Raw genomic sequence first — 115213 nt, forward strand, 5'->3', positions numbered from 1 at the left:
TTTGGTTTTGCAGAGCGCCGTTAATGGCCTTCAATGCGCAAGGACGCAAGTGAAAGGATCACCAGAGTTTGATTATGAGTGCAAATAATATTCATATATATGTGCTAAACACAGTCACTATATTGCAGTTTTCCACTATGTCACAGCATACAGAATCAAAGGTTTGCATTTTTATGGAATGTATCCAAGGTAACAGCACCACAGTAATACAGTTTGTAATCACACACCCTGATTTTTTTCTCTTTTTTTTTTTGACAAGATAAGCATTACCCCCCACATCCCATGTTTAATTTTTTTTTAAAGTACCGATGCATGCAAAGCATTCCATTCCCAGAAACAATGCAAAAATGAGGTAATAGGAGTAATAAAAAAAATTAGTATTAATTTCTAAATAAATAAATTATAATTAAAAATGCAAAAAACAACTATAAAAATAATTAAATAAGAACCCACGATATCTACAAGTTAGTCATAAATTATGATTGTTAAATATAAGGCATTTAAACTCACAAAACCCTGTAAACTATCAATGTTTTGTTCCTAGAGATTTTTTGTTGTTTGTTTCATTTTGTTTTTAGACTCACCCTATTGTCGCAACCTACTCGTACAAATTATTTAAACGCAAAGGAACCTGACACACCGATGCAACTCCAGACGCTGTAAATTCGCACGCACCTCGGGATCAGTCACTCACACGAGACCACGGGAGTTTGGTGCTTTTCTTCACCAAGGTTGGTTTTTTTGTTTTTTTTTTTTTAAAAACTGTGCTTGTTCATTAGGCAAATAGTAATACTTTCGCATAGGCTTTAAGAAAACGCGCGGTTCGGAAGCGCTTCTCCTTCCCTCCCCACCCAGCCAGGGTCCCAATTGCCCCGTTCCTCCCCCTGCTTCGCCCCCAGCTCACGCCTGGACAGACCAGACCGGATTACAGTGTATTTTACCAGCAAAGCCTTGCTTTGCTTGTCCATATTATTAGTAATATTAGTATTATTTTTAATGCTGCTTCAATCTGCTGCTGCTGGAGCAAGCCCCATAGGTATTGATGGACCACTCCTTGACCCAAGGAGTCCGCAGCCCTCCGGTTGGGGCTGGGACTGCTGAATCCCCTAAGAAGCCATCGCTTGCACTGGGTGGCAAATATATCACAGAATCACAGAATGGTTTGGGTCGGAAGGGACCTCTAAAGGCCATCTAGTCCAACCCCCCTGCAACGAGCAGGGGCATCCTCAACTAGATCAGGTCGCTCAGAGCCCCGTCCAACCTGACCTGGAATGTTTCCAGGGATGGGGCATCCACCACCTCCCTGGGCAACCTGGGCCAGTGTTTCACCACCCTCAGCGTAAAACATTTCTTCCTTATATGCCACCATGTGTCCCCCTCCACTCCCTCCTACCTCCATGGACACAACAAGAGAGGGGCTCCTGCATCCTTGCACCCTGCGGGGCTCCCCTCTTTCCCTCCCCTCTCCAGTTGGTAAAAAAAAAAAAAAAAATCCCTGGGGTGCCTCTGAGGTTGGTGTTTTCCAATTACAGCTCACGGGAATCCCACGATCTCTCCGACAGTAATTTATGATTGTTTCTACTCAGAGAGCATCACTTGGCTCCAGCGAAACGGATGCTCAGGGGAGCCAGAAATCATCCCCACCTCATCAGCATTTTCAATATATAATGTTCCCGACTAATTCCCCTTGCTCCTTGGTATCTTTCTCTTGCTCCCCTAGTGTGCAAAAAAAAAAAAGTATTTAAAAAAAAAAGTATTTAAAAAAAAAAAAAGGAAAAAAGTGGTTTTGGTTGTGAATGCCAGTTCTCCGGAGGGTTTCCAGCTCGGTCCCTGTGGTTAGTATGCTGAGGTCTTTATTTCAGCGGGAGCTTGGATCACAACAGCCCATTCCTTTGGGGACTACCTCCTAATTCTGTTTTGGGCATTAATGCAATTAGGTTTCATTTGAACAACCACTCCGTTCTCCGTACAGATACAGCCTGAAATGTGTATACAAACACAGGCGGGTGCAGGTGCATGTGCTTTGAGGCAGGGTTACAACCCAGCCCCTCCGGAAAGCAGCAAACCCCCCTCCCAACCTGCCGTCCCCTCCCACACCAAAATGCTCATGGCTTCAGCAGTGCCTTGCGAGCATCGAGTTTTCTCCCATCCTGTTATCAGAGATGCTTTTGCATGGGAGAGGAGTCGGCAGCGTACGTCTCTCAGCACCTCTCCAGCATTATTATACCCCAAAGCACAGCTATAGGCGCCGACTCCAGTAACCATCATTTTGGAGCAGTGCTGGCAGTGGCTGCTGAAGCCAACCAGCCTCGCAGTTCACTGGAGAAAGCGTCATGGACAATGGCAATCATGAAGACAGCCCTTCCTTGGATTTCGATATGCCAAGCTACTTCGTTAAGATATGGAGAGCAAAGAAACAGCATCTACTCCAATATTGTGCCCCCACAGAAAGTGTCCAGCACCAGCAGATAAGCAGGAACGAAGCTTCTCCCTATTGCTTCATTCATTTCATTCCCAATTTTTATTTTTTTAAGCTTCTCTAAATTTGCAACACACTGTAAACGCAAGGAAAGGAAGCACACGCGGCTGAGGCAAAGAGCGCAACCCTTCTGACTGTAAACAGGATTTTGCTTTTTCGCCTCTTCCCCCCCAAGGGTGGGAAAGCTTGACCTCTTTATTCCACCTCTGCAATGTATTAATCAGGCACCAAAATAAGGAATCTATGAAAAAATATTTGGTGCAAATTAGGTAACAGCAACATGTCCACCACAAGATGAGTAGGGCATCAAACACAACATTTCTTAAGCTAACATGCTCCAGCTGCCATCCATAGAAATAGCTAAAGGACCCCTAACATGTTTCTACGTATTCGAGAGGTATATATACAATCCTCATGAAATGCAGGATTGACAGGCCAGACTACCACAACTAGTTCCTTCATGTTCAACACTAAATCTTCTGCAGCACGGGGTCTCTGAGCTCCGGGAATGCCAGCTCCCTTTCACCGGGCCCGTATCCTGCGTATGTGCAATATCTCCTACTGCTAGATATTGTACCGCCACCTCCACCTCCTCCTCCTCACTAACGTGCCTGCAGACTTTTCCTCTCAATCAAATGGCTCAGAAGGCAAAAATTTTGCTGCAAGGATTTATGGCCATATGACCTGGTAAGGAAAAAGGTGTGTCCAGCCAGTCCTTTCAGCTGTCCGAGCCAAGCTGTGTTTCAATGTCCACCCTGCAGATCGGGCACTTCTTGCTGGTGGCCAGCCACTGGTCCACGCACACTTGGTGGAAGAGATGCATACAGGGCAACCGCCTGCAGAGAGAGAAATACCACCCCGTTAGGATGGAGGAGGTCCAGGGGACCAAGAATAGCCAGAAAGCAGCAGCTGGGGCTGCTTCAAACATGGGGGAGCACCGATGTAGTGACACCAGTGCTGCCTAGGTCCTACACCCTCCCCCAGCCACGCCAGCTCACATAGAGCAGTAGGTCAGGGATGGTGTCCTTCTTGGCTAAAAGCCTTTTAGAAAACCCCACGCCCTCCTGAATTAAGTTGTTCCAGTTATTAATTACCCTGGCTGCTGCTTTTTAACCGTTCAGGAGTATTAGGTTATACTCCAGAGCCTCTTGGTTCTTCACCATTGTGACTTGTTAGCAGTCAGGTGGGTCCCCAACGCTCCCATGTGGGTGTCTGGTGTGCCCCAGGGAATGTGGTTGCTTTTCACCCACATCACCTTTGTCATCTCTTCAGTCACCCTCTTGAGCCAGAGGGACCCTGAACCACAAGGACCCACGGCAAGAGGATCAGAGTTTTCCTTGATGGTTTAAGGCAATTAAAGGGTGAGGAGCAGGACCAGGTAGTGCAGCTGCACTGCCCACCTGCAGCTCCTTCAGCCGTGGTAGCTCAGCCCCTTGCAGTTGCTTGTCCCCATCCTCTGTCACAAGCAGAGATTTGACCCAGCCAAGAGCCTGGGGACGTCTGTGAGGGATAACCGGGGCTTTGTTGTTGGCTCAGGACGGCTCCCTGTGACCGTGCAGGCAGAGTAATCTCACTTATTCTACAATGAAGCAGCTCCGTCCTGGCCACAAGCCAAACACCCCTGGACTTCACACCCACACTCCCTTTTATCGTACTTTGGTCATCTGTCAAGCTCAGATGTTGACGTTCCCGAGCTCCAGATGGCTGTCTGAGACCTGGGACCCATCCTTCTCTGACACTTGCCACCTGGCCCATTGGCGCAGCCTTGAAGCAGGTGATCCAAACCCAGGAGATACTGTAAAAACTTGGCCTTCCTGCTGCTGCAGAGGTCTTCCTACCTACAGCCTATACCAACATCCATCTAAATGGCATTTGGTTTCCCAGACCCTGAGACAGCCCAAGTGAGTTATCAGGACGAGAGCAGGGACAACCCCCCCAGCGCATGGCGACATTAATCCCGATAAACGCAACTCAGATGGCATCGAGGGGCAGAGGAGCAGATGGAAGGATCGTACCTGACGTCTTCTCCGTCTTCAAGCATGGACAGACAGATTGTGCATTTCTCGTCGGTGTCTGACTCCTCTCCATCCTCTTGCTCAGCTTTGCCCTCCTGCGGTCTTCTCTGCAGCAAGGTTGAAGACATAATTTGGTTAGGACTTGACTTTCTAATGCTCTCCCAAGCCTGGGTAGTTGCAGGAAGGCAAATAATAAGAGCTTTGTCTATCAGCCAGATCCTCCAGCTTGGGGAAGCCAGCCCAGCGAAAACAGCCAGTGAGGGGAGGATGCCACCAACATGCTGCTGGTCGGCACGTCTCCTCCTGGGACCACTGGCAGTGGGGCTGGTGCTAGTGCCCCAAGGAGCAGCCTGTCCTCTGCTGCCCTAACACAGCCCCCCCACACCTCCTCCATCCTCCTTGCAGTGGGGATGGCCCCATGGTCTCCTTTGCTGGAGGCTTCTCCTGGAGAGCCCAAAGCATGTGGGGCCACCACTGCCAGGAAGGGCAATCACTGTGCCCCATGCCAGCTTGGCCACTGGCCCAGCCCCACACTGCACCATGGGGCAGTGCTTAACCTGTCAGCTCTCCCCTTTTCTCTTCCCCCCACACGTCCGTTCCTATTAATATCATTTTTCTGGATCCACTGGAGATGCAGGAGTTGACTCACTTCCAACCTGGGCAATGCAATGTCCCTTCTTGTTACTGCCCAGCCGGGAATGACCAACATGTGAAATTACTACGCAAACAAGCGCTTTTCCCATTTTCTATTTAGCATGACCGAAAAACATGGCACCCGTTTCCTTATGGGCAGGAGATCAGCTCCAACAGAGGAGACACCTCTTGCAAAACGAGGGGAGGACAAGCTCCCCCATGCCATGGAGCCAGCGCCCTCACGGCGGGGCGTGCGGGCAACGCCGCTTGCATGCAAAATGGGGTGGGTTTGCATGCACAAAGCCCCCTTGGTGTGAGCACTTTCTTACCAGGTGCGGACAGGGGGGAAATTGCACCCGCTGGGTGGGAGAAGGTTGAGACCCTTTTGAAAATTTGGCCCGCAGCTTCCTAGCCTAGAAGTGAGAAACAGCCAGCTGAGCTACACCACCGCTTCTGCCCGGGAGCCCCACAAGATATTAAAGCACCAATTGTGGATTTTACATTCCTCCCCTATTTTGGGGAACATTGATAGCGCCAGTTTGCCAACCCTGAGGATTGCGACCCACCAAAGTCATTCCTTCTGTCCGCTCCGTGCCCACAACCCTTGGCCAACTGAGGGGGGCTGGCAGTCGTGCCGCGGTTTTGGGGCACTCACCTTCTTGTACTTGTGGGGGAAGGTGAACCTCTCGATCGTGTTCTGGACGGCGCCCCGGCTCACGCTGCCCAGCCTGTCCTCTAGCTGCAGCAGCTCCTGCGGCGCAGGAACAGCAGCAAAGCACCATCAGCATTGCTCCCGGGGCACGAGGTCCCATCACCCCACCCCACCTGCTGGGGACCAAGGCTCCCTCCTGCCCTTTCCTTGGTGGAAATGTCCATCAAACCCAAATCAGCCATGCTTTGATGATGAATCTGAGCCCTGGCTCTTGGGCTAGTAAGTAAGGGCTCAAGGCAGAGAGCTTGATATCCAGTATTTCAGAAATTAGGGTGGAATTTGAGCTCCGTTTGACAGGCTGGGAAACAAAACCCCACAGAACTGAAGCACTTTGTTCACAGACATGAAGTGAGCCAGAGTCAACCTGAGCCAGACCCAGGCACCCTGGAGTAAACCATCTTTTACCAAACCCACTCAACCCCTTCGTCCCCCAGTAATTACTAAAATAGCCGCAAGACTCAATGCAACTGCCGTGCCACAAAACAGTCTTACAAGTTTACGCCAGAGCTTGCATAGATTCCCAGCACTTAAAAATTTAATAATAATTCCAGTCCCCAAGGTACGTACTTCATAGCTCTCCCGCACAGCAGACGTGTGCCTGCTTGGGTTCAGTCCCTGAAGAGCAAGTAACTGAAGCTGAGGATAAGGGTAATTTCTGATTTCGTGAACAACCTGCGAGAAGTGAGGGAGAAAAATAAAGCCACCTGTACTTGCACACAGAAATCCCTTGTGTACCCTGATTTAACTCTAGTGCTTTAAAAATTCAAAATGAAAGAGCAGACCGACACCTTCCCCAACGGAAGCCTTTTAATAAACAAAAAATGAGGTTTTATTAAATAGATCTCCTATAAATGATAACTAAGAACATGCGTTTCTTCTCAATAAACTCTCTGTTATAATAATTCCTATTGCATCTAAAACATTGCAGTTCCAAACTGTCAACATGGATTAGCTTAAAAAGAGATTTTATTTTATTTAGTTTTAAATGGGTGGATTTCTCTTCATGCAAGCTTTGATTTTTTAAGCCTCACTGTAGTTCACAGGTGTCAGGGTCCGGCTACGGGCACGAGGAAAAAACACCCTCGTGGGATTTCTGAGGATGCTTTAAGGATTAGCAGTGCTTGGCATGGCTTAGCTCCAAATACAGCACCCTGCTAGGAGGAGGGCCAGCAAATGACCCCAGTCAGCCCATCTTCTTGTCAAACCCCATCTCCACCTGTGGAAGAGGTCATGCAAAAGCTTTACAGATGGCATCAAGGCTGATGTGGAGAGCAATGATGTGATGAGGGATGGTCCTCTGGGCTGAGCCCAGGGAAGGAAGTCACCTACTGCCAATCCTTCTGCATACAAAAAGTCCTGGGAGCCCACAATTTGTTCCAGTATTAATAATATTATTGGTAATAACTGCTGAGTCTCTCACATCCTGCCCAGGATTTGCAGACCATCTTCTGAGCGTGGTGCTGCATGCGATGGACTGAATCTTTCCAGAGCAGCTGAGCTTTTCTTTCCTTTCTCTAATCCAGAGTGCAATGATGCAACATTATCCTTGCAGACTCTCCCTCCCACGGCCAGAGATAAGTGGGATTCACAGAAGACAGGTGATAGAAAGATAGCAGCCTTTATTTTGACTGCCTTCTGGCAGACAATGCATAAAACATTTCTCAGTAAAAGCGTTTCACTTACCATTTGCGTCGAGGATGTGCTTCTGGGGAAATGGTGCATCCGAGGTGTAGCTAAGTAGTGCTGATAGGGCTGAGGGACTGGGCGGACCTGGAACTGGGCGTGAGTCAGTCCCGCATCGACACTGAGGTCCCTGTGGGCACGAGGATGAAGATACGGCTTTCACTGCAGGGTTTTATTGCGTGGCTTACAGCCAGTCAGGTCATGCTCACAGGGCAACCTCCACTGGTGGGCTCGGGGCTGCTGTAGGTTCCTCAGCCCACGGTGATACTACTGCTTGGAAGGGAGTTTCCTCCAATTTGGGCAATCGCTCACCGGGCCAGCACGAAGCAGTGAGGGGTTGCTTTTATGCCAGCTAGCGTTTGTGTTAGCCAGGGTCAAGAGCTGCACAGACGCAGCCTGCTAATTTCAGAGCAAGAGCATTTTGGTGGCTCCGATCGATACCCAGGCTCAGTAACTCAACCCGGCCAGACCAGGTCTTCCCTGTGCTGCCATCACTGCAAACAATTACATTTTGCCTTGAATATTTTGCAGGAATACAGCTAATTACTCAGGGGACACACTGATGAACCATTCTGGGTAGCTGTTAGGAGCCAGCTAGGCACCATCTGGGGGGCTTTTTGATGTGCCTGCACTCTCCTTGGAGGTCTCCCCACCCAGGCCATGGTAGGACTCGGGGAGACAAGGGAGACTGCACCTCACGTGAACCCAGCCTCAGGGAACTCCAGAACTGCTGTTTGTGCAGAAAATGTAAAGGTTTTAAGAAATTTCTGGATGAGACTGCTGTAGGAAAGCGTGTTGCACAACCAGCGGGCCAACGCCAATGAAGCAGGACATCCCCGATGGTCCCACTTGCCCGCACGTGGCCTGGCCCGGGCAAGCAGAGCTGGAGCTCAGCTTGGTGAGTTTGGGCACTTTCTTCCTCCAGAAAAATAACTCAGCTCAATCCCAGGACCTGGCATGACCAAGATCCCAGCAAACGCCACAGCTCTGCCCAATCCAGCACGCAGAGACAAACTGCAACCCCATCCCCACGCCATGTGGAGGGGACGGGAGGAGACCTAAGGCAGCATCTCCATCTATAATCCAATTAGCTGATCCCTCGTCTCTCCAGCCAAAGAGTGTCTCAGCAAACAAGTGCTCTGAACGTCATTCACTTTATCATAATTACAAAAGCCGGCGCTCTAATAACCATTGTCTTCACATTTGCCAAAGCTAAGCTAATTAGAGCCCAAGGGTGGCTTCCCGTTTCATCCTCGCACTTCTCTTCCCCTCCACAGAGGACGGTAGCAGCGAGCACCACGGCTTGTTAGGAGCAACCCAGACGTGTCCTCCAGCAGCTGTGTAACTGTGTTCATCCAACAGCAGACATGAGGGGACAGTAAATGCAGAAATCCTTTACCCAGAACAGCCTGTGTACCAGGCAGCAGCTCCAGTGCTTCAATACTCCCCAATAAGTCTCCCTGCAGCAAGCTGAAGCAAAGAGAGGGACTATATTTGCTGGCCCTGTGCTAGCCACGTCCTAGACAGACAAGATTGGCAGAGGATAAAACACAGCAAGCAACTGGCAGGAACACAGCCAGGGTGAGAATCCTCAGGACTGAGCATTTCCAGTTCCCGTGTCACAATTTTGGAGATTTATCGAATTGCTGAAGACTGATCCCAGGTGGATGGAAGGCTTAACTGGAAATCAGGAGGCTTTGAGTCCATTCCCAGCCCTGTCACTGGCCTGATGTATGACCTTGACCACTTCCTCCCTGCCTTCCCATCTTCCCTGTCTACAAAATAGATGCGATAATCCACAGAGTGCTTTGAGATCAAGGACTGAAGAGATCTCTCAAAGATGAACGGCCGTTATTAACTTGCTCAAGTAATTGCAATAACAGCACTGCTGAACTGTTTGTGCACCGGTGCATCTAGATAGTTAAAATCAGATATTGAGGCTCCTGAAGTGATGCTGTGGGCCTACAGAAGGGCCCAAAGCAGAATACTTCATGGAACAGTGTTTTCTCAGGGTTTGCAGGTGAATAAGCAGAGCACATTAGCAGAAGAAAACCAGAACCAACCATCACCTTCTACATGGTGTGTGCTACATGGACAACTGTACAGCATCTTGATGCTCAGGTGCGAGGTTCAAGAGCTATGATGCCTATGGTACACGGGCTGCCAACAACCAAAAAGTGAAAGATAAGGACCCAGATAACAGGTTGGATGGTCGTCACTAAATGCAGATGCAGGAGATGATTTAAGGAACCAAATGGGTGTTTATTTCTTCTTCACCAGAAGATTTTAATCGAGGCTGGGCTGTCTGAGATGACTGATCACCTCCAGATCTTCCTTCCATCCCCATTTCCCGCGACAGTGCCTACCACCTACCGCCTCCGAGCCAGCGCTGCTGCTGCTCATGCAGTGGTAGCACATTAGAGGAAAGTTTTTATATCTGTCACTGGGCAAAACTGTACATGTGCCCCAAGGGGAAGTGAGTCACCCAAATATATGTACACAGTATATGATTTCTGTCATCGCCACTCCTTAGGTTTTATAAGGCTATGGAGCAACACAGGGGGGAAAAGGAAGGAGGAGGAGGGGAACATAAAGCGATGCTTTATCAGATCCTTCTAACGGTTATAATTAAACATTCTGCGCTGAAAGAGAGGCAGAAAGAATGGTTCTATCCAGATGGTACGTGAACCGCTTTGCAAACTGATCCGAACAATGTCATCCCGGCCAAATTCAGCTCACGGTGGTGCCAGTAATGGGAACACCTGAGAAGAAAATGGCAGAAGGATCTGGCCATATTTTAGTTTGTATATTATTACCCCGGAGGGGAAAAAAACCCCAACCCTGTGTTAAAAGGACTCTCCATTTGCAGAGCAAAGTGCTCAGATGTTAGGAAATGCCATAATTAAGATTTTCTGTGACATTTTCTTTCGGTCCCCTTGTGCATATACATTGCGATTGTCTCTAATTACATGTTCACATGCTATTTTTTCCATTCAGTGCACAGAATGGACTTTGCTCAGCTAACAAACAGCTACTCAGAAGTATGTTTTTATTTTCTTATTCTTCCAAGTAGGGCCCCCATACCTTATTAACCGTGCAAGAGCTCAAAACCTGCTCTGAAAACGAAATGATCAGTTCGCTGCTTGGCTTTTCCAGGGTATCGAACATGACAGTGGGAGAACAATTAACAGCTATTAATTCATTCACACCACCCTGTGGGGAAGGGCAGCACCGTGCTCCCTAATTTAGACCACAGAAAAAGTTGTGGCCACTGTTTTTTGAGTGCCTGGTGGACAGCAGAAGATCTAGTTCAGGCAGAGACGTTGGTCTACGGGAAAAAGATCCTGTCTGTGCCCTGCAGTGGGAAAAGCCCCTGGAGGAAGATTAATGCTTGGCTGCACTCTACATCCATGGATGGAGAGTTATGGGCAATATCGATGCCTCGATGTTATCATATACATGCATAAAGGCTTTAGCATGCACCTGTGGCCCTCCCAGAGATGAGTTTTCCCATTGCACGCTCCCCACGTTGTATCTGTTGAGCTGCACCATTAGCTTTCATGAAAGCGTTGATCCGTGATGACATTCAGCAACCCCTGCAGCCTCCCCAGGACTTTTTAAAGACCTCATTCAACACACAAGTGAAACGTGGAAGACTTACCAGTCCGTGCCTTCAGCTAAATACCTGGGCTGGGGCCCCATGGGTTGTGGAGTTTGCAGTTGGTGGCTGAAGTCAAAGCTGGGGTGTAGCCGGTGAGGCTGAACGGACATGCGCTCTTGAGCCCGCCTGCGGGGAGGAGGAGACCAGCAGGCGAGTTAGCCATGCAGGGGGCACTGGTACGTATGGTTCCGGCTCCGAGCCCGTGTCAATAAACCAGGGGAAAACCCAAACAGTTGGGCTTGTGAATATGTGTCCCGGAGAAAAGAGTCCAAGCAGGTGTCAAGGATAGTGGAAAAAGGAACCCAGAGCTATGTCATTTACTCATGGTCACCACAGACATAACTCAGACCTCCACTCTCACCCCCTGTAGCATCCACATACACTCAGTTTACAAGAGATGCTATTTCGCGGCAACATGGAGAGAAAAAGAGGAAACCAAACAACTTCTTCCCTGGAAGTTTTGTACCATTTGCACTGTTTTCTTTTTCTCCACTGTCAGCCCCATAAACAACACAAGACAAAACATGTCCCTGGTTCAGCCGTTATCCATCATCATAAAGAAGCTGCAGGTTGTCTTGTCTCCCCGTGCAGTCCATAAACTCCTGGGGAACCTCATTCATAACAGGATTACTCAGGAGTAACTGAAAGCAGAATTTACTCTCGCTGGCCTTTGCCAACATTTCTCTGGATGATGGACAGGCCAGCCTGGGATCCAGCTCCTTCTCCCCCAGCTCTGCTGCCTTTACAAGCAGGGAAAGGAAAGTGGTAGAAAATACAGCGAGGTTTTTCTAGGGATTTGAGTCTCTTCTCGTGATTATTGCCCATTTGGACTACTCAGGGAAAGAGCACGTGCTTCTTCATCAGTGTCCACATTTGGAGAGAGACAAGGTGGATGCACGAGCAGGATTTGCACTACAAACAGACGCATGCCCGTTGCTCCCTGCCGAGTCCCTGCTTACCAGCGGGGCCATCGCAAAGTAAATCTACGGGAAACCACTAGAGCAAATGGAGCAGGGAACTGCTAGATAAAGAATTTTTCGTGCAACCACAGCTCAGAGGCTTCACTTTTAAAGGCATGACCCAGAATCCCGTTACTGGGACCTCATGCCCCACACCTGTAAGGTTTCTGACACCCTCCTCTGATGCAGCTGTGCCTTCAGAAACAGCCTGTGGGACCGGGCAAGGGGCTCCTGCCCTTTTCCACACCACAGCCCACTTACAAATGGAACACTGACAGCATTTACCAAAGCAGCTTCTGCGTGGACTTGTGTTCCGTGCTTTTATTTGAATTCAGCTTATGACTAAGAGAGAAACACTTGTATCATCAGTGCCTCAGCCTCGCACATATTTGCTACCCAATTATTAACTAATCATTAAATTCACCTAAAATCCAGCTTATGCAAAACAAAACAAGGATGAGAAGAGCACACAATTTTCAGACAGAAAGACTATGGAAAGAAAGTGTTTTCTGTCTGTCTGCAGCATTCTTTCCAAATGAAGCATTATCACAAAGACTCATCCTCTGATTCTTGATCCATGGGTACAACCCACAAATAGCTTCCATATGTTTCCAAAAAAAGCACTCCTCTCCTACGTGCTATCTAAACCCCTCCTCAAGAAACACAACCAGGACAAGGCTAGGCATCCATTTCCACCTCTGCTGCGTTACAGTAATTCTCTCTGCAGTCGTCAGCCCAGTCTGAATTTAGGCTGCTTTCCGTGACTGAATGTGCTGCAGGTCAACAGCGTCATTCCCTCATAGATCTGGGAAGCCTACCTAGACCCAGAGGAGCAAGCTCTTCGTGTGTAAAACCTGACAGGACAGGTGGATACAATCTCTTACATGGTTTTGAAACAGCAGCTATGAGGAGGTAGCTTGTGCACGCAGTTTATTGCTCTCTCTGCCATGCAGGACAGGTTCACTGCAACACCAAGGTGTTACCACCATGATTCTCCTACGAGTGACAATAATAGGTGACCTTGGGACATACTAGATGAGCACAGTATGGATCCCCATGGGAAAGGTACACCTGCAGGTGCAACCTGCCCTTCAGCTTCCCTTCTGGTGGATGCATTTTAGTGGTACACAGATGAACTTGTGAAGAAAACCCAACATTAGTAGCACATACTGCCGGGGCTTTGCAGAAGCCACTTTGCTGAAGTGAGGCTGATGTAGCTTCTCAGCATCCTTCGGGACGAGTAAGACCCCCTTACCTGGGATGGGGCATGAGCCGGCGGTGCTGTGCCTCGAGGAGCTGCTGCTGGAGGAGGTATTGCTGGTGAAGCGCCTGAGGTAGGAAGGAGGGTCCGGCCACGTCCTGGAAGGGCAGGGCTGGCACCGGCGCCAGGGGCTGGTGCAGGGGGCCGCTGTGCTGGTGCGCGGGGGCCATGTGGGGGGTCAGCCCCGGCTGGGGCTGCACTGCGTGAGGCAGGGTGAAGTCGGCGGAGAGCTGAGGCTGGGGACCCAGGTGGAAGTGCCGGCAGGAGGTAGCATGGGGATGCTGAGACCTTTGAAAAGGAGCACCTGGAAGAGAAGAGCATGGCCGTCACGGGGGCCAGCGGCAGCCGGGGCACCCCAGCCCAGTGGTTGCCCATCCAGGGCAAGAATTGAGCAAACAGCTATTTCTCTCCTCTGCCAAAAGGGTTAAAAAAGAGAGAACAGGTCAGTTAACGTTGATTACATGGAAAAATGTTGTCTTTGACTAATAGTTTTTCTCCTCCAAAAAACATTGGAACCAAAACATGGGTTTGGGTTCAAAGTGACTTTTTGGCTCCAAATTGAAGTGTATAGTGATGAAAACTGCTTCAGCTTGTTTTGGTTTGCCTGTCTTAAAGAGAAAAGGAACAAAAATTTTAATAGGGCCTGTAGCGATAGGACAAGGGGGAATGGTTTTAAACTAAAAGAGCATAGATTCAGACTAGATATAAGGAAGAAATGTTTTATGCTGAGGGTGGTGAAACACTGGCCCAGGTTGCCCAGAGAGGTGGTGGATGCCCCATCCCTGGAAACATTCCAGGTCAGGTTGGCCGGGGCTCTGAGCAACCTGATCTAGTTGAAGGTGTCCCTGCTCGTTGCAGGGGGGTTGGACTAGATGGCCTTTAGAGGTCCCTTCCAACCCAAACTGTTCTGTGATTCTGTGAAAAAGCCTCAACATTTTAGAAAAGGAAAAAAAAAATCTGTTTTCTAAAATATGTTTTCATGGGTTATGAGCTCAAGGTATTCCTTCGCCTGTCTAAAAATGTCTCATAGGCAAGGAAATAATCTCTGCTCTAAGAAACTGTCTCTCACTGACTGCAGGACGTGAATGAGACACCTTCCACCTCTGAGAGCTGGGATTAAGACCGTGCGTCTTTGCTGAGATCCTTCAACAGCCCATCCTCATGAGCTGCACGCAGGGAGACAGCGGCTGCGGGAGACCCAACATGGACTGCTACGAGAGCAGCCATGAAACTGATGGGAATGAGGAAGAAATGAGGTGTGAAAGATATCCGTAGCAGAGGCTTTTTGCAAAACATCTGGCACTGGCTTGCACCTCCCTCAAGATCCTTGCTTGGATGGGCCCTTGGCCCAATCCGGCACGTTAATTCCCACATTCCCAGAGCATTTACAGGCATCACAGCAAAACTTTTGGCTCTTAAACTAGGGAGAGAGGCAGCTCAGAGGTGAAGGATGAGACTCAAGTGAGGCTATTAGAGATGCCTCTTTGCTGAGGATCAGCCCCAGGATAAGACACCTACCCTTTTACGCAGTCTTTTGAACACCTCATCTTCCAAAGAACTCCTCTTTTTTTTTTTTTTTTTTAAATCCAGGAACAACAGCACCAAGAGACACTGAGTGTCATCCCAAGACACAGGCCAGATGTGCCTATGATGCTTTCTTCACCCAGATCCCTTCTGCTCACATCTCCCTTCTGCCAGCAGGCAGGGCCAGTCCACCACAGCAGCTCAGGGAGCCCCGAGCTCTTTCTGTTCACGTCCGTATGGAAACGGGAGATGCACAAAGAAAGCCAGATGCCAGCAAAAGAAACGGGAGAGGACCTAACAGAAATGAATGGTTTGCAAAACTGTGCATAAGTAATTACACACAGCATCTCTTAAATACAAACTAATCCTCCGTAGCGCCCCTCTGAGAGAGGCAGCGGGTAACAAATGTGTGTGCTACCAGCAGCAGAACTTCTTAAGGTGATAATTTCTCATGCTGTCAGATAACAGCATGATTCGGCTACCCTATTAATTAAAACCAGAGGAGGTGGGATCAGACCCACTGTTCCCCAACGATGGAGCAGCAAACCCAGACCCATGAGCCGTCAATGTACACCATCTCCCGGTACCGCAGGTTATATTTGCTGCCGTTGGTTTGGCCCCAATTCACCATAGCCCACCGACAGGTAAAGGCTGAGTCATGAAATGGGGATCCTGTGCTGCCCTGGCTCATTGCTCAAGCTGAGCCACACTGCAATCATGGGGAGATGCCTCCTAACTACTGCGTTTGCTGGGTACTTGCAGAGCGACTCATGGTGAATTGCTCAACCTCTAACGGCCATGGGTCCTCCCAATGGAAAACAGCTACAGCAAGTCACGGGTGAGCCATTTTACACCTCCAGGTCTTCACAGCACCTGAAGACAAGGTGCTAGAGCAGGTTAAAGTGCTAATCCCTCTGCACACCCAAACACAGCAGCCTGTGCCACCAGGCAGCAGTTTAGTTGTCTTTCAGACAAAACTGGCTTAGGAAGGACACAAGACAATGAAGCTTAGTGATATTCCCCCACATTTACTGGGACAAATTTTGTAGCACATAAGTAAAGCAGAAAAAGCCAGTCTCTCATCCTCGGCATCTTTCTCGTCTCTTGATGCCTGGTGCAACCTTAGACAAGGATTTCCAGCCTTTTGCTGTACCTTGGAAGACCACAGTCTGATTTAGTGAAACATCTGCAGGACCTTCGATGCCAGAGCCGTGATGAACTAGAGAGCACAGGGTGGGCAGATCATCTTGTCAGAGCTTTTGACTTGAATTTTTCCTCCCACACCAAGACAGTCCTTGCGAGGAACTTGGTCATACATTTCCCTGCAGTCCAGAAAGTGCAAACTATATCTCTGATATCTGGGCAGGAAGGCATGCAGGGCCCGTGCAGAGCCAACATAACCTAAACTAAAAGCCTAACCCATTTTGTTTTGGAACAGAGAGTTAATTCGCCTTATTTTTAGGCACTAGTCAATTAAAACAAGCAATTTTTAGTATTTTTTCTGGTACCTACTGGTGCAATGATGCATTTCACTCCATAGGAAAAATACTATCAAGATGTGACCAAGAGCATATGATTAAATAAAACCCATCAATTTCTCTTAACATAATTCACTATCTTATGCTGTAATTGTTCACTCCCTACAACTAATCCAATTGCTGATGAGGATTTTGATGGCAAAGCAAAGACTTTGGGGAGTACTTCAGCAAATCTATGCTTATTAGCAGTCATTAAATCATACAGCTGGCATAACTGAACCAGCTTGCACAACAAAGAGCCAGTCCTTGCCGAGCATGGTACTGGTGGACCCCAGAAAGCCCTGGCAAACAAATTACAGTGCTCAACAGCACATTTCATCTCTGAGTTACCTATTTTCAAGTTTACCCTCTTCTGTTCATCATATCTAGCCGCAAGGGGCCTTGGTGGAGACTGCTTTCCAAGTCCACGTGTTGATCTTGCATGCACAAGGTAAATCCAGTGTCACCCTGCTGACACCAGCTGAGCAGTCTTACTCCAGGTAACTCACCATGACCAACAGCAGAATCTGGCTCGCAGGCGCTCACCCCTATTCAAAGTAATGGAGGATCTCACGTTAGCAGTGTCTATTAATGATTACTCCACTAGCACATCTTCCTTCTCTTTCCCAAGCCGCAGTTTGGTCCTAGATCACATTTGCATTGGAACCGACAAGCATTGCCCGTAAAATCCTTCAAGAAAATTTGATTCATGGATTTAATCTGCTTTTTGCCTGGACAGTAATGTCTGCCACAGCGGAGAGCAATCCATGACTAAAAGCCAGTCCAGATACCCCACTCCAGCTTTTGTTTTTACTCCCCAGAATAAGGGCAGGGCTGACATTTTCATTAGCTAAGCTTTGAGGGCATTCCTGCAGCAAAGACAATGAGGTTGGAAACTGTGCCTATCAAGCTCCAGAGCCACTAATTGCATCCTCCATGAGCCACGTTCCCCACTGCCTGCCCCAGTGGTGGCTGCAGGAAGGCAATGTTGCTCCGGGATTGGCAAGGCAGAGACCCTCTCCTCACTCAACAAGCTCCAGAATTTTGGTCCTCATCCTACAGTAGGATTATCCTTCTCCGCTGGGATACTTTGATTTTGCAGGAAGAGGGGTCAGCCAGATCTTGGATGGTTTTTTATGGCCTACCCCAAAGGCACCTAACAGGTTCAGCAGCTTCAGTGGCCTCTGCTGCAAACACTTGTCTCCTCCAAATGAAGAGGGAGGGGGAAGCCCAGTGTCCTTGCTGCAGAGGCAATGCAGTCCTCACCAGCCCTGAGAGTCTTTTGACCTGAGACCAACCTGGAAACACATGTCCCCATGTCCAGCCTGTTGGTCCAGCCATGAGGTCAGGAGGGTCCACCCCGCTGCGTGAGGCTCATTGACGTGCTCCTCCTGGTGGCATGAGTAGCCCCAGCTGCTTATATCTGGAGCCATGGAGGACTGATTTCTCTGGGCTTACTGTCAGGCTGCCCACCAGCCAGAAATCCTTCTTTCCTTGTCCTGTTGCGTCTTCCTTTCATTTAAACGCTGTTGCTGTGGCAGATGATGACAGGTCAGAGCAACATCAGATCAGCAGCTCTGAGATGAGCAATGCGTCACTTCTGTGTCAGCAAAGTAGACAACTTAATCCAGTTTTGTGTAGTCTCCCATTAACTGGTTGAGGCCAAATATCATTGAGATCAGAGACTTCTGTCTCAATGCAAGCATCTAAACTGAGTTATTTCTTAGCAGAGCAGGGGGGTATTTCCGCCCCTTCTTTGCCTTTCCTCTCCCTCTCCATATTAGTTCCTCATGCTCTTCTGTTGACCATACGCATTTGCAAGGTCTGCTGTCTTTCTCAGCCTGCCCACCCACCCACCCAAGCTCCCAGCTTGGACAACCCTTGTTGCCTTACACCCCTCTGGCCTCAGCTAAGCCACAAAGGCAGCTAATGTCTGAGCCCAGCTAATCCAGGTCTAAAAAGTGCCCTGCAAAAGTCTAAAGGTTTGCATTAGCACATGGAGGCAAAGATGGGATCCGGTGGAGACATGAATCAGGTCTTGGGCAAGCCAGGCTATCTGTGGGGTGGGAAAGAGGAGCTACATGGTCCTCTCACATGCCTGAGGCCAAGCCTGGCCCAGAAGAAGCTACGGCATGGCATGATGGTGTAGGACCATGTGGCCACGGGTACCCCATCCACCTTGTGCCTTAGCACCAGCAACACTTCCCTGCCTTGCGTGATGCTCTGATAGCTGCTGCATCCACTCCCCCTTGGCTTCTTCCGTCATGTCCCGAAGCCAAGGTCAGCACCAGGGATCAAGGGGTAGGGAATCGGCACTTCATTAATTCCTGCAGCTGCCAGAACACGAGTGCAGATCAGCAGCTGCCCCAGTCAGTCTGGCTCACCTCTGCTACCGTGACAGATGCTGCGGCTTTGCACCGTGATGCTGAGGACCCACCATGGAGCTGGGTCTGCTGTATTCCCCACAGCTACGCAGCTTGGCAATGCTGTGGCCCCATCTCCCTACCTGCACCGTGAAGATGATCTTCAGCTAAAAAGCCTGCGGGGAACATCACTTAACAGCTATTTACGAAGCACCCAAAACGCTTAGCTGGAAGGTGGCATTACATGCTGCAGTCTCAAACCGAGGAGGTAAAAATTCGGTTTTAGAAAGCCAACAGATGATGCAGGCACGTGGATAGCTGAACCTGTTTGGCTGCTCACCGCCATGCCGTTTCCACCCTTCACTCACACAGGCTCCGAACGTGGCAGAAACCCGCGGGGAAACTCATCACGTCCTCCTTGCCGCCGCTTTCTCACTTCCATGTTTTTTTCTTTTTTTTTTTTACCTCAGTTCTACAGTTGTATTTATTGTTTCTATATGTTATCAGAAGCAGCCTGGACTTTTTTTCATTAAAAGAAATGTTCCCAATTCCTTTGCACCTCCAGGTGAACCCCGTAAATCACAAGTTCATATATTTTTGCAGGTTGGTATGTGACGTCGAGTCACAGAAATTTACTGGTCTGATACTGGGTATTTCTGTCACCAGGGATTCTCCTTTAGCATCAGTCAGGATTTGACTATGCATATGCACATGTAAATTTATCCATCCACCAATATTTCCCCCAGAAAGGTTCAAGGGATCCGTGTGCTCATTAAGCACTGACCCATCTCAGAGATGCAAAGCCCCTGGGTAAACCCTGCAGAGAGACAGGGGATGCTACAGGCTTTATGAAAAGAAAAACCCAGAAAGCAGAACAATTTATTTCCGCCTCCTTTCCTTGTGGCAGCAATATTTTTGAAGTGATCGGGCTACTGGTAAGGGACACAGGATCAAGCCCAGGGCTGGTGCTGGGGATAGGTATCTCGAGCAGACAGCTGCAGCCCAGGGAGCGCAGCCGCCTTCGAAAGGAAAACAAAATCTGTCTTATGCTGTTAAGCCGCCTGCGATGCATGTGAATTTTTCCCCTGGGTAAGGCAACCTGGCCGGCTTGTTGAGGCATTCACGGTCCGTGTGCGAGTGTATAGGGGCTGGAGGGGGGTGGGAAGGGAGGCTGAGGCTATTTATACATCTTGATCCCATCGCGGCGGAGAGGGAGATGGCAGCTCCTGGAGAGCCCTGGCTTCACTCACTGACAGATTTTGCAGCCACGGAAGATCTGCCCGTTGCAATCGGCTGAGCTGGGGGCCGGAGCCATGCCATCTCGGCCATTTCGCAGTGATTAGAGCCCCCACAACCCCTCCTCTTGCCCTGGGATGACAGATAAACCCCATAAACCAGATCCATCCACGGTGCCTCTCCGAGAACCAGGCTCTGCAGAGAGCCCACCAGGCTTTTAATAGCCCAGGAGCCTGCAGCTTGTTTCCTTGGACATGCATTAAAATTCCCCTTGGAGACAGGAACGCAGTGGGAAGTTAGCATCTATCCCGACGGTACAGAGAGAGTAAAGGCTAACATTGTGGGAGCAGCTCCAGCTTCAGGTGGCACACCAAGAAGGACTGCATTTACACACAAGCTACTAATTGCCTGGTGCTGTCAGCCACGTGTCAACCCTTTGCAAATGATTTGTGGATATACTCTTATTAAACGAGTTAAATTGACTTACTAATAGAAAATGAGGGGTGACGATGCACCTGGAAAATAAAAAATTAAAAAAATAACCCCCCAGACCAAATCTACGGTATATTCAGCCGCATAAAAATTTAGCAGTCTTGCACAGAGGGAGATATCATGCCGCCTCATTCCCGTTACAGGATAGCAAAGTGCAGGGTGAGGAGATCGGGGCAGGGAGCATGGAAGAGGAGGAGGAAAGAATTTGGGAAATATGTATCAGATGGGAAGGAATCTGTATCACTTTCAGCACCTTCGCCAACAGCTTTCTCATTTCATTTAGCAAATGGCAAGAACTGTGCCAAAAATAATAGGCAGCCAGCTCAAATCCAGCCCAAGGTACAGCCTGCCGTCCCACATGGCTAGTACCATGCAGTGGGTAGCAGACCCCAGCACCAGCCCGTGGCTGGGTAAGGAGCAGCCCCGGCACACGTTAACGATGGATAAAGAGCATTTTCATTTGTCATATTTGCTCGGCCAGGCTGTGCAGCGCCAGGGACCGAGTCAGGATGGAGCCTTTGTGGTAGGCAAAGGGCTGGTCTGTGGTGGTTGGCGGAGCATGGTTGGGTCTTAGGTGGAAACATGAGGTTTTGGAGGTTTATCATCTTCCTGCTCAGTCTTACACGTTTGATGGAAAAGGGCTGCAAAGGGGAATGGGGCTGAGATGGGTTCCCCCATCGCTGTTTAATGGTTTGATGGTCACTGCCACCCAACAGCCTTTGTTGAACCCCACCTCTATGGACCTCTGTGCAGGCACAGCAAAACACAGCTCAGTTCGTCCCGAAAAACACATAAACACAGACCTCAGAGACTGCAGATTGCCCCTGCAGTCCCCACTGTATGATCCCCATTCAACATCCTTCGCCCTAACGGAGCCTCTCATTAATTGCTGAGTGACATGAGCTGGCGTGGCTGGAGCACAGGCTCGTACACACACCCGTGGTCCCTAACGCCGAGCAGAGCATCTCCTCTCCTGCACACCACGGGGTGAAACCACGTGCAGCCCTGATGCACCCAAAAAAAGCTGAGGTGGGATTCCTTCCAGAGCCTAGGCACAGCATTCAACAACAACAACAAAAACCCCTTACAACTGGCAATAACCAGCGTTTATCAGCATATTTACATCAGGGCTGAAGCGATGCTGAGCAGTGGGGATGGGGAGCAGTGACAGCTAGTGATGGGATATGGCTGGGCAGCCTGGACCCATCACAGGAGAGAGACGGCTGTTTATACAGAGCTGGCTGAGGGTTTTTTCCCTGCAACCCTTTTCCACTAGCTTCAGGAGGGAAAAAAAAGGTTTTGTTGAAGATGATGTTTCACAGGAACGTGTTGAATTCAGCAATATTTTCCGAGGAGGAAGGAGAAACACTTCGGCCGCGTTGCTACACTTAAATCCGTCTTTTTGCTTTTGTACTTCGCACTATGTTTTAATTATAGCTTTATTCTCATGTACGGCATTCAAGGGTGTATTTATGATTTTCAGATCGGCACACACACACAAAAAAAAGCCAAACCGTGCTGAAAGAAAACGTTTTCTGAGATTTAAAGGTCCCAGTTTCACTCCTCCCCTCCCAGGCTCTCGTGTGCCTGGAGGGATGGGTGGCCCCAGCAGCCTGGCATGATGTTTCCCACCCAGCCCAGCTCTTCCTCCCCAAACCACCCCATTTCTCATGGTTTTGGGCCCAGCTCTGTGCGTGTGCCAGGAAAGGGCACTGGAGGAAAGCCAGCTTTGGGGGTGTTGCAAAACCCCTCTGTGACTTTTTCCGTTTCTGTTCGGTCTGAAGGCGTCAGAAAGGATGGAGAATGAACGGCCGACAGGAATCACTCGCCCTCAAATCCTTCACTAAAAGCAGGGGTTGCATCTCAGGTCTCACCAACATTTTTGGGCTGCTCAGCCATTTGCAGGGCTTACGCCTGAGCGAAACCCCTGCGCTGCCGAGGGCAGAGAGGGTTTGGCCAGTACCTGAACTTCAAGGCAATTATTGAGGCTTTGGCCATCGGCCAGGCACCCTGATTTGGTCACCTGTCCCTTCTCCCCCACCATCATCCCAGCCAGCTCCTATGTGTAACCTAAGCCCATTTTACGTGCCGTATGGTGGGGAAGGCAAACAAAATCGGAGAGTTTCCCAGTTTATTGGCAGGCGCCTAGGCTTGACAGCTCTTCTCCAGGCTTTGGACTGTTAGCCCAATTAAAAAAAGAAGTTGAAAAGGAAGTTGGAGGGGTCCAGGGGCCCCTTGGTCAAAGGGGGCAAGAGCCCTCATCTTTTTGTGGTTATACATTACTAGCAGGGTGTTATATCCATGTGAATTAGTCCCCAACCTGGAAATGGGAAAATTAACCAGGGGAAGGAATTAATCCTCAATTTAAAAATAAAAAATTAAAATGACGTGACAGCAGTCTATTATTTGGCTCTGCCTGCAGAGAGCAATGGGGAAGCACTTGGAGCGAACCCTATCCCTGCCCTTGGGAATGTAAAAACGTGCTGACTTGTGCACGCAGGAGCCTTCGACTTTGACGGGCAGCGATATGCTGCAGCCAGTTGTTTGGAAAGGGAAATTCAATACTTGGGTTTCCAATGTTTCCTTGCTTTCACAGTGTCCAAAGCCCTCCCCAGGCATTTGGAAGTGCTCAACACCTGCCTTAAAACACTCTTAACTGCTCCTAATGACCGGCCGGGGGGGGGCTTGCAGCAGCTCCCTCCTACCAGTAATGATATGCAGGACATCCAGAAACAGGCAAAAAGCCAAAACCGTGGGGGAAAAACCCCAGCTAGACATTGCAAGGACCTGGAAGGATCTCGAGTGTTGTTCTGCATTGCTTTTGGAGCCTCTTAATTCTGTGACAGCCCAAACCAAAACCCTCCACCCAAATGCTGCCAGACCTGGTGGGTCTGAAATCCAAATGCAACTTTAACCCTCCTCCAGAGAAGGCATTAATGGGAAGAGCCAATGCTCTCAGCTGCCTCTTGTCCCTTTTTTAAGCAAAAGGCTTCGTGATCCCACCTGGTCTCGAACCTGCATCTGCTCAGCATCAACCCGCAGCAGCTCAGACAGGAGCCAAGTCCTTCAGTACAGCCGTACCCCGCGGGCACTCAGGAACCAGGGCTTATCCACAGTCCCGGCACAGCCCAGGGGATGGGACTGCTCTGCCCCGCAAGGCTGTGGGGATGCAGCGACAGCACCCCAATTCTGTGCCGGCCCCAATATCCCTTCCCTCCTCGGCAGCTTTTGGGTGAGGGCCAGCGGCCTTTGTGCCAGCCCTCTCCTCTCTGCATAACTTGTTTCCCCTATCCATAGGGATTTCCAGCTAAGATTTCCATCCTGCTCTCCCCTTACCATCAAAGAGGAGAGAGGTGCTTTTTGGGGCACGGTTTGCGTGACCTGCTTTAAACCTCCCTGCCAGGGAGAGATCAGAGCAGCATTTGAAACCTGTCCTGAAAACACGGAGCAGGCTGTTTTGTGGGGGGGTTACTTGCATCTATCCCACCCGTCTCCATTTTGCATGCATTGATTTTCCCCCCCGCCCCATTTCAAATGGGGCTGTAATCACCAGCTGGGTTGTCCTGCTTGATTTATTTATTTGCAGCTTAAGCCTGGAGGTGGGAGATCCCACCCAACACATCTGCACAGCTCCAGAGCGAGTAGCAGTGATGGGGCGGGGACGGGTGGAGTGTTTCACCATTTCTGGGAACAGCACATCAGGTTAGATGTCATAGGTTTTTGCAGTCGTAGAATCATTTAGGTTGGAAAAGACCTTTAAGATCATTGAGTCCAACCATAAACAGTCCAGCCTTTCTTCATTGCTGGCTCTCTGGCAAATCAGCCCAAAAGCCAGAACTTTTTGACAGCAGAGCACAGCTCCGAGTTTTGTTTCTCCTAGCATCTGCAGAAATGTGCCACCAAAAACAGCTGCCTGACTTCATGGAGAGAGTGCAGCCCTGGGGAGCAGCAAGAAGTCAGTCTGGCTATTAAAGAGAGGGAGGTGGCAAGTGCTGGGTGTGTCGTTAGTGCCACTGTTAATGCTGAGGGCTAACAGAGTTCGTAGCAGTGAGAGGCGAGGATGAGAGTCAGGACATGGGACATCCGCTTGCAAAGGGATCGGTTGATCCCATGTTGCAGCTCACCTTCTGGATTTCATCCTAAGCCTTGCAGAGACATGCCAGATGCTGTGCATAGCATTTGCCAGGCTACATGAGACCCTCAGTGGGGCCAGGAGGGCAACACTGCCCCATGTGGGGCACCTACCACCCAGGGAATCCAATATACTGGACAGTGCCTCCCGATTTTTATAGACTGCTCAAAAACCACACCAAAAAATGCCTCTCCTCACCCCACAAGGCAGAAGTCAGGAGCCATTCAGCAGCTGGCACTTCTTCCAAGCGACAATATACAGAAGACAGGAACGTCTTACAAATGCTAGGGTACAAAAAATGAAGATTATGTCTTAAGAGAGAGAAGAAACGCTCCTGGTAGATGGGTCCATGGGATGCAGCGAATGCAACAAGGTTAGCAAGTCCCCCCTAAAACACTATAAGGTCCTATCCTGAGCCCATGGGCTCACCACCTGGTCCAAGAGCAGCCCTCAGCATGGGGGCTCGGACCTGTGGAGCTCCTGCAAGTTCCCAGTCCCCACTGGACCTCTTCATTTAATTAACCTAAAGGACTTTGGAGGTTAAACCATCACTGTGCACTGGTTGGAGGTGCTGTGCACCTGTTTGCACTCCCAGCGCCACGGCAGCAGCCAGGGCCGTAGTCCATCCCAAGGACAAAGGCTGAAGAGAAGCCGCATGAGATGCGGTGGGTGCCAGCAGCGAGCTGGCACAGGTCAGGGCAGCTCAGCGGCTCTTTACGCTGAACTGACTTGAACTCAGGTCTGGGAAAACCCCAGCTACCGCAAGTTCTGATGCGCCATGTCCTGGCAATTCCCCTTTTATGCTCCATGAATAAGAAGTCTGTAGCTAAAAGTCAAACATCTTGGAAGCCTGTTCCCTATTAAACTTAATATCCCAAACTTTATAGGTATGTGTCACTCCAGGAGAGAGAGAGCTGTGTTTAAAGTACAAATAAAACATCAGTTTCTCGATACGGAAATAGCTCTTACTTTACATTTCTGCATGAGGTCCTGGCATGAGTTAGTGCTGCTAAGCCCTGCTGTTATAACATATAAGGGAAAACTCTACTCAGACAGCAAGAAATATGTATTTTATAGGGCTAAATGTAAAGTCATCCATCTAAGAAAAACCATACAGGTCCTATTTGCAGGTGGCAGGCTATTCGAGGGAAAGTGATTTTTGGTAATCAGCAAACCACGAGCTCCCAGAGCCCCAGCAGCACCTGAAGGCACAAGTGTTTGCTATATAAAAAGCAGGGGGTGGGGTCACTTGGGAGCAATAAGTCCCTTATATTGATGCCAAAGCCAGGAAGGAGGCTTGGAGAGGAGCCCAAGGGTGCCATGCACGCACCCTGGAGGGAGGCACTGCAGGAGACCTGGGCCTCCACATCAGAAAGAGCGAAGATGAAACCGTGGTTGAGCACAGCCTGAAATGGTACCTTGCACTGGTTGGGCAGGATGAGGCTCATCAGCCTGGTAATGAGCCTGACAAAACCCATCGACCAAGACTGACCTGCAGCCAACGCAGGCCAGGCTGAAACACCGGGCACCACATACCCGCAGCCGAAATCCCCTCCTCAGCACCAGGGCTGATAAAGCCCAGGCTGGATGGTTTCCTAAAGGACGTCCCCTCACTTGGGCAAGAATTAATTTTGGGATGTGGGATGGAGAAGGTGACAACAGCTGTCCCTTCCGGCATGAAAATCCACCCGCTTGTGGGTATTTTCCCCTCCCACTGAAGTCAGAGGAGGCTGATTGCAAGGGACTCGCTTTTCCACCACAGTGTGAATAGGAAATCAGGTTCCTGCTTATTCCATCAAGAATATCCCGCAGGGCTGCAAGTGGCCCGGCAGCAACCAGGCAGGATGCTGCAGGTATGGCTCTACATCACAGGCAGCATCTCATTTCCCTGCAACCAGCTTCTGAAATAGCTCAACAAGCATCTGGCATCCCTGAGAGAGTTAAGACTAAGTCAATGTTTCCATCATCAACCTCACTTTCGAGGGGCTCGTAACTCTCGACGTTTGTGCTCTCGTGAGGCCAAAACTTGGCACAGAAGCACACGGCCCAGATGCAGTTTTATTTGGTAATAAATAGCTTAAATCTCATAAGCCTTTTTTTTTTTTTTTGGCTTAAACATGTAAAATGGGAAAAGAAAAATGTGTGGGATTTTTTTTCCTACCTTCCGATAATTTTGGAAAAGCAGCTTATACTGAATAATGGCAGGTTTTTTTTCAGATACACACAGTCCACAATGTTGTTTCTCAAACATCTTGCCTTTTTAATATCCGCTCTTTAACAGGATCAACGTCCTTCGCCCAGCGCAGCGCCAGCATTGCAGCCCGAGATTTCCGGGGGTGGCTCGCAACCCTGGATTATTCAATCTTTGGCACATTAAGCCTGATGTTCAGGAAGAGCTAGAACACGGCAAAATTCCCCAAGCCCTTTAATCAATGTCGGTAACGTTTCGAGGATGGATTGCTGTTTTAATTGCGCCTCTGTGACATCCCACTTCTCTAGAGTTCAGGCAGTTATTGCAGCCCAGCAATAACCAGCCCCTGGGTGAGCATTGGTTTTTGTCAGCTCTCCGCTGGGATCTAGCGCTTTCAGATTTACCCCAAACACAGAGTTTGCTCTATCGAGCACTCTTTGGCCAGCTACTTTTCAGTGGCCAAAAGCCAAGGAGACGCCCCAAGCCCTCAGCCCGAGGGCTTGGCCGCCCTTCAAAAGTCCACCTCAGCTGGAGCAGAAAGATATAGCAGTGGTTTTGCTCATACGGTCAGCTCCAGACATCGGAGGCTCCCCGGTGGGACGCTGGGCTACTGTCCAGCTGGTGCTGTTATCCGAATGCTTCGTTATCTGCAGGACTGGGATTTTTTGCAGAAGGCAGCGGGGGGCTGCCGGGTATGGGAACGTTGCACTGATATGGGGAGCTGGGCTGACGACGGGTCAGGGTCGCGCAGCGTGGCCTGAGGAGGACTCTGCAGATGTTACTTTAGGAAACTGTCCTTTCCTTGGGGTGGGGATCCACCCGTCATCCCTGCTGAGCCACACCCCCATTGGTTGGGAGGGTGGATTGAAGGCAACCCTACAGGGTCGGAAATTTTCCCCCAAAACAGCCTCCCACCAAATTCTCCATCTCAACACCGGGCTTGCAACCCAACAGCATGCACAGAGCCTCTCCACACGCTTGTCCCACATCTCAGCCTCCTCAGACCCCAGCAGACCCAGTGAAGAATTGCTTGCAAGAGAGGTACGGGGAATTTGCTGGCTGGAAGCAAGGCAGGAGGCTCATGCTGCAGAGCCCACCCCTTGTCCCAGAAGGTCCCAGCCTGCCGCCAGCCCTGCGTACGCGCAGTCTCCAGAAAGAATGGGATAGCCCACATATGGTATGGATTTACAGGATCCAGGTGACTCACCGAATGAGGGAGTGGTGAATCGGAAGAAAAACTCCTAAATATACAGGTACACTTCGGGCCATCTGTCCTTGAGCAACACAAGCCACGTTATAGAGCACGTAGGAGATGTCGCAGCAAGAAGTCACTCATGTGAAACTACTCTGACATGGCATAGAAATTGCACTCAAGGAAGAAGCATCCTCCTGCTGCAATGAGGCCATTGCAGGAATTTTTCAGTGGATAAATTGTCCAAAGCTGCCTCCAACCACAGTAAGTTCTTCCCAGCTCTCTTTCACATAAGACATAATCCAGCTCCCGCAGTTGGGTCTCTGGAGAAAACACCGGGCATGGTCCACAGTTGGGAAGCATTCGCTTAACATCAGCCTCCCACCAAATTCTCCATCTCAACACCGGGCTTGCAACCCAACAGCATGCACAGAGCCTCCCCACACGCTTGTCCCACATCTCAGCCTCCCCAAATCCCAGCAGACCCAGCGAAGAATTACTTGCAAGAGAGGTACGGGGAATTTGCTGGTTGTGTCTGCTGCAAACCCACACACACTGGCTTCAATCTGTCTGCAGGAAAGACGGCAGTGGTGGATCTGCACTCCCTGTGCTTGCCATCAATGAATGGCACTTTTTTTTTCATTTAGATTTAAGGGCAATAGGGTACCAGTAATTAAACTAGTTTAAAAAAGCAAACCCAGCTACCTCAAACGGAAAGCTGTTGCAGAGCCAAAAGATTAATCCGTGTGAATATTAAAGACCCAGAAACTACCAACAAATCCAGAATGAACCAAGCCAGGTGACGAGGGAGGCCCACGCGCAAACCTGCAACCCCTGGTTTCATGTCTTCTCCAGCTGCCATGGGCGGAATGAGGGGCTTGAGCAGATGAGGAGTTTGCAGGGGAGGAGGAGAGGGACCCCGGCAGCAAAGTCTGCTCTCTCCTTCGAGCAAAACACAACCTCCAGCAGTCTGCTCCCCATCAAATTAGTTCAGGCAAAGCTAAACTGAGCATCACGGGGTGGGAAACTGGGCTGGGTCCAGAGTCCTCACACAGCATCAACCCCTTGGTTGGACATGATGGGGACCTCGTGGGATGGAAAGCATCAGGGACCTGGGGGAGCTGCTGGGAGAAGAAAGTGCTTTTCAGCAGGGGACAAGCCAAATCAGGCGGCCTTAAGACAGCCGAAGGGAGGGTTACCAAGGCAGTGGCAGTCAAGTTTATCTCCCTTCACAGTTTTCTTTCAAAGAATTGCCTCCTCTCATCACACGCAGGAGCAAACTGCCCAGCTGGGACCCGAGTTGACCTCCCATTATGATTTTTACCATTCCTGACAGTGTTTTTGCCGAGCCTGCTCAGACAGAAACCTCGGAAACCTACACGCTGCCATTCAGCATAACCAGCAAGCACAGCAGGTATGGGGAGGCTACGCAGCCCTCAGCCCCCCTGGGCCAGCAAACCCCCTTGCAGATGTCCATTAGCAGCACCAGGTTGTCACCTTGTCTTGTTTTCCAAAGCCAGCCTTGCTCTTGAGAAAGAAAACTGGCATCCAGAGGGAATTCAGCTCCCTGGGCTTCGGGTGCTGCCCTTAGCAGAGACAACAAAACAAAGAAGAGGTTTTCGGTTGCAGAATAACCTGTAAATTGTTGTTTATAGAGCTGGTTAAGTACCCCATAAATACAAATACTGTCAATGACTGGAGTCAGGTGAGCTGTCAGCTCTAGGGAGGAAAGGGGGATGCTGTGGCAGGGAAAGCCCCACAGCTTTGTGCACACCAGGCACTTTTTAACTTAACTGATGCATCCACCCACATGTTTTCAGGATCAGTCACTGCCTGCCACATATGAGGTGAGATTTCTTTCATGCCAATGGGTTATTTTATGTTTGCAAGGTGTCTCCTATGGGCTTTTAGTGGTTTTAATGAGTGTGAGGTTCAGCTGCTCCTCAAACTCCTGCTCTTGGACCTCTGGAGGTTGTGGGAGACCCAGTGTCAGACAGCAGAAATTGGTCTAGGGAGAATTACTGAACCCAGTTAGACCAGCCATCCATGCCAGCACAAGAGCCAAGGAGTTTGCCAGTTAAATAGCACAATACTATTAGGAGAAGGTTGGTGGCCTTGGGGAGAAGCCTGCAGCCTTGAGCTCTTTCCACAAGAGTCTAATCCCCTGGTTAAACTTTGACTCTGCTTTTCCCAGATGAAATTCGTGTCCAGTACAGTTCCCGCCCAGGCAACTTTTATGCCAGATGAAGCCTTTGAAAGACCAGATTTTCAGACAAATACAGGATGTGGAGATGTACCTAATGGACATCTAGAAATGGCCAAGCAGATGCAACCACACAGCAGGCCATAGCCTGAGAGGTCTGACCATTCCCACCTCGTTGGGGGCCTAAATGAGCAGTTAATCAATCTCAGACTGGCTCAAGCTGTCCTCCACCCCCAGAAACTCACCTTTCAAAATGGTTGTCCACCCACTGAGACCATCCCCAGGACAGGAGGCTGGCAGATGGACAACACTTGTTTCACAGCTGCTGATTAAAGTGGGATGAGGATGCTTGGCAAAACACCAAATTAATTAGCGCTCGCCACATGATCTACAAGTCCCTTTTGGCTTTAAAAAAAAAAAAATTCTAAGAATTTTCCAAATTCATTTTCGCATACCTCACCGGCCTGACATTTTCCCTTGAATTTGCTGTTCCTGAAGTTGCATCTCTCTTTCATAGGGGGCTTGTGCCATTTTTAGACGCCGTGAGTTTGAATGTGCAGCAGAAGGAACTTGGAGCCTTTATAGCTCTTGGCCTTTTGGAGAGGATGGACTAATCTTTGGCTGATATTTAGCAGAGACTTGCAGTGCCGCACACGACCTCCTGCTTGATATTGTTATGACCTTTCAGCTTCATTTGTGAGACCATCTGAAATTTGTTTGATTTCGGTTCCTCTGCAGGGCCTTCAAGCAGACTTCGTGCCGTGGTGAATCACGGCACACCCAGATTAGCTGTTTCTGTACTTAAGCGGCACGGAGGGACACTTACCCAGCGCAGCGAGAACCAGGCTGGTTAGTGCACCCTGTTTTACAGAGGCGATGGGAGCTGGGCAGAGGACAAAGCTGTCCTGGCCAGCAGAAGTGGTGGATGGCGGACCCAGGACCAGACCCTCTCCTCCGCGTATCTCCCATGAGAAGGTGTTTGTACAACCTTCTGGCTTCAGGGACTGAAGCCACTTTCTCCCCTACGACCAGCCAAGGTCTCCTACATCACCCCATGCTTGCAGGGCATTTACAGATACCACCCCACCCAGGGCTCCCATGCCGGTTAGTGGGTTTCCATTGCTAGCAAGATGAACCAGAGAAGAACAACAGGGCTGAGTTTCTACCAGTAGCAGCATAGAGACCCTTTTTTTGCCTTACATGAACCATTTTTCCCAGCAGCAGGTGGTTTTCTGCCCTGCAAACCATGGACACACATGACCAAGAGCAGGAAGACTCATCCCAGAGGGCACTGGGTCAGCCCCAGGGAGGTGGGCAGCAGATTTACAGACCGTAAGATAGCTCAGCTTTGTCTATGTATATCACTCCTGCGTCTTAGGGAGTGGAGACCTTTCCTTCCCAAAGGATGACAGAGCACCTTTTACAGCGTCATGGCCCTAGACGTTCAGGAAGCATTTAGGAAATTGTAATTTGATCTTTTAGCTGTGCGGCACCGCACCGGCCCAGAGCTTCCTCCTGGCTCCGGAGGGACATCTTCATCTGCTCCAGACTGAAGAGGGACTACGCTTTTCCCTGCCAAACAGCTGGGATGGTGGGCTCATTCCCCAATTTTACTTTTTCCTGCAAGAGCCCCATGCTGGGAACCCCCTGCTTGTACCTCGCCTGCCTGCCCTGCTGCACCAAGGGGCAAGTGAGGCTCTTGGGGAGAGGGGAATGGGCAATAAACCTGGTTGATGGCCCCAGCCCGGACACCTACTCATACCTTTTATCTTTGGCACTCGCAGGGCAGGAACTGGCCAATGCTCAGTCCCAGGCAGAGCCCAAAGCCCTGAGCCGCAGGCAGAGGTTTGTACTTCTTCCTACAGTCTCGAAAATCCTGTGGGATGGGAGGAAAACAGCCCCCACCCGGTCCAGCTTGTGACCCAGCTGCACAGATGTTCTCAACCTGCTGCCTGCACCTCCCACCAGAGCAAGGACTGCAACTGAGCACCAGGGATGGGGAGTGACCACGTCTGCTCTGGGCAACCAGCTGGATTTTTAGCAGGCGACCATCCCCGAGGCCAGATGGGGACCGTAGGGAGCCCAATTGCTGCAGGTAACACACCTGCAAGGAGGGACCCCATGGCGCAATGGGTGCACCAGGAGAGACCCCATGGATGAGGGTCTCAGGGATACAGGGCCTGTGCATCTCAGTGAAGCAAAGGAGACCGGGAGGGTGATGGTGATGGCTATGGAGCTGGAGATGCACCCGTCTGAGTGGGGCCAGGAACATCTCAAAATATCCCACCAGCCCAGGGCAAATAGACTGTACCATGCTCCTCCCCACGGCACACGAGACACTACCAGGAACCCATGCAGTTGCAAAGTGGAAAAAAATATTCTTTTTTTAGTTCCACGTGTGACCTCTAGGCCCCAAGGATTTTTACTAATTACTAAATTTAATTTATTTTCCTTCCTTCTCGTGGCTAAGGCTTTGCATCGCTGGGCCTGTATTGTTTCCATTACAGCCCGCTGGTGTCCAGAGAAACTTCAAATTAAATATCAGTCACACACTAAGGTCAGGCAGCTCAATTCCATTAACAGGCAGCGAGACTCAGCCTCCCTGTAATGAATGCTGCCCACGCCTCTTAATGATACCGGCAGAGGAACCGGGCAGCACCAGCACAGAGTGATTGGCACCCCGCTGACACCAGGGACCACAAAATTGATTTTAAAAGTCCATTCATCTTCTACAAATCATGGCTTAAGTTTTTCTGACCTGTGACAAATCTGCACGAGCTTCAGTTGAAAGACAGAGCCAAGAAGAAGGAAAAAAAAAAAAAGAAAGAAAAAAATCCACAAAAAATCCCAAAAGCAAGAAACAGATTTCAGCAGGGTTTTTCTGTCTCCGTTTCCAGCCCTCACCCCCAGCCATGAATTTCTACCCCTCACTTTATGAGCAAGATTAAAGGTTTTCCACCCTGTGCTGCCTGCCACAGAGACGGTACGGAGGATTTAAAGATGTTACAAGAGCCTCCCTGTTGCTGGACCCAGGGGCATTGGATCTGGATAAGTTCACCCCAGTCTGTTGGGTCTACCGCTCCTTCTGCTTTTCACAGCCCAACAGCCACCAACACCGGGCCCCCCCCTTGGTCTCTGTGCCCAGCTGGGAAGCAGCTTTGAGGAGCTGGTGGTCAACACAGCAGGAAAGCGAGCAATGCAGGTGCCCACCCCGTCATCTGCCCGTACCCTCCTGGCATGGCCCCACGGCTGGTGGCCCACTTCACCTGCAGTTTCTCTCCCTGCTTCTACAACAAAGTGGTATAGCTACTGTCGCTCATGGGCAAAGGAGGACCTACCACTAAAAAAACATCAGAAAACACTTTTCCTACTCTTTAGCACAATTAACCCAAGTCCGAGGGTCCAGCCAGCTCATGTCTGTACCAGACCAGGACAAGCCTCAACATCTTATACAGCCTTAATTTATCAAAGTCCCATTTGGGGTAGCAAGGTGAGGATGTTCTCCACCAAGTAACACAAGAACATGGAGAAGCAGCTGATTTGGCCTGAAGTCAGGAGTTGCTCTGCTGAAGCAAGATGACAATTTTAGTCGTGTGTGACTACCCAAGGTCTAACAAGCTGTGTGCCCAGCACCACTGTTTCAGAGACATTTTGGAAGTGTAATTGGGGTGGGGGAGAAGAGGAGGTGGGGAAGGGGGTGAAATTGGACTTTAAGGTACTACCACAGTATAAGGAGTCCGGGTTTCAGGCTGTCACGTCGTTATTGCTGAGGTATTTGGGAATTTTATAATAGCTCTTTTACTCTGTAAAATTCATCCTTCCTAAAGGAAAACATTTATTCCGCTCAAGTACAAATAAGAGTTAAATACAGGCAGATCAGTTTAATAGTATAGGTATGCCTATTAAAGTGACTGTAAAACTAACATCAAGGCATTTCACATTAATTCCCTCCCAGTGACTCCAGATCTGATTTACTTCAACAAATCCCCTGCTATTGAGAAGTGGCCACAAGTCTCCATGGCCTCGTATCTGCTGGCATTGCAAAAAGTTGCTGTCGGACTCAAAAAGTCAAGATCTATCAGCTACGTGGGGAAAGCAAACCTATTGATCAGAGCAGCTAGATAAGGAAGTCGTACAGTTAGTGTCAGCAGCCAGGTTTTCCCCCAGGTCATTATTTTTAAGCAGATTTCATAGAGGAGATGGGGCCTGAGTCACTCTTCCCACTACGGCAGTGGGCGACCTTGGGAAAATGCCTCCCCCTGGATTAAAACAAAATAATGTTAAAACCATTCTTAAAAAAATATATAGATATATATGACACTAAGAAAGAATTGAGGTTTTTATTTTTCATCCAAAAATCTCAGTGTTGTCAGCTTTCTGTTTAATTTCTAAATCTATTTCCTGAGGAAAGCAGAGACATCTGACCAAGTTCTCATGGCTAAATACAATTCTTCAGACATCTCCTGTAACACATTTCCTCAACAGTGACCACAGAAAGGAGGATGAAAACCAGAAATGCACTTTTCCCCATCCACATTTACATTTTCTCAGGAATTTTACCTACAAAGGAGCAGAGTCATCCGCATTTTCCTTGTTCCCTGAATTTTATACCTAGTGGCCTGCGAGATGGGCACTGGTGCATCGTACAGATGGAGAAATGAAGGTGGGAGACCAAAAGCACTTACTCAACCTTAGGGAAGGCCAGAGGGTCTGAGTGGGGATCTGTGCCCGCTGCCCACCCGGACCCACCCGCGTTGTTTGGGCAAGCAGGAGCATGTCCAGCACGTTGGGGAGAGCCGGTTTCTGCCCCGGGTGTTGGACACAGCCCAGCTGCTTGGCCTTGGACCAGACCCATGGTGGTTTGGGATCTTCCCCATGCAGATGTGGCCATGGAAGTGGATCTCCCTGCCCATGGAAAGTCCCCTTGTTTGGAGGGGACGACCCCGGTGCAGAATGGACAGAAAGTGTCCAACATTGAATTTTATGGCAAGGGAGAGCACATCTGCACCCCTACCCACGCCACCTGATTGCCCATCCAGCCCTGGGAGCAGGTGTACCCCCAGGGACTGCTGACCAGAGAGCGGGCACCTCCAAGGTGCTGTCATCTCCATCCTTGAATATGTCCCAGATTGGCTGGGCAGGACCCTGAGACACTCAATGACTGTGAAGGTAGCCCTGCCCTGAGCAGGAGGCTTGGCTGGAGACCTCCGGAGGTCCCTTCCCAGCTGAATTATTCTGCAACTCTATCAGCCAGTGGAAGATGTTCTTAAAAAGGAAAAAAAAAGAGCATCTTCTGGGGCAGCTGGGTATGCACCTCCACGTTACAGCTCTGAAAGCACCAACAACGTGGAAAAGTCTCCTCTACCCTTGCAAGGGGTGTGCTTGTAAATGCACACACATGCACAGAGTGGTGCAGCGCTCAGCACTTCTGCATCACGAGGAGCGCAGACCTCACACAAAGACTGGAATGAAAATAATCCTAGATGTGCATTTTCCATTTATATTGTCAGTTCACAGCGTAACTGAACCTTTAGAGGAAGCAGAAAAAGATTACAAGATTTTTCACAGCGCTAACTGCTGAATCCAGGAGAAGACTTCTGCCTGGGTTGAAATAATACAGCATGAATAACACTAGCCCACATAATGTCCGTTGGTCGGTGGTTCTGGCAGATATCAAGTAGAAGAGATAAAAGCAGCAATTACAAAGGTGTATTTCAGATTCAACCCAGCTCTGGGGAAAAAAAAACCAACAACATCTCTTCAAGCCACAAAATCTGTTGACTCCTCAGAGCTCCCAGTTACAAACAAAAAGGAATTAAAGTTGGGATCTGAACTTCTCAGTGATGTTAACTAAAGTCTGGTGCCTCTAGAACACCAGCCGAGCTGCACGCTGCTTTCCTAAAATTTCTCTCATGTATTTGAGAAACATAGGCTACAAAGCATCTAATCCTGTTCCTCCATTCAGAAGAAGCATCTTGACCAAGCAAATCAAACCGAGCCCCATTAGGAGGTGCTGGCTGGCTCAGAAGTTGTCCAAGATTTGGCAGATCTGCAAACATCTAGCCCCAAAGAGATGTCTGGAGGCAGTCCCCAAGCCCTGAATACCCTCGCACAGAAAGCTGGATGGGTTAATCTTGATTTCTGACATTTTACAGTGGGACCATTCTTATTTTTTAGAGAAACAACAAAAGCTGTACGGATGGCAGACTTCCTCCTGGGACCCCTGGGTTCAGGTCATTTACTTTTCTGCTTTAATGGAGTACATGGATTTCTGCTCCCTGTGTTTCGGGGTAGCAGCACAGCAGTGTAAAGCCCCACTAGCATTATCCTGCTTGCAGTTTTAAATGCAGAGGTGCCCTGGTATTACAGGTGCAGCTTGGGCAGATTGCCACACTCCTGAATGCCCCTTTTTCTTGATGGCAAGTGGCGGCTCATTCAACCAAAGTGCCCAGCCCTTCAGAGAAGCTCGGCTTGCTTGACAAAGGTCTCCTTTTCTCTTAATATTGTGGAAACCAGTCAATGGCCACCACCAACCCCTGCCCAGCTTGGATGCGGTGGAGACTCACAGTTCTTCTAACCATTACCAAGCCGCACTGATGAGCATCCCCAGCCCGCGGTGTGGGATCTCTCTCTTCCTTGACTTTCTGGTCCATCACCTGCTGCCCTGAGACCCTCCCAGGCTTCCTGCTCTGTGTTGCCTTCCCTCCTCCACCATCACCCAGCACTTCCACACCAGAACTCATCCAAAACCTCTCCCACAGATGCAAATTTGCCAGGAATTTTAAGCCCTGCTCTTTGGAGATAGCGGGACACCGGAGGTGAAAGCCACCTTTCTCACCATGGAAGGTGGTATGCACGTGGACACACAGAGAAAGCAACTCCTACAGCTTAAGGACTGCACCACAGCCAACCCCAAACCCCAGGAGATGTGGGGAGCAGACCACTCATGGCAGGCATCGATAAGAACAAAGCACCTTTTCATTGGCTTTTTGGTGTCTGAACTTTGGCAAACACTTTGCATTTTCATGTTACTGTTGTGTTCTGGGTTTTTATCCCTTCTTTCTACTTTTTTTTTTTTAAAATCACAAAGTCTCATTATATTTGTTGGCGCTCTCAAAGCTCCAGCTCCCTGGCGTGATGCGAAAGTGCGTGTGTCACGGCATCGCTAGAAACGGACTTGTTCTTTATGCTGGGGAAAAAAAAAAAAAAGCAGCCAGGAGCTGGGTCTATTCATGGGCTGGAGCATTTCGGCTCAGGGGGCAGAGTGCCAACTCTGCACACGCACTCGCTCCGTTAAACTTACCTCCATTAGGCTGCTTTCAAAGAGGACTCCCCCAAGTCCTCCGCAGAGGTGGCAGCTCCAAGTGGGGTTAGTTGTTGGGTGCTCTGACACATCCCTCCTCCCCTGCACCATCTGCCTGCCCGGCCCTGGCTTGCAGGAGGGTCCCAGCACCTCTTTGATGCCCTTTGGCTCTCGCGCTGGCCTGGACGTCACCTCCCCACAAGGGATGCTGCCAGTGAGCCAGGTTTCTGCAAAGCATGTCCATCCCCCCGTTTCCCATTTGAATTGCAGGACATTGGGAAGGGGCCCTTACTGCCTCTCCATTCCCATCGTAAGGCCAGAAAGCTGTGACCAGTTGTGCCGGTGCACCAAAAACGGGAGGTGGGGGGAGAGGAGAGGTACCAGCGTTCCCTGTTCAACGCGACGAAAGAGCAGCAGCACTTTTGCACAGGTGTTTTCTGCAAAGCATCCATCAAAGCCACCCCCCCTCTGAAAGCAATATTTTCTAGAAGCGAAGCCGGATGGGGGATGTGTACCTAGAGCCCACTCGGCACCACACCGTGATGCTCCTTTCCCCCAGCCAAATGACCGATGTGACCATGCTTTAAAGCTAGTACTCCGGTTAGGAGATAGACTTCCCTATCACTGCGTTCCCAACGCCGGTTATTACAGCATCAATCACAGCCATCTCCCGATGTAGCGGCCAGAGGACAGCACTTGTTCTTCAGCCTCCTCATCCGTTCAGCCCCTGGAGGTCCCAAGGAGGTCCTCCATCTTCTGGACACACTGTCCCACTGACAGCAGTGCCTTACCCTCCCCTCCACCAACACACACCAGACCAGCGTGCTTGAGCATCTCAAGTGTTTCCAGCAGGTTTGAGCCCTGGAGCCAGCACCAGCCCTGAGGAAGACTTTGGTGCCTGGGGAATGAATGCAAGGAAGGAGCAATTCAGAAAAAAAAAACCATCACAGCCACGGGGGAAAACATGGCAGATATTTAAAAACATGGTGGGAAAAGAGAGAGGTAAAGGTGAAGAAATCAAGTGAAGGTAACACCAACAGCAGTGCTGGCCAGGAGGACTTCTCATCTGGCATATAACCAGCCTCGTAATGCATTTGCTGAAGAGCAGCAAATGTTGTGTCTCTGCAGAGAGCCAGAGGATGGGTCTAAGCCTGGGTCTGCCAGCATCGAGGTCAGCCCAGGCTGATAAGACTTCCTCTCACTGCTTAGTTTCTAACAGAAAAAGGTCCAATGAGAGATGCTGGGCTGTGGACAAGGAATCCTAGGACAAGGACAGGGCTTCAACACAGCTGGTCCCACATGGTCTGGATGAATGCACGAGCCAGTGTAACATATCCCCAAAAACTGCTATGAGCTTCCTGGATGCTGCTGAGGTCTGGCCTTTGATTTTATTAATGGGGCTCAAAATTGCTTGTTACAAGAAGAACAGAGCCACACTGGACACCTAACAAACATACTTCGGCTTCCCTAACAGCACCCCAACTCCTTTCAGGAGGAACTGCTTTCTGTCCAAGGGATGGGGGGGATTTACATTGCCTCCCTTCCCCTTGGTCCACATCCTATTTTTCTAAGCTTGTAACTGCCTCCTGGTAATATTTTCCTTCCCCAGGACCCCCCTGCACCCTATAGAAGAAGCACCTGGACGGCATCATGTGCCATCTGGATCTGGCAATACAGGACTCTCCTTGCAGATGACCCAGGGCAAGACGATACGTCCTTATCTCCAGGGTACTTCTATGGACTCCTTTGGCAAAACACCCAGGATTTCCACCGGCAAGTTTGTAATCACACGTGCCAGACAGATTTTCCTACTCAGATCAAACAAGGCCACGGAGGAGGTATTATTTGTTCCTGCAGGCTGAAGTAAGTCAGGTGGATGAGCCCAGTGAGGAGCAAAGCAGTGGTTGCACATCCCGTTCGAGACCTCAGCTCTCATTTTCATTTTGGAAACCGCCTCTGGTCCTCGCAAGCCTGGATATCCACCCTCGTTGCCAATAGAGGTGAGAAGGAAGGAGAGGCAGGGGCTGACATGACCTCCCTTGTTTTGTAAAGGGTCAACTACATTTTGCGACCTCCCACACCGGGAACACAGCCTTTGCTTCTCCAAGACTCATCTCAGGCATTAAAGCACTTTCTGTTGATTAAATAAATCCGATTCCTGCACGCACTAAAGTCACAGCATGGTTCCACAGTACAAGAACACGGAGGACTGGGGCAGTCTATTCCTGACCACTGCATGCTTTCCAAGTGAGGACTAAACACCGAATCCATCTCTCGGATATGAAAAAAAACTACATCTAGGTGAAACGTTTCTGTACGAAAAACCCAACTGAAAGATTATGATGAATTGGTTTTATTCCCTGCATCCAGTTGATGCTGTTTCATTTTCTGCCACAAGATAGCATTTCACTTCTGGGGTCATGGCATATTTCATCTCACTTCAAATGAACCATTTAAAAGGCTTCCCCTCCCCCCCATTTTGCTGAAAAACTCAAAGACAATATAAAACTAGGAAGATAAATTTTGAGCCAGTGAACCGGAAAATAATAATAATCAAAACCAGATATCTCTATTTTCACGTAGCTCTAGTCCCCAGAAACTCAGGTCAATAGAAGTGCCATCAGCTGGGCTGCTGGTCCACCACCCATCGCTCACCCGTGCATCCCCCCCCACTGCCGCTGGGACACAACGTCCCTCGCTGTGGGGCCCAATTCCCGTGCAACATTCCTCCACGTCACAAATGAGTTGCCATTTTTTTCAGCTCACAGCTTCAAGGAGTGACCTCGGAGACAAGAGTCCGGCCACCACTCGTTAATTTAACGTGGGAAGGAGTCAGGCAGAGAGCTGAGCAACAGATTAAGGATGGACGATGGTTTTTGCTGCTGCTTTGGTAAAAGCAAGAAGGTATTTCACTCCCTGGGCTATGGGTCACCCTTCAGCCCTTGCAGATGGGAGGTTGAGGGGCTCCACCTCCCCACATCCCCACAACCTCTGGCTGCCTCCCGCCCACCCAGATTCACCCATGCCATCATTTCCCACCCAGGACAGATTCACGCACCGGTAATCAAAATGCCAGACAGCGTAGGTCAGTCTGCAGCCCCCGGCCAGGTTTGTTGCTTACCTCCAGACTCTCCCAGAGCTGCCCTTGACACGCGATACAACCATTATCTCAGGTTCATACAGACGTTTCCCACTCAGGCCAACGAGGGCTGAGCAAAACCAGCTTAGTAAGTGCTTTTGGTACACGATGGATAAAATTTTCTCCGTTCGGCCTCATGCCTGCAGCCCATCGATCTCGAAGGAAGGCCTGCCCAGAGGAGGGAGTTTGGGGCTGCTGACGGGGCTTTGCAGGTGGCCAGCGTGGGAGGGGATCCTTTTTTATAGGGTTGCATACGACCGAGACATTCACTATTAAAAAAAAAAGCCTTGTAACCCCAAGCCCACTCATGTCATGCTATCTCTGCGCAGAAAGCCTCCTCGTTCCTTATCTCAGCCCCCGGAGATTTGTGGGATATCACAAATAACAGCTGGACAACATAAGGCTTCTTCCGACACACTGGTTGGTCCCAACATCTATAAAGCCCCATCGTGACGGACCTGAATGGACCAGTAGTGCCTGGGGATGCTACATCTCCGATTTTAGTCCAACCCTGCTCTTTTCCAGATGTTTTGAGTAAACATTGTGGGTGTGTGTCCCCCCCCCGTTCTCACACCTTAGATGCCCATCTCCAAACCCTACCAACACCCTCACCTCCCACCAGGAAGAGCGGAGACCAAAGACGCTCAATTTTGGCCAAGCAAAGCTTAATCCACTCCCGGTCCCTCCCAGCTCCTAGCGTTGAGGGAACGTCTTAATTTCAATTAGCCACTCGTGCAGTAAAATCCCCGAGGAGGAGGCAAGCTGTCAGGATCCGACCCTCCAGGGTTTACCACCGTGGTAATGCGAAACCAGGCACACCGGCAACAAGATGTTTATAGCCCAGTGATTCATAATACTGCAGAGCTTGCAGGAAATGTAGCACCATTCATGATTAAGAAAGGCTCTTGTTTTCTGCTAAATATATAAAATAATCACTCATCCCCTGAGCAGCAGATGCAAATTATACATAGTATTAGCCTCATATGCCAACCGCTATAATTCCAGTGCAGCATGAAGCCATTTCCCAAGGCTCTAGAAGTCCCTTAATCTGCCTTTTGACGTCAAATGACAAATTTCTTGCCTGGGATCATTAATGGGATGACTAATGAAAGCCAATAAGTGAATTTATAAATGAAATTAAAGATATTAATATCAAAGGCCAGGCTACAAGAAAGAGAAATGTGGATTTAGCAAACCACAACAACAAGTGCAGTAATCTGCATGAGATTTACAGCTCCTTTCCTGCCGGGCAAATTAGAGACGTGGTATTTTCCGCCTGGAGGACTTGGAAACTGCCAGGCTTGACGGACACCTCTCCTGAAGCATTAGCACCCCCATTACCTTCAGAGGCTGCCTGAGGCTTAAAAAAAAGCTCCTGCTCAAATTCGCCAGCAAGTGCCATGCCAGGGCTGAAAATACACTGATAGTCTTGCAAAGATAACTGCATCACTAAACCCTCATGCAAAGAAAATACCTTTGGACTGTGGTCAGTTTGCTGCCAATTACTTTTTTTTTTTTAATTAAAAAAAAAAAACCCACCTCAAACTAGATTCTCATCTTACTCATCCCATTATAAATGCCAAGCAGCTCCTATAAAAGTTGAGGACTTATTTTGGATTTATTCACGTATAAACAAGTTCAGACCTTTCCAGCTTGGTCTCCGATCCCGCGTCCAGGCAGCTTCTCTACAAACCCACAGCTCACTTCTGACCCCAGCTGCTCCTCACTGAGGTTTGGGGCTCACAGGAGAGTCTATTTAAGTCTCAGCTCCCACCAGCTGATGATGATCAGCCCTGACTGGACCAGACAAACGTCCTCCACTGCCCCCAAGGAGCACAGACAGATGAGATCCTACCCAATGCTGCAGGCCTACATAAGAACAGGCACCTCCTCTGCTATCAAAAAAAAAAAAAAAGAGGAGAAAACTTCCTTTTACCTGTAGACACCCAGTTTTCAAGCAGACACATCATGGAAACAGGTTGGTTGGGCAAGTGCTCATGAGTGGTGCCTCCTCACGCACCCACAGCTTCCAAAAAAACCAAGATCCCTTTGGATATATCAGGACCTTGAGCGAGCGGAGTGACCGAAGGAAGAGTCAGATGCCACCAGGAGAATGAGAAAGCCCAAAGACACAACGCGAAGCACCGCTGGGGAGGGCACATTTGCTAGGGGGGCGTTTCCCAATCCCACCCTCCCACTGGAGGAGCCCAACGTGGGGAGCAGCTGCAGCACGGCAGGTGCCCGAGGGACTGTGTTTCTGAATGTCTTTTAGAGACCCCCCCCGAGCCTGGAGAAGACGAGAGCAGGTTTTTGGAGCAGCTCCTAACCCAACCCTGGCGTTGGGTGCCTGGACACCTGGCCTGGCAGGCTGTCCAGCTCCATCAGAGTCCTGCTCAAGGTCCCTTCAGAGAAGTCCCAGAAGGTACCCACGGCCCGGCTTTCTCCTCATTTAGGGAAACGGCTGCTCCTTGTACCATTTGGGGAAGGAGGTGGAGGACCGACACACGGTAACAGCTCTACAGCATCACTTGAGCCCCCCAGGGAAAAACAGCAATGGCCAGTGGCTCCGTCTAAGCCGATGGTCACGCACACCTCAGGGTGTCACCTCCAGGCAGGGCAGACGCTGCGAGCGGCCAGGAGCACAGGGATACGGGGCGAGAGACAGAGACATCCAGGTCCTTCTCCGAGCTACCGAAATCCTCATCCGAACATCTCCCCGCAGGCACATCCTCACTTCGAAGGGTCCCCGCCCACAGGTACCAAGCTGCCCCTTATTGCCTCTCCCCATAACCTGCGTCTTCACTGCTTCCAGCATCTGCTTTGCTCCTGACCCCGGTGGGCTTATTCACTCAAACCAAAGCAATGGTCTTCATTGAAGAGCTACAAACCATACATGTGCAGCTTTCCTGCAGGCACATTTTACAGCCTTTAAAGGGAGGGAGAGAAAACGAGAGTGGTTAAGGACACTTACCAAGAGGGATCCACCACAGCACGTGCCAACCAGCCCAACCCAGCTGGGGCTGGGAAATGTAAAGGACCAGCAGGCAGGAAAATGGGTGAGAAAAGGTCCCAGGAGACTGCAAAACTGAGCAGAGGAGGAGCAAGAAGGGTTAAGTAAAGGTGGTGGGGAGGCACGGAGCAGACATGGGTTTGCTTTCCCTGTGTCCTGGCTCTGCTGAGCTCTGCCAAGCTCAGCCCTCCGGCACGGGAGCCTGGTCCCTGCAACGACCAGGATCTGCTGCTCTGGCTGAAAAGTGATTTGTCTTTTTTTATTTTAGAGGGAGAATTTAGCCACTTCCAAAAGACCTGAGTTTCCCCCTAAGAAGGTTTAGGAGTAAGACAAGACCACGCAAGAATTAAACTGGGGGGTCTCCCATGGGATCCCGTGAGGAGCTGCTCCCGGGCACAGCACGACTTGGGAAGCCCCGACCCCTCTGCCGACTGACCCACTCCGTCTCCCCAGATTGAACTAAGAAAGGGAGAAAACTATCATTTTCCCCACTGGGTCTTAGCCCCGCTCTTGCTGCCCACCTGCAGGTCCCTGCCCTGGCCCCACCGCAGCCACACGTTGCCCTTCTCCTTCCTAAACCACCGCGTCGGCTGAAAAACCTCCCGAGTGTTGTAGCCGACTTCTGAGTTTTGAGCACCAAGTTTGCGATAAGCAGCAGTTTGAAGCTTTACTTTATATACTACCCTTCAATCGAAAAGCCTTGTGCTATCGCCCGACTCCCAGAGCTGCGGGTTTATGTAGAAACACCCAAATACCGTGAGATGCCCAAGAGTCACGCGACATTTGGCGGTGCCATCACACCTCTCTCAATTGCAAAACCAACTCTGGTCTTGGAGATTACGGATATCGAAGATGATCTAGATGTAGGAGAAGACCTTCTGCAAAGTCTCCCCTTGCATTTCTGGCACATTTCTGTAATGCTCCCCAAAACGAGCCTTCCCGGGTTAAGGGGGAGGAAAGGCTTTTCTCTGCTGACCTGCTGCAGCACGTGTCCCTTTTTGAACACCTCTAGAGATAAGGCCCTTCCAGTTTTGACACGAGGCAGCCCCAGCGCACGGTTTGGGTGTAAACCAGCATGTAAACGGGCTGGAGGGGATGCCCGTGCCCTCGCTACCCGGTGTCGTGCCCCGCAGGGCCCCCGAAAGAGCCATCCTCCCCTCTCCGGCCACCCCTGCACCTCCAGCGGTTGCGACCACCATCCATCTGGTCGGTGGAAAGGGATGAGCCTGTCTTGGGATGCCACACGTGCTCCCCGTGGCACTTGGGGGGGGGTTTCTCCTACAGGTTTGGGAGGACGGGGCTCCCGCGCTTGCCCCAGCAATGCTCCATCCTCCCATTTCAGCAAACGAGGCGCTCCCCAAATTACGAGCAGGGTTTAAAACAACAATGAAAAAGGAAGCTCAGACTTACTCTAGGACAGTCCTTCCAGAAGGTTCACGGAGGAGGACTCGGCACGAGACCGGCGACTTGGCGAGGTGGTTACGGCAGCGTCCTGGCGCCTACAGATCTCGCCCCCCCGGTTTCGCACCCCGCACTCTGTCCGGGATGCACCGAGCGATGCCGGACTGTGTCCCCACCGTGTCCCCACCACCTCATTCCCCCCCCCTGGCCACGGCAGCTCCTGGGTTTTGTGGCAAACACCCCCCAATCCCCCCCTGCCCCGAGCTTCGCAGCTGCGTTTGCTTTCTCGCTCGGGCACCAACTCACCGGTTCTTAAATAACACATTTCCACGGAGCCGGATCCGCGCACAGCAAGGTAAATCCAGATCAGCTTTCATTAGACTTTGGGGATAATTCCTAATATGGGCAAAATGTGACCACTATTTGTTTACCTTTTTCTTAAAAATGATGGAAATTGTGGCAACACCCCAAGCCCCGTGTGAGAGACAGATCGGTCCAGCTCCCGTTTGGCATCATTAAATGCACGCAGACGTGTATCAGACCTTTACACAACCCTTATATAAATGAATCTCAGAGCCCGTTTTGTTCGTGTTTGGGATTATCTGTCTCCCTGTTATTGAAAAGAAGTTATTTAAAGCAGCCCAGGAATACAGGTCGGTGCTGGAGAGATGTATAGGCTTTATAGAAATCGCTGCATGTGCCTCCACACCCACAGCAGCACCACCAGCACGTGACTCGTCTTGCGTTTCCTCAGCCCGCGATGCTAAAATCGAAAAAGATTATTTTCTTTGTACCAGGTGGCTTTTCAAGACTCGGGAGTGTCAAAGGAATTAAGTCATTAAATTGTGGATGCATTTGATGGATTATGAGCTGTGAAAGCCTGGTGGTTACTGACTAATAAGGCTGGGAGGTGGAGGGGGGGGGGGGGAATGTTTCCTCTCATAAGGATGTGTTTCTAACAAGACAGGTCAAAATATGATGCGGATGATAAATTGCTTAGTAGGAGTTGCCATTAACCCAGCAGCTTTCTGTATGATTAGATTACCGAGGTATCCTCAGAGTATATTGACCACACAGTTTTGCTCTGTATTAGCGCTGATTTGCAGAAGTTATTACACTGGGGGGGTTATTACACCCGCTGCAGCAAATCCGCCGCTCCTAACAAAGGGGCAGCTGGCGGCAGGTGTCCGTAGCGCGAGGTACGTTTCGGAGGGGACTGGGTTCATCCGTGGCGGGGTTTCGGGGTGGGGTAGGAGGGGATTCATTTTTTTCCACGCCGTAACCCAAATCTCATTGTCTCACATGGGGGTTGAATTAAAAAAAAAAAAAAAAAGGAGGGGGGGGGAATAAAAAAAAAGGGGGGGGGGGGGAATCACATTGGAAAATGGATCAGCCCCAACAGGCATGCACGTCTCCCTTCATGCAAGCGAGAAGCACAGCCTCCCTCCTCGGGATGCGTACGGGGACATGTGTCACGCACGGAGCTCAGCGCTGGCCCGGGGAGAGGATGGAGCGAGAACAAAGGGCCACAGCATACACTACATCCAGGGGGGGAGCAGGGGGGCAACCCGCTTGTGCTCATACCGGGGGAGGGGGGGGGGACGGGGACAGGATGGCCAAACAGTCATCGAGATACACGGAAAAGGAAATATGGAGAAGGAAATAATAAATAAATGTTTAAAAAAAAAAAAACAACCGAACTCAGGATAAAGCTAGGAGGGAGGTGGAAAGGCACGGCCTTGCAAAATGATGCGTCTCTTCGAGGGATGCTGGGGTAAGGCAGGGTGGGTTGCTGGAGCCACTTGCTTTTGTTTTGTTTGCTAGCGGCTCCTCTTGAAATTTTAGCGGTGGGAACCCCTGACCTGCTGAATTTGTCTTCCTCTCATTAAAGACAAATAACCAATCCTGTGTCTCCCCACCTTCTGTGGAAATGCAATTAAGACAAGATGCTCCCCCCCACTCCAACCCCAGCCCCATCTCCTGCTTTCGGGAGCCCTGACTTCCCTCAGTTTCTGGCGGCATCCAAGCCAAAATTGGGAGGTTTTACAGGACCATTTTGCAGACCTGGGAAAGGAGGCCTGGCGCAGGAACAAGGAGAGGTGACTGGTATTATCGCTTTGCGGCTGCAGCAAAATTGCTCGCTGACCGCAATTTGGTGGTCCGTCCCTCCCTGCTTCCAACATTTTAAGGTCCCCGGTGACTTTCTCCCAACCCCATAGTTTGCTCTTTTGACCAAATCGGGTTATTCAGAAGATGGTGGGCCTGGAGGCTTCAAGCAGGAAAATGTAGTTACAACATTAGCAGCTGGGACGGTTTTACGAGCCCTGCCTTGCAGGGGTCTAGCGAAGATATTTATAGCGTGCCAGTCGCCGTGGGACCGAGGCACGGCAACTTCTCGCCTAGCAGATGGCGGGCAGGGCACTCGCATATATGTATAAATATACAGCTAAGAGATTAGAGGGATTTCCCCCCCCCCCCCCCGGGTTCATTTACCTCTTGTTAATCAGTTTAAAAAAAAAATAAAATTAAAAAAAAAATACTTCCCCCCCATCCATCCAGAGGTCATCCCTCTCGTTTTGGTATCAGTCTGGTAAGGAATGTGTAATGTTGTAACTAGAATGAAATAAGCGGCAGACCCTTCATCAAACACCTCTCTCTTTTTGATTAATAATGAGGGCTTGGATTTACACAACTTTTTTTTTCGGCTATTCTGCGGTAAAACAGAATTCTGCATCGGCACAAGGGTAATACGGACTGTGCGTCTAGGGAGTATGTACACACAGACTAATGCTGAGGGTAGATATGGGATGGGATGGGGGGGGGGGGGGGGGGGAATGTATTAAAAAGCCCCCAGATCTGCACTACGGGGGAAAAAAATCCACTCACTCAAACCTCACGATGGGGGAAAGCAAGGAAAAAATCTAAACAGCAGGATACGACAATAAATGGGAAAACAGCAATAGAAAAAGCACACTAGGTTAATATAGGAAAACTAGTTTCTTTATTGAGAGATCGTATATTAGTATTAGTGGAATCGTGTGTAACAATGTCATCATGCACACAATACAAAAAGGCAAGGCCCACCATGCTATGGAAGGGCAACAGAACAAAAGCAGCGTACACTGAGCAGATGTATAGGCTACAGCACATTACATTTCAGCAGGGTATGTCTCTACAGAGAGATTTACATCAGAAACTAGGTAATGTAAAAAAATACAGACCATGCTTTAGTTTTAGTACAAGAAAAAGGTGAAGATACACAACCAAAGGATATTCGATACAGAAAAATTACCCACAAAATAAGAACAGGAAGTAATTTAGCACAGCAGAAAAAAATGTTATCCCTGTTTAATGGAAAACCATTTTGCCAGTCGTCTCTTTTCGCAATCAGATTTCGGGGGGGGCGTGGGGGGGGGGGGGGGGGGGCGTTCGCCACGTCTGAGGTGCGCTAATGGGACGGGACACTTGTGGCTGATGGGGACGGGCGGGATGGAGCGTGGGATGGCCGGGCGAGCGGCTGGGCGGGCGGGCGCCCACGGGGGACAGCTGTCGGCTGCGGTGTCGCCGCCGCCGGGGACAGGGATGCTGCACCCCTTTGCGGGCGACTCTCGCCAGCGCCGGCCAGCAGCTTTTGGGGGGTATTTTAGCCCCAGTTTAACCACAGATCTTGCTCTCCAGCTCTTTTCCAATTTTATTTTTGGAATTCAGGCCAGTTGCGTTTCCTTGCTGGATTTCCCCTCCCCGATTTCATTTTTTGGGGGTTTTTTTTGGCCGCAATTTGGGGGCGTTTGCCTCCCCCCCACCCCCCAAAGCCCCCCAGGAGACTCTGCGCCCGACGACCACAGCAAAATGAATCCACTTAACAGGAATTTACAGTGCAATGTACTCAGCTAAACAGGATGAAGGTACAAAAATGGCTGTTATCGGCTACAGCTACGCTGAAATGGCCTGGTGGCTACGCTACACGGCGAGACGGGGGGGGGGGGGGGGGGGAGAGGGGGGGTTTAAATTAAAAAATAAAATAAAATTGAACAAATAAAAAGAGGAAAATGGATCTACCGAAGCACAGACGGGAGGTGCAGGCGGGAGCTGGGGAAGCGGCGGGCGCCGGGGCGGCCCCGGGGGTGCGGGGGGGGGGGGGGTGGGGGTAGGGGGGACGGGACACACGGACACCCCCCCACAACGGGCGCTGCTGGGGGCTGAGGGGGGGGGCGCGGAGCCCCGCGCGCCCGCGGAGCGAGGCGGGCTCGCCCCAACCGCCGACCTGACGGCGCGCGGGGAGGGCTGGGGGGGGGGGGGGGGGGGGGGGGGGGAGAAGCGGGCGGCACCCCTCCTCCTGCCGGGGGACCCGGAGCCCGGGCCGAGCCCGCCGGGCGGGGGGGTGGTGGGGGCGGCGCGCTGCCATACGCGCCCGGCCGCGGCCCCCGCTCGCCCACACCCCCCCCCCCCGCCCCGAACCCCGCGCGGAGCGGCCCCGGGACGCGAACCCGCGGCCCCCGCGCACGGCGCGGTACCTCTGTTGCGCACGGAGCCGAAGACGGGCAGCACCAGGTAGCCGACGTGCACCAGGACCATGCTGCGGCCTTTGTGGCGCGGCCCGGCCCGGCCCGGCCCGGTCCCGCCGGCCCCTCCGACGCGGCGGCGAGTGGCGGCCGCCCGCTCCGCCGGCACACAAAGGCGCCCGCCGCCAATGGCAGCGTCCCGACCGCCGGCCGCCACGCCCTCCCGCCGCCACGCCCCGCCCCCCCGGCCCACGCGCCGGCCAATGGGAGACGAAGGGAGGGCGGAGGGCGGGGCGTGCGCAAGCCCGCGGCGGGCGGGCGCCCGCACGTGCGGCCGCTCCTCCGCGGCCGCGCGCACGCAGGCACGCACCCCGCGCGGCCGCGCGCGTGTGGCCGTGCGGCGGGGGGGGTAGTCGTGCATGTACACGCGTGTGCACACGCGCGCGCGGAGCGCGCACGTACGCGCACAGGCGTACACGGCTGTGTGCACGCAGGCGCGGGTGGACGTGCGCGCGCACGCAGGTGCCCGGGCGGGCACGTGCGTGCATGCAGCGCACGGGCGGGCGCAGGCAGGCAGGCGGGTGCACGCGGGTGCACGCGCACACGCGGGTACCTACGCACGTACACGGGCGCTGGCGCGCGCGCACTCGGGCGCGTGCCCGCGCGTCGGCGGGCGGGCAGATGCACACACCGTGCACAGGCGCAGTGCCATGCACCTGCGCGACTACACGCCCGCCCACCCGCGTGCAAGCCGGCGTGCAACCGCACGTATTCACGCACAGAACACGGGCACGCGCCCCACCACCGCCACCACCACCACCACCACCATCCCCCCCGCCAAGGCCAGCGGTCGGCACGCCTGGCGCCCCAGGCCGCACGCAGCCCGGCTCTCCCCTCCGCACGTCTCCCTCCGCACGGCGGCCCGTGCCCCCGCGCCCCGGCCGTGGCCCATGTGGGAGACACGCGTCGAGTCGGGCCCAAAGCAGAGGATGGCGCCGGCCGCAGGAGCGCGAAGGGGCTGGTCCCCGTCCCCGTCCCCGTCCCCGCAGGCGACACTGTGGCCTATTGTGTCGACGCCCCAGTTGCCGACGGAGCTCGCTCGTCGGGGCACCGCCGACCCAAAATGGCTCCGGCCGAGCCCAGGGAGATGCAGAGAGCTCGCGGAAACCCCACGGGGCGCAGAGCCGCCCTCCTCATGGGGCCAAGAACCCCCACGGCTTAAAGGAGGACAACCCCCCCCCCCCAAAAAAAAAAAAAACAACCCAACCAGAACCTCGTCCTTGTTTATTTAAAACCGTTTTAAAGAAGTGGGTAAGACCCCCGTTGCGTAGGGCGGGTTTCTGTCGGGGCAGAGGGTCCCGGGAAGCATTTTACTGCGCTGCCAACCAATTTTTTGGTGGCCTTTCCACCCCGGCCAGGCCGGGGGTTGTTTTTGCCGCCGGCCGCTGTCCCACCGGGGGGGAGCCCCCTTAATCCCCGCTTAGCTTTATCCATCCCGTGCATCTGGCAGGTTTAAGCGCTCGGCAGCCTCCTAACGTCTATGTGTGACAGATTTGTTCGCCTGGATTATTTCATTGGGTTTGTCATTGGGTTTATTTTGTGTGGTTTTTGGTTTTGTTTTTTTTTTCCCCCCTGATCCGAATTAAAACGGGGGCTTGGCAACCTGGATCTGTTTAACCCTTTCCCTCCCAGCCCCGCAGCCTGAGGGCAGATGCCGGGCCCGGCTTCTTCGGAGCTGTGACATCCACCCGAAAGGACTCTTTCGGGTAAGGCTTCGCACCGCCGCTGCGCCGAGCTCCCCTCAGATGGGGAGTGCCCAGTGCCTCCCAGTGCCCACCCCATTTCATCCCAGTTTGGATTTTGCCCTCCTGCCTTGCCCCCCTCGGCGTCTCCCAGGAGGCTGTGTCGACCCCAGGAGGGTTTTCAGGGCGGGAAGGCTGGATCTTGTCCCCCGCTGTCACCGTGCTGCTCTGAGCAGTGCCCACGGCCGCAGCGCGGCCATACTGGATCTGCAACGCTCCGTATCTGCAGGTACCACACGTCGTCCACACCAGCACGAATATTTCCAAGGAAGGAGCAAACCTGGGTGGTTTTTTTTTCCATGCCTGCGCCGTAACGAAACGCCTCCCGTGCCCCGTTCGTGGTGCGGCATGGGAAAACTACGGCTTTCCACCCATTTCTGCCAGTGGCAAGAAATCGCTTCCAGCAGCAAGGTGCGATCTGCTTGATCGCGCCGTATTAAACACATCCCACAAAGGGACATGTCTGTAAACGCTAAAAAGCCTGGAGGGGGCTAATGTAGCCAAATCCACGCGTGAATCAACCAAGGAGAGATTTCCACCTCGTCTCCTCTTGCCCGTCCCCACCGTGATGGCTGCAGGACAGGTCGCGCGGGACTCCCAGGACGTGCATGGACCCTGCAAAGCACCCTGGCGTCCCCCCCCCACGGTCCCCTGAGATCGCCGCTGGCCCCGGGCCGGGGGCTGCAGCCCCGTCACCGGCTCCGGTTGCCTTGGGCAGCTGCTCCGGTGGCCCCCGGCCCCGCCGCGGCAGTTGTTGTGGGTATTTCGCGGGGCTCAGCCCTCGCTGCTGTTGCTTTTCGTCCGCACGTGCTCCCCCCCCCCCCCCCAACCCGGGGACACCTGATCCGTCGCTGGGGCTTTGCATGTCACGCAGATGTCGCAGGCACACGTTGACGTTAAAATTAGCCCTTGGCTTCCTCCTGCCCGCATGGCCGGTGCCTGTTGGTGTCCTCCGATGCAGCTTTTGGGGTCCCAGCACACCCAGTTTGGGGCATCCTCCCGCTTTTGCTCCAAGCTCTCTTTAATAATTAACACCATGAAATTCTTCTTCAGCGTGATGTTCTCCAGCCTCGTGGATGTCGCATGTGCTACCAGTGTGTCTGTGGAGTAGACGTGTTGGAGATGCTGCAGCACAGACATCGGGGCACCGGGGCTCTCTCACCCCTCGGTCCCACGGGGAAGGTTTCTCCCCTTAGCCAGGCACGCACAGAGGATATTCAAGAAATATAAATGTGATACAGAGCAGTTGAGAAGTCCTGGGGCACGTACGGCCCAGGATCATCAACATCAGCCACCATCCTCGGGTGGATCTGGGGGTGACGGTAACTCTCAGCTCACTTCCAGACCTGGCGCTCGCCCTCTGCCCACCTCAAAGCCCTCGGTAATTTCGATGCGGTACAGGATTTTTCACCTTCTCTGCAAAAACCGAGCTGGGTGAAATCCTTTGGGAAGTTGGGATGGTATCAACCGGCTCAAAAACTGATGAGCCAGCATCCCTCAAACTTGAGGGTTTTTTGGCCGACCTCTGGCAGGACATCGGAAAAACCCCGGTGAAGGACTTTTTCTGGCAGTTTGGAAGCCACGGTTTGCTCAGGACGGACATCTCACGCCCCCCGAGGCCATCTTATGGCAGGATGGGGAACAATGGGATTGACGGCATGAAAAGACCCGGTGCCTCGCTCCTGGTAGGGATGAAGTATAATTGACGGCGTGATCTCTTTGCTAGATGGTGGTCTGAGCCTTTGATTATTTTCTGATCTTCAGCTACATTTTGGGTAACGATTTCCTTGGGAGCACGTCTTGACGTCAGTGGCGATACAACCACGGCGTGGCCATGGCTGGACCTTTGATGGTGCTTCTAGGGCAAGGGTGGTGGGAAGGGTGGTGGGTCTTACAAACCCCGTTAAGAAGAACAGGTCTGGGGTTTTGAGGGTCTCAAGTCTTAGATGGGGGGAGGCAAAAAGCCGCTTGGGAGACCAGCGCTGAAGAAAAGAACCTACAGGGAAAAGGGAAGGTGGAAAAATTAAAGGCAAAATGAAGAATGGGTAGAGAAAGGGTGAAAAGGGAGGAGAAATCTCTCCAGCAAACACCATAGCATCGTACCGTGCCCGGGAGCGACAGCAACCCAAACCCAGGTGGGGAGCCAGAAAGTGGGGGGCTCCTGGTTCGTGAAAGGGCTTTATGTGAGATTTATTTACGCTGAAGTTTAATCTATGCTTATTCGGCTCCTTTAGTTTCTGCCTCCCTGTAATTTTCTCTATTCTGCCTTTTACCGCCTTCCTTTTTTTAATTTCCTCCAAAAAAAAGAGAGGCGAGGTAGACAAAATCATAATGCATTCGCTCAAAATTAAAATGAAATATTTCAGCATTTCAATTTTCCAGTTTTACGGGGAGAAAATAAGAAAACGGGTAAAAACCTCACATCCAAAGAGCAACCATTCGGGAGATGAGACCGAAAACACCGTGCCCCTATTTTGCCAGAGCAGATTTCAAATACGCAGCCCAGGATTTTCTCTGGAGGAAAGCAGGAGGCAGTTTTTCCTCCTCCCCCGAGAGCGGGGATTTTCGGGAGCTCGCAGCTGCTCAGAGGGACGCAGTGCCCACCCAGGGCCCTCCTGAGCTCGTTTAAGAGGGATCGCAATTTACTGCGGCAAAGGGGGACAGGAGGTTGCGATGCCCCCATTTACGTGTAACCATTTTGCTAAAACTGAACTATTTTGCTTCGAGGAGTTCCATTCTCCATTTGCGCGGGTACAGCAGCCTCCAAAGTACTGTCATTTTTCTGACACGTGACAGTTGTTGCAAAATGGGAGCTGGCGACGTTTCGCTGCAGCGAGTTCGGAGCGGGATATTGGGGCTGATTAGATTCTTCCTTCAAATTACACTTTTAACCGCACATCCTCGACATCGACCCTGTGCCTCCCTACGGAGCAGGCAGGGATGGGGCTTTAGGATATTTCGCATCACCCTTTTTCAAGAATGGCCCCAAACTCATCCTTTCTCCTCCGTCCTGCCCGTATTTTTGGAGAGCAGAGGATTGCCTCGGTGGTGCCCCGGTGCTGTCCCCATCCCAGCGTCCCGCCAGCGCCCTGTGGCAGCGGCTTTGGGATGCAACCGCAGGCGGTGTGAGAGCCGGGGCAAAAGCAAAGCCCTCTCCTGGCAACACGCTCGGCAGCAGCCTTGCTGCAAAGCCCCGCGGTTTCTGCCGCTAATCAAGGACTTTGCAATATTTTAGCTGTGAAATCCGCTCCTTGCTCTCAAGGTGGCTTTGCACTAACCAAAAATAAGGCAAGGTCGATGACCCCTGTCCGCATTCCTAGATCCCAGGCTGGAAACCCGGGGAAACGACCCTCCATCGGACCCATCGGCGATTAATGGCCTCGAAATCACAGCTGGGTGATTTAATTGCGGCGTTACATCCGGATGATTCGGTTTCTTTTGCGCTTCCTGGGGCTCGTTTCCTCCCTACGGGATGGATGCTGGCTGCACGGGCAGGATCCAGCCAAGGCAATTGAGTCCAGCATGGTTAGGAAACCCCCAAAATTTGGTCTTTTCACATCCACAAGCCTTTTTGGCTGTTTCGGGGGGCCCTTTCCCCCGTTCTGGGGGATGCAGTGGAGGGTGCGATGGCAGCCCGCAGCCCGTATCCTCCGGCTTTGGTGCCATCTAGTGCCTTCCCACAGGCTGCTTCCAGCCCGGGCTTTCAGAGCTAAAACGTCGGTGGCCAAATTGCATTAAAAATAATGACTATTTCTTGCCAAATTATTTCCTTTGCAGACTGGGTGCTGCTGAGACCCCTCACCTCCACCCACACGCCCCCACCCCAGCCTTCCCGTGGGGCTGGGAGCCAGTCAGGCTGAGCCTGGAGCACCAGGAATTAAGGGGATTCCTCCCTGGGGCACGGGGAAGGGGGGAAAGTGTGTGTAAAGCTTATTTTGAAGCATTTTGGAGAGCTTTTCTGAGCATTTTAGAGTTTTGCTATTCCCTTGTGCAAGCCGGGAGCGCTGGTCCAGGGCAAGACCTCACATTGGCCATCGAAGGATGGGAGAGCTCAGCATCACCCCTCCGAAAACTTGGCCGTAGCATGTGGTGCTGCTGCTTACCGGGGTATAAAGCATTATAAGAACACTTTTTTGGCTGGCAGGGAGCTCAGACCCTCCCAGAAAGCATGCTCCCTGCCTCGTGCCGTGCCCAGGTGGGTCTGCTTTAAAAATTGCCCTAATTCTTTCTCCTGACAAGCAGCTGGAGGAAGGAAAGGTTGTGCAAGGAGCCAGTGGTTCCGCAGCTCCAAGCGGGATGGGGTATTTAATGGCCTGAGACTATGTTTTAGCAGCACCCCAGCCACAGAAAAGGTCCTCGGATGCTCTCGGGAGGTGTGGAGGACGGTCAGGTGTGCACCAGGGCCTTATCCTCCTTTTGTAATGGAGGAGATGAACTAAACAGCATTTTCAACTGGCCAAGTCTTGTCCGAGGCACGCTGTGAGCTGCCTTTTGAAGTTATCCCTCTTGTCATTAGGATTTACTCACCGTGTTTTGTCTTCTGCTCTGGGTGTCTTCAACCTGCACCCTGCTCTTCACCTTCCCACCGTTGTTTCCTAATGGCTTGAGTCTGCCCTGGGTAACCCCAAAGGTGACCTGCACCCATCTCGCCACCTCTGTCGGGGACAGTGGTCTTCAAACCTAGGGGGGACCCACCCTGACTGATGAAAATAAGATGGAAAAAATAAACCCAACTGAATGAAGAGCAATATCGAGACCAGTTTTGCATCTCCTGCGGCAGCGGAGGGGCAGCACGCTGCTCTCGGCTCCCTTAATCACATCCTGGGCATCGTGTGTCAGGGCCTGAGGCGGTGGCATGGGCTTGGTTGCACAGGAGGAGTCCAGGGGCTGTATTGGGGCTGTCTGATGCTTGTCATCAAGGATACGTCTACAACACACCCATGGCAAATGAGTGCATCAGCACAGGTAAACACACGGTCTTCAATTATTCAAGGGAAGGCATCTGCTTACTCGCTCCAGCCTAAGTAATGCATGATCATCTGAGCAGCTTCACACTTCCTCTGAAGCCGACAGCCACCAAAAAGCCACAAGATTGTGTTAGGCGTTAAGGGATGGGTTGAGCGTCTGGTTATTTAGTACGACCTGGGGTTGTTGGAGCAAACCTCCACCCAGCCGCGAGCACACGGGGAAGGTCATACCGTACAGACGCTGCTTCTGCTACGTGCTCCTGGCTCCCGCGTCTGGCTTTTCCTGGGCCAGGCGTGGTTTGTGGACACGTAGCGACTCCCAGTGATTGGATTTTTCATCCTTTCAGGGACTTTTTTTAATGAGGGGTATTTGGGAGGGTGGTTGGGCAAAGCACAGAAATGTGGGTGTTTCCTCAAGCTGGTGCTCCCGTGTCTGATCACCCACCAGGATTTTGTCTGGATAATCTCCATTGCTCACCTGTCTGGAGCTGAAAACGGCTCTGAAGAGCTCTGCTCCTTCCACAGACCGAGGGTGAGCTCCTGTCACCGCCTGTCCAGCCTAATATTCAGCGTGGGATTGGAAACGTGACACTAACAGTCCAAGAAAAGACCCAGCACGTGTAAAGAACCATCAGAAATGAAAATGATTTGACAAAACACCCAAACCTGCAGTTTTTCCTCCTTGGGATGCATCTCACAGACAGGCAGGGCCCGTCTCCCACCTTCGCTGAGGAAGGGAGAGACCATCCCCACCAGGGATGTGTTTACAAGCCGAGGTTTTGGCTGCCTCTCTCCACCATGCTGGAGATGACCCTTCTGCCCAGGGGTTGGGGATCTCCTCCAGAAGCAAGAGGCAAAGGTGGAGGAGCAGTTAAGGAGTCAGCCACCAGCTGCCCTCGACGACGTCGCACTCCCATGGGTCCCACCCTCGTTGGTACCCCACATTGTGAGGATGCCTCCATCCTTCCCCGCTCCCATGCAACAAGATGGGAAGCTGAGCAAGTGCAGGCCCTCAACCTTCAAGAGCCAATCCCGAATGCTCAGAAGAACCACCGCTTTGGCCCAAATCTATTCATTAACCCACATCACCGCTTTATTTAAGTGGAAAACGGGTTTCTTAGGGTGCCCTTCCCTCTTGCTGCTCTGAGCAATACGGAGATGAGGAGTGGGGATCCTCCTCTCAGGGACGTGCTGCTGACCAAGAGAAGGAGGAAAGCCCGGCCAAGGTGGTTTCCAGCCCGCCACCGCATCGCAGAGAGCTTTGCTGTGGCTCTTCGCGCAGACGGCGGATCCCATTAGAGCTGTAAAACATTGGCAGAAGGGAGGTGTTAGCGAGATGTCAGAAAACAGATCCGTGGCGCTCGGCCGGTGATTTGTAACTGGCAGAGCTCCTGCGAGGGGTTTTTTTATTTGGCAGTTTTGTCACACGCGGTCCAGGGAGAGTGTGAATAAATGGACTCAAATGGGAAGTGTAATCATGTGGAAAAGCAACACAATTACCCTTTCATGAATCTCTGTCATATCCCGTGCCAGGTAAGATGAGCTTTGAGTGAGAACACATAACAAGTGATCCTAATTTCTCATTAGGATCTTAAAATCATCACTCCAGCCCAACCACCTCTGACTCAAAAGCTCCTCTTTGGGTTTACAGGACCACTGCCGGCTCGTAGCACCACGGAAAAACATCTCCTACCTATCTACAACGCCAAAGGCGGGATTTGAACGCGCCCTGCTTCGAAACAGCAGCTTCCCCTGGAGGCCCATGCTGCCAAGTGCTGGGGCATCCAGAGGGCTATAGCTGGAACGATGGGGGGAAATCAAGAGTATTTTAGGATGCAGATAATTAAATCGGTTGGACTCGATCTTAAAGGTCTTTGCCAACCTAAATGATTCTATGATCTGCCGGTGGTAACATTAGAAAAGATGCATTTTCCAAGGAAGCAATGGAAAGTCGCTATTTTTATGAGTGACACTGTCACAGAGAGTTGGAGATTTCTACTAAAAAACTGCTGATCACACAGGGTTGTGCAGCAGCACTGCCAGTACTGGAAGACGTGGATGAGGTCGGATGAGCTGGAGCGACGGACGTGGCATTGGAGTTCAGTCATGTCAAGTTTAAGGTGGACGCACAAGCACCTGGCAGAAAGGAAACGGGAAGATTTGGGTGTCCTTGATCATGGGCCAGCCAAAAGCTATCAATGCTATGAAGCCATGGGCAAAGCAAATGCGATCCTCAGCTGTGTGAGACAGCTTTTTGTCAGAGCCACGCATAGGAAACCCCCTGGAAAAGGCACCGGCCGGACTCCAGCAGTTCTGCATTCAATTTGCATCACCTACAGTAATGAACAATGAATTTGACGGGGGACTCTTGTTTCTTTTTCCAGCTCCGATGTGGTTGCTCTGGATTCACCCAAAGCTGCCTACGCAGCTAATACATTTAGAAAATTATCTGAAATTAAACTCTCAGACAGTTTTCCCCTGTCCACTCCAGCTTTGCCCCGAGATTTACGGTCTGAAGGATCCCTCCTTCCCAGTAGCTGGCACTTAATTCTAATTTTAAACTGAATTACAAATCCAGATGACTAACCAGCTCCAAGAGAAAACTTCCAAGGGGCATTTATGAATCAGTAGTCGTAAGGACTCTCAGGACTGCATTTATACTTTCATAAACTCCCTGGTATCGAGATATAGACCTGGGGGGGTTGGACTCCTCAGCTGCTGTTTAGTTTCAATAAAAGGAGGGCGTTCATCTTATTTGCACCAAAGACAAAAGTAAATGCAGGGTTCGTCCGTCGCAAGTTTGCATTTTGCAGGTGCGCTGCTCCTTTCCTTTGCAGACAGAAGGGAAACTGCATCCCCGTGATGCTCTGGAGAGAAAGCCACAGCAGCTGACATTCACTTACGACGGCCCTAAAAAGGAGAGGGGGAAAAACAAGTAGTGTTTCAGCAAATGGAGGTGATGGACTCGGCAAAGGACACCATTTACAGGTTCTCCAGGGAACCGGGGAACTAATCCACTTAGTAAAACACTTTCAGTCCCCATTTTAAGGCAAACTAGGTTTTCAGCCAAAAAATTAATCTGCATTGCAACGATTTCACTGGGAAAAGCAATACAAAATCTAACCTGTTTGGGTAGCTTTTGTCAGTTCTCTTATTGCCCCAGAAAAGACAGTTCCCACAAAGCAAAGCGGCCCGAGCCACGAGGGATGTGCTGAGTGCCGCAGAAATTTTAAGCTTTCCATTCAGTGTATCCTGAAGTCCAAAGGCTCCGGGTATCTCTTGGTGATGGAGAAAAAAGATTCAGGAGATACGTCAGCTCTCATCTTTCCACATCTGCACCAGACTCCACAGCGCTGGTCTCCCTCAGCTGGTGATACACACGAAATAAAATCCGAGTCTGGCGTCCACCTCCACAACCACCACCAGGCCCAGAATTTGTATTTTCGAGCTTCGCACAAGCCAAGAACTCAGTGGGGCTGAAAAGCCAACTCACCTCGCTCGTAATCAACCTTGACATTTAAAACACATGGATAAACAGCTCTCCTCATTTTATCACGAGAAGGCTCTCGGTGGTGCAAAACATCGGAACTAAAGCAAACTCCCCTATTTAGCTGGAAATGTAATGGATTTTATTATTATTATTATTCCTATTTCCATATTGGCTATGAGAAGACGGGCAGGCAGCGGGACCCTAAGTTTAGCACAGCGCAGTTACACTTACCATCCTTCTCTTTACTTGCAGCTGTAAATTCCCCGGTACAATTTAGCGGTTCTCCAAACACTGTTCAGCCCGGCACCACCTCTCATGGTCTGCGAGGACCTGCCCGGAGCTTCACAGCTGGTCTAACACATCCGTTTCAAATGGCAGTAGATCTGAGCTTGTCGGCACTACCTGGCTGCGTGAGAAAATCCGAGTGTAACGTCGGTCTTTCAGTCAAAGGGTCTCGCTGACCAGCAGAAGACAGCTGTGAGGATGGGACAAGGGGATGCGGTCGGAAAAATACCGGTATGAAGGTCGCTCAGGCACCCGGAGGACTGCGGCGTGTGGGAAGATGGAGGCTGCGCAGAAACCGCATCCCTAGAAGGGATTCTGCGGAGCGTGATGGGCAGCGGCCGCTCGTTACTGCTACCTGGGCATCCCCTGGCATCCCCCCACCAGCGCAACAGCGAGAAGCGGCGGTCCTGTCCTGCTCTGGGAGAGAAAAGCAAGCTTCTGCGGTCAGGAAATCACGTTTACATTCTGGACGTTCAAAATGAAACGCAGGGAACAGTGCTGCATTTGGGCAGCTGTAACCCATTCCCGGAGCTTAAGGCTTTATTCTGGAGATGCGACAAACAGCAGCGTATTGAATGGAAGCGGGGGGGGAAAAAATCCCAAACAAGCTGATATTGTTTAAATAATACACTCTATTTTATTTTGTCTTAAAATAGTTTAACCTTTATGCTACAGACTTGTTTCAAAAAACAGAAGGTCTCATCTTGCACCAAAAATATATATATTTATATATATATAACACTCTGTTTTATTATTATTATTTCTCCAAAGACCATTAAATACTAGATGGAAAATGAGAACTAAATAATGAGTGTCGAGAAGAATCAAATTTTTTAACTAGAGTCGCACGTTTTAAACATTTATATTCTAAGCAATGATTTGTCTTCACTACAGAAGATTCCAAGTTCACACTCCAGCAATTCAGGAACTGCTAAAACCACGAAGGGCTTGAGCCAATGCACACTGAAGTCGATGGAAAGCCCCGCACCAACTCCAGTGGGTTCTGGATCAGGCCCCCAGTGCATTGGTTCTTAAGCCAGACAACGGCTAGCATTTCTCTTTCCTGCTGAGAAGAGCAAAACCGTCCAGGCACCTTTTGCTCTCTTTAAAAAAAACAAAACAAAACAAAAACCAAAACAAAAACACTTCCTAGCTATCCAGTGATTGCGGTTTTCAGATCACTACCCTTTCAAATTTGTGAAGAATAAGAGAAAATGTAGTGTTTTAAATAAAAGAAAACCTGCATCAGACTACAATACATGAATTGTTTAAACAAACACAGTGCACAATTGGAGGAAGTTTGGTTAGGACGCAGTCGTTTTTATATATACATGGAAGTCACATCATATACAAACTGAAAAACAAGAGAGTTAGTTTGCATTTTTCATGGAAGGACTACAAATGGGTCCCTGCAGCTTTTTTCAAAACTGATCTTTAAAAGATTTTGTGAAACAGCAAAAAGCAGCCACACTAAATCACTGTTCCAAAGTTACCTTTACAGCATGTGTGCTAGCCCACTAAAACGACGGCTGAGTTGCGTGATTAAAATACGAGGAGAAAAGATCGACGGCCACTACTGATACGGTGCCCCAGTAGTACAGGGCTTATTCCCTACTGCAATGCGAATGGGCTCCATCCACGCGCCGCTCCCTCCCTCCCTCCCACCCCCAGAGAAAGAAATCGGTCACTAGAAGCACCACGTACATTTTTTCTGGCCATGCAAATACACTTATGTTCAATGTTTTAGAAAGCTTGAAATTGGATTATCAGTCCCTTACCTAGTTGTTCTTTAAAGTGCAGTCATAACCGTTCTGCTCATTAAAGAAAAAGCTGTTTGTTACTAACTATACCACCACTGCTGGGTTGGTTGGTTTTTTTTTTCCTTTAAGTTACGTGACAACATAGGTAATTTTATTTATTTATTTTTTTTTTTGCCCACAGATAAAATTATTGGAAGCCAAATCAACTCAGAAACCAGCCAACACAAAAAGAAAACAGAACTTCCCGTGTCCTGACTACCCCCTGTTCAGCCTTAAATGGCAAAAAATCTGATGATAGAGCTGTACAAAATTCCCACTAGAAATATTTTGAATACAAAAGAACATTTTAATTGCACAATAGACATTTAAAGTGAATATCATCTTGTTAAAGTCTAATCTTTGGTTTTTGCCTTGAGAAAGGCTCAAAATGACAGATGAGGGGCAGGAATTTCCATATACACTACAGAAACTACAGCCTGCTAAAGTAAGTAGTTCCACTGATTTTGGTAAATATTCCGGTAGAAAGTGTTTCCTGGATCACACCCTAAAAACAATTCCAAAACTAGGATAAGAGACGTGACCTAAAGCCAGGAAAATGGTGCAGATCTAGTTTAAAAACAAACAAACAAACAAAACAGATCACAACCTTAAGCCCTGATCCTGCAACATCTTTTAGGACAGACTTTGAAGCACTTGAATGGCCCCACAAGTTTCAGCGAACTGCCCGAGCTGAACGCTACGCATCTGCTAAAGTGCTTTGCCAGACTGGGGCTTTGCAAGGTGGTTGGGGTTGGGTTGTTTTTTTTTTTTTTGCCGTGGTCAATGAAGCAAATAAGCAACAGTAGAAATGAGGACTACGAGCAAAATGTTTCGTTTCTCTCCTTCTCCTACTCCAGGCAAGACTCGGATATAGGTAAAAAAGTTCAGCTATGTTTAAAAAGGAGAGGGATGCTGGGCCTTTTTATTACTTTTCTTTTTCTTGTGCTTTTGCACTAATCAGCTGCTAGTAAGTCACTACTATTTTAAACCGTAACAAGCTGTGGGAAATGATCAGTGAAACACAGTAGTCAAGTAGACAGAAGACTCAGCACTGAAAAGAGTGTAAACTATAAATTATATTGAAAATAAAAATCCTTTAATTAAAAGCTGTTCAGTGCATATGTTATGGGCCGTTCGTATTAAAGTCAGTCCCTCCTGCTGGTAACATAACCAAATCAGCTTGGGTACAAATACTCTTGGCCCAATTTTCGGAAGTGTTGAATACCCCCAGTTCCACTGAAATCAGTGAGGACACAGCATTTCTCAAAATCACTGATGCTCACACAGCAAAACACTAACTTCTTCTAACAAACTCAATATACTGATAAATTAAAAATGTTCTGAAGTTGGAGGTGGCAAAGGGTGGGAGGACATCAGTTTGCACACAGTTATTTCTTCAGATTAACACACGCACAAGTTAGTAACTGTAGATGCGTTTTAAATCTGGAGCTATTGGCTTTTAATTCTGGGAGGAATCCTCCTTTGAGAAGGCAAAAACATTTTAAACGATACTGAAATTATACTACATTCTGATGGAAATGAAAAACTTCATGAGTTTGAGTTTCGTAATGCCAGGAACAGGGCTTCTGAAGCTGAAGCTTTAACAATGAACTTCTGTGCCACAAAGGGGAGAAGGGGTTGGGGACACACACACAGTGACACCGCATTACAGTAGATATTTGCGCCTGGTATCCTCATCCAAAGTGAGGTCTACTACTTCTGGGGGCGAAGACCAATTCTGCTGGGGAGTCACAGCTGTCCATGATTGTGTTTGCTGAGTGTTAATGTACTGTGAGCCTGAGCCGTGCTTCCAGGAAGACACACTCTGAATCACACCTCCCCTGGGATGCACGCACCTGTAGCAAGGCAAGAAGCACAAAGGATTAAAGCTACTATTGAAGTCAGGCACAAGATTCTTAGCTGCAGTGTTTTTTATCACTTAGGCGTTATCTCGTTAACGTGTCCCTCTCCAAAACGTCCTCGTGGATTTTCCATTTGTAGAGTCCATGACATCTTGAACACCCGGTAAACAAAGCTGAGACTCAACTTAAATTTGAACTTGGGGGTGGCGGTGGGGATTAAATTATTTTTAAGAACTGAATTCTGCCAGCGGGTGTAAAGTGATATTCCTTACAAAAGATGTGCATGGATCCCGAGGAACTTGAAGAAGTCTGCCCCATCATGTGTAATAAAATGCATTATTCAGAAGCATAGTTTCCTGCTAGCAGTTTTACCCACTGGACTTTTAAAAAGAGAAAAAAAAATTAAGTGAGGCTTGATGAGACAAAGAGAAAAGCTATCTTTCTATATGAAATCAAAACCATGTTAAAATAAGGACATAATGATACTTTCATCACGGTAATTACAAGAGAGATCTTGTAATTACATTATTACAGCCATTACATTTGATTTTTCTTTGGTCTTCTTAGCTTAACTAAAAATTACAAACATGCTGGGAAATGCTCACTGATAACAGTACAGCCCCACTTCGGTAAAACATTTAAGCTTTCAGTGATTATAGTCAATGAGACTAAGTCATGTATTTAAAGATAAGCACGCACTCAAGTGCCTTGCTGAAGTGAGGTACGTATCTACTTATTTGCACAGTATTTTTACCTATTATATTCATAAAAGATATGTGACAATTTAAGTACAAGCTAATAATAATTATAAAAAAAATGAAAGACAGACTGATTTTTTTACATGAGGAAGCGATGACAAGAATTTTCTGGAGTCTTTAAGATGATCACTCCATTGTCAGCTGTAAATCTTAAAAAGTGCTAGTAAAACTTTATACCTAGTGCTCCAAAAATTGTTTTGCTCTTACAAGCACTGGTGGCGGCTGTAGCTGCTCCTGGCTGCATACTTAAGCAGGAGATGTTTGGCTGCTGGTGCAACCTTTTCCCGTTTCTATGTGAAGGCACGTGTACCGTATTTCAGCAATCCAGGTTTTCTGTACTGGTCAAATCATAGAATCATAGAACAGTTTGGGTTGGAAGGGACCTTTAAAGGCCATCTAGTCCAACCCCCCTGCCATTAGCAGAGGCATCCTCAACTAGATCAGGTTGCTCAGAGCCCCGTCCAACCTGACCTTGAAGACTTCCAGGGATGGGGCATCCACCCCCTCTCTGGGCAACCTGGGCCAGTGCTTCACCACTCAGCGTAAAACATTTCTTCTATCTAGTCTGAATCTACGCTCTTTTAGTTTAAAACCATTCCCCTTGTCCTATCGCTACAGGTCCTAGTAAAAAGTCTGTCTCTGTTTTTCTTATAAGCCCCCTTGAAGTACTGACAGGCCGCAATAAGGTCTCCCCAGAGCCTTCTCTTCTCCAGGCTGGACAACTCCAACTCTCTCAGCCTGTCCTCATAGCAGAGGTGTTCCATCCCCCTGATCATTTTTGTGGCCTCCTCTGGACCCGCTCCAACAGGTCCGTGTCTTTCTTATGCTGAGGGCTCCAGAGCTGGACGCAGTGCTCCAGGTGGGGTCTCAGCAGAGCAGAGGGGCAGAATCCCCTCCCTCGACCTGCTGGCCACGCTGCTTTGGATGCAGCCCAGGATACGATTGGCCTTCTGGGCTGTGAGCGCACGTGGCCGGCTCATGTCCAGCTTTTCATCCACCAGTACCCCCAAGTCCTTCTCGGCAGGGCTGCTCTCAATCCCTTCATCCCCCAGCCTGGATTGATACTGGAGGTTGCCCCGACCCAGGTGCAGGACCTTGCACTTGGCCTTGTTAAACCTCATGAGGTTCACATGGGCCCACTTCTCCAGCTTGTCCAGGTCCCTCTGGATGGCATCCTGTCCCTCTGGCGTGTCGACCGCACCACTCAGCTTGGTGTCATCTGCAAAACTTGCTGAGGGTGCACTCGATCCCACTGTCTATGTCACTGATGAAGCTATTGAACAGTACTGGTCCCAGTACAGACCCCTGGAGGCACCACTCATCACCAGTCTCCATCTGGACGTTGAGCCATTGACCACTACCCTCCGGATGTTACCATCCAACCAATTCCTCACCCACCGGACAGTCCACCCATCAAGTCCATACCTCTCCATTTTAGAGAGAAGGATGTTGTGGGGGACCGTGTCCAAGGCCTTACAGAAGTCCAGACAGACGACATCTGCAGCCCTTCCCGTGTCCACTGCTGTAGTCACTCCATCATAGAAGGCCACTAGGTTGGTCAGGCAGGACTTGCCCTTGGTGAAGCCATGCTGGTTGTTCTCAAATCACCTCCCTGTCCTCCATGTGCCTTAGCATAGCTTCCAAGAGGATCTGTTCCATGACCTTCCCAAGCACAGAGGTGAGGCTAACAGGTCGGTAGTTCCCAGGGTCCTCCTTTCTACCCTTTTTAAAAATGGGTGCAAAATTTCCCTTTTTCCAGTCACCGGGGACTTCGCCTGACTGCCATGATTTTTCAGCTATCACGGAGAGTGGCTTGGCAACTACATCCGCCAATTCCCTCAGGACTCTGGGATGCATCTCATCAGGTCCATAGACTTATGTATATTCAAGTTCCTCAGGTGGTCATGAACCTTCTCTTACAGTGCCTTGCCGTCCATCCACTCGAGAGGTGTGGGAAGGGAGGTTGCCAGTGAAGGCTGAGGCAAAAAAGTTGAGTTGTTGCAACGGCCTCCTCCTCATCCGTTGTTACCAGTTTGCGAGTCTTGCTCATCGGGGGGTACACTTTCTTTTACCTTCCTTTTCTGGCTGACATACCTGTAGAAGCCCTTCTTATTATTGTTTGCAGCCAGTGCCAAGTTCAGCTTCATCCACACCTTGGCCTTCCTGACCCCACCCCTACACAACCGGGCAGCGTCCCTGTACTCTTCCCAGGATGCCTGTCCCCGCTTCCACTGCCTGTGCGTTTCCTTCTTGCTCTTTAGTTTGGCCAGCAGGTCTCGACTCAGCCATGCCGGTCTCCTGCCTTCCTTGCCTGATTTCTTACATCTGGGGACTGAGAGCTCTTGAGCTCTATGGAAAGCGTCCTTAAAGATATGCGAGCTCTGTTCTGCCCCCTTGTCCCTGAGGGCAGTTTCCCAGGGGGTCCTATTGACTAACTCCTTGAACAGCTGGAAGTTGGCTTTCCTAAAATTCAGGGTCCTGACTTTACTCTTTGCCTGACCCATATCCCTCAGGACTGCAAACTCCACCAGTCACTGCAGCCCAGGCTGCCTCCAATCTTGACATCACCGATTACCTCACTTGCATTGGTGACCAACAGGTCCAGTATCGCATCCCCTCTGGTAGGGCTGCCCATTACCTGGTTTATGAGGTTATCCTCAGTGCATTCCAGGAGTCTCCTGGATTGCCTACAGCTCACCGTGCTACTTTTCCAGCAGATATCAGGGTGGTTGAAGTCCCCAGCAGGATGAGAGCCTGAGAGCGCGATGCCTCCTGTAGCTGGAGTAAGAACTACCTGGAGTAAGAACTCTCTACAACTACCTGAAAGGAGGTTGTAGCGAGGTGGGGGTCGGTCTCTTCTCCCAAGTAACGAGCGATAGGACGGGAGGAAATAATGGCCTCAAGTTGCGCCAGGGGAGGTTTAGATTGGACATGAGGAAAAATTTCTTTACTGAAAGAGTGGTTAAACATTGGCACAGGCTGCCCAGGGAAGTGGTTGAGTCCCCATCCCTGGAGGTATTTAAAAGACGAGTAGATGAGGCGCTTAGGGACATGGTTTAGTGGGCATGGTGGTGTTGGGTTGACGGTTGGACTCGATGATCTTAGAGGTCTCTTCCAACCTTAATGATTCTATGATTCTAAGAAGGCTTCGTCAATAGGCTCCCCTTGATTGGGCGGCCTGTAGTAGACACCAATTCACAAGGTTCCCTTTGTTGCCTCACTCTCTAATTCTTACCCATAAGCTTTCAGCATGCCCGTGGCTATTCTTCAGAGACAGCTCTTCACACTCTATCCATTTCTTGATGTAGAGGGCACCCCCTCCGCCCCTCCTTCCTCGCCTGTCCCTTCTGAACAGCTTGCAGCCATTGATAGTCGCACTCCAGTCATGGGATTCGTCCCACCAAGTTTCAGTAATGGCAACTAGGTCATAGCTTTCTAGCAGCACGGTGGGTTCCAGCTCCTGTTTGTTGCCCATGCTGCGTGCACTGGTGTAGAGGCACTTCAGCTGGGCTGTTGGCAGTGTCATCTTCTTAGGGGAACAGCCCTTAATTCCTTTGAGGTATTTCACTGGTGTTTCCCTGTTGGCTCCTGTCACCTCAGAAGTCCCTGGCTCATCTCCGTAAGACTTCAAGTGCGCTCCAGTGTAGCCAGCACGTCAGAGCAACAGGCTGAAGACTCTCGCTAGCACCCCGTCCCTCTAACTTCGGCGTGTCATCCCACAGCTTGTCACAGGCAAGCCTGATATCATCCCCCTCCCCCTTCAAGTCTGTTTTAAAGCTCTGTCAGTGAGCCCCGCTAGCTCATGAGCAAAGACCCTCTTCCCCCTTTGAGAAAGGTGAATCCCATCTGATGCCAGCAGGCCTGGTGCCGTGTAGGCCATCCCATTATTGAAAAACCCAAAATTGCAGCGGTGACACCAGCCACGGAGCCATGTATTAATAGACTGGGTGCGTCTGTTTCTTCCAATGTCGCCGCCCGCAACTGGAAGGAGAGAGGAAAAAATAACCTGTGCTCCAGATTCCCTCACCAGCCGTCCCAAGGCCCTGAAGTCTCTTTTGATTGCCCTTGGACTACACGTTAGGGCTTCATCGCCGCCCACGTGGAAGAGCAGTAATGGGTAGTAGTCCAAGGGCCGTACCAGGCCAGGAAGTTTCCTAGTGACGTCCCTGACATTTACATTTTATTTGTTTTAATTTAAGGTAGTGCAATTTATTTTCTCCAGAACTATTTAGGTTATGCTCATCTCTCTTGGCTCTGGTTAGAGTTTCATGAAATAGAATGAAAAATCTCATTCTCCGAGCTCTAACTTCTCTGAATATAAATGTCTCATTTCCTTCTCAGATACGCTATTTAGTTTTGGATAGGATGTTCAGAATTACTTTTTTATTACTTCTTCAGTCTTAAAAATACACACTTAAAGTACGTATCTACAAAGAATTAGTAATAAGAGACTGGAACTCTAACAAATAGAGGGGATTTTTTTTTTCTTTTTTTAAAAAAAAAAGCTTTCTTTTAAGAAGAAATATTGTTAAGCATAACTGACAAGAAAAGCTCGTAGCCAAAGCAAACTAAATACGATGTTCGGTCTCAGGGACTATGGTCCATCGTTCTGATACAGAACAGTCCTCAATGCTTAGGCAAAGCTAACACTAACTTTTCTCCCTGAAGATGACAAAAAGCAAGCTATAAATTATCTCATAGAAATGATACCTCACAAAAATAAAAGTGTTTATCCTCAAACAAGTCACACAAGCAGCCAATAGCAAAATGTTCAATCAAACATTAGCTTAGGGAACATGCTTTCCAATCTGTAGCTAAGGGGAAGATACCAAATAAAGGCAACCAAAAAAAAAAGAAAAAAAAAACAAACTGGAAAAAAAGAGGAAGACTGTTTTATACACATGCATGTTAAAAAAAAAATCTATTGGACAAAAATTAAACAAACTGAAAAACAAGGCTTGGTGTCCTAAGTAGATGCCAAGTAATATTCCAATGATGAAAAACACCACCAATTCACTAGCAATCTGAAAAACTACAAATGATGGACAAACTCTAGGGTGTCATGACTCACACCAGTCCAACGACAACATGGAATACGTGGCACGATAAAAAAAAAAAAACAGTGTGAGCAAAAGAACTGAATCCAAACACCATACTAACTAAGCATGCAAAAAATACTGATCAAAAACCTAAACCTTTTCCAAACGACAACCCTGTCAGAAGCCCATCAATACTTCATAACTGCAAGCCTAGACCTGCAAGAGAAATAAAATTCTAAATAGGATTCGAACAACTCAAATGTGCGAGTATTCAACGGAGCCAGTAAGAACTAGTCTTCAGGAGATGCCAGATAAACTGATTTTAAACAGCAACTCCACATTTACTTAACATTTCCATTCTTGTACATGGTAATTATTATCGAGGCAAGCAGCATGGAAAGGTTTTCAACAGGGGACCTGTCGTGCTTTAACCCCAGCCAGCAACTGAGCACCACCCAGCCGCTTGCTCACCCTCCCCGCCCCCCTGGTGGGATGGGGGAGAGAATCGGAAGAGCAAAATAAGAAAACCTATGGGCTGAGGTAAGAACAGTTTAATAATTGAAATAATAATAAATAATTAATAATAATAATAATGATGATGATGTAATGGAAAGTAAAACAACGAGAGAGAGAAAAACAAAAAACGCGGGGGGGTGGAGCAGGGGAGTGGGGAAGTGATGCACCCGCTCATCACCCACTGACCGGCAGCCAGCCAGTCCCCGAGCAGCGATTGCTGCCCCCCGGCCAACTCCCCCCAGTTTCTGTACTGAGCATGACGTCCCATGGTATGGAATGTCCCTCTGGCCAGTTTGGGTCAGCTGTCCTGGCTGTGCCCCCTCCCAGCTTCTTGTGCACCTCCTGCCCACTGGCAGGGCAGTATGAGAAGCCGAAATACCCATGACTTTGCGTAAGCACTGCTCAGCAACAACTAAAACATCGGTGTGTTATCAACATTATCCTCATCCTAAATCCAAAACACAGCACTGTACCAGCTACTAGGAAGAAAATTAACCCTATCCCAGCCGAAACGGGGACAGGACCTCAAGCAGAAGTGTTGTGTGTATGTAGTGCTAGACGGATTTACACAAACTAGTAGTGGAGGACAAGTCCACACTGCTTATCATTAGGACAAAGTTCCTCTAAGCCCTGGGTCTGCTGGATAAACAGCCAGGAGAGCTACTTCCTAAGGAATTAGTATCTTCCAAAAGAGTTAGCCATGCAAGGACTTTCACTATTCTAAAAGTGAAGACTAAATCTCCCTTCCTTCAGCATCTTAAAATTTCCTTTTTTCACATCCAACAGCACTGGATTGTGCCCACACTATCTGTACAGTTTCCTGCCTGGGAAACCGGGTCCTGTACACCTTCCTTCTGCCCTCCCTCAAGAAAGATGCAGTGAAGGGACAACGAGGAACAGCTCTGTTCCTTGTCCCTCACACCCCTTTTCCACCTCCAAGCATCAAGCAGGCAGCAGACTAGTTTTAGAAAACCCTTGTCTGTATACTGTTTTAACTTGCTTTTATTCCACCAAATTAACCCTCCATACTATATGAAAATGCCAGTCGTCTTCAACTGCTTCATAATACCTTAAGCCAAGGAAAGATCATAGACTAAAGACAGAATCATAGAATCATTGAGGTTGGAAGACCTCTAAGATCATCGAGTCCAACTGTCGACCCAACACCACCATGCCCACTAAACCATGTCCCTAAGTGCCTCATCTACACGTCTTTTAAATACCTCCAGGGATGGGGACTCCACCACTTCCCTGGGCAGCCTGGTCCAATGTTTCACCACTCTTTCAGTAAAGACATTTTTCCTCACGTCCAATCTAAACCTCCCCTGGCGCAACTTGAGGCCATTTCCTCCCGTCCTATCGCTTGTTACTTGGGAGAAGAGACCGACCCCCACCTCGCTACAACCTCCTTTCAGGGAGTTGTAGAGAGCGATGAGGTCTCCCCTCAGCCTCCTTTTCTCCAGGCTAAACAACCCCAGTTCCCTCAGAAGACTTGTTCTCCAGACCCCTCACCAGCCTCGTTGCCCTTCTCTGGACACGCTCCAACACCTCAACGTCCTTCTTGTAGTGAGGGGCAACATCAAAAAATGCCTATCAAGAATAACAGCTGAAGCACAGCTGGACAGCTTTCTATCTGAGCTTGAGAGAAACCTTTGGCTTCCTTACCCTCATCTACTTTGGGGGTTTGAACTCTGTTGTATCTTGAAATAAAACTAAGATTCATAAGGATCCAATTTTTAATATAAAGGGGCTATCTTATGACATTAGCCATTGAAAAGTTTATAGTATTTATATTTATTTTATAGTATTTTTACTACTGATTAATTAAATAAACTGGAAGCTGATTAAATGCTTAAAGTAAGTGAACATTTTTGAAAGGGAACAAGAACCCACACAAATATTTTTGTTTATGTATTTGCATATTCACACTACACCCTTAAAATCTGAATTCCTGATGTACGTAAATTTGGTATCTCTATATTTGGTATTTTAATACTACATATGTTTAGCCTGTTAATGTTTGATATCGAATCACAAGCTTAATCTGAACACATATGAAGTTGATAATGTTCTAAAGAAAAACACACTCTGACATCACCGTGACCAGCAGAATAGAAAAAACAAGTGCAACGCTTGCTACCTTTTGGGCATCAGTCATGGATGGATAACTACGGAAGTAGAAGTCGTCAATTTTTTTCTTTATTTATTTTAGCAATACAGATATTCTGATAAAATGAAAGAAATATTAGAGCTAAAAAAAGGAATCAATACCTGGCATGTTCCTGAACTCCAACAATCTCTACTTCGCTATCAGAAGAGGCGATATTAATTTCTTCATTGATTTGGGCATTACCAGAAGAGGTTTTGTCACTTGCAAGGAAGCCTGGATCCAAATGACCTACAGATGGGGAAAATGCAAATACAGCCAATGTTTAACAGCTTACACAACTCCCAAATCAGCTGGAAAAGGAGTTTCCCAAGCTAAAAAAAAAAAAAAAAATGAAACACTGAGATTGCAAAATCTTATTAGATCAAGTTATCCAACTTCCAGTTCATCACCTGGTACAGGATGACCACTGGACTTATCCAGTCTCAACAGCTCTAGCGATGGTGTTATCACACAAGTGTGAGCAAAGCCCAACTATTGCATCAAGAACACTTGACGTAATTAGGCTTTCCAGCTGTTATTTTACAACAGTGCTAAGAGTTAGACTGTGCCCAAACCTCTTTGAAATAAAGAAACAAGACAATCTATTGTCAATAAATCAAATTCAATGATACTGTGGCAAGCAAAGCCTATAGCCTGGACAGAAACATCACACACACCCCAAAGAGAATGAAAATGCCTTTTTTTTTTTTTTTTTTAAAACCAACCAACCAACCAAGGGAAACGGGTCAATGAAAAAAACCCAACAAACCCATCAGTGTCCGGTCGTGCTGCTTCACGCTTCTGCTCGTAACATTATTACAAATACTTGGAGAAAAAAAAAAAAAAAAAATCTGTTTTTCATAAGTGCCATATACAGCAGTGTTGGTTTTTTATTACAGTTCCTCAATGCTATCCAGTTCATCAGTCTGTCAAACAACACGTCCTTTCTAAATACTCACGAGTATGGCAGGTTTTGTCTTTTCTGCCAAGTACTGCTAAGAAGGTTCTTCACCACAATTAGCGAAGCTGTGTTGTGACATATTAAATAATACTTGCATGGAAAACACAAGCCAGCCAAAATTATTTGTTTTACAGAAAATAAACACATTTTTAAAATCAATTAAAAAATAGGATTTCAATAAAAAGAAATAACTTCTACTTTTTTTTTTTTTAATTCAAAAAACAAAAAAAGATTACTTCTACTGTCTCTCTTTAGCAGTAACCTGGGGGATGCTGGGCAGCCCTGAAGCAGATGAATGAGACTACCTCCTTCTTGGAAACCACTCACTCAGCTGTATTACACAGGGGAAGAATCATTTATCGAGCAGGAAATTTGAGATTAGATGAATATATTATGTATATCTAGTCTGACTGGACAGCCTCTTCAAAGATGAGAGGAGGAGGATGCAATAATGATGCACTGAATTTCAAAGGTGTGAGAATATGCAGAACTGATTATACCCCCAGGTAGATCAAGAGGACACAGAGAGAAGAAATTAAACTTAAAACAAGTGCCAGGGAAACCTTCTAATGACTGCTTAAAGTATTTGAAAAAGATGCAAGCAAATAGAGGGGCACAGGCCATACTGCACGTTCAGTTTTTGGAAAGCAATGACCCTTGGTGCAACATCCGATCAGGGTTAGGAAGGGAAGGAAACCTGTGTGCTGCCATGTACCCGAAGGAGGAGTTTCCACCTCACAACACGAAAAAGATTTCTCAGCTGAACTTAAAACGAATTAATAGCCCAGGCAGACTTTTCCTAACGTTACAGTTCAGCTGAACATTTCTTGGCAAATATCACGGATGGCCAGAAAGTCCCCAAATGGGTCACAGATATTTCATAGAATCATAGAATGGTTTGGGTTGAAGTTCCAGCCCCCCTGCCATGGGCAGGGACACCTTCCACTAGACCAGGTTGCTCAGAGCCCCGTCCAACCTGACCTGGAATGTTTCCAGGGATGGGGCATCCACCCCCTCTCTGGGCAACCTGGGCCAGTGCTTCACCACCCTCAGCGTAAAACATTTCTTCTATCTAGTCTGAATCTACGCTCTTTTAGTTTAAAACCGTTACCCCTTGTCCTATCGCTACAGGTCCTAGTAAAAAGTCTGTCTCTGTTTTTCTTATAAGCCCCCTTGAAGTATTGAAAGGCCGCAATAAGGTCTCCCCAGAGCCTTCTCTTCTCCAGGCTGAACAACCCCAACTCTCTCAGCCTGTCCTCATAGCAGAGGTGTTCCATCCCCCTGATCATTTTCATGACCCTCTTCTGGACCCGCTCCAACAGGTCCGTGTCTTTCTTATGCCGAGGGCTCCAGAGCTGGACGCAGTGCTCCAGGTGGGGTCTCACCAGAGCAGAGGAGAGGGGCAGAATCCCCTCCCTCCACCTGCTGGCCACGCTGCTTTGGATGCAGCCCAGGATACGATTGGCCTTCTGGGCTGCGAGCGCACGTGGCCGGCTCATGTCCAGCTTTTCATCCACCAGCATCCCCAAGTCCTTCTCGGCAGGGCTGCTCTCCATCCCTTCATCCCCCAATTTGTATTTGTGCTTGGGATTTCTTTAATAGAAGCGGCTGGGCACACTGTGAAACATGAAATGGAAGTGCTCAGAGGCTTTGATTCATGTGCTGGCAATGCAAACTGTGAGCTTTAAATGATCACCGCCCCAGTGATTCGCATCGCCCCGCTCCTGAACGTCACTGCTGCTACAGCACAGGCAGCAGAACAGCAACACAATCCTTGGTCACTGGTTCACGCAAACTGGTATGGGTATCAACCTGCCTTAATACGTTGTATTAATGCATTAATGATGTACCACCACTCTGCACCCTTTGCTAGACAGGGTAACGCCTGGCAGAGAGGCAAAGCAGACCACCTCTTAAATAGCCCCCAAATGAATCCCCAGAGGTATAAATGAGAGCCCCAAAAGAGCTTTCATGCATAGTTTTAAGTTCAGAGAACAAAAAGGTAATTAGCAGTAGAGAAACCATCATTAGCAGAGTAAATATTGCAACAGTAGCCGAGTGTAAATCAGAATTATAGCATACAGATAGATTTACAGCCTCTGGCTATACAAATTTCATGCCTAATAACATGCCTACGTTGTTAATTTCTTTGCACAAACATTAGGATGATGCCCAAAGGAGATATTTTGTTTGCCCTACAACATCAGGACTTGCAAAACAGCCCAAGGTATTTGTCCATGCACAAAGATGTGATAGTGTGTCCTAATAAGATTTTTCACTTAGATAAAGCTTATGTTGTTATTTTCCCATGGGAACACATCATTTATTGTCTGTTAAACTAGATACTGGTTGAAGATTAAATTTGGGAACAAGATGTAAGATTTGAAAATTCTGCTATCCAAATGTGCAATCCCAGACATGGTAAGAAAAGGCCAGTACTGACAAACGTGCAGTCAGAGGCGTATGGAGGCTACAGGGCTCTGGGGCAAGGTGTATGCAGGAAGAAAAAGAGATTCATCCTTTCAGACGTCGAAATGGCCATAGCACCAGGAGCAAATTTGTCTGGACACGTTCCCATAGGGTCAAGGATGAAGAAGTTTCTTGAAGTTTTCTAGTTTTCTCTTTCCTGGCAACCTCTTCCTTGCAAGTCCCCTTGGATACAGGTGGAGGAAGGAAGACAAATTTCTACCTGCATCACAGCATTGTACTCGTAAGTGGAAAGTGGAAGAAAGCTTAGTAAGAAACATTACTTTTTATTTCCTTACACTCCTTTGAAGTACCAATCCATTAGTGCTATATAATAAAGTTAATTTCAGCTGTTCTAATCGTTTAATAAACCACTTTATAAAGGAGAGGGCTTGTTAGGGGTCAAATAGCTAACTATCAGTCAGCTGCTATCCTGCAAACAATACCAGTGAGCTTGGAAAACACCGGCTAGCTTCAAAAAGGCTGGAACAACATCCAGCCACAGAGCACAGGGAAAATAATGCAACAGAGATTCTCATATTCAAATAATGGACTTGTCCACTAGACAATAATGGAACACTTCTTTCAAAACCTGCCACATATTTCTACTTCTTTAAGCCTTATAGACATTGAAAAGTAGCTCAGAGCTACCAGGACACTTCCAGCGTAGGTGCCCTTTGGCAGGCTTACATTTGGAAGACACAGCATGAAACAAAAAAAACCCTGCTCTGCTCCACCACTGCAGGCAAGACTCTCTTATGCAGCTAAAAATCTTAACACGGGTATTAAAAAAAAATGAGTGGACAGGAAGGCAATACGTTGGCATACAAGGCTACGGGATGAGGTCGATAGGAAATATTCCGTTAGCTCTCTGCATCCAAAACACAGTAGCATTTCACATTGTTGCTGAACTCTTTTGTTAGTGAAGAGTTGCAAGCACTTGGTGAAGCTGAACAATTTTTATGAGCTACGTGAACGTCTCTGAACTCTTCCACAGTATTCCCGCTCTTGCTTTCTTGAAAGAAATTTCTTTGCTGTCTCTTGATGCTAAGCCCACTTACCAGCGCCTTTTCACCCTTCATCTTTATCTGATGCTGGTCTGCCCAATTTTCTAAGGTATGTTAGAAATGCAGATGGAATATGGGAATAATTAATGCTTGTATTCTAAAGAAATGGAGAGACAAACAAAAAAAAAGACACACACAGACAACTACAATACTTAAAATGAGATTATAATTGGTTTACTAGGTGGTGGCATGGGTCGTCATAATCAACCATTCAGTAACAAGTTTAGCTCACTTTCATTTTAAAAAAACCACCACCAAAACCCCAGACCTAAGTTCCAAGAAGTAATTCGAGGGAAAAGAAGGAGAAAAAAATAATTAAGAAAATTAGTGTCAAAAATACATTGCAGGAATCTTTGTCCATTTTTATCAGTTGTATTTTAGAATAAATGTCAGACTTTTTTAATAAGCACCTGTATTGTTTTACTGCAAAATCCACACGGGGAGCTTTTAAAGCTGCATAAACTACAAAAATACTGAAAGCAAGAAAGGGAGAGACACCAACTGAGATGCTGGAACAAACGTCAGAGGAAGAGAGTTTAAACAAACCTGTATCAGCACTCAGTTCATCTAGCAGCCCTCTGGTTCTCCAGGTAGATCCCGAGTCTTGATTTCCTAAAGAATTGTTGTGCTCTTGAACTACTGCAGCCGCCAACAGATTGTCCACATTTACCACTTCTGGGTCTGAATTTGTGTCTGATATATCATAATGAGCTACAACTGGAGGTCCATCTGCAGAAAGAGAGAAAAGCAAAGCGTATTAGAAGTCAGCATACTGTGAAAGACACCTTTAAAAGTACAAATAATTTGTTGAAAGATTAATGCAATCTCCTACATGAAGCTCTTAAAGAACTATAAATTATATGAATTATTAAACTTCAGTTAATGAACATAGTCTGAGATTACAGAGACATTTTAACCTTTGCATACACAGAAAACACAAATGTAAGAAAAACATGTTTATCAATGTATCAGTTATTTGTGTATTATCTTTTACATTAACACATAAACATCTCCGTATCTGACGACGTTACATTTACAATCTTAAAAGGATAAAACCTTCAGTCCAAAATAAAAAATAAGTTACAGGACATTAAATTTGGCAAGACAAGATATTTATCTAGAGAATTTTACAAAACTCAAGTGACAGTTTACATTACTTTAGGGTTGATTGAATAAAACTAACTTTTTGATATAACTGATCCAGTGACAATAAATTTAACATTAGGCAACTTTCCTTTCGTAACATTTACCTGTCAAGGACAGGGGAATTTTTCAAAATGGCAATGTTTTTTGGTGTTTTTTTTTTTTTAAGGTCAAGAATAACAAGAAACAAAACTGTAACGTGCAGCGATAAATATGCTTTTAATTCAATATGATTACCATATGCATTTTTGGCCACCAAAGTGAAGGGGGAAAGAGGGAGAGAAAATTGCTTATATGATTCTGAAACCTATTCTTGAGGAATAACAAAAAGCTGGTTTTGGTCTATTTTGTTAGGACGGACTATTTTCTTTGTGAGGAATGAAAATCACTTACAATTGGAAAGCATGCTAGAAACAGAAGAGGCTCGGAAAAAAGTCGTATTCAAGACAATGATTAATGTGGAAGCAAAGAGAGAACGGATAAATATCGTCATTCTGAAAGGATGCGCATTTTAACTCTGATGCCTCATCTCAGCTATAGCTTATCGACTCAGAGTGGATGAACGCGGTTGGAGTTCCCGCTCCCCAAACGGCAGAATCAAAACTTTCTTTGGGCTAAGACTTCATCCACAAAACCCCGAGTATGAAATAGAAAAACAGGCTGGGCCAAAGCTCCGCTGCTTTGCTACTGCAATGCTTTAACTCCAAGGAAGTTCTGGCAGTTGAGTGTCTGCAGGACTTTTTTGTTAAGGGTATGATACATAGAGGGTGTAGTTTGTGTGGGATAATATAAAATAATCATAAACCAATAACGTGTTTAGGAAGATAGGACCTTCAGAATTACAAAATGGCTACAGAAATCTTTAAAAGTCACAAAGAATAAAATGGAAAGACTTTTCAGGAAAGATTGGTTTCTTTTAGGAGCGTTAAGTGCCTGTCGAAGACAGAAAGAACACGATGAACTAAAAGTTTCAAATTTCGTTCTCTGAAAATCTGTTTCTACTGAGGTTTTTAGGGAGGGATTTTTTGGTTTTGTGGTGTTTTTTTTTTTTGTAACTTGGTCCCTGAAACGTAATTCAACCCACTATTTTAAGAAACGCCTATTTTGTGATTAGCAACACACTTCGTTAAAGAGCGACCATATTGCTTAAGTCGTACTAAAGATCAGTTTTGCAACAAGGTATGAAGAAATTCACAAAATATTTCCGATCAGATCTGCCTCCAAAACAACAATTTCATAAAACAATGTTATATTACAAACTTAAAACAGACCCGACAAAAATAAATGGGTAGTTAAATGTCAATGTATTAAAGACCAAACTGTTCGCAACATGAAATGCTGATGATTATGACTGGAAAAGAAGTCCCGATAATTAACTGAAAGGCAATCTTTGTCTTTTTAAAAGGCAATTACAAACTAATGGAATACCAAGTTCAAAATTAAGCTGGCTGATGTTCAGTTAATTATTTGTGAAAGCCGATGATTAATAATTTAATCATGCAGAAGTTACAACTGGACTGAATCATGAGAGGCATGTTTTCTTTCAGTCTTATCATCAGAGTTCAGCGTGAACATATATAATGTGATCTAGAAAAATAAACAGTCGAGTGCAGAAGATACGAGGGTCAAGTACAATATTGACTATTTGACCATTTTTTCAAGAGGTTATCTAAAATTTCAGGAGCTAGGTACTGTTTCTTCAGGTGTTGGTTTCTCTCGCTTCTTACTAAGATCTCCAAAAGCAGAAGCGAAATTTGATTTTCGATAATGTTGTCTACACAAGTAAAATTATATTTGGACAAAAGGCACCAATAGTCTCAAGTCAAAATTGTACCACTCCTACATGTATAATCATGCAAAAATGTATAATAAATGTATATACATGCAGAGTGATATTCTCATCACCTACCCATAGAAATAACTTGTGTGAAAGTCTTCATCAGTAGGAAATACAAGCATAAACTTGTTATCTGTAGCTCCACTCTTGTATCTTCCACACTTCCAAACAGCACACCTTATAACTTAGCTTAAATTTAGTATACATCAAACAGACAAAAATATTTTCAATATAATTTACATACCGTAATTATATTTATCAGTGTAATAGCCACCAATTTTTACAATCTGGAAAAAAACAAGCTGCCTGTTTACAAAGCAATCACAGCAGAGATCTATTTTTGCTTTTCTCAGCCTTGCCTTTCAGGATCAGATTTGGAAGTGAAATGAAAGGCCCCTGACACCAGGGTTATCCATATCTATCACCAGTAAATGACCAACGAGGCCAAGATAATGGCGACACTGCTGCAACAAATCCTAGGATTCCCAGCATGTATAAAAGAACAAATAAGCAATACATGCCTACGTGTGTTAAAAAACCAACAATAAATAAACCAGTATATAAGGTGTAGACAACTACAACTAGATGAAAGTTGCAGCGAAGGCATATTAAAAAAAAATGCTCTAAAAATCCTTCATTCCCAAAAGCCTGTTTCCTTTTCAGTGCTACAAGGACGGGACAGGAAGGGTTAAATTTGGAAGTAAATAATACTTCCCTAACCAACTATGTGATCATCCGATAATGTGATGCAAAGTGAACGTGTGGTACCAAGAAATAAGGACAACTGGCTTCAGCTAGGAAATAAGTGAAAAAATGCCTTCAGGTTGAAAAGGTGAAAGGATTAACTACAACCACAGTTGTAACTTATCATCTTGTCTTTACAATAGAGCCACTCCTCGTAATTACTGACTGTAACAGGATTTCAACAGCTAGAAAAACAGACACCAAAACAAACCATGCCAGAATCAAAATTTAATGTAGCACAATTAGGAGGTTCCCTGGTCAGTAATTTAAACAATCTATTTAAGAAAAATTGCGTCTTTTGAGAAGCCAAGATAGCTGGAAGACTTATATTTCCCTGGTGATAAGCTTTAATTCATTTCTAAAGCAATAAATGCTTGAAAAAGACAAGGCTGAAAGTTAATAAGTACCAGCAGCAAAATACAGCTGTTGACATTTAACGTTAGCAGGGGGAGGGAAAGACTGCTTTTTTATTTTATTTTTTTTTAAAGAATTCAGAGGCAGAGGTCATCATGGGGACAAGCGTTTCCAAGTGTCCAATTCTCCCTTAATTTACACAGCTCATCAAAACTAATTCCGCTCAGGACAACCGAATCAGAAGCCACATGCACAAAAATTCAGGTCTACACATGTCAATTTTTATTTTAAGCTTGCAGCGTAGAAAATCCAGTAATTTCTTATCTGCTAGCCGCTCACATGCTTTTCACAGAGCCACATCTCAACATTCAGCGGTCTAAACCGTGCTGTAAGATCCACGCTCCTACTATCCCTTAATTCATTATAATGGCAGCACAAGCAAGAAGGGGGAATCAACCGTAAAATTTCAGCTGTAGGTTAAAAGCAGCAATCCTGTAAGAAGCACCATACCTTTGCGCTGAAACGGCTGTGTATCAATGAGCAGCAGTACTTTAATACTAGATACAAAAGATACTAGCTAGCAGAACCTGAATTTCATCCTTTAAGTCACTGTTTCTCTTTAGCTTTCTTAAATTTAGGCATGTAGAGCCAAGCTCATCACCTAAACTCACTCCCACCGCAGCCAGAGAGAGGAACTTCAGGGTCAAGTAATCTCAGCCTGGAGATTGCAGCCTGGAACATCGTCATCTCCCCTCCTTCCCCATCAACAGAAAGAGCTTAGACAACCACCTTAGACAAGGCACCTAACTTCTACCCTGCTGAAGTTCAGCAAAATGAATTCCAGCCTTAGGGATGGGATTTAAACTTCGCTCTATTTTCTCTACAAGTAGAGGAAAAAGATCGAACTCTCCAGAGGACTATCCTGATGGAAAGAATTTCAAAATTAAAAGCCTAATTTTGGTGGTCTGAACCACCCTCTGGAATCATCAGTGTCTTTGCAATGAGGAGACGTGGAGCCTTATTTAGGTGTGAGTATCACCCTAAGCTTTAACACACACAGAACAGGTACAATAATAATAGCAATAATAATTACAGCACTTTATTCTTACAAAAAGCTTTCCATTAGTGGATCTCAAAGAGCTCCGAGGTGGTTATTAACCTCCTTTTGCTATGGGGGAAATTGAGGCACGCAGAGATTTGCAGCTTGCTCAAGGCTAACAAGCAGAGGAGCTCAGCTTTGCCGAAAACACCACTCCCCTCAAATTACTGAGGTATTTTTAACTGGTAAATTATTGAGGAGTTTAAAAATAGTGTTTAGGAATGCTTTCGTGAAACACACAAAAGCTAAAAAGGCAACACACAGCAGTGTCCAGGTAATCGCGAGCCTGAGGAGACACGGCTTCTTCCAGCCTCACCTCTGCATCTTCACTGTGAACGTAGGCACTGCTTTGGCTCAATCTCAGTACTCTAAACTGCATTTATTTTTATACAACAAAAGAATACTGAGACATTTTAGAACAATAAGAGATCTAAGAATGCCCTCATTTACACTTGACGCTTAAATTTAAGAGATAACTCCATTTACTTCAAGATTAAGCAAAACATAGAACGGACTTGAATACCTATATAAATTTTAAGATCAGATGATCATTACAGTAATCAAAATAATCATATTTTGTGTGCCAAAACCTAGAAGATGCATCTCAAGTGACTTGCCAAGATAGTTTTACAGTAGACACATCAGTAACTTTGATCCAAACAGAAAGGCTTCATATACAAGACTACAGGCTGAAGTGACAGTCTTTCTGTTTTAGATAAACAATACAAACCTGGTATTATTTAAAACATGATCCAGAGCTGCGGTTTCATAAAGTATGTGCAGTTCAAATGGCATAAACCAGCTGAACCCTAAAACAATTCCCAAAGGGGGGTGTGGGGCTGGAGATCTGTGCTTTTTTTTATGTTGTTTAGCAACATGAAACGCTTAATTACTATTTATATTTATTTATTTATTCCAGGTTACAGTAGTTACATTTCAAAATTTACAGGGTTAGGCAAAGGATACATTGTAAATACAATAAAAAAACCAAAAGTAGTGTAACAACATTCTCTCTAAAATCATAAAGTGAACAAAAAGTTAGCGATGAATCCACTTTCCTCACATTTTCCTTCATTTCACACAGTAAAGCTTTTGTGTTTGGTTTTTTTTTTTTACCATAATAATAAAATAATAAAATCAAAACAACATGATCAAATGAGTATCTGTTCTGAGACTGGATCATTTTTAATATATCACAGCAAAAGACATCTCAGAAATTCAAGTCTTGCTGATCAACATTCATTCTTTCAGGCTTTTTGATGACTAGATGGAAAATATCTTGGATTTGTTTTACCAAATTATATATATAAAGGCATAATAAAGTCTTTTTCATTGTGCGTTAAGCAAAGGCACATGGAACGTAGCCGCGTACTGAAAATATCAGGAAGTGGTGTGCACTTTATATCCCATGATAGGATTTGTTTTCCCTGATGCCACCTAATGATTCATTAATTATGGAAGCAGATACATTAGCCAGATCTCTTCCCCAGTTTTTCTTGCAAAAGTGTATCAGGAGGGTTTTGGAAACCATCACACCCTACTCTTACATAGCTATGACAGTTTAAAAAAAAAAAAAGATTCCCTATGTAAATACGACTTACATTAGAAAAAGGCAGGCAAACACGCACGCCATACGCATCCCTCCAGAAAACATCACATTTTTGCAAGTACAAACTGCATCTTGCCATGGAAGGACCGGTACAGCCTCGATGCAAAACTTTTGATGGTCCAGACTACCCCCCTGCTTGATCAGTCTGTGAGATTTAACAGAGCACTTGAAATCGTTTCTAACTTAATAAGCCTATTTTCCATGTGCCTTCATTTTGCTGACCTAACACTATGAGACTAATAAAATTTGTGAGAAAGACCGGTTTCTAGCTGCGTGTTTTGCAAGGTACTGTCCATCTCTATCAATCAGCCTGAATATTTTAGCTCCTACAGTACAAATTACACAGCGCATCTGTTTTAATGCTTCCAAATGTAACTGCACTGGTCACAGCGCAGATCTCGATTATTTTAAAAACATCTACTCAACTGGCCTGATTTACACACACTCATCAGGCAAAGACCCCACTTAAAGTCAGCTGAAAGATTCTCTGACCAAAAACTGCAGAGTAAGTTCAATTTCTAATGAGGTGAAATGCTAGCCCCATTGAAATTAGTAGAAATTTTCTACTGCTTTTAATAGGGCTGGGATTTAATTTCTTAATGCCCTTGAAATATTACTTAAAAAAGAGATTTACAGTATGTGGATACAGGAAGAAACAAAATATATTAACAAGAGAAATCAGTGATAATAAATACATTTCAATTTGTAAAATAACAGCCAAATATAATCCCGTTTCATTGAAGTTAAGATTGGTCCTCCAGTCTTAACTCTAGCAGCTCAGATAAAATAACCTACCAATCCTGCAAAAACACTGAAAGACACTGTGAACTTAAAAAAAATAGAGATGTATATTTCTGCCTGAATTATTCTGTCCTAATACTGTTAAAAATAACACTGAAGAGCAGTATATCTGAAAGGTTTAAGATTTTTTTTTTCCACCCTGCTGTTATTTTTTTTGCAATAGAAACACTGAATAAAGTTTCACTGCCTTTACTTGAATTTGTTTTATATTGTAAATTACCTTAATTTTTTTTTCCCCTAAATAAAACCTGAAAATTCAGATGTTTTATTAGTAGCATGTGAAGCAAAACCCCAAACCCTCAGATAAAACGATGTGCGAAGGGTGGAATTCCTTTTTCTTACCAAGCCCCACTCGAGGGAGGGAAGCGGCACAAATGCTTGGGGAAGAACCTGCAGCCAAGCCTGCAAAAACACTGCGCACTAAAGCCCCTGGACTTCCAAGGACTCCTACACAGGGTCCAATTCTAGGAGCAGATCCTTTAATTTTTCATTTACTGCCTTGTCAGTTTGACATTTAGCGACATTTAAATCGGGTCTTTATGTAAAGACTTAACTTCTTGTGCGCTTGCACAAAAAATGCTAACCAAGTAGCTGTGTTTCACCTGCTACTAAATCCCGACCCTGCAGTCACGGGGGTGTTCAATTACTCCCATGCAAACAGCTGCCACACTGAAAACACATAATTTGGTATTAAAAATGGCAATATAGAAACTTGAATAAGCCAGTTGGGTTTCATCTGGCACCATCTTCCCTGGAATTACACCAGCTGATCTGACTTGATGCATTTACTCTTTCAAACCATAAGATAAGGAAAATTCTTTAAAGAAACTAGAATGTTTCTTTACTCCATTCTGAAGTATAAAACCTAGGGCAATGAGAGAAACTCTAAACCACCATCTGTGATTCTCCAGGTCTGCGCAAAACTCCTACTTATTTCTCCTCTACTTGTTAAAGTTGGTGGTTTTGGAGTAATTAGTTGAGATGTGAGCATAAACATACATTCAAAACGTAACTCTGGGTTGGAAAGTAGGAGTTTCCTTCTGATAATCTTAAAAGTCTTAAATAAGGTCAGACTGCTTTAATGAAATATGGAATGGATGAGATTAAAATTTTTGTTAAAATTTCAGCTGAAGAAATTTTAACTCCCTGAAAGTTTCTAGTCAAAGCCCTTTGAAAATAAGAGCTTATAATGGAAATCATGACAGACTTAACTGCAGCCATATAATATAGCAAAAATATTTCCAGGAGAAAAAAAAATAAATCTGAAATTATGTATTAGGGATCTGTTTTCTCGAAGCGACGCCAAAGACTGTCGCGCACACATTTAAAATACAGACTCATCACTAGTACTGGTATCTGAAGGTTGGTTTCTTCAGTGCCCTGCATCTTTCAGATTCACAATACAAAGCAAGAAGAGAGATGCTCCTGTTTCATTGCACAGCCTGCCAAATCCTTCACCAGGTAGGTTATACTACACCTGAACAACAGAAAGGTGGGGGTCCCTTCTCAGTTCCTAGAAGGAGAAACATGGAAAACAAGCTAACGGACCGAATATTCAACTGTGTAAATCAACGCACGCTTTTCATTTCAGAGGAGCTGATTTATGACAGCTGAAGATCTGGCTCCAGGTTTGAGGCAAGTGAAAAGAGCAACCAAATAAAAGAATATTAGCCATTTACAAAACCATTTACAACCATTGGTCTTGCACAGGTGTTCTTAACACCAGGTAGTTTTTGTGGGGAAATTAAGTTAAAATTATATCTAATGTGAACTATTCCCTCAGTCTTTTGCGTGCCGTGGAATAATTTTATCCTAGAAAGACTACAGCTTTAAAGTCTGTATGCCCAACTGCTGTAACCCTCTGCTTGTTCTTTCGCATTCATAGCTACTTGAATTGAAAAAAATAAACAATTAGCACAAATGGATAAAAATGTTTGAAAGCTTTTAATTTTTGCCTATAGTAACCAAATCCAAATTTTTATCTATTAATACACTAAATGATTTCAATTTTTTTTTTCCCCAGAGATTACCTAATCAAGATATTGCAGGTTTGCAGAAATTTCACTGGCTAAATCCCTAACAAAGTTATTATCCATTTATGAGATCAATACGTAAAAGTCCGTTTCAGTCTGAGAGATAAATAAGTTCAGCTGATCTCCTTACACAATTCATTTTGAAACATCTAATTGCTCCATATATACTATTTTATAAAAAAGGTTAAGGGCATGCTTACAGACATACTGAGTTAAGTGACTCTTACACATTAAAAGAAACCAGTCACTGCAAAAAGCTGCTTCTGCATGCACGGGGAGACTTGTAAAGTTGTCATGCTTTAAAATATGCTGCTCTTATCATCGTCATAAGGTGTGTGTGTATATATATATATCTCTCAAATCTATGAACACCAGAAGGATCTGATTTTTTTTAACTATCAGCAAATAATCTTCCCTGAAGGATCTTAAATTTTAAACACGAGGACGAGTTTATTAAATTGCAATCAAACATAAAATAACTCATTTAACTTTTACCTATAGTTAAGTTAAAAATGCACACAACGTCAGACGAGGGAGTATTCTTACAAGTTCATATCAAAATCTTTGTATCAAAATTATGCATGAAGGTGATTTGTAAAGAATTTATTCCAGTACTTAAAAATTATCTCCTGCATAGTCTTTCAAACAGTTACTCTGAAAATAACACAGCTCTCTAACCTCTTTTTTTTTTTCCTCATGAAGGCATCACATACTTAAAAAAAAAAGTAAGTCTGGGCCAAGAATAATGTTAAAACACCAGTGTTAGTATTATACTGATAACAAAAAGTGTTTCTTGAGTTCCTGTTAAAGGTTTGATCCAAACCCCCATATAAATTGATGGAAAGGCTCCCACTGACTTCAGGGAGGGGATAAAAAAAAAATCAGACCTACAGAAGATACAGTGGTTATTTCCAACAGGAAGAAAAGGAATTACACTAAAATAATTAGGGAAAAAAGTGACTGTAGTTTAAAAAGCAAAATAACAGAGCTAAAGGAGACCTATAGTGTTCTCTTTACTTAAACTATGTCTTTGCAAAGACTTTCAAATTCCATTATTAGAATTTTCATTTGAATTAGAAACTTTTAGCAAGTTCTAACTGATGATAAATGTACATTTTTGGTAGTTGCGGAGAAGTTACTTCACATGAAGAAAGGCATTAATGGAGAGGTGACCAAAAAATCCCTGTGTGTAGTGATAATAGTAAGAATTAAATAGAGATTTCTAATATATAGTTTAAATTAATCCTACTTTAAACATCACAGTTTCAAGCCTGCCTATTCAGGATAACTATCAGTATAAAAAAATCCACACAATAGCAAGTTATTGTATTATTTAAATGAAACTAATGTTCTGGCATTCCCCATCACAAGTAAATAATGACTTCAGCGGCATTCAGACGTGGTTCAGAAGCAGCTCTTGCTGTGTCACCCAGACCAGCAACCCCTACCTTCAGACCACCACAGTGTTTATTAATCTGACTGTCAAGCCTTCCTTTAAATTCCTGTGCCAAGACTCAATCCATCCACCGACGGCTGCTTATCTTAGGACTGACACGACTATTTTTATTCCAGCATGAAGGATGCAGTTTGATCGTATATACAGAAGGAAGCAGCAGCGCTTTGCGTGCACAGGTCATGCATGCACACGCAGTTGGGTGTGATTCATCTCACCTAACTTTAGTCAAAAGTTATCTATTCTAAACTGTTTATAAGGGAGGTTTAGACAACTAATGGAAGAGAAAGACACTGCCAGGAGGTATCCTTTGTAGGGGCTTATCTCTTCCCGTTGACTCAGAAGGAGATCCACAGAACAGCAAACTAGACACCTAAAATTAGAGGAGATGGCTTCCACCCAAACCGAACGCATATACATGTATACATGTGCGTATTTGTGTGCACAATATAAGATAGCTGCTTCCATAAATATGCCATGTGCAACACAGCAGTGACATTAATAAAGACTCTGGACAGAAAATTAACTACTAAATGGGAGACAAAAAATCAGCTGTGAACATTTGTTATATATAGCTAAATCTTTAGAGTAAACTTATTTATTACTTCTGCCTAAAAAGGAAGAAGAAAAAACTAACGTGTGACGTGTTCAAGCTGCAAAACTTGGGAGTAAACAGATAGTTAAGGAAATGTTACGGGTCTGTATCTAGGCTGGTTCTCTAGGGTACTTTACATCTTTAAATATAAAACTTATTTCCTTATATAAATGTTTTAACATGCAAAAAGAGCATTTAGATGAATACTCTGAATGCTCCTGTTGTAACAAACATAGCTCTACTGATTTTGGGGTATCTAAACAAGGATTCTAAGTTATATTTTCCCAAGTTTGGTGATGAAACCTTAGGGTGGTTCCCCCCCACACCTTTAAAGGTATTTGTATGCGTGTGCTGGCACATGCACGTGGGTATACTGTGGGGTTTTTTTTAAACTACATATATATTCTCTATAAATTAAAAAAAAAATATACCATACCATGGTAATAAAACCCAAAAGAGAAAACCAAAACAAACATATACGAAGAGAAAAGCAAACCTTGTTTTTAGCATAATCCAAAGTAACACCAAGATTGCAAAGATCGGACTTTAAGTTTATGATTGATTCAGATCAGGCTCTGCAATATTCCCATTCTCTGGAAAGATAGGTGGAAAATTGTTATTAAAAGTCGCTGGAAACTCTAGCGAAGCATCGACATTTTGATAGCCCACGTAAGAATTAAACGACTGCTGTGGAAGTACTTGGCTATCAGGCATCTGTATGAAAGCCCCTGACTGTGTGGTAGGGGGGATTCTTTGGCCAACTAGTTGAATTTTAGGTTCCCTGGGCTCCAGTTGTTGCTTGCTTTCTTCATCCGTGTCAAGACGGGTTAGCTTTTCTATCCACATGCGAAATTTCTCCTCTGTCTGCCTCTGCATCTCGGCAAAGCAGTTCATGGCCTCTTCCAGGACATTGCCTATGCAGTTCCTATCCCACACGGTGCCCCTGTCAAGCAATCCTGGAATTTCCCTGGTCGCTCCTCCAGATCCCCCAGCACGACTGAAGCCAGCTTTAAAGACATTGAGGCCATTTGATAAGACATCATTAAGTAAGAACATAATATTGTTTATTAAGGCATGTTAACTCAGGAAAACAAAACTTTTCTAATTGTGTCCCTTGGATATGACAACGGGGGAGGAACTAACAAATATTAACCAACAGTATTACCATAAAAAAAAAACATTTTATACTCACTGAGGTTATTATAGAAATTTTGGCTTCAAAATAATTTTTATTCTAGAATTCTCAGACAATTCTGTCACAAAGGTCTTTTTTTTTTTAAATAAACCAAATTAGTCCAATTCCCTTGCAATTTCTGTTTTGATTTCAACTGAAGGTGTCAAAAACATTGTACAATAACATGTTTAGTTCTGTTAGGCTGCCATGCAAAATACTACTATTTAACTGATAAACCTGAATAATTATGTGTATTTTACTTACATACTTGAACCCTTTTATAATGGCCTGTTAAACACACACAAAATTGTACACAAGATAACAGAGATAAAGGCTGATACAGCGATTGCAGCATCTAAAGTAGCCGAGCCCAAAGCTCTTGGTCTGATTTTGGAAAGCACACTGAACACCAATGAAGAGAATACACAACACACACACACACACACACGCAAGAAGATACGTGAATGCTATGCTAATACACGAGGTGAAAGCACTCTGTTCGGTCTGATGGACACAGCTACATGACAGGGGTAATCCACACGACCCGCAGGAGTGATCAACCTCACGCCAACCAGAAGCACGCCCTTCATGGCACCAGCCACCGGCTGTGCAGCATTTCTAGCGTTACTTCTAGCCAAGGCAGAAAACAGACAGGGCGTAGTTGGAAGGAAAGTGTTCTTCCTTCTGTCCATCAAAAAGATGGTTAAAATGACTGGCTTTGGGATCATTAGGAAGAACTTTAGCAGCAAGAAGAGAAGGCCATCCTCATTATCTTACTCTACGTATCAATAAGAAAAGGCAGTGGTATCTATATTTTTAAGTTTAGAGTTCACTCAGGAATCCTCTAGGAAGCAATAAAACCCCAAGAAAACGAGGCTCTGTACCTGTTTGAGGACTAATAAACAATATGTGCATGCTGTCTGAACGCACAAACGTTACCCAAGGTAATTCCAAAACAAGACAACCATCACATTAAACTACACAAAGCAGCTACAGAACCTGACAATTAACATGTAAACGTGAAATTTGTGGGATCCTCTAGCTTAAGAATAATAGAAAAACTCCTAAGAATGAGAGAAATCATTGCACAACCTAAGCAAATATTACTTAATAAAAACGTAAGGCACTAAATCTTTATTGGGATTCACTGTGTACATGAAATTACAGTATTACTTAAACAATACATTCCTTTTAGGAGCTATTTAAATGAGGTATATATAAGTCCTTCAGGAACAGCTGAACAAAGCCCAGGATTATTCTCTTACTTCCGAGCAGTAGCAATGCTACCTGTCGGGGGCCAAAAACATTCTATTAAAAACCCTACTTTTTTAGTCTTCTCTCCCATCTGTTTACCTATCAGACAGGCTGGAAGTTCAGCATTCAGGTCCTCTGCTCAAAAATAAACTACTTTATAGCAACTAATTTACATCCCTCCGACTGCATTTTAACTAAAAGTAATTAAGTAAAATGGTACCTTTTTCCTAAAACGTGGTTCCTTTTGTATATTCAATGTCTTTTTCCTCCCTGAAAAAAATATTCCTTCTGTTCATATACTCCTTGTGTTGAACATCCAATATGATTCTGTTTATTCATCTTTAGTCAGGGATCTTATCCCAAGATCAAGTAACTAAATGGCAGTCTTTCTGACTTCCACAGGCTTACAATCAGACACCTTTAAGTAATGTTAAGTTTTAATCGCAATTTAAAAAGAAACTATTGATGGTGATACGCGAGACAATCTAGCTAGGCTTTTAAAGTCAAGAATGAACTAGCATGGTCAAAGTTGACAAAACTGTTTTGCAAACTGGAGAGACTATTGAAATATATATTACCCTGCAATACTATTTTTAAAAGGCATCATTCAGAGCATAGCATATCTACAATTTACAGTAGCAGCAAATCAATGTTTCAAATGCTTTCCTTGCAGTTCTTGTAACAAGCCTTATTCAATCTTTTCTTTACTGGTGGCCTTCAGCGTTAAAAAAAAATTAATCAAGTCTAAAAATGCATTATATTAAAAAGCTAGCATTTATCTAACTGGTCCCTTTGCTATCTGTAAACTTGCAGCTCTATAGTTTTTGAAGTTACGCCGAGTTAAAAGGCAAAGAAGTTTGCAATCACAAAGGGGTCAGAATCCAAGAATAGTATCTTATTTTCAAGACAATACCTCCTGCAAAACAGCACCTAAGAAATGCCCCAGTGCTGTCTCTTTATGGGATCTATTAAGTACTATCCAAATAATGATCAAATCCAAAGTTATTTAATTTAGGAAACCTGACAATGTGACAATTTAAGAAGATATGCCACATCTTCACCCTAATTAGCAACGGTGGACTCCTTTCTGTCGTTATGCTACCTGACATTTCCAAATGAGTATTTCACTGCAAATCACTCTTAACGGATTTTTTTTCCCCTGTTCTTACATAGTTGTCATTCTGAGTCACTTCAACCAAATTCATCCCTTGCAAGATGCTTCATCCAAGGTCTACGCACAAATCTTAGGAGGAAGTAACCTGGCTGAGAGTCCCTCACACACACTGTGCCCCTCTCTTTGGATTTCTGCATATTAAAAAAATCTTTCTTTTTCTTTTTTAACAAAGGGAGCTGCAATACCTTTTTCAACATCACTACTCAAACTTTTTAACAGATTTTTTTTTTTAAAGCCTAAAACATGAGTCACCCCTATTTCAATTCAGATTTTTCTGAGTTGTAGAAAGCACAATGGTGGTGAAATGCCAATTTTTTTAAAACCCCCTTCCTTCTTCCAAAGAAAAGTGTTTACACAGAAATAAATATCGATTCCTAGACTTGCTCTCATGCCAATTTCATTCAGAGCTAATTTGCATGGTCAAATTTGAAACTGTTTAAAGGAAAGACTTTCAACAGCAGCAGGTCTAGCAGAACCTGTTCAGGACTCAAAGATCACCCTCTTATGCTGTGAATGCTATCCGATGTTTAAGAATGGTAAAATTCTAAATGCCAACAGAGAAGCTCAATAATTAAAAGTTAAGAATTGCTCCTTATCTGCAATAATTCAAAAATCATGGCATTCCCTGATTTAAAGGGCCCAAGACTATGACTGCTCAGGTCAGCGAAAAGATTCTCGGTAGCATCTATGAAGTTTAGATTGAACCTGTATTTTCAGGTATAAATTAACACCATATAATATACTCAGAATAACATATCATATTATCCTTAGCTCCTACTGAGCTCACAATATTTGTATTGAAGTATTACCAGTAAGACCTCAACTCTTTACTCTTCAATCTTTGTTGAGAAGACAAACAAGCCTGCCAGTATTTTAATCCACATTACATTTGAGTTCGGCAGAGAGAACTGACTCTGTTGCACAACTGCTCCATTCACAACTTGGGTGCACGCACAAAGTGAAGCTAGTAACACTACAGATGTTCATGGCATTATGTATTTCACTGAACATTTTCCTTACCTTACTAATTTAACCAAACGTATTTCAGAACCAGTCACGTGGATGGTTTGAAAAAAATAACTGCGCTATTAAAATGGAAGAGGTTTAGTAACATGACATGGAAGACTGCTACTGTATTCTCAAATACGGCACTTAAAATTTTCAGACCACGCACAAGTGAACTGTCTTCTGTAATGCTACATGTGTCAATAAAAGGTTAAGAGCCAGAGTACGTACAACCTTTGTACACGAAGGCCACATTAAATTAACCGTCACTAAAAATTTTAGAGCATCTCTGTTGGCAAAGCTATTTTTCAGGCAACAGACATTTGAAAATTAGTCCCAATAATAAGCTATGTTGAGACAGTCACCAACACTGCAGCTAAAGTGTCCAAATACAGTAAGACTAAAGGGAACACAGGCTACCTGTAAAAAACTCTTCTGCATCAATGCGTACAGACTTTTTTCAAAAGTAAAGGCAAAAGTTTTTCCATGCTTATGTCCTTCTGACAGGTGCATTGTAGTTTCTTGACACTCAAGTTCAAGCATCAAGCTTTTAGTTCAAGCCTTAGCTTTTGACTGCGTGCAGAGGACACTCATCGCCTGAATTTCCAGTAATGCTTTTTGATACCCTGTATTATTTTCCAACTACCTGTTCACTCCCTAAATTTTGAGGATATTCACAGTGTAATGCTAAGTGCACTAAAATGGCTTTCTAGTCAAAAAAATAATTCAAGTTAAGCACTTTGCCAGTTCCAGGAAGAGGGATCGCAGATGGCATGTGAACCTACCACTGCGACGGAGAGCTGGGAGTCCTACTCAGACTCACAGCTCCGCTGCATCTGTTAAGACCACAACGTTTCATTAACCCACAAGTAGCACAGGATGCATTCTTGGCCAACCTTGTCCTTATCTCTACAGAGAATATTTTTCTCTTCTACTCGGAGACTGTTTCCCACAAACCAAAGTTGTTTCTATTTAAAGGAAAACCGCAATGTGGCAGGTATGCATTGCACCTAATTCCAAAAGGACAGCTCAAAAGTTGTAATGTCTTAAATGTAATTTAGTATCAAGCAGATGATACAGGCTATGAAATAAAAATAAAGGTCACTGCTCTCAGGATGGTTTTTGCACTCCCACATTTTGCATCGCAGGTAAAATCGGGCCTTGGTGTAACCATCACTAAATCATCAAGCTCTTTCGTGCACTGCAATGGGACCTTTTCACTGCAAGCATCTCATGGTTAAGACTGAGAGCTCAAATACAGAAGAGCCTAGTGACACAGAAAAAGTACCCTAGGGTGGCTTCAGGTCTCCACAATGGAAGTCAGAAATCTGGGCAGATCTGAAAATACCACGTGGTGCCTTTCTGCATCACAAAGTACTTTTATGACTTAAAAAAAGTCATAAAGGGGGGATTTATTGTGTGTGTTCTGGGTTTTTTTTTAGGGGTGTGGAGGAACCTGTCCCAAAACTCAATGAAATAGTTGTCTTCGACAGGCTTTAAATCAGGCTTTAATTGCCCAGCAAAGTGTAAATACAGTAAATAAAAAGGCACCAAACTATGAAAGCTAGAAGTTTGACTAATTACTGAATTGGTAAAAATAATTTTAGAAATTCTGTTAAAAGTTTACTACACAATAATTATAGGAGGACTATGCCTTTCCCAGACTCTCTAATAATAAACATTAACTTCCTTTGTGCAACCTGTTTCCTAGCAATATGTGGGAAAAATGCCAGTTCTCATGGTGACAGAATCATTCACCATAATCAAGTCAGTTAAAAACAGTTATTTGTAAAATCTGCTGCAAATATTTTTAAATAATTCATCTAGCAAACATTAGTTCAGCAACATAAGACTAATTATTGCAGTTTTCCTTTAAATGTTCTTGCCCTATGTAAGCTGATATTTATCTCAAAAAAAAAATCTTCTAGCACAAGAGGCAAAAAGGCATGCAACCCAGTAAAAATTGGCAAGCCAAAAAGTTTATTTTGATGTGATTTTTATTTTGATTGCCATATGAAGATTGCCATATGATGACGGTTCTATGGTATAATATGCTGCAAGAATAATTCACACAAAATCCTGTCCACGGCACTTGGGCTAATAAAATAACAAAGACTCGGCAGACAAAAAGCTTGAAGAACTCATTTTTTCTTTTGCTAATAAAATCATGAGAAGGCCCCTATAATTTGCTGCCTCCAATCTTAACACAAATGTGTCAGAAAAGTATAGAAATTAAAGATCCTTATGACATAGGAAAATGGTAACAGCTTTATCTAAAATGTTGAAAATTTAGGTGTGGATATAGCTTGGCACCTGTGTAAACAAATTCATATTTATGTCCTAAAATAGGTGACCAGCTGCAACCTGCAAGAATTTACAATAAGGCTAAGTAGGTTTGTCATGCACTGAAACGCAGAGCTGAAAGCGCAGCATAAGTGCAATAATGAACAGGGCCTTACTGTAACACGGGCAAGAGGTATGCCGTGTTATTTCTAACACAGCTGCCGAGCTGTGGTCTTAATATATTAAAGCAAAGCTGGCCACTTATCTTAAGAATGTATTTATTAGATTATCACCATCTAATGGGATTTGACAGCACTGATAGGAGTTCATATAGGCTTACAAAGGAAAAGATCTGAAAATTCCAGAATTCAAAGATAGTCCTTCCTCCAATTTACCGTTTCTATGCTTTGTTGGTGTGCAAAAGTGCACTGAAACCTCAGAACAGATTTTAAAATTTGCCCATGTCTTGTTAATATACTGCAGTCTTCAAATTTACACAGAGCTGCAGTTCTCCTGGTTTTTCTCAAGTGTCACTCATCTAATTTAGCATGACAGCTGAGAAACGATGTCAGATGCGTTACAGTTCAGTTTAAAAAACATCCTCTACCTGGTATCTCGGCAGTGATTGTCTTGCTGCTCCCTGAAACCTCTTCATCATCATCTGATGAACTCGTGCTCGAGTCACACGTCAGGTCACTATCACTGGTACTGCTGTCCTGCAGCAGGTTGTACTTCTTGCGAGCAGCTGCCTCCCGTTTCTGTCTTAAGAGCCGGATTCTTTCTTTGTGCTTTTGGCTTCGATGACCTTTTACCTTGGTAACTCGACCATTCTGCTTATCACTAGACTGTCGGTTTTTCTTGGCAGCCATTGTTGAAGTTTCACTTTCGGACCTGGATCGCCTGGATTTCCTCCCAACTGCAACCCCAGACACCGCAGAAGGGTCTCCCTCTACAGCAGCTTCAGCTTGGCAGGGCTCATTCTCTTCTGTGGAAGACAATGTATCTGAGTCAGCCAAATGCCCACTGGAAGAAGGGGAAAGCATGCAATGATTAGAAGAGTCACTCTCGTAAACTCGACCACCCGTTGGCTTATCGCTCTCTGTAGATGCTAGCTGAGACTCCGAGGAGTCTCGCCTCAGTTCCATCAGTAAGCAAGGCATTGAAGAGAGCACCGCAGAGTCTGCTGCAGTGGGCACGTTGTCTTTCTGAGTTTGTGTCTCCAGTTCTATAGGTCCGTCTTCATCAGGAGCAGTCTCTTGCTTTTCAGAAGTCTTTGGTGGAACTTCCGAATCAACAAGGTCTTCTGCTTTTCCCACTGCCTCCATCTTCATTTCAGAACATCAAGGTCCTCCTGGTCTCAAAGCATGGAGCACGCAGTCTGGAAGACTGGGTGAACTAGATATGGACTTCAGCAATACAGCAGCCTGCACAAGAACAGAACAGTAAGAATAATTTACCCATATAACTCACTCAATCCTGCTTTTCACAGTATTACCTAAACAACTCATTGCTTTCAATTACAGACAGTATGGTTCAGTATCGTATTGGTTTTCTTCATTTGCTTTTTCCTAGAGACCTCATCCTGTTACACCAAACTATTCTTCCTTTTACACACCCACGAAAGCTGGTACTGGAATCACATTAAAAGTGGTTCACCTCACTAGAATAATCAAAACAGATCAGAAAATAATAAAAATATTTCTAAACTCTTACTTTATAAAATTTAAATCAATATATTATAAGCAGCATATGCTAAACTTCTTACCTAGAACTTTAAACATATTTTAGTGGAGAATTTTAGCTCTTATCAACAATACCAGCCTGAAAATTCCCAGACTTGGTAGTCATCTACCTGGACAGACCAGAATATAATTCAGTTTCTGTATCTATGAGAAATCTACTTTCAGTTGAACAGGACCTCAGTCTTACAAAGTTACAATGTTTTTATGGTAATTTGCAAGCTTACAGTACCAACATGACATAGGAGAAATCCAGTCACTTTGAGCAGAAACTGAGCAGCTGCTGAACATTAGAGCAAGACTACAAACACCCTTCTTTTCCACTGGAACCGCTCTGCCAGTAGATCTCACGTACCAAAGACGTATTTACAAGAAGTGCCATGAAGTGACACTAAGTTGTCAGAGACACGGGGTTTACGACCTCTACAGGCAACGTCTTTAGAAGCATTAGCATTGTAACACAGATTTGTTCTCAGCAGGGGACCACCATGCTGGTGAGTCATGTACAGACTTCTTAGGCGTATCTAATACACCATTCGAGTGCTCCTTGAGTGTCTCCCATACCAGTCCTGGTTGTATGAGAACCTACAGGCTGACCTAGTTTTCTCTCAAATCTGACAAGAAAACAGCACCAAATAGTATGGGCTGCAAGCAAGAAACAGTATCCACCCACACCAGTATCCTACATTTTACTTCAAGTTATAATTTAACAAATTGCATTGCTTCACTGCAAATACAAACCCCAAGCTATTTATCTGATTGATAACTTGCACGTTATCAACCCAAAAGTACCTGAAGCACCTTCAGGGAAATTTTGTTTTGGAGACCAGTATCTATCATTTTATCTTCAATATTCACACTTTGCCTTCCACCTACATTTTCAGTTGGAATTCAACATAGAACAAAGACCTTTCAATTGCCACATTTGCTTACAGATTAATGCTATGGAACAAGTCATTTATGGGTTTAGAAATATAATAAACAATAAAGTTATGGCACTTCAAAAAAAGTGTAGACAAGAAAAAGCAGTAGTAAGATTTCATCTACTGTTTATAAAAAAAATGCATTTCTGCAGACAAGGGCAATCGGTACTTGAGCAGCCTGAGAAAGCATGGATGGTTCAGAGAGATTTTTCTGTACCCTGACAATCCTTCTTCAGTTTCCTGACCCATCCCAAGCTGCCTGTAATTGTATGTATGTAATTGCATGCCGCTTCCCCCCCTCCATCTGCAGCACAGAATAAGGCTACCTCCCTGCTTCGAAAAGGTGCTGTGAAAAGCTCAGTGTTGTCCTGTCTGCCCTAACCCACTTTGAAACTTCATTTTTAAAGAATATTAAAATAGAAGTCATGCTTCCTTCAGGCTAATGAATGAAATGCTGGATGGTGCAAGGGAATTATGAAAATATTCATGGGAGAGAAACACCAGTTAAGGAAAGTTTAGTTACTATCAGACAACACAAGAAAGATGGAGAGGACAACTCTAGGCCTGCTAAATATGAAAAACAAACAAACAAGTAAACCCAGCATTTTACTTGAAAAAAAAATACTGTAAAATACAGGAACTTTATATATAAAGAAAAATGGTTGCTAATACTTGCACTGAGTAAAACTCTCTTGAAAGCGACTTCAAAGAAGAATTTCTGGAGATGGTAATTTAATGTAGGCAATAAATATCACATAAGAACCAATTTATTTCCAAGGCCACAGCACAGCATCAACAAACCCAAATGATGAATACACATGTTCTGAGACATAAACGCATCCCTGTACTGTAATAAAATCAGTATTTCTACATATTTCATCTGCAAACCTACATTATCAAATAATTCTCCTATTATACAGGCAAGTAAAACACAGATTTGATGACTGAATGACTAGCCAAGAGTTACACACAGTGGGATATGTATTGTACCTGCTAGTGCAACTCCCAGCTTTGCTCTGGTCATGCACTTTGAGAAGAAAAATATTTTTTCTAAGAGTTTTGAAATGTACATGCAAGGAAAAATTTGGTTGCTCAAACACATGCAAAAAGAATATTAGTCTGGCCAAAAGAAATGTATTTAAATATTCATACTAATAACTGCAGAACAGCTTCTGCACTATTCATCCTTTTAGCCTGGGGAGCACAAAGGACAGAGCTCGACACAAAGCTAAAGGGCAGCCAAAGTGAACTAGAGACTCTTTTTTTTATAAACGTCCTACTTGGGAACATCATCTACCTCACAGCTCCCAAAGGGACTATAAGAACACCTGTACTTGCCTTTCCATCTCTCCAGCCTATCAGCCAGAAAAAAAATATGTTTCATCTACATGCTACCACCTTGCTAACAGTCTATTCAATGACTTAAGAAGATTTTTTATTATTAAGTAGGCTCTTACTTTAACTATTCAAACCACGCTGGTTTGATCCCTCACGCAGGGATCAGTGAATTATGTTTTCAGTGAGAAGGCAGCACAGGGACTAGTAACTTCACGGAAGTATATCTGGTCAACACTGATGTGTGTTTCTGTGTGTGTGTAAAAAATACTTGCTCTGATGAGGTCTGTACTCTCCAGGTCCCTTGAACTGGCTATTTAAAAAGTCAACAATTCTAGTATTAGTACATATATAAAAGAACTTGATATTTATCTCGGTGAAAGAAAAGTCTGTCGTGACTAAAACAGGCTTTGCTGCAGGGAAGAATACAGACAGTTCAGGGGAAAATACCTATGCCAAGGAAAGCCTTGTCTCAAAGAACAAAAAAAGGTACTGATTTAGTTCTACTTGAAAAATTTATCGATCAGAGAGAGGAAGACACTACAGTGAAAAACTCCCGTTCCTTTCTTGCCACTCACTTTTCTCGTAACAGTACTAGAAAAGGTAATCTCAAGGTGATGCTACAGAAAGACCAGCTTCTTACTTAAATGAGAACAACATAGCACTGAAAAATAAGCTGTGATGCTTACAGACACAGATGGATACTTAATTAGACATTGCTCAGAAATGTCATTCTCCTCCTTCTGATGCACAGATACTGCACTGATGATTTTAAAAGGCAATTCTGTAAGAACTTCTGTGCTCAATTTTTCCAATCAAAATTATTTTATTTTCCAGCCACACATAGAACACACCAGTACGCAGAAGCCATTAAATATCTAACTGTACCTTTACCAGGGAAATATTTTCAAATCGTGGACTCATTTGTAAAGGCACATAATTTGTACACTATGAAACCTGCACTTCAGTGAAGAAATCCAGAAGGATTCTGAAGGTCAGATAAGCAGAGACAGCCCAGCCGGTCTAACAGCTCACTGCCACTAACAGGGATGGGTTTTACCCCCTACTCTTTTACCACCTAATTGCGACTGCGCAGTCATATTCCCTCCTTTGCACCAGAACTGGCTCGTCCTTTCTCGGGTAGATTCACTTCACTAAGCCAGCAGAAAACAGAACCAGAAAATAAGTGAAACTTTCTGCCAGAGCTGGCAGGAAGATGAGGGATGGCAGGGCAAGCAACAAACCATCCCTTCAGAAAAAAACAAGTCTGACTAAAAACTACCTGCTGTTTGGTCTCATCACACCTCGCACTCACAGGTTCCAACTAGACACAGGAGAGGGTACTGAGTGTTTCTTTCACAGCACTGTTTGCTCCGAGAAGAGATTTTTGAGATAAAAGTGATTAAAAAGCAAAAAATTAAATTCAAACAGAGGTGTCAGTAGCTTCCTAAAGAACAACTATCATGGAATGTACGCTGTTAAGTAATATATATTCCTGCACAAAGAGTTATATCAAAGATGGCATGCATGCCATTTATCAATCAATAACTGGCCACTCATACATCCTTCATAATATTTCTGTTTGGATGGCTCCCAGTAAATGTTCTTCTTTTTAATTGTATATCCTGCAATGTCAGAAGGAAATGAGTGTCACCCAAACAAACGATAAGGCCTGAAATACTTAATAAACAGCATGACACCCTAAACTTAGTTGTACATTATCCTTTTAGGTGTTACTGAACTGATTCACGATAAAGAGTGCCTAGCTTATATGAAGCAAACCAGTTCTTTTTCTCAGCAGCTGTGGATATGACAGATTCTTACTTCAAAAGTACTAAGTTTTTCATAGCAGCTTGCTGTTAGAAGTCATTTCAGTTTATTACTGACACATTCCCTCTTAATAAACTCTTATTCAGAGTCCAACAGACCACTACTTTCCCCTGCTTACAACTGTATCACCTCCTCATGCCAGTTCTAGCAACTGTTTAAATGAAAACCATTATCTAGCAGAATATTGTCTTTTAACGCCATTTTAGCACTGAAAGAAAACGGTTTGAACAACCTACCTCCTCGCACCACTAGCCATTCATTCGCAAGCTGTAATTTGAAAAAAATGAGAAACTGTACCTATGTTTTTGCAGAAAATAACATCAAGTACGTTCTTTAAGCTTTTGCGACTACAGAAATGAAAAGTTAAACTGCACTGCTGCTCAGGAGTTACTTGTTCAGAATACACAGCTAACTACAGAGATCATTCCAGAGCATGTACTACCCTGCAGCTCCAGCATCACAGAAGTCAGTATTTTCATCTGAAGATGGTTTCGTATTTACATAGAACTAAAGAATATAGTGGCTCATACTAACATAAACAATTATGTCCATCATCAGTGGGTCACATTATCTCACATTTACCCAACGTAACTAAGCATAGATGGACTAAATCAGAGGTGTGAGGTAATGACAAATGTATACAACTGAGGCTAATAAAATATGTAAACCAGTTGATTTTTTTTTTTAAATGTAAACACTCAGGCAAGCCCATCAAGAACTCTGAATCAAACACTTGACAGACTATGTGTCTAAGGATGGTGGGCTGGGAAAGGACAGAAGCAGCACATGACCTGGGTACCAAAGAGTTGATCGTAGCACACAAGTCCACTTCATAATACAAGAGAATTTGGGAAAACACCAAAGTTATGTCCGCTTCTGACAGAGGACCGCGTAACTCTGAAGACGTGAAGTGCTAATGACTCTGGCCACTTCCAGAGCTTCACCGAAAACCTTTGTAGGCGTATCTGTGTTGGTCACGCTTTCTTTCTACTCCAATCGCCTTCCTTTCCATTAAAAAGCCAACACGCTTAATTCAGCAAACTCACCAGTGACATTCTAGTATGAGTAACACATACAGACATGCCCAAGAACAAAATGTCTAAGTAACTAAAAACTAATCAATCCAAATAATTAGACCTCTATCGGAAACAACTAATGTGCATCCAGAGAAACGTAGAAGTACCAACGCTTTCTGCACTTCCCAACTGCCGTCTTTTGGACTCGTCCATCTCCTCCCCAAGATACCATACACTCTTTTTTATTTTCTTGTAAGTGCCACATATACCCGTGCACTTAAAACAACAGAAGTGGGACCAGCACTCAATTTAACTCAAGACAGTTGACTCAGCTCTGTGTGGATGTGTGAGCACGGTGCTCGAGAGCAGATTTTTCATAACACTAAGCCACCCCCACATGGATACTGTGTAATTTATATAGTGTTCCTTTGAAAATGCTGCCCTAAAGCTGACTCACTGGCATACAATTCTACCTAAGGCACATTTCTGGGAGTGGAGCTGGCTCTTTATCAGATGATTCATAAATCAGGCCTGGTACCAATCCTAAAGAATAGGACCCTTCACAACTAACACGGTAAGAGAATTGGTAAGAGAATTTTGGTGTAGAACAAAAGAAGAAAGGATTAAACTAATGCTGTGTTTCAACTGGTTTTGCATAAACAAACGAAGGTTAAAAATAGGCTGCTCCTACTGAGTGCTCAATAGGCTGCATACACAAACTATCCAAGACTGAATAAAAATTACAAGTGTATGTGTTAAAACAAAGGTTTGCGGAGCATCCTTTGCAACCCTGAAAAGCAACATTTTTCATCGTAAATAAGAAGCAAGACTTCACATTGAAATACAGGTTTTTGCATTGTAATGCTTAATGCACATATTCTGCCTCTTTCAAATTAAAGGTGACTACCAGCTATGGGTTAGTTCACAAGCCTGCACACAGGCTTCCAGAAACATTCACCAGCTGCACTGGAATCCCACAAAAAAAAAAAACACCACCACAGTCCTCGTAAAAATAAATTCATTAGCATACAGATAAAGGCACACAGGGTTGGCTGCACTTAGCCTTCTAAAAATCTCATTTCTTTCTCATAGTGAAACCATTTTTCTCAAGTGCGCAGCGATTTAAAGTCTACAATGCTCTCTACTTCAAAAATTAAAGGGGGCATATTTTTATTACTATCTGTTTCTAAAAATTTAAGCGACTCGCTCTTAGATTTTTCATTATTCTTTCAACAAAACTAGTGGCAGAAATCAATGCTAGGATAGCCATGCTTCATTTCTTTTTCTCTCTGCCATATATTAGCTTGCAGAAGATCACCCCACTGAGGATAGTCATATGGATCTATCATCTTTTTCTAAGATTTTGAGTTTAACATTTTCCCACTTTACCTATGCATTTCTGTTACTCAAAGGAAATATCTCCTCTGCTTCCTCCGCTGGTTCATGCCATTCTATGTGAACAGACCTCTTCTTCTCAAGAAATGTTGGTCTGTTGTTCTACCATGGTCAATAAAGTAATGCTCACAGAAAAGGCACATTTTAAATTGCTTGAGCATAACAGTAACAAATTAATCCTCATTTTCAGAGCACAGATTTTCTATTAAGAACATTTATCTGGAATATCCTGAAAGTAATCAAACATTGCGTTATTCACTAATAGCTCCAATTGGCAGATCAGGACAACTGCAATGTAACTTTGAAGTAGTAAAGTCATCTCAGTACTGCAGTGTTCGTTCGAGAAGGGCTCGTGCTGTCTCCTGCAAAAATCAAAGCTGGTCCAGCACAGACAGGCACAAACGTACCTTGCTATTGCTGTTATTTGGACATCCTGAAGCAGCAATGAATGCCATGGGACAGAGGCTGCAGTTCCAGGAGCCCTTAAGTCCATCCTGCAGTCCACTGCCACTGTAAAGAGGTAGAACTGCCTACCTGCTGGGTAGCACCCATCAAGTTCTTTCGTAATTCAACTTCCCAGAGGAAAGCTGTGCACCTTATCATGGGGCTAGCTGGCTGAATGAGATCAGAGTCAGGGTCCAGAAGGAGAGCAAGGTGAGCATCTTACACAACAGACAAGAGCAACAGGCCTGGAGCATGGGAGAGCAGTGGACGATTCACCTGATCTTGCAAAACACCACTCCAAAATTGCACAACCCTTGACACCAGGAGGACAGATACTCTCAGCAGGTAAGAGAGCTGTTTTGTCAAGTTCTGTGTAACGTTCCTTTCCACTAACAGTGCTGCCTACCTAACCGATGCTACAACTGCCTGGGCTGTCCTGCGGGTACTTCTGTAGCTCACGCAGCGACTCACCAGCATCTCCTCATCTCTTACAGCCCTCTAAAAGCTCAAGCTGCACTAGAACTGGTATGGATTTATGACAGCCATTTAACAAAGATGAGGTAAGTGATATTAAGCAACTCTACAGTTTGTAAGTATTCTATGATCAGTCCTTTTTACACATCTTTGCCACATGCTAGTACACAGGAAATAAACAAAACCGACCCTCAGGTATTTTAAAGCTTCAAACACTTTAATTCAATACCAGTGCTGTGTTTCTGCCTTAAGCCAGAACCTTCCTGCCACAGGGCAGTAACATACCCATTTTATGGTCTGGCCAACTGAAGAAGAAAGATCAGGTGACATGCCCAAATTCTACAGAAAGGCTGGAAAGGAACTGTAAGCCAAATGCCGATCTCCAGTCATTTTCTCATCCGCAAGCTAAGATTATTCATTTGTTGCTTTAATTATTAAGTTAGTAGTATAAAATCTAAATATTGCAACATGAATTTGCAGTAGGTATATTACTGAAAAATAAATGGTATCATTACACTAAAGGCAAAGTCACGTTGCATTCAAATTATGAAAATGTTAGTAACAGTAAGATACCAACTGCTGTTGGGCTGTTCTTGACACCAAACCCTTGATCGTTTTTTGACCAGTAATAAGAGGTGCTAACTGATTTCAGGATCCACCAGATTGCTAACCATCGATACCGTAATCTTTACATGTCCAAAGTACTCCAGTGCAACACTGGTCTGTCATGACCTAATCAGGACTCAGTAAGCAACAGGTATAGCTTCACTGGAAACGACCCGCTACCTTCTCGCTAAGAAAGCTCACCCGTGCCACTGAACCATACTCAAGAGCACAGCTAACTCAAGATAGCTAACCTTTGAGTCTGTATCTTTACAAATCCTAACGCTCTCCTCCTTAGTTGAGCTGTCCTAAGAAACTAATGCAACAAGAAAGTTAAATTCTTGTAGGACGCCGCAGCCACAGACAAACATCTGTGGACACTGGCAGAATTAGAGGGACCGTGGCACGGTATATTATGGAAGGAGAACGAAGCCCGGTAAAGAAAAAGGACAGTGCAGGAAAGGGTTAATTTAGAATAAGCTTTTGACAAACAGCAGATGAAAAAATAGTATGAGGTAAACACAGGTTGGTTCTACAAAGGAACAAAAGCTACTTTGGGTATTTCAAAACACAGAACTGACTGGGTCAAAAGCCAGTTACATGCACGTTATGAATAACGCCTCTAACACAGGTTTCACTATCAGATACTTCCTACAGTATTTACTCCCAGTTGGCAGAGGTGAAGAAATTTGACCTCTACTCTGAGAGGATAACAGACAGACCAGGAAACAGACATTTCTTTCCCACAACATACAGAAGACTTTGCATATATTTGACTACAGAAATTAAATAACAGCATGTAAGAGGATACCAAGTTACCAGATACAGAAAGAGCAAAAGAAAATTAAAAGGTAGTTTTCATCAGTACCATGCAAGTACTGACAGGAGGAAAAAAAAAAAAAAACACCACAAAACACACACAGAAAAACCCCTTACTGACCCTTAAATAAAAGCACCATTTACCCCAACATGATTTGTTGCATTATTGTTCTTGATTTAGGAAAAAGAGGCTCAGCTGACAGAGCTTTCTTAAGAATAAAACTAATGGTTAGCAAGAGGAGACGAAAACAATATATACAACTTCCCCAGCAAAAGGGGAGATAGAAGAAAAAAAGAGCGTCGTCTGAAGTATTAATTCAACCCCATTCTGCTCACTCCACACAGTCTTATTATTGCTGTAGCTTGATGAGCTCCATACAGACAAACAGTGAAATCCTCCACACTACAGGTGTTTAAAAGTAGAAAAACCATTTTGATCTTGTAAAACAAAAAAGGGAAATCAAGTGTCTGTTATCAAAGCAACTTTAAATTGAGGTGAGGTCTACAACTTGATAAGCCCTCAATAATGAGCTAACTCTGGCAAGATACTCACTAAATTTCCCTAGCTTAGGTTTATGGCATTCAACAATTTCTGGATTTTCTTTATTACAGTGAGCGGATCCAAAGCCTGTGAATTGCCTTTAAGATGACTTATTAACCATGGAAAATAAAACTTCACCTTAAAGGCTTTTTAAAAATAATACTCAAAGAAGCGTTGTTTCTGTAACTCCTCAAAGATTCTGCGTAGTGCTGATCAAAAGGTATTACCAGCTTTGGAGGAACCATAGCTATTGACAACTCAAATAGTATTTATCAGTAATTCAGCTCATGGGCACTGCTACCCAGAAGCCCGTTCTTTCCCACAACGACAACTTCATTTCCAAAAGACATCTTATTAAACACGATGAGGCCTCAGGCTACCAGCATTTCATCCAACTTACTTCATTAGGAGATAGCCTCTAAACCCCCCCTATCCTACATTGTATTTCCAACCACAAGTACATGGAACTAGTAGCCAGCTTCCTGACCTACTCTTTACTAACCTTTTTCCCTAAATTTTTTCTTTTGCCAGATGACTTGGAACTGTCTCGCTAGCAAGAGTTGGCATTCCCAGAGAGCAAGAACCGGGAGACTGAGCTGAGGAGTCCAGAGATTACCAGCTGATGAGAAAGCCACAGTACAAGAGCACAGTACTGTCTTAACCTTACCTGCCTCTCACGTTAGGTTGCTTTTTTTTACTTCAGAAAGTTTGACAATACTATTGGAGCATACAGTGCCAACCTCAAACTGGTATCGTGGAAACGTAATATTCCCAACGACAAACAAATTACTGAAATGGTAATAACTGCATCATCACACAGACAACTGGTATTCTAAAGTCTGGCTCTTAGTTATTCCCAGCTCTGCTACTGTGAGTCACTTGTTCTCTACCCATTTTGGATGAATGGAAGTGAAATCTGCCTTCTCTAAAATAAGTCTTGAAAGACTAATGACCAAGCACCATGAAAGAAGGTATTACAGCAGAAACATAGCAAGAAGAACACTCATGCAATCGTGGTCTGGCTCTTCCTGCTCACTTCCAGGAAATTTTCAAGCATCAGAGCAGAAGAGCATTGTGCAGGACACTGCAGAAGTCTCGCTATGAAGTCAAATCCATGATCCACATATATTGAAACAAAAATGCTAGCTTGAAAGAGTCTTAAATACTTGCATTTAATTAGAAAGTGACCACCTGTTCTGCTTATGATTAAAAAGCTGTCAGACTGAGTCCTAACAGCTTTTAAGCTGTCTTCTTGGAGACCAAATATCGCAAGGCATGATATGGCTGAAGCCTGTACACTATTCTGCTACTTAAATCAATTTCTGAGCATTCAAGAGACAGACTACGTGGTCAAATTGATATAAAACCCTAAATGCCTTCTTAAATAAAAAGGGATATTAGGTTGGATCGTTCCGAACCTAAAGCTGACACACCGCATGACCACGGGCATGTTACCTGACCTCCCTGTGCGTTCAGTAATGCACCTGCAATGGTGTAACGGCAACACCTCCGTGCCTGAGCCGCATCTCATTTTCAGACCTGAATGAGTAATCGATGTGTGCCCGAACTGCAGAAAGTAAGTCATATCCGTGGAGAAATTGCTATACTGTACAGGCTTTATTCACGCTGATCAGACATGCGAAGAGGAAACACTAACAAGTGGGAATGGGCAACCACAAATGCAAAGTCTAACCCTTAGCGGTAACACTGAGTAAGTGACAAGGTATCAGTCACTCCAGCCTAGCTCAGAGATACATACTCTGTCATGAGAAAGAAACTGCAGAGGCTAATATTTACACTGTATGCACATTTTCATTTACAGTCTCTTTCATCCAGTTTTCTTTTTGCTCAGAACTGCGCATTTGTAGGTGTTGCATTCTAGACCTCAAGTCGCAGACTCAGAACTGCATTATGCATTAAAAACCTGGATCAAAGATGCGACAGAAAGGCAACACAAATCACCATGAAAATCATACTAAGTTCCCTGCAACAAAATTTGCTGCCACAGACTCTGCTGTCAACAGTTCAGCTGCTCCCGAGTTACAGTGCTAAAGTTAAAGGTACGAGTGTCGGTTCTCTGCTGAACTTCGACTCACGAACTAGAAAACCAAGACAAAAGTGGTTTCCTTGCCACGTAAGCCTCAGGTTACCTCGGAGCTGTAACCGTGCAGCGACGTGCACTGTACCACACAACTTTATCCCAGAGCTCTTTCCCAGCGCTACGCCTGTCTCCCTCTCCCACTGCTGCTTCATTTTTGGTTCCCCACTGCTACCGATAACGTTCAAGCCAGCAAAGATTTTCAAGCTTTGGTACTTCTTTTCCAGAGTGCTTGTTCTGAGGTGCGAGCTATACGCTTGCAACTATGGTATTTAAATCTTTCACTCTGGTCTAGTAAATGTGTTATTAAACCTGCTGCTCAGTTTCTGTCAATGTTTACAGTTTTCTAAGTCATTTAGTCAACTGCAGATAAAAACACAGAAGCTGAGACCGACCATAGACCCAATTCTGTCAAAAAGTACCATCAACACACTAACTTTGAAATGTTATAGAAAATTAAATACAGGTTGCTTGAAACTATTTACTCATTTGAAAAGTTTCCAAAGCTTTAACATATCTAGTGGCGACATTTTGGTCAGAGGGTAACCAGACAGTTGCGAACGCTCGGTCTGCAGCCGCTTTCACCGCGTGGTACGTAGAGACTCCCATCTCATTAACAGATGTTTAAGTGAGATGTTGATACACAGGTGGGTCATAGATGGCACATACATCCTTGGTGGAGCAGGGAGCTGATGTGATAACGTACAAGAGATAGCGAAGAAAGTGAACAAAATCAAGGCAAGGCAAAGCAGCCTGCATTTTAAAGGTAAATACACAGCAAGCAGATGAGGGGTCAGGACAACCAAGGCAATTATTTCTCGATGCTCCGATCAAGTTACACCAACTTATCGCCTTAATGCTTAGTGTTCAAAGCTGCTCATGATTCTCTATATTTACTCTTTGTTCATCCAATCTTATCTTACCTCATTAATCCCCACCTCCTCCACGCTGTCAGCTGCCAGCGTGATCTGCCCATTTGTCGAACGCACACAGACATCCTTCCTACCTCTCTTTTATCAATTAGAGCAGCGCTTGGTTTGTGTGTGTTGTGACCACTCCGTATCGACCGTTCTCAACTGCCTTGTGGTTGGCTTCAGGTTCCTTCCCTTTCCCCCCTCCCTCCGCAGTACCCAGTTTAACGTATCCACTCATTTCCCAACTTGTTTGTGCACTTCTTCTACCAAGCAGGCAGCCTTCGCGCACTTATCGAGCGCAAGCAGAGATGGCCAGGCTGTACTGCAACACACATCATACGCTTGAATGTGTAAGACCACAGTCCTTTCCTCTTCCTGATTTCTCAGGAATTTCTCATCGCACCTCTTCGTGATGCTAACTAGCAATTAGGCTGAAGAGCAAACAGAAATAGTCGACACACAATAATTAAAAATTCAAGTGTTTAAAAAATGAGTCAGAACTGTTATCCTCATACTTGAGCGTAAATACCAGCTGCCCAAACTCACGTACTACCTTCCACCACCCCACTGTCCCTCCTCCTAATCCCCAAGACAAAATACCAGTGTTACTGGTATACCAGAACCACAGAACGCAGTATTTTATTAGCTTTTAGTAGCCACATAACCACCCCCTTTGGAGCTTCTTTTGCCAGCACCAGACTCCTCTAGATCACTAGATGTGAGAAATACTCAGAAAACGATGCTTAAAAATGACCACTGTTGGACAGCTGAGTTCTCCGTCCTTCATCTCACTGCTTTTGTATCGTACATGTATATGGGGGGAAAGTTTGGCTTTAGCAAACACATGACAAGCAACTTGCTGTTCTCCTCAGTGCCTGTTACAAACCTATTCACTCCGCAAAGGCAATGTTTCCCTCCTCCAGGGCAACAGGGGAAGCTGCCCTGTTGTGACTGCCTTGAATTTCAGCTCTCGTATCGCAGAAACAGCAATTAGAGGCGTTAACTAGGGCAGGAGAACCACAGGATGAAGACCTCAAAAGAGCACCATACCTGGTTTCCACCTCAAGGTCAAACATTAAGTTTTTTAATAGACTTAAGCAACGTGAGATACTTTAAGAGAAACATTTTAAATTTCACATTTGTTTGCTGTTCTACGGGGACAGCTATTACTGTTTGCACTTTAAAATTTTAGCTTGAAAACTGGAAATAGGCTAGCACTTGCCTACAAGTGAAACTATTATTAGGTCTTATGCTTGACAAGTACCAGAGAAGACTTAACACCAAATAAAATCTTGGGGGGGGGGGGGGGGCGGGGGAGGAATTAAGAGAAATTTTACATTTTTCAAGAAATGCTCAAGGGTTCAAAGATTTACTACTCATTCATTTTTAAAAGCTAGAATTACTCGCCAGTGGAAAAAACCCAATACTAAACAGGATTGACTTATGCCATAGCATCTCTACACACAAGTTTTTTCAGCCTTTGAAACGCTGTTAGGTACTTTGTGCTGGTTTAAAGTGTGTAACTAGTTACAACCAAGACCTTGGTTAACTAAGTTATTGCAGGTATGGTTCCACAAAGGTACCTACAAACTTTAATACGAGTAGCCTAGTTGCACTATTAACAAACTAAGACATAAATACAATTGGATGCTACTTAACAGGGGTGGAAGCTCTCCCTACCAGCTACTCAATGTAAAACTCAAAAAAAAAAAAAACCCCCGCCAAGCCTCTCAAAAAGTGGCCTTTTAAGCAGTTGTCCAATAATCTCAATGCAAAGAAAGCTACAATACTGGAATTGGGGAAACAGTTAAAATATTACAAGTCTGCTCAGACCGCCCTTTTCCTTTTTAAAGAGAACAAGTAGCACAGTTAAATTTTATATTCTCCTCGGATGGCTGTGTCGCCGAAAGCCACATCTGCAACCCATTAGATGTTAGGAGCTCCAGGGGAACTCGGGCTAGATAAGCATCAAACAACTTAAACTTTTTTTTTTTTTCCACGTAAAATATGTATTCCCACATCATCCAAGGTAAACGAAGAAGCAAAAAAACCCTAGAGAAGCGTAAAACTGGAGCAGTCACACGCCTTGTTTTTCCAAGGGTTTGTCTCCAAACAGCTCGTACGACCCCACAACACGTTACAGGAGTCCTAGGAAACACGAAGTGGCCAGAAGTTGCTTCCAGGAGCCGCGGCAAGGTTTTCATCCGCCGACTCCGGGCGAGGCTAGGGCAAAAAAGCGGCGGCCAGGCTGGACTCCTGCGTCCCAGGCACCCTGTCGGGCCGCGATGGAGGTCACCCCTCACCGCGGCGGTCAGCGCTGAAAGCCACCCACCGGCCGCCCGCGTTTTCCTGAAACCCCTCGGCCGGCGCGGAGGATGCCCGGCGCGGGCAGGGCCGCCTTCCCGGCCCTGGCGGGACCAGGCCCCGCGGGGCCATGCCCACCCGCTCCGGGCCACCCGCTCCCGCCACCGCCGGCCCCGGGGGAAGGGGGGGGGCGGGCGGGCACCGGCCTCGCCCCCCCCCCCGCCATGGCGCCCCGCCGCCTCCCGCCCGCGCGCAGCGGGGCTGACGGCAACGGTTCCGCCGCCCGCCCGGCGCCCCCGCGGCTGCGGCGAGGCGGCCCGGCCCGGCCCGGCCCCGCCGGAACGCGCAGCGGGCGAGCCCCGGCCGCGCCGGCCCCGCTCACCTGGACGACGCAGGGCCCCTCCTGGCCTCCCCCCCGGGGGGCAGCAGCTGGGGCATGGGCGGCCGGGAGGAGCCGGGTCTCAGCCGCGCCGCCGCCCCCGACGCCGGAGAAAATGTCACCGGAGGCCGCGGGGCTCCGCTGCGCGGCGTCACTTCCTCCCTCCGCCGCCGCCGCCGCCGCCGCCGGAGCAGCCGAGCGCCGCGCAGAGCGGCCGCCTCCCGCCGCGCCCGGCAGCGCCACCCCGCGGCGCAGAGCGGCGCCGGGGGCGGGGCCGAGGCCGGCAGGCTCCACCCCCTCCCTCGCCTCTTCTCCCCGCCCCCGCGGCGCCCTGAGGGGAGCGGCGGGCGGGCCGCTCTGCGCGCCCCGGGCGTCGTCCCCGTCCCCCCCGAGCCCAGCGAGGCCCCTGCGGGGCGTCGCCCGAGGGGATGCGCCCGGCCTCGGCCCGACGGCGGCGTGTGGCGGTCGGTGCCTGCGCCCGCGGCGGCGGGGGGGGGACGGAGGTGCGAGGGGCCGACGCCGCCTGAGGGGCGCAGCGGCAGGCAGCCGGCGCCAGAGCCGGTTCGCGCCGGCTGGAGCCGCGGGTCGCCCGCCGCAGAGGAAAGCTGAGGCAGCCGAGGGCCGGTAAATCAGCCAGGAGGGAGACCTGTCTGCGGGCTAACGGCACGCCGCTTTCTTCGGTTTCCCAGCAGCGAAGCAGAAGCGTGTAAACCAAGCGCGGCGGTTGGAGCCGACGGGCAGGAGGGAAAGAGCAGCGGAGGAGGCAGAAGGAAACCAGGAAACGAGAAGAAAGAAACGTCTTCCCCCGGCGCGGGGGCCGGGTGACGAGGAGGGCCGAGCCCGGGAGGGACGTCGGGCGAAGGCGGCGGGAGCCCACCACCGCAAGCGCCTCTCGCCGGTCTCTCGGCCGACGCTCGTTCTCCCTCCAACGCTGCTCCTGGTGATCCTGCCTCTGCACTCCCTGAGATCGGAGACCTGCGGGCTGGGCGGGGGAAGCACGGCGTGCAATTAGGGCGACATTATAAGGCATACGTTAAACACCGTTCCGATGTTTCTTAATCAGAGTATTTAGCTTTGCAGCCCTGGGGTATGTATGCCGCACAACTGCACAACACGTCGTAGGTAGTGCTCTGCGATTTGAAAACGTGGCAGCAATCTTTTCAGGGTAGTCCCTAAATCCTGATCAGGGCCTACAAACGCTTCGGAAATTCAACTGCTAAACGTGCATCGTACAGCAGAGGCACCCTTGGAGGATCCCGCTCCTCCACAGCCACTGCTCGTGGCACAGAATCAGTTATAGGGTTGATGATAGCATAGAAGCGCGTGTGTGCATCTACCCCCACTACCACCCAAATCACGTACGTGGACTTGGGAAGCAAAGACGGGCATCACATACTACCTCAGGAGAATTTATCACATTGAGGAGAAATAAGAATGAGGGAGAGATTCAGGTACAAGTAGAGCTACGTGTTCAGGAATTCATGATTCTCTTTTAAAACAGTACTTTGCAAGATATTTCTCACCAAACATGTAAAAAAATTCCTTTGCAAGAGCACCAGCCTCGTCGCTGCATCCAATATTGGCGGTGTCAGCAGAAGAGGGAACAAGCAGGGCCCTAACGAAATCCATTCTTAAGATAAAACCTGCCCTGCGTGGGGCTGCTGGGGGCTGTAATCCAGAGTCTGATTTCCTACGTGGCTCTAGCCATGCCCTGCCACCAACTAAAACCAACCTCCACAACCCGGCCGGCTACTTCTGGGAAAATAATCCAGAATCTGTATTTACAGGGAAGGGTGTGCTTTGGAGGCACGACTCCTGAAAGAGACCCGGAGGACGGCACGCTGTTGCACAGGCGTTAGGACACGGCAGCGAGGAACAGGCAATGCAGTTTTGGATGGCGTACAGAAAAACATAACGACACAGGCGAGGGCGGTGAGCATCTGCCTCACATTTGCAAGAAGAGTGATAAATGGAAAGGAGCTCAAAGAGCCACGAGTGAAGGAATCTGCAGCCTGGAGGCATTACGAAAGAGAAAAAGAAATTCTGACTATCGTAGGTACGATGGAATTAGTAAACTAAGCAGGGAGACATTAGTGATCTGTAAATATTTGACTGAAGTAAGTGGCATGAAGGGAGAAGACTGGTGATACGTTAATGATTTTAATAGGGTGAAATTAAGGAAGGGCATGTTTAAGCTGAGAATCAGGGTGGAAAGCTTTTGAATGGAGAACCGTAGGCTGGAAAATTGTCTCCCTAAGGGAAGTGGTGAAAGCTTTATTGCCTGAGATTTTAAATGCCAGATTAGGAGAAATACCAGGGGACTCATTCTGAATTTTCAGGGAGATGGGCTGAAAGATTAGGAAGGGAGGAGGAAAGGCAAGAGGTGATGCTGGCTCCAGGAATTCAGGGAGTACAGCCCAGCGCCTCTTCTACGCTCCTTTGGCTTCGTTTTATCATTCTTCGACCGCCTCTGCCAAGAATGAAATGATTTCAGCATTAGTTACCTCCACGAGGAAGCGATAAGAACTCCTCTGCCACGAAGAAATGCGGTTGAGAAATGGGAGTCTCGGTGGGACATCTCTAGAAAGGATCACCGGGGAAGGGAGCGGCGGAGGCTCCTTCAGCTGCGGAGGGGCAGCCTCGCGGTGCAGCCCCGCGCCTGAGCTTCCAGGGGACCGTCACCACCACCGCCACCTCTCCCTCGCGGCACTTGCGCTTCCCCAAAGACAATGGGAGGAAATTAGCTCAGCGCTGGAGCAGACGGCAGGAGCGACCCCTCCCGTGTCAAAGTAAAAGCTGGTTGCGAGAGCACTTTGGCTCATGAGGGTTTCCAGGCCGGCTTCCCTCACCCGGCTCTTTGCAGGGGGAGCGGAGCTGCTCCTCCGTCCCCGCTCCCATCTCGCGACCAGCCCCAGGCCAAGAGTTTCCCTCCAGCTGCAGGCTGGGAGAATGACTTTTCAGGAGCCCATCCCCACGCACCCGAGGTCGGCATCCGTAGACACATGACTAAGCATCCGTCCTGCGGAAGGAATATATAGAAACTTCACCTTCCAAGTAACATTTAAACAACGC

General features: G+C 46.6%; 2 protein-coding genes across 3 annotated transcripts; both read right to left on the reverse strand.

Moving 5' to 3' along the window:
* Window positions 1-2310: 2310 nt before the first annotated feature.
* Window positions 2311-49719, reverse strand: LOC143171930 (E3 ubiquitin-protein ligase ARK2C). Its single transcript, XM_076361113.1, has 8 exons — window positions 49621-49719; window positions 13398-13707; window positions 11184-11309; window positions 7523-7652; window positions 6407-6511; window positions 5783-5878; window positions 4495-4601; window positions 2311-3315 (listed from the first exon to the last, which is right to left on the reverse strand). Exons 1-8 carry the CDS (start codon window positions 49679-49681, stop codon window positions 3198-3200), a joined length of 1053 nt encoding a protein of 350 aa, XP_076217228.1. The 5' UTR covers window positions 49682-49719; the 3' UTR covers window positions 2311-3197.
* A 12123-nt stretch (window positions 49720-61842) lies between these two features.
* On the reverse strand, window positions 61843-112282 carry LOC143171868 (protein ARK2N). Of its 2 annotated transcripts, XM_076360985.1 has the most exons (5): window positions 112145-112282; window positions 95935-96751; window positions 77316-77498; window positions 72398-72524; window positions 61843-63807 (listed from the first exon to the last, which is right to left on the reverse strand). In XM_076360985.1, the coding sequence occupies exons 2-5, from the start codon at window positions 96656-96658 to the stop codon at window positions 63618-63620; spliced, it is 1224 nt and encodes a 407-aa protein (XP_076217100.1). In that variant the 5' UTR covers window positions 96659-96751; window positions 112145-112282; the 3' UTR covers window positions 61843-63617. The 2 variants fall into 2 exon arrangements, with proteins under 2 accessions (XP_076217100.1, XP_076217101.1); XM_076360986.1 differs by lacking the exons at window positions 61843-63807; window positions 72398-72524; window positions 77316-77498 and adding an exon at window positions 85503-89444.
* Between the last annotated feature and the right edge of the window lie 2931 nt (window positions 112283-115213).

This window comes from Aptenodytes patagonicus, chromosome W, assembly GCF_965638725.1.
Source record: "Aptenodytes patagonicus chromosome W, bAptPat1.pri.cur, whole genome shotgun sequence".
Taxonomy (NCBI): Eukaryota; Metazoa; Chordata; class Aves; order Sphenisciformes; family Spheniscidae; genus Aptenodytes; species Aptenodytes patagonicus.

Coding starts and splice junctions, on each gene's coding strand:
- LOC143171930 (XM_076361113.1), bottom strand. CDS start 49,681: ATGGTCCTGGTGCACGTCGGCTACCTGGTGCTGCCCGTCTTCGGCTCC. Junction 13,708..49,620: donor CGGCTCCGTGCGCAACAGAG/GTACCGCGCCGT, acceptor CTTCTCTTCCAG/GTGCTCCTTTTCAAAGGTCT. Junction 11,310..13,397: donor CGGCTCATGCCCCATCCCAG/GTAAGGGGGTCT, acceptor TCCTCCCCGCAG/GCGGGCTCAAGAGCGCATGT.
- LOC143171868 (XM_076360985.1), bottom strand. CDS start 96,658: ATGAAGATGGAGGCAGTGGGAAAAGCAGAAGACCTTGTTGATTCGGAA. Junction 77,499..95,934: donor AATCACTGCCGAGATACCAG/GTAGAGGATGTT, acceptor CTCTTTCTGCAG/ATGGACCTCCAGTTGTAGCT. Junction 72,525..77,315: donor TGAACTGAGTGCTGATACAG/GTTTGTTTAAAC, acceptor CCCCATCTGTAG/GTCATTTGGATCCAGGCTTC.